The following is a 140,401-nucleotide window of genomic DNA, read 5'->3' as shown; positions in this document are numbered from 1 at the left end:
AACCACGCGGCCTTGGGAGTGGCATGGCAAAGCCCCTGTCTCTTGCCCCCCAGCCCTGCCCTATTTCAAAGGTGCCACCCTCACTCTCTCCCTGCTTCGTATCTAGGTGCTGACGTCCTTCCAGCCAAGCCACGCATGTTGCCCTGGCATCACGGCAATGGACCCGTCTGGTTCCCGGTGTTTCCCTCCCTGGACATAGCCACTGACCATGGCCGGCCACTGGGGAGTGGGTGCCCCGTCTCTGCCTCGGTCCCCTCCCTTGTTTTTCTCCAGCTCCTTCTACAGTCCCACAGCCCTGCATGGCCCTCCAAAGGCAGAGGCCGAGAGCACAGACATGGCACGCAGCCTGGCTCTAAGCCCAGCTGCCATTGTAACAACCCCACTGTACGGGCTTGGCTCCTGGCCAGGTACTGAACTAAAACCTTCATGCAGCTTCCCAGTGGCCAGAGAACGGGGGTCTCATTTATTATCCCCATTTCACAGATGAGGAAACTGAGGCTGGAAGATCATTGACATGCCCAAGGCCACACAGCCAGGGCTGGAACACACACCCCTCTTGCTGGACACCAGCACACTGCAACACCACCCCCAAAACCACAAACCACGCAGGCCCTCTGGGGAGCTGGGGCTCAGTTGGCTCGTAGCCCCAGCTGAAGACAAACTAGGAGGCCTGGGCCCCAGTTCAGTTCCAACACTGCTGAACCCATCCTGCACATCGTTCTCTGGGGTTGCCGGGAAAGGAGACAGGCGAGGGAGGAAATGGACCACAGGACAGTGGCCACAAAAGCCATCCTGGAGAAGGGTCACTGCTGGGACCTAGCTGAGCCAGGGTTTGGTGACGGTGCCTTCTGGAAAGAGTGGCAGAGAACCTGACCAAACTCACCATCACGACTTCAGGTCAATAAGTCATGTCTCTTCCAACATGAGTCTTCAGGTGACCTAAACGCCCGTCAAGGTTCTAGGTAATGTAAGGTGTGAAAGGTGCCTGCTACCTGACCCAGCAACTGCGCTTGTAAAAATCCAGCCTCTATGGGGCTCCCAGCCTCTCTATCTACCAGGCACTGGGCCGGGGGCTTACATCCATCACCCCCTTACATACTTCCAGTCACCCAGTGAGACCAGTGCTGCTAAGGTCCCATTTCACAGAAGGGAAACTGAGGCTCAGAGTGATGGGCAACTTGCCCGATGTCATGCAGGTTGTGGGTGGCATAGCTGGGAGTCACACCAGGCCTGCTTACCCACAAAGCCTGGCAGCCTCTCCGGGCCGACACACCTGGCCCCCACTCTCTCCTCAGTCAGCACAAGCAGCACTTGTGGGGGGCCCTCCATGAATTGGGCTTTGTGCCTGGTCCTGCCCTGGCTCTCCAGAGAGATGAGACTTCTGTTCACAAGAGTGAAGAAGGACATAAAGGCCAGACTGTGTGGTCCACGTGCTGAGCTGAGCCCAGCAGAATCCACAGGAGAAAGAGCTCAGGCAAGCAGGGCTGGGTCAGGAGGGCTTCCTGGAGGAGGGCATGGGGTAAGAAATGGTCACAGAGCCCCCCTGTGGAAGCCCCAGGGCCATGTTGCCAAGACCACTTGGCGATAATCCACTCTGGGTCTTTCCTAGCCTATACCCACTCCCAAGCAGCAGGCCGCCCATCCAGGCTGGCGAGCTGTTCCCACAATGCTACCGAGAGGAAAAAGGAGGCGAGGACCCAAGCTGAGTCGCCGACCACGGCTCTTCCAAGTAACACTGAGCCACAGCCCCATGGCTCCAGCCCCTCTGTCAGCGCACGTTCTTGGGCCCCTGGGGTGCCTGCATTTCAGCCAGCTTAGTCTCTGTGGGTGGATGATACTTTCAAGGGGCTCCAGGGTTTCTGCCTAACCCTGTCACAGCCAGGGTCCCCAGTGGAGAACGGGCCCGGGAGTGCCACACAAGGCGGTCAGTGCCTCCCCACCAGGGTCTGGTGGGGGCCCTCAAAGTGGCCTCTCCTGAATTCAACAGGACCTGCCACTTTCGCGCCCCCTTTCCTGCAGTGTCCAGGGGGGCGACCCCTCCCCTTGGCCCCTTTGAAGAGTTAATGAAGGACTCGGGTTTGTCCCCTTACAGCCAGATCCTTGACACTGGTTGTCCCATCACACCCCAAAGTGAGATGCAGACAGAAAGGAAACCACAGGCTCAGAGGACAGGCACTTGCTGGGGGCTGACCCAGCCCAGAACCCAACTGTCTGACCCCAGCCTGACGCTCCTGCCCCACTGCAGCAGGCGGTGGAAAGTCAGGCGAAGACAACCAGCCAGAGGACAGCCATGACCAAGGCCCCACAGGCGGGGGGAAGGGGCCCAAGAGCTCCCTGCTAAGCAGGAGCCAGCGGCTACTTTCCACGGAAAAAATCTCTTCAGACCCCCCAGAGGCCGGGAGGCCCCAGCCCATGACTCAAGGCTCTGCCGCTGCCACTGAACCGCTTCCCAGACAGACAGCCTCTGTCCCCGCCCGTCCCGTCGTCGGGGCCAGTCACAGCAAGGGCCCACTCCTGGCTGAGCCCCACTGCCAGACGCCCCGAGCAGGCCCCTGGGCCCTGTGCCCTGCACCTGGGCTGTGGGGGCCCGATGGGCCTGGGTCACATGTCCTAAGGGACTGAGCTCCCGCCTGTGAAGTGCGAAGGAGAGCTGGGGGTGGCTTCTGGTTGGGCCCTAAGGACCCACAGGGGTTTGCTCCGAGCAGGCTCAGCCCGTGCGCTCCTGAGCGCCTGAGGGCGAGGCCTTGCTTTCAGGCCTGACACCAATCAGCTGGTCGATGTCACTCTGCGTCCCTTCAGGCAGACGCCCGCTCATGCTGCTTTGTCACTGGGCGGGGGTGGGGGGCGGTCTCTGCTAGGTTTTATTTCAAGAAATATTTCTGGATGAAACATGGAGGTGACACTAGGCTGGGTCACTTGTGCAGACCCCTGGCTGTGACGTCCTTGGAGATGGCGGGCTGTGCCCCAAAGGCTTTACAAGTGGCAGGCAAAGCACTTCCTGCCATGGTGGCCCCTGGCTGAGGCAGGAGGGGTCTGAGGAGGGTCCACACATGAAGCCATGGTGACCTTAGCCCAGAGGCCTGGTCTCCATCCACGTAGAGAGTCCCTGGAATCTTGGGGACAGGGAGTGACCTCCTTTTCTGTGCAGCGAGGACCACATCAGCTCCTGTTATGTTCCTAGACCCCTGGCTCAGGGACACACCCTCTTGAGACCCCGGCAGAAGGTGCCAGGACAAGCAGGCTCTTGACCCAGGAACCAGAACCTTCCCAGGGCAGGACGGACAGAGGTGGGCTGCCCTCCTCCCTCCCGCGGTGGCCAGGAACTGGGGACACCACGAGGCACACAGCCAGCCCTGTGCTGCAGGGCAGACTGTGGAAAGTGCTGGAGCCGGGCCACCCCAGCATGCCCCGGGGCCCCTCCCAGACCTGGGAGTCCCGCTCCACGACAAAGGCTGGAGGGGAGGGCAGAACAGGCTCAGAGGAGCCAGGGTGGTTCCCTGGGGCCGTGTGCTCGCAGCCGTGGGGTACATAGGAGCTAAACTTGCTGGAGGAGCCTGTGGAGCCCCCCCCACCTCCCTCGGAGGGGCAGCCCCACCCCCTGGGCCAGGCCTGCCGTTTGAGACCAGACGACCCAGTAAGTCCAAAGCAAGGGACCCCGTTCTGCTCATTTCTGCCTGCCTCCTTCCGGGAAAGACCCCATGCTTCATCAGCTGTCGTGGTCCAAGGGCCGGGAGCCGGCCTGGGACCTATTTCGTGTTGTGTATGTCACAAAACCATCGCGAGCTTCATATTTTCCCACTGACGTCACCCAGCATGGTTTGAATCTGAAGTGACTGCGAAACCCTCAGAGGCATAATTGCAGTTGTCTTTGCAAAGTGAAATCAGATGGTTTTTCCAAACCTCCCCCCAACCCCTGCCTCCTCCCCTGCTCTCTCTCTCTTTTTTTTATTATGTTCCTTGGACCACATCCAGATGTGTCCTAAAACAACAACCCTCCAAAAATTTACAAAAAGAGAGCGAGAGCACACAGCTTCCTGCCTGTTGGGGTGGAAGTGGCGACGTGGCAGGGCGGGGGTGGCCAGCCACGTCTGCAGGCCGGGGAAGGCGTCAGGCTCCAGCCAGATCCAAGAACACTGCCACCCCCATGCCCCAGCTCTGGACACAGGGAGGACATGGCCATGAGGCCACAGCCTCGCCCCCTGGACGCCAGAGACCCAGCTGGAGCTGTGGGCCAAGCGGAGGCCGTGGCTGGGAAAGATCAGGGCAAAGCATCAAGACCAAGCCTTGGGCTCAGACTGACCTGGGTGTGACTCCCAGCTCTGCTGCTCACACACATGTGGCCGACCCTGGGGAAGCCACGTCTCCACACGGAGCATCCGTTTCCACGGCAATAGAAGGGGTGTTGGGAGCTTTAATTAAAGCGGTTTCTGTGCACTGCTGGCGCCTGGGAGTGCCTCACCTAGACCCGCTCACCTGGAAGCAGGTGTGGCAGTGGACAGGAGGGCAGGTCCCAGGGGCTCATGGGAGAAGGGGCATCGGAGCCTTGAAGGAGACGCAGGTTTCCCCAGGCAGACAGGGGAGACACTTGGAGCAACGGCCTGGATGCTGACCAGACCCCCAGCCGGGCCCCGAGGCAGCTCTGGTGGGGCCGGCACATGAGGGCCCCTGAGAGGCTGCAAAGTGGGGCCAGGACTCCTGACTCTCCTGGACGCCTCCAAAGCCTTGGGGAGGGCAACATGGAGGTGTCGCCTGAGCCAGAGGGAGAAGAAAGATTCAGATGCTGCTTTCGGAAGTCCCGCACAGCCCCACTCAGCCCCCAGCACTCCACCTTCTGAGACGACACATCCTGTCTGCCTCCCTGTGCTCAGAAGATTCAGACCTGGGATGGGGCAGGTGGGACCCATGTCCCTCACCTCAGTCAGCAGCACATGCCCCCGCCAGGGAGGCTCCCCAACCTGGAACTGTTTGGTGGTCTCTGGGGACTCTGGGTTGCCAGTAAATGACTGGTGGGCAGGTCTAGGAAGGTGGACAGGTGGAGAGAGGCGTCAAAGACCCAGGGATGCCTCAGTAAAATGTCAACAGGGTCTGAAAACGTACTGCAGGGGCCTCCTGGAAACAAGACTGCTGGCTGTGTACTGTGACAGAAATAGGACTGACAGTTTGCCCCCTTACCTGACTTCAGGACCAGTCAACAGGGACATAGACACTGCAGTTCCAGGGTCCCCAAGCCCACCCTCAGGTTCGATGCTTGGCTGGAAGGCCTCACGGGACACAGCCGAGGCCGTATACTCACAGTTACGGTTTATTACAGCGAAAGATACAGAGTCACATCAGCACATGGAAAAGGCACATGGGGCAGGTTCCTGGAGAGGCCGGGCTCCAGGAGAGGCCAGGCTCCAGGAGAGGCCGGGCTCCAGCTTCCGGCCCTCCCCTCCCAGGGCAGTGGTGTGGGCGGCCCTTAATTCTTCCAGAATGATGTGTGACAACATGTGTGGGGCGTTGCCAACTCCAGAAGCCCACCCGAGCTTTGGTGCCCAGGTTCTCCCTGGGTGTTGGTGACATAGACACGGCTGACCACCCACAAGGCTGACCTTAGTCTCCAGCCTCTCCAGAGGTGGGGCTGATACCGTGTGGCCCCGGGTCTCCCCATAAATCCATCGTTAGCAGAGACTCTGGCTTGGCCCAAGGCCCCAGGTAACAAAGACACTGTATCAGGCAGGACGTCCCAGGGGCTCAGAGGCTCCCTCCCAGGTCTGCTGAACTAACCCTTTAGTCCCACTGGGCACCCAGTTGGGAGGCTGCAGGCCCGAGTGCGCCCAGGTGGAGGAGGAGGGGAAGAGAAGTGTGAGGCAAGGATGCCACTGACGTCCCGTCTGTCTTGGGCGATGGGAGGGCAGCTGGATAGCAGTCAGGGACCAGCCTGTCGCGGAGCCCAGGTCCAACCCCTTCTCATGCTGCATCTCCCTCTCCTGCTACCAACCGCTCTGCCTCTCGCATCAGTGAGCTGGGCCGCACCCGGGGGACCCTGACACGGGGACCCCAGGTGGCTGTTATGGCTCAGCTCCCTCCTGGTCACTGCTGGGTTTCTTTCCTTAACATCAGGTGGATTTGGGACTTCGACACAAGAGCCCTTCACGGTAGCCCCTACTGGACCCCAATCAAACCCTCCCAGGATCCCCGAAAAGGACAAGACCCGCCGTCAGTCGTGGAACATGCAACAAAGGTCTGTACAGGGCGGAAGGACGGAGGCTCAGATTCCAGACAACAGAGGAGGCAGATTTGGGGGGAGACCTTGCTGCCCACCCCCACCACCCAGAACCACAGAACAATCCCCCGGAGGGAAAACTGGCACTCCCAGAGTGCGGCAGGGATTCTCCTGGCTCAGCGCTGTCCCAGCCCTTGGTGACCCCCACAATGATGTGGGTTTAATCTTTTGATTCTTTGTTGAAACATTTTGGAAGATTCATACCTAAAGGTTTTTAAGAATGAGGTAGATTTCCAGGCCGGTCCCTGGGGAGAGCCACCGACCAGTACAGGAGACATCTGAGCAGCCTGCAAAGCAGCCTCGCCTGTGGTCACACAGCAGCAGGAGAGATTTCAGTTAGACCTAAGGAAGGCCACGCAAGTGGAAACCAGGCAACCATGCCTGGGTACAGACAAGTTTCAGGACTCCCACCTGCACCTCCTCCCTGTAAGACATATGCAAAGGTTCTGAAAGTTTCACAGACATGCACAATGGCCTCATAAAACAGCACTAGGACCAGGCAATACTGTCCAATGGCCTGGACAACACAATTCAAGATTTACGCCCCACTGGTCAGGAGCTGACTCCCTATACCTTAGTGCCTATAACTAGGACACGGGGAAAACATCGGCCCTGGCCCAGGGCCAGGAACAAGAGGATTTAAGCCAGCGGTGCCTCAGGAGCCCCTAAGGAGAGGTCACTGACGGACCTTAATTTATTTAGACCATCCTTGATCCATGAGCCCTATCCGGGGTACCAGGAATGAAATTAGAAAATGTTCTTTTGCCTTTTCTGTACCCAAAGAACTTCTATTCATCCTTCAGTGCCCAGTTCAAATGCCACCTCCTCTGGGAAGCCTTCCCACCCAGCCCCTTCCCCCACTGGCTGCTCCTTCCTCTGTGCTCCCACAGCACCGTGAATATGACCTCCTCCTGGCACAGATCATCCTGCAGCCCCATGAGAATTTTGTAGACTTTCACTGTCCAATGCACCAGCCACTGGCCACATGTGGCTTTTAAGAGCTTGAAATGTGGGTTGTACAATTGGAGAGTTGCTGTAAGTATGAAATATATACCCAATCTCCAAGACTTAGTACCCAAAACATGAATGCAAAATAGTCCATTAATAATTTTATATTGCTTGCACGTTGGAATAATAATAGTTTGATATATTGGGTTTAATAAACTATATTATTAAAATTCACGTGGCTGTCAATGTGGCTACTAGAAAAATTTTAATCACGTATATGGCGCACATGACATTTCTACGGGACCGCCTCTGTGCTAACCCTGCTCTCTCCAGAGCTAGTACAGGGCCTGGCCCACGGGGTTTCCAGGCAGCATTTGCTGAATGAATGAGTAAGTGAGTGAGTGAGTGAGTGAGTGAGTGAGTGAATGAATGAATGAATGGGTGCTCAGGGCCCAACACCATCACCTTTGCGCTGAGCCTGTAACTCAGCCCCTTGTGACTGTCCTGTCAAAACCCAGACTACGGGGCCGGCCCGGTGGCTCAGGCAGTTAGAGCTCCGTGCTCCTAACTCCAAAGGCTGCCGGTTCGATTCCCACATGGGCCAGTGAGCTCTCAACCACAAGGTTGCCAGTCCAACTCCCGTAAGGGATGGTGGGCTGCGCCCCCTGCAACTAGCAAGGTAACTGGACCTGGAGCTGAGCTGCACCCTCCACAACTAAGACTGAAAGGACAACAACTTGAAGCTGAACGGCACCCTCCACAACTAAGATTGAAAGGACAACAACTTGACTTGGAGAAAAGTCCTGGAAGTACACACTGTTCCCCAATAAAGTCCTATTCCCCTTCCCCAATAAAATCTTTAAAAAAAAAAAAAAAACCCAGACTGCGTGTGACATTTACTGAACCACAGCTCCCTCCGCTGGGGTCTACACCCAATGCACACGTCATGTGCTCAGCCCCACTGGATGCCTGGCCCTGGGTTGGGGTCTCAGGAACCCCGAGGAGAAGACAGGGAGCTCGGCCAATGAGGAGCTGCAGGGTTTGTAAGCACACTCTTGACCAAGTGGGCAGGTACACAGACACAGCGGGGAGACGGGGTAGGGGGCTGGCCTTCTCAGGACAGGGATCCACAAGGCTGAGGAGGAGGAAAGGGGGAGCAGGAGGCAGTGGCAAGGAGACAGAGAGCGGACCCTGCTGAGCAGGAAGAAACGCCCACGAAATGTTGGTAAGAGGCAGAGTCATTTAAGGGGGTTGAGAGGAGGCAGCTGGAACCATCAGATGTCTGGAGACGCTACGCAGGGGGACCTTCCCCACCCTTACTTGGCCTGCCCTGCCGGCCCCACCTCATTGCCCACCTGCCTCTCTCCCCTTCTTGCACCTGCTGTGCAGGCGCCTGGCTTGTCCCTAACGTCTCCTTTCTGAGCTGGGAAGGAGCACCCTTGAGGAACCTAGGGACAGGCTGGCGGTGTCACATTAGGCAGGGTCCAAAGTAGTCAAAATTCATAATCTCTTCACACCTATCAAGGTCAAGTGGCAGAGGGCACTCCCATCGGACCTCCCCAGGACCAACCGGGGCTGATGACCCAGACACCCCACTTCCCTGCCCCTGGTCCCGTGTTCTGCTTCCCCTTCTCCCCTCGGCATCAGGCGCACCCTCTCGGCCCACTCCTCCAAACCGGTGTGATGACCGGCCGGGAGGGGGCCGCCAGGGCTCTGTGCAACGAGGCCCATCACAGGGTTTCTTTGCCTTCGCGCCTGGCTCTGAAAGCCCCTCCCTTTTTCTGCTCTGTGTTTCCAGAGCAGGATGTGGGAAAGACAAGCATTGGAGGAAAAGGAGGACCCCTCAGCCAAGGTGAAATCAGAGATGCTGGACGGAGGCCCCTGGCGACTTCCGCCGTCCGCTCGGCCTACTGGGGCAGCTCCTGGACCCAAACTCGGGACAGAGCGGAGGGGCGGCACCTGCCCATCACTCCAGCAGCTGGCGGTGAGCGGGACGCTGGGAGGGGGAGGGCTGGGGCGGTTACCAGGGAGACGGCAGGGCTTAGCCAATCACCAGGGGCCGCCAGGCAAGGCGGGGGAATGCGCTCAGCGGGGCGATGCTGCCCTCTGTTGTCAAAAGGAGGTGCGGACAGGCCCGTGCCCGGCTGCCGGCTGCCGTCCTGCCTGTATTTTTCTGTCCAGAGCCGGGTGGAGGCAGCCGGCGATGCCTTCCCCTCATTTTAGGTGCATTAAAAATACCCAGGTAAAAAAAACAAAAAATACCCAGGTAGGCATGGGCTTCTCTGGAGAAGAAGACTTAATACCTTCAGTTGTGGAGAGTTTCACACCCATCCTGTCTTCCAAGGAGGTTACTTTTTGTTGGAGGCTGTCTCATCGGCTGCCCCACAATCAAGGAAAGCTGTTTGCAGGAAATAGAGTCACGGAATGCCTCTTTCCTTAAATCTGACTTAATTCAATGCTATAATCTACAGTTCCATGTACAAATGTAGGCTTTATTGAACTTGTTCAATCCATTGGTTATTTTGGCTTTATAAACCCTGAAGTTGCAAAACTGAGGAAATCTCAGCTTGAAATAGTTAGAGAGCGCCACCCACTGTCGACCTAGAGAATTGCAACCCAGCCTTTCTAACCCTTCAAACAGAAGAGAGGCAGCCTCTGCCTGTGTGGGGGCTGGAGGGTAGGAAAGGGTGTCCAGGGACTGGCGGAATTTCTAAAGCCCTAAAGTGGGTGGGTGTGACCAATAGAAAGAAACTGTCACAGTCAGAGGGATGACCAAATGGAGTTGGCTAGCTCCAGACCTTTCAGCCGGCTGGCCTGGCACACCCTCACATTTTAACAGACACTTTGCAGCATGCAGAAGCACAGTTACGGTTCTATAGGGCTGGCAAGGGCACAGCCCCACTCTCCTAAGCTGTGGCAGAGCCAATCAGGCAGGGCATCTGTCTGCTGTGCCCAGACAAGGCCTCAGAGTCCTCTCAACACAACAGCCCCTGCCATCCATTGCGATGGGCAGACAGCTGGCACTTGAGAGGAACAGCTTGGAACAGCCCCTCAGTCCACGTTCTACCTGTTTCTAAGTCACTAGTTATTGTTGTGTACATGGGTTTTTGCTCATTACAGAGTCACTTAGTTGTTGCACCCAAAGTTCACTGCATTGGTACTTGCAACTTTCTGGACCCTTTCCTATCCCCCACGGCCCTAGCAACCTCAGGGCCCTCCAGAAACGCTGATATCGTGGCCTACTATGGGGCAGTCTCCACGTTGCTCAGCCCGCGACCCTGCAGCCCAGGTGAGCCCACCTGCCACTCCACCTCCAGCTCTGTGACATTCTGCTCCACAACTGGATAGACCTGCGAGCACTGGGGAGTGAGTCTCCATCCCAGATGTCAGATTTGGCTGGAATCCCATTTGTCATGGATTCCACACACACCACATCGCTGTCCCCGGCTAGACCTTGCCTCTCCCCAGGCACCCAGAGAAAGGACCTTCACAGAAAAGGCCACTGAGGCTACAAAGCCAGGTCCCTGGAAGGTCTCTCATCCTTTGTCAAGCAGAGCTGGCGCTTGTGGAAGCAGGAGGTGGGGGGAGGAAGGGGCGATGGCTTGTGAGCTCAGCTCAGCTCAGCACCTTAAGAAGCTAGGATCAACCCGTTTCACAGATGTGGAAATTGAGGCTCACTTGGCAATCAGATAGGGGAACTGATGTGTGTGACTCAAGCTGTCTTGTATCCACCCAGGGGGCTGGAAGAGTCCTACAACCAGGATCTTGGCTGCCACCACCAGCAGGGTCCTGGGTCCCCTTGTCTCCCAGCTGCCACCTGAGACACTGTGACAGAAGCTCTGCAAACCCATCTTGTCACAGTCCACACGGGAACTCTAATCTCCCCTCCCAGGACTGCCCGCGTCTAACCCCTGACAAATGAGAAAACTTCAGAAAACACTCCATCTTGACTGAGAAACTGTCCTCCTTCAGACCCTCTGTCCCTGGAGCTCTCCAAACCAGGTCTTGTGACCTAGAACTTGCGGCGTGTTTTATGGGAGCGCTGGAGTCCTGCCCACAGAGGGGTAACATATGGGGTGGCTCCTGGCCCCTTCGCAATCCCTGCTTTGGTCACAAACACAAGCTCTAGGCCTGGAAGCCAGGTGGGCACTGACTGTGACAGGGGCCCAGCAGCCCCACCCATCCCCAAAGTGCCCAGGCTGCTGCTGTGCGGCTGCTCTTGGGGGCCTTTCAGACTGAAATACAAAAGCTGAACTATGGAACGTAAACTTGCTGTAATGCTGAGGCTCAGCTCCCGACAGGTGAACGCAGGAGACGCTGAGGCCGAAAAGGAACAACAATGGAGCCATGGATAGGGCGTTCATACCACTGTATTCTCACCGGCACCTGGTCGAGACACAGGCAGCAGGAGCCACAGCATCCGCACCTTCCATGCTTGCTAACGTAGCCACGGCAGTTAGATCCACAATGGTGGCTGCTGGGCAACTGGTTCCAGCTGATGGACAACTGGTTCCAGCTGACGGCCATCTAATAACCCAGCCAGACCCTTTCCACGTGAGGCCGAGAGCCTGAAAACTGCTCTCCTGGCCCTTTCCCAACACTTACCAAAGCGGTTCTGTGATTAGGGTCATACCCATCCCCAAACAGCTTTAACTCCTGGGGAAACTGAGGCTTGGGCACAAGCAACAGTGACCCTATTCGTGATGCTAACCTTAGAGGGAGGGGGGCAGAGGGGCAGAGGGAGGGAGAGAGTGAGGAGAGCCAGTCAGCCTGGGGGGTCACCTCCTCAGGCCCCCCCCCCCGGGACCAGACCCCCACCCCCCACTGTCCCACGTCCCATCCTCTCTCTCTCCCTCCCCCTGAATATGGGTATTAATAAAGGTTGGATGTGGAATCTCTTGGGAAAAGTTAAGTCTTTAGTCACAACAACTGCAATATCTCATGAGGTCTTCAGTAAACAGTTGGTTTCTAGAAGTAAGCACTTAGGCAACAGTTTGTGACATTTTTTATGTAAACATGCTGCTTTAATTTTCTAAATAACCCTTTTTGGGGATAGTTTCAGATTTACCAGACTTGGAAAGCTAGCAGGGTCCCCCTGGGCCCCACCCCGTTTCTAACGGCTAACGGCTCGCATAAGCGTAGCGCTTTCGTTGTGTGTTATGAGTCATGTCCATACTTCATTCGGATTTTCATTGCTTTTTACCTAATGCCCTTTTTCCTGTCCCAGGACCCCGTCCAGGACCCCACATGACAATCATCATGTCTCCTTGGGCTCCTCTGGGCTGGGACAGTTTCTCAGACATTCCGTATTTTTGCCAATTCTGAGGCCTGGCCAGGTGTTTCATAGAATGTCCCTCTGTTGGGATTTGTCTGGTGTGTTTCTCATGGTTTGACGGGGGTGGGTTGGGGGACGCCCTTCTCAGCACGTTATGTCAAGGCCATGTGCTGTCACCGTGACTCGACCCTGCTGGTGTTGACCTTGATCGCTGGCTAAGCAGTGTTGGCAGGTTTCTGTCTTCCCTGTGAAGTTCCTCTTATCTGGCCCTTCCGATACTGTCCTGTTCGTAAGGAAGCCACCGTGCACTGGGCCTGGGCGGAGTGCAGAGTCGGGCTCCACCTCCTGAGGGCGCAGTATCTACATGCAGCTTTGGAATTCCTCAGGGCGGGGTACTGGTCTCTTCGCCACCATTTGTTTATCTGTTCAGTGATTTATTTATATGACTATGGACTCGCGAATATTTATGTTGTCCTTTGAGTTACAATCCAGTACGACTCTATTTATTTTGTTCCAGCTCCAATTGTTCCAGCTTCGGGTTGGTTGCATCCTGTGTCCCTTTGAAGTCCCCCATTGTCACGCTTCTGTTGTTCTTTACTTTCACTTTCTAGGACTGCAAGGAGCTCCAGGCTCACTGTGCACCTTTCCTGCCCCAACTCTGGAATCAGCCGTTTCCCCAAGGAGCCCTGCTCCTCTGACTGGAGATGGCGTTAGAGCCCATGGTCTGCGTGCTGGGGTGCCCGTTGCTCCTGGGGCATCATCGCTTCTAGACCCTCTCAGCTGACAGCCAGGAAACTGTGCACATGCCCTAAGCTGCCGCACACACATACCGACAGACATTTCTATTGGCAGCCACCGTATGAAGTTGAGCGTGGGTTCATACTGATGCCTCCATCTCTGACCCGTCACACGGATCATCCTAGCTTCCATCCACTGATTTGTCACTCCCCTCCAACGGTGACGAGCCTGCCTGCCACCATACTTCATTGTTCAGTTCCAGGGTATCTGGGTGGCAGCACCCCAGCTGTGAACCCCACAGTCCCAGGGAAACAGCTTTACAGGCTAGAGTGCAGTCTCACCCTCATTTTTACAAACCTGTAGCTACTGGGTCAGCACCTCTTTCCTCCACCCCTTCGGTGAGGTTGTCTCAGGCATTTGTGATATAGGCAGATTGTTTGGTCACAGTCCTCACTCCATCCAAGGATTCTCCCAACATCCTAAGGAATCTTTTCAATTTGCCGACAGTAAGGCGCACTTTTGTGCTGTCACGTCCTGTGGGTTTTGACAAGTGCATAGTGACATGTATCCGCCATGAGAGTATCATGCAGACAGGTTTCACTGCCCTTAAAAAGTCCTCTGTGTCCCTCCTGCGGTACCTTCCCGCTCGGGGACCCCAGGCAACCACTAGTCTGCTCCATCTCTACAATTCTGCCGTTTCCAGAACGTCCTATCAATGGAAGTGTGTAGCCTTTTTTCTTTCTTAGGCTGCTTTCACTTAAGCATATGGCTTCACGATTCATCCAGGTCTTTTCTTGGCTTGACGGCTCGTTTCTTTTTATTTCCAAGAGTAGCCCACTGTCCGGATGGACTGCTGTCTGTTATCCATTCAGCCCCCGAAAGGCATCGTGGCTGCGTGCGAGGCACCTTGGTTTCGACAACTATGAATAAAGCTGCTGTAAATACCTGCATGCAGGTTGGGGGTGGACACATGTTTCTACATCAGTTCCATAAACACCTGGGAACACAGTTGCAGGACAATGTCCAGCTTTATTTAAAAAATAAAACCAAACAAAAACAAAACACTGCAGAATGGCGCTCCAAGGTGTCCGGAGACCCAGCCCTCTGTGAGGTAGCCTCGCCCCTTCCCAAGCTCTCAGTGGCCTTGGGGGTCTAAAGAGCCCCCTGCCTGTCCCTTACCCCACCACAGGTGTCTCCTCTGGGCTGCTCCACCTGGCACCTGGGGCCCCACATGTCCCTCTCAGCAGCTTGGGCTCTGACCAGGCGGCCACGCGGGCTCACACCCACCCCTCAGGCTGCTGTGAGGTGGTTGTCCTTCTCCTCACCCCCCAAAGGTTGTGAGCCCCTCAGAGGTAGTCACTGGGTCCCGCTCTTTTCCGACTGCTGCCCGGAAGCTGGGCCCCGCTGCTCTAGCTGACCCCGAGCAGTCATCGCCTCTCCCAGCCTCAGTCTCTCACCTGAGCAATGGGCTGGTCACCTTTGGTGAGGTTACTACTCTCCACTCTGAGCCTTCACAGCTCGTGCTCACTACAGTTCTCACCTGTCCCTTGATGGGAAACTGAGGCCGGAGAGGTAAGTGTTTTGCCCATCAGGGGTTAGCCCCTGGCCCTGGCTTTCCGACCTCCTGCGTGGCCCAGGCCAGGCATTGGCAGCTGCTGGTGTGGACTGGCAGGAGAATGGAGGCCCCAGAGACCTGCTGGCAGTCCCCGCCCCGCGGCCAGGCAGTCAGGGAGGGCACCACCAAATGCAGCCATTCCAGCCTCTCTGGGCTCTGGCCTGGACTCGCCAGGAAGCTCCCAACTGCCCTCGGCAATGGTGGTCCCACAAGCAGAAGCAGATTTTCTCAGCCCCACTGTGTGCCAGGCACCATGCTTCAGGGGCTCCACAGCCAGGTCTGTGGGTTCGGCCAGGGCCACCAGGGGTCAAGACAGGCCTGAACCTCAGAGTCAGGGATAGCTGTGCCCAGGTCACACTGCAGAGAGTGGGGGAGAGGAAGAGTGTGGGGTGGGGATTTAGGTGCTCGTGGATATTTGCCCTGCCGTGCCCTCCTCTCCCACCTTCCTGTTCTAGTAGGGTAGCCAGGCCCTCAGGGCAGGGCCTGGGCCTGAAAAATTTTTCCCAGTGAAAGAATGAACGAATGAATGAATGAATGAAGTCCCCTCTCCACACAATTCCCAAACACCCTCACATGCAGCTCTGACCTGCCCTTGGAGTTTCACCTCCACAATGGTGCCCATCCTTCCTGGTCCCGCTTCCTGACGCCACCCTCTGGGTCCCAGGTCTGGAACCCAGGCTCAGGTGGACCCCCGGCCGAATCTCCACGGTCCTGCCCCCACCCCTTGCCCCGATCCCTCTGATAGGCCTCTTTCCACCCAAATAAAGCAGAAGTGGTGACTTCAGAGCATTTTCTGGGTAATCGCGGCCTTTGCACACCTTCGTCACAACAGCCCTGGGACATGGGACTCCGGTGCTGATTGTGGGGACGGGGAGACTGGGACCTAGAGAGGGTAGGGCCCGCCCACCTCCTGCCCCAGGCTGAGTGCACAGCAGGACCGCACAGCCACTCCGGGCACCTTCATAAAGCACGGGTGCCTGCTGTAGCCCAGGCCTGATTTAATTGGCTGGGGGCAATCTGGACGTCAGGATCCCGTAAACCTCTGGCGATTCTAATGTGCAGGGAGTCGGGACCCCCTGCAGGGACTGTCCACCTGTAAAGGGACAGGAAGGGACTGGAAAGGACCAGAGGGATCAGGGTGGGCTTTGCTTCAGTCTGGCCAGCAGGGGGCAGTGCCGCCTCACACCTGGGGCTCGTGGCCCTGCAGCTTCTGTTCTGAGGGACCCAGTGCGACTCGATAGCCTGGGGTTTCTACGGTGAAGGGGGGAGGGGGGAGACCATCGTAACGGGCTTGGGGGCTGGGCTGGTCCTGCCTCTGGGCCCCATCTCCAGACTCAGGACTCCTCCCAGGGGGTCTGCACGTGGCGGGAAGGCTGACCTGGTGGCTGTGGCCCCTGCCAGCCACCGAGGGGTTCTCTCTGAGCACCTATGTAGATTGTGTAGCAGGAGGGGAAGTGGAAACACTAGATTACATGGCCGGTCCACGCCGACACTCTGGGTCCCAGAGGTCAGCAGCCGGATGCTCCCCAGGTACAGAAGGGATGGGAACGGCCGCTCCCCACCAACTCCATGCTGGGCCATCAGGGGTATGGCTGGGACCCTGCCACGCAGGCAGGGCACTAGGGAAGCGGCCTCTCCCCTGCCCTGGCCGGGATCAGTCCTGACCACCGCTGGGGAGGCCCTAAGCTTGGGGACAGATGGGACCATTTGGGCATTAGGGGGCTGCGGACTGAAATCCGCACGTGGGACCCCTTTCCCTGATCCCTTCCTGCCTGAGGTCCCCACGACCTCCTCACCCACCTCCACTGGGGTCCTATCCCTCTGGGTGCTGCCACCCTTGGGCCCAGCAATGGCACCTGCTCTTCCGTCCTTTGCGTCGTCCTTTGCGTCCTCTGCCGGGTCCCAGGGCCTCTCTCCAGGATGCCCCCCATTTCCCATGCACACCCACCCTTCCTACCATCACTCTGCCAGCCCAACAGCAGGGCCCGCCCTTTCCTGGCACCGGGCTCCCCGCACTCAGAACAGAGGCTGGTATACAGAGGCGCCCAGCAACTTCTCAGCCCAGAGCCCCCGGCCCCACCCTCGCCTCTCAGGTTACGTGTCCCAAGCCCTGCTGGCTGGCTCCGCTGTCACCGCCTGATCTCCTTGGTGATAAACTTATCAAGCCCAGTATCTCTGGTCCAGGGGGAGCGTCCTGGGCAGGTGTCGCCATGGCAACTGGAGGCAGCAGGGAGGCCCAAGGCCAGGTTGCCATGCAAGGCCCAGGGGCAGCCTGGAGTGTTTGCTCGACTGGTGGGAACTCAGCAGCATGGTCCTTGGGGGGTTGCCAGGGGCCCCCTAACCAAGGAAGTAGGGTGTTAGAGCCCTGCCTCGGCTGCACTCAACACCTCTCTGGCTCCTTTGCTCCCCCTCCCCCAGGTAAGCACACCGCCCCAGATGTGCTTCCTGGAGCCTGTGCCCTGGAGAATGTTTGGAGGACCCTGGTCTTCGGTAGGAATTGCCCCCACAGGTCATCTTGGTCACTGCCCTGCTCTGCTGGGGCCACCCCTAACCATCCCTCCGACAGCTCAGGACTCACCCAGGGCCCTTCCAAGTGGCTCATTAGAAGATATGGGTCTGCACTCCCAGAGCCAAGGGTGGGACCTCCAAGAACCCTCCTGTTTCAGCCCTCCTGAGACCTTGCCGCCACTTCTTGCCCTGCAGCTGTCAGAGCCTGCCCTCAGCAAAGAACTCTCACCCCCAGAGGACCCTCTGTGCCCAGGAATCCGCCTGAGGTCTCCCCATTGGGCTCTCGTTCATTCCCTGGGGAACACAGTACGTTCAGCAGAGGGTTTGGGAATGTGGAAGGCAGGACCAGGCCTCTCAACCGGGAGGCAAGCCCCCCAATTCTCCATGCCCACGGCTGATACGTGTTTCCCCAAGGCCAGCAGGGGCTGTACTGCGGGGGGAGGCCGGCGATGGCACAGACGCTCCTGTGGCCCCCGTGGCTCCTGCGCCCACCCCAGTCCAGGAGGTGCAGGCTGGGTTCTGGTGGGCGAGGCACGGTGCTGAACCAGGAAGGGCGCACCCCTTAAGGCCCCGGCAATCAGCTGCGGGTCTCAAATAAAGGCAGGTTTCCTATACTTCCCGAGTCCAGCTGGCACCCGCCATTTAGCCATAGCTGGGCATCCAGAGCGGCTAAGAGGGTCAGCGTGCAGCCACCCCCAAACACACCTGGGATGGGGGCGAATGTGGGTGAGGGTGTCCGACTCTGCCTCGGGAGGCCGCTCGGGCCCGCCTTGTACTTCCCAAGGTCCTCTGCCCCTATTGCTCCCTGAACCATCCAGCCCTGCACCCTGGGGCTGACCAGTGCCCCGGACGCCGTGTGGGTGTTGTAATGCATGTGGGTGTGTCATGCATTTGAGTGTGGACGTGTATGGCTGTTGTATTTGTGTGCGATTGTGTGTGGGGGTGAGGGTATATATGTGTGTGCCCGTGTATGTGAGATTGTATGCACATATGTTGAGTGTATGTGTGTGTGAGAGCATATTTGGGAGGGGGACATCAGGGGAGCCTCACCTTTGATGCTGTTGTAAGGTTCACCCCCTCCCGCCTGGGAGCGGCCCTCACCCTCGGCCTGGATCTCAGCTCCAGGGTACCCGCTGGACACAGGTGCAGGAAGGTTCGGGCCCAGCCCCTGGACAGCGTGGAGACGAAGGCACTTAGCACAGGACAGAGCAGATGGATGTCATGCCCTCGGTTATTAGCGGGGCAGTTCGATGACGTCCTTCACTTGGGGCTGTGTGAGCCTCCTGCCAGCTCCAGCCATTGTGGACGCAGGGCAGGGCTAGTGGCCACGTGAGGGCTCTACCAGTGCCCACAGATGCTGACGGGTCCTCTCAGGAGGCCACTGGACCAGCCCCAGGCCCCAGAGAGGGGCTCTTGGAAGAGCTGTGTGGCAGAGCAGCGGCTGAGGGCAGCCCTGTCTGGAGTCCCCTGCACTAGACTGGCCACCACAGCCAATCGGGTGGCAGCTGAGGCACCTTGTGTGGACCCGGCCCAGGTCAGGTTGAGGGCAGCAGGCTGTCTCTGGGGCCCCAGAAGCTCCCAGAAGCCCCCTTGTGTGGCTGAGCTCCAGACCCAAACAGGAAACACCACCAGAACAGACAAGAACTGAAGGATGATGTATTTTTAAACGCTCATATTTTGTTTCTCCGCTCACGTTTTCCTTTTCTTTCCCACAATTTGAATACCATTGTCCGTCAACCCCGGCACCTGTGGCCCATGGTGTAGAGAACAATCGCGGAGGGAAGTGATTTCACAGTCGCAGGGGCCGGCTGGCAGCGGGTGAACAGAGCGAGGCTGTCGAAATTACTCGAAAGGGGAAGAAAACCCTTGAAAGTTTCAGGCCCACGGGGAACATTTCTGTGCAGCAGTGTCACAAAGCCTGTGTGCCGTGTCACCAGGGCCCTGCTCTCTGCTCTGTCCCACGTCCCCACGTGTCACTGAGAACACTTTCACCTCAACCTCTAGAAGCAGAAACAGAACCAGCCCCAACTCTCGCTGTATCATCCAAGTATACATGAGGGATAAAATTACATTTGTACAAAAATAGATTTTTTTTTTTTTTTACCTTTCCCGATGCTTTAGACATTTTCTCTTATCTTTACTCTCTGCATTTGTCACCCTCTGAAGCGTTAGCTGTGCGTCCCGGCTAAGGCATGGCTAAGGACTGGGAACTGCGAAAGCTGTTTGCTCCAAAGCATCTTAAAATAGATGCATCTCCTCGTCTTGAGATATTCATTTGAACCCGGATTTCACCAAAGGAAGGGTCCTTATGTACTTGCTTACATGAAGCAAATTGATAGGAAAACAGAAAAAAATAGTCTTGATTAAAAATAAACACAAAACTGGGAACTGCTGCACGTGTGCTGTCCACAGCGTGTAGCTCTGTGCAGTTTCCGTTCAGCATGTACATTTCACACCCACACACGTGCGTGGCCGGGACCACGCCGTGTGCCCGAATTCCATGATGGGGACAACATCAGCTGACTACCCACAGGCTGCATGTTCCGGCCAGGCGCTCCGAGGGCCCCACAGAGAAGGGAGCCCCAGCCTAGCCTCCAGACCGCCAGCCCGAATCCACTGGGAACGCTGAGACTTGGAAAACCCACAGTGAGGGGTCATCGTCCCTGGAGACCGCATGCTTCCAGGTGACGAGTGGCTGCCACGGGGCCATCTCGCTGAACGTCGCAGGCCGGCCAGCTTCCACGGGTGGGGATGCAAGCCAGAGCCTGGCTTTGCCAACACTTTCCAAACATAGCATGTGGTCATCTTCGCTCCTCAGCCACGGGAGCCCCGTGTGGATGTCAGAGTGGGAAGGTGACACTGCTGAGGAAACTGCCGGAGGCACCAGCAGACCCGGGGCCCAGGAGGTGTCCGGCGGGCCGAGGCGGGGAAAAACCCGGGTGGCTAACAAGCTGATGTTAGTGCTATCTTTAGAAAATTAAAGATTGTCCCACCAAAATAATAATAATAATTACAACACAATCACCTTAACTGAACCAGACTGGTAATAGTACTAAAGATCTGGTTAAATAAAAACTCTATCTTTCTACTGAGTAATGTGCCATTTCCCCACATATCACTTTTCCAAACAAACAGCACTGCAAGCATGATGACGACAGCAGACTGATGGAAGGGGAAAGGGCGGCTCCCAGAGCTAAGACGCTGCGGTGCAGGTGGGGCTGCGGCAGGCTGAGCAGGCCAGAGGGGCCGGGGCTCCTGGCTTCGGGAGGTGGTGGCCTGGAGGCCTCAGTGTTGAAAGCCTGCCAGCCAGGGCCGTGACGGTGACATTCCCAAGAAGCCAACCCCCCAACAACAGGCCCCCAGCTGGGTTTTCTCCACTGGAGCCACCCACATTCCCAAGGGGCCCAGGAGGGGGCTGGGCTAGACGATGGGGGGGGTGTGGCTGGAGAAGGCACCAGGGGTTTGGGGTATGGGCAGTTTAACATTCCCACTACTGGGAGGACCCCGAAAGGTGTATCTTGAGAGTGCCTACATCACTGCCTGTCACAACCATGACCCCAAAGGCTGCAGAAACTTTCGGGGAGCGTCTGGGCGGAGGGACAGCTGGGCAGGCCCTGGCACGCCGCAGACAGCGCACAAGTGTCCCTGTGGCAGGGGCGGACGGCCAAAGGGGGTATGTGTGCAGGCTTCTAGCCTCCACTCAGGGGCCGCACGCCCAGCTCAGGCTGGGGACTCTGGGAGGCAGAGAACAGACGCAGTCTTCCCTCTGAGGCCTATAGGCCTGCCTCTCCCTGCCCACCCCAGGGGCGTCTGAGGAAACCCCTGCCCAGGGTACCCCTGCACCATCTGGGGAAACAGACTTTGGGGAAGGCAGTGCCCCCCTCCACACACACACACCCTGTCCAGCATGCCCTCGGGCTGAGCAGACAGGACCCCTCCCCACATCCCGCATCACCCCGTCATCCCTATTCAGGCCCCCATTACTGATAAATGCTGGTGGGTTCCTGGGGTGTGAGGCGTGAAAATGGAAAGTATTCAGACCAAAGGGAGGGCTTACAATGCAAAGAGGCCAGTCCATCCTGAGACACCCCATACCCGCTGGGTTGGGTCAAAATGCTACAAAAGCGGGTGCTAGGCTGAATGGGGCGCCCCCAACCAGAGCAGGTGTTAGGCGGAGCTCCATCACCCAGACCACAGCCTGGCTGGCTATTCCCAAGGGGTGCCAGCTCCAGGCCCCAAGAGGCTGCCACTCAATGGCTTCTCATCCCAAGTCTTCTGCAGAGAACAGACAGCCAGTGACGGGGGTCTTTCTATGGCGATCCAGGCTGTAGCCCCACCTGCCCCTCCCCACCGGCCTTACGTGCCCACAAGTCCCTCCGGCTCTCGACGCCTCCTGCCTCCCTCCAAATGTGCCCGGCAGAATGAGACCCTCTGGGAAAGCAGCCCTCCTCCCCTCCCATCCCTACAGATCTCCCCGGGGGCCACCTCTACCCAGGAGAGGTCAGCAGAGCCCACCTGGCACGGCCAGCACTTCCGGGAAGGCCGAGACCAGGAGGTGAGCCCGCTGGGAAGCAGGGGCTAGCCCCAGCCCTCCTCCCAGACAAAGAGGGTCTGGGGCTGAGGAAAGGCCAGGGCACTGCAGTCTAGTCACCCGGGGTTGGACGAGACCCCATGGGGGCGAAGCTGAAAGGAAGATGATGCAAAGAGAAAACCGAGCTGGGTGGGTAGGTGGGTAACTCCAGCCCCTGCAGCCTTGAGGCGGCCCCAAATCCTTGCACAGAGGTCAGCTCCTGTTCTGACTGGCTCGGGGGCAAAATCGCAAGTCGTCTTTGGAAAAAGGGGCTGTTCACCCTTCTCTGTGAGGGAAGGGAAGCCAGCCACCCCCGGGCCGCTCTCGTCTTCCTAGGGAGTAGGTGGGTTCTTTCACAACAAAACACCCGCCCCCCCACCGGTACCCTCCTCCTGACCATGGGTGGAGCCGGGCTGGCCGGGCACTGGCACTGACAAGAGGCAAAGGGGGTCACTCCAAACAGGAGCTCCGCATGGGAGATTGGAAAACCAGCGACAACAGTGACCCACACAAAGCCGCCCTTCCTGCCTGCCTTAGCTCCAGGAACGGGGCCTGAGACCCCGTGAGCCGCCCTGAGCTCCCCTAGGAGAGCCTGATGGGCCTGGCTGGGGTCACACCAGTCCTTGCCGCTCCGGCTGCTGCCCTGGGAAAGCCACTGCCCGGCAGGGTCCAAAAACAAGTAGCATGAAAATAACGAGGGTGGCAACATATCTCTTAGGCTTAGCAGTGACAGGCTGAGCCCCGAAGTCCAAACAGGCCAGGCAGAGAAGGGGCAGGGCGGGGCTGGCTGAGGAGCGCAGCTGGCGGCCAGGCGGGGCGGCCAGGCTGCGCCTAAGTCATTTGGTGCGGCGCTTCCAGCATCTCCATGAGGAAGGTGTCGATGGGCGTGTCCCCAATGAGCTTGAAGAAGAAGAGGTGCTCCAGGCACTTGAGGCCGATGGATCGCAGAGCTGGGAGACGCAGCAGCAGCTTCGCGAACCTGCGGGGAGCTGGCATGAGTGGGCCGCCCCACCCTTCTCCCCGGCGCCTGGCTACCTCCTGGGAATGCGACCGATTCCCACGTCCGATCTCCCCAAACCTGCATGACACCTGCCCAGCTGAGCCTTGGAGGGAAAAAGAGGGCCCCTCAGGCAGCAGAAACAGAGCAGGGCAGTGCCCAAAGGCAGGTGAGCACCGGGTGGGCACGAAGACCCCAAAAGAAGATCCACAGGGTGAAAACCTGGGATGAAGGGCCAGTGGGCAGACAGCCGCCAGGCTGGGGCAGGCTGAATAGGGCTTTGTGGGAAAGTTATTAATTGTAAGCGGGCATTTTCCCGCCAAATCGCGTCGTAACACGGGGCTTTTTTGACATTTTCTCGCCAAAATTAGACTTTCCATAAAATATTCATATCTTTCGATCTATTTGATATTTTTCTATGAAACTTTCAGTGTTTTAGTTTAAAAAGAGGTCTCTATTTATTTACTTTGCAAAATTTTTGCCGGTTCCAACTAGAGGCGATATGATGAGTTTACTCGTTTCCCACAAACAATGTGTTAAAATAGATGGGCTTTCTCCAAGGGCAAAAGGGAACCACAGCAGGATTTTATGCAGGAGAGACAGCTGCAGAGGAGCAAGCCCCTTCTCAAAGCATCGGCACCCCCACGCCCTGTGCCAGCTGCACCCCTTCCCCAGAAATAGATCTACTGGAGCTGGGCCTGAGCACAGGACGCCCCTTCAGGCCCTGCCCACCCTTTGGGGAGTTTCTTCGGAGGAGGAGGAGAGGGGAAAATGATTGGGGGGCTCTTGGAGGAGAAACGTGCCATGTGGGGACTCGGCCAGATGTCCCTCCAGAAATGTCCGCATCTGCCCCAGGCCCCCCTCTACCACATGCTGCCCGGGTCTCTCCACAGGGACCCTCGGGGGGGGGGGGGGGGCTGCAGGGCTGTGGGGCCTCATTAATTATTAACAACGTCTGTATTTCAGGGGCAAAAGCCCTGTGGTTGTCTGCCGCACAACCCGGATTTTCTAGGCAAAAACGCAGCCTCGAGCCTGGAGTGGAGCCAGAGAGCGAGCTGTTTTCTGCTGAGCTAGCGAATGGCTGAGGCGGGGAGCCAGGAAAAACAAGCAAGCCTGCTTCTCTGTCCCGTCCTCTGTCCTCCATCCGGGAAGTTTCACTTTAAACCAAACCAGATGAAGGCTGAGCAGCGATCGGACACAGTTAACCATGTGTGCGCCAGCCGGTGGGCAGGGAGAGGGGCTCCTGCTCTCCTTGCCACCCCCCCTCCACCCAGGAGATGCCCTTCTGGTGGGAGGGGGCAGAATCAGGACGACAGCCTTGGAAAACCATGAAGCCACTGACAACTCCCTTTGTGCTGGACACCTACTGTGCTCCCAGCACTGTGGACCCAGGGATGAAATGATCCCAGCCCTTCTGGGGCCCAGTCGGGCAGGCAGGAGATGCAAGCTGGACACTGGGACCACGGCCATCTGTCTACTCTGCAGACTTTTCACAAAGCACCTACTACGTGCTGGCATCTGTCCTGCCAGGGCTGAGCGCACAAGGCCCTGCCTCTAGTGGTTCCCTTTGGGGTGGAGAAAAGCACAGCCTTCCTTGTATCATCTACAAAGCACCTACTGTGTGATGGCACTGGGCCACGTTTTTGGTGGGGCTAAAGAAAGTGCGTGAGAGTGTGTGCGCCCTGGGTCCCCAAGAGCACCCCATCGTCACTCAGGACATGCCAGCTGCTCCAGGAGGGGCGTCACCTTACATACTTTCACACAAAAGTATCTAAAGGGCTAGTGGCAGTCTGCCCGGGGCAGGGGCCTGGACGCGAGGTCCTGAGGGCCAGGACTCACCTTCCTGGCTGCTCAGGATACTTGTGTTTGCAGTAAGCCTCCAGGGATGCGTACACCTTCTCCCGCAGCGCCTCCACCTCCGCTGGGTTCGAGAGCCCCTTGGAGTCTGTGAAGAAGGGGCAGCTGGTCAGAGCCCCTCACCCAGCAAGCTGCCTGGGGACCTGGGCTCTCAGGCTAGCTCCCCACAGCCCCTGGCTAGGCCGAGGCCGGCAGCTCCGAGAAGGTCCCCTCCTATGCAGCACCCAAGATGGGGACAGGCTGGTCCCACGGTACCCAGGGCAGGTCTGCCCCTCACTAACACCGCCTGGATTGTCCAGGCTCCAGACCCTTGGCACTGGAAGCTCATGGGGAGTCCGGTGCAAAGTGGTGCTGTGCTTTGGACAGCAGAGCCCAAAAGCCCGGCAGAGGCACCAGACCACCAAGGTGAAGCGTGGCTCACGGAGCCCCGAGGTGTGCAGAGGCCCACTCTGAGACCCACACAAGGGCCATGAGAAGGTGGCACAGCCATTCCCCACCGTGAACAGGAGGCACGTCCAGGCGGCCGTGCGCCCTGCGCGGGCGGGAGGACGGGCCCTGTGCAGACCAGGGCGCAGGCCGTACCGGGGTTGAAGAGGACGATGGCGCGCAGGCAGCCCAGCTCTGTTTTGTCCATGTGCATGTCCCTCATCTTGGACACCAGCTCCGTCAGCACCCTGCAGAGGAAGCAGGCGAGTCACAAGGCCCGCAGCAAACCGCACCCCTCGCCAGGGCCCCCAGAAATACCCACAGGTCTCAGGGAGCCCAGCGTGACACTGGACGGCCCCTGAGAAGGGCAAGGCCAAACGGGGGCTGCCAAGACAGGCCCAACATCTGCCACACACCAGGGTGGGCTCTCTCCTCTGCCTGGAGAGGGTCTGTATGTGGGATTTTATTCTGGGACCCTGCAGACTACGGAGGGACCTCGTGACAGCCAAGCCACAGTGAGGCAGGGGCCTGGACATCGGGGCCAAGTCCACTGCCACTGGACACTCAGCAGCTGACCCAGGGGCCCGCCTGAGGCACAGCCCTCGGGTCGAGTCCCCACCACTCCCCTCAGTCCACGGGAGAGCTGTTCCCCAGGACGTGGCCTCCCAGGTCCTGCCCCACCACCAGAGGGGGCTATGTTCTACTTCTCGTCACCAGCCATTTATTTCCAAGAGGGAAAGCAACCCATCCGTCCTCATCAGAGCAGACAGCCCTCCCTGGAGCCCCCTGCGGGTGGCAGCGTCCTGGACCCCCTGGACTACTTACAGCAACCCATGTGGCCTGGGCTCCCCAAACCCATTTGCCCACCCACCAGCCCAAAATTTGACAAAGTGGCAAGTGATGGGGAGGTCGGGCCCCAGGTTAGCAAAGGAAGGCGGCCCAGGTGAGGCCTGGACAGTCCCCCTGAGGAGCCCAGGCTTCTCCCTGTGGGCCAAGGGGAGCCCCCGAGGTTCTGCAGGCTGGGGAGGGACGTACTTGCAGCCTGGGAAAAGATTCATGTGGCCGAGAGGACGGGGTAGGAGGGGACGGGCTCAGATGTCGCTCGGCCTCTGGGCCATCTGCTGGTGGGCAGAGGGCGGACTGTAGAGAGGTGGGGCAGAGAACCGTTCACGTGAAGGGCAAGGAAAAACTGGGCCTCTCCACAGCTGTTCTGGGACCTGGGGGATAGAACCCGCTGCCTCCAGCACTGTCACCTCTCTAGCTGCTGGACCACAGAGCTGTCAGCTGGGGGCGTGGCTGGGGCTGCAACGCTAAAGCAGATCCCAGAAGGACACACGCTCTAAAGCAGGGGTGTCCACACTGCGGCCCGCGGGGGATCCATTTTTTATTGGCCCGCAGCAAATTCCAAAACTATATTTAGTTTACTTAAATAAACCAGGTGAGGCAATACGTACTTCACCTCGAGTGAGTGGCCCAGCTATTTGTGTATTTTACCGCATATGGCCCTTGGTGAAAACCGCTGAAAAAAGTTTGGACACCCCTGATCTAAAGGCTGCATCTGTGGGTAATAAATGCTGCACCTGCCGCTCCCATTGGTGGCACCATGGTACATCAGCTTGGTAAAGGCCCTGAGAAGTCCTGCAGCACAGACATGCCCTGTTTAAGCCAGCCTGCCTGCGGTCCGCGGCCACAAAGGCTTTTTGCACTTGGTACATACCAGGGAGCTCAGGGGCCTGCTCCTTCGTTCTATCTGAACCATCCCACAGCGCAGCACATTTTCTGCAATTATTCCTCCCTGCCTTGTGGGTAAGTGGAGGACTGTCCATCTTTAGGGCTCCCATACTCAGGGGCTTGCCGTGGACCCTTCCCTGTGGCCTGCCCCTTCTCATTCACCACCCCTGTGCTGTAGCACCCCACCCGAGGGACCTGTGATACCCCTCTCAGCCCTGCCCACTCCAGCTGGACAAAGCGATAGCCAGGTCCCCGGAGGCCCAGGCCTGCCGTGGGCCCTCTGGGATTGTAGGAGCCAGCCAGAGACAAGGATGGACAGCTGCTGTCCAGCTCGCCTGGGGACGTGCAAACGGGCTGGGTTCCTGGAGTGACCTGAACGGAGACAGGCCACCCGGCCCTGGGCGTGGGCCTGCTGTGTGACCAGTGCTGCCCTTGGGGGTGTGCAGACATCGGGAAGGTGCCGGGAGTGGCACGGCCAGGCAGGTGGCCACATCAGACACACGTGGGCTGTGATGCGTCCCTGACACGTCCCCTGAGAGTCCACAACGCGGCAAAGCGCACTCCTTTTATCGGGTCAAAAAGGACACGGTATAACCGTATCCACGACGTAAGCCAGTGTTGCTTTTAAAAGAGTGCAGCCTTCCTTCCCCTATACAGGAGTTTCAGAAAAGAACTGGAGGGAAATAAACCCCAATGCTAGTGGCTGCCGAGTGTCCCCGGATGCGGGACTTTGAAGGGTTCGTCTTCGTCCTTGCGCTTTGCTCTACTTCCCCGCATTTGTAACCTTCACAAACAGACACACGCTAAGCCCGACGTGAATGTGGCCGAGGGCCACCCCACCTGTCAAAGATGGCGCCCACACCTGCGCTGTGGGCGCTGTTCCGGTGGACGTGGAGCCCGGTGGCGAGAAGGATCCCATCTTTCACGGCTATGGACCGGTGCGAGAAGGAGGCGATGAGCAGCTCGTTCCAGCCTGGGGGGGACACACGGTCACGCGGCGGCCCCTAGCCCGAGCTCCCACAGCGGGCTCCACGGGACGCTAGCCCCATGAACGGCTCCACAGGAAGGGGGTTCTGAGCACCTTTCTTCCACAGCGCACGCAACACAGTGGAGGCCCTGAGAAGTCCCGCACAGAACAGCTCTGGCTGTTTAACCCAGGCATTCCCACACTCGTGGGCCCAGGGCACGCGCCTTCGGCAAGTGCAGGATGCTGGTGCCACGGAGCGCGCAGGTGCGCTCCCACAATTCTCTGGGACGTCCACGGAACAGCCAGTGTGGTCCCGACAGCAAACTCAGAGATCAACGTGTGCAACGGGGAACAGCACAAAATAGCAAATTACTCCCCCGAAACAAGGTGTGTTAGAGCCACAGGCCACTCTCGCTCTCGGAGCACAGACAAACCAGGGGAGGCATCAAAGGTTTAAGAAAAGGGCTAGAGTGTTTCAATGACCCCTTTAAACAGGACAACATGAAGCCGTCTTCAATAAGAGCAGTCATGTCATAGCCACCACTCCAGAGCACGGGGAAGGTTCTGGCTTCACGGCTGACAGTAGCTCATGGATTGTCCCAGCTAATCCTGACTACAAGCCGACAAAGCAAGAATGAGCCCCGTGGACAGAGGGGACACGGGCCCAGGGAGGGGCAGGGGTGCCCTGGCACACAGTGAGTCAGAGTGACTCTTCAATGCCCCACCAGTCCCGCCAGCCCGGCCACTCACCTGCCCTCAGCAGGATGACCTGGTCGTCCAGGGGCAGCTCAGAGAAGTGCGGGATCCGCTTGGCCCACTCGACGAGGGTGAAGAGCTGCTTGTCTGCCGCTTGGCAAATGTTGGTGACAGGGTCATTGGGCTACGTGAGGGAGGGGGCACCGCAATGAGTACCATGTGGACAGCCCAGACCAGGCCCCACTCTGCCCAGGGTGAGCTGAAAGCAGCCCCCAAAGGCTCCCATGTCTGAATCCCCAGAACCTGTGACTATGTGACCTCACGCAGCCAAAGGGACTTGGCAGACATGACTGAGTTAGCGACCTTGAGACGGGAGATGACCCTGGATGGTGCGGTGGGGCCCGGTGACATCACGAGGTCCTTACTAGAGGGAGCAGGAGGTCAGAGTCAGAGAGAAGGTGTGAGGACGGAGCAGAGGTCGGAGGAGAGAAGACACTGCAGCCTCGAAGCTGGAGGAAGGGGCCGCGAGCCAAAGGGCGTGGAGGCCTCCAGCCCTGGGAAGGCCCGGAAGTGGGGCTCCCCCAGGAGGAAGCAGCCCTGCTGACACCCTGACTTTATCCCGTGGGGCTGATGCCAAGAAGAGTGAGGTACTAAATCTGGGTTGTTTTAAGCACTCAGTTCGTGGTCATTACAGCAGCCACAGGCAGGTCATCCAACCTGTGACCCATTTAATCCCACCGCAGGGGGCAGGGGCCTTGTGCCACAGGCAAGGAAGCTGGGACGTGGGGTGGGTGTTGGGACTGGAGTGTACTCCGGCGGGCACGGTGGCCCAGCCACTGGGCAGTCCTGGCTCCTCCTGGGCTGTATCTTCCTACCAGAGGCAAAGGTGGCACACAGACAGAATGGCAACAGAGGCCCTTCCGGAAACTTCTAGCCAGAAGCGGACTCTCCAGTGACCGGTGCTCCTCATGGAAGAAAGGCCTTTGAAGAGCTTCCCTGACAGAAACTCTCTGCCCATAAGCAACGCACAATCTAAACACTCCAGGCTGCGTGAAGGGCTGGCTGAGGGCTCTCCCAGGAGACCCAGTGGCAAGTTGTCACCGAGGCCACCAGGTGGGGCAGGGCTAGGGCCTGTAGAGCGGGTGCCTGGAGCCGCAGGGAAAGGCATCAGCGGGGGCTTGCAGGGCACTGGCCAGAGCAGCCAGGGACCCCCAGTGGGAAGCGGTGGGCAGGGCTCCACACCTACATGACCCCTGTAGCCACCTTTGTGCCAAAACCCCTGAGCTGCGAGGGGCTGGCCCACGGCTCCGCGTTCCCACCTCCGTCCCCCAGCAGACCTCTTGGGGCAGCACCTGGATGCCCAGCTCACAGGGGCAGGACACCAAGTGCCCATGCCCAGCACCCCTGCGGGCATTCACCTTCACCCCACCTGATCAACGACCGGCAGCCACAGGCCTGCACGAGGTCCCCGGTTCATGCATGTGACATGCCCAGCAGCCAGCCATGCCGGAGGCAGTGCCCTAGGAGGCAGCACTACGGCCAGGCTCTACTTCTCAGAGCCTCATGTGCCTCCTGCCATGTGGCTATCAGGAAAGCACCATGGACCTTGCCTCTCCATGACACAGAGCAGCCCCGTGCTGCGGGAGCCCAGGCCTGGTGGGGAGCGGCCCAGTGAGCCATGTGGGGAGGTGAGGTGTGAAGCAGACCTGGTGAGGGCGCCATACGGAAGCCCCAGCAAACGGGTCTTCTCCTGGCCACTGCCAACAGACCCCTCAGAGCCCTCAAGGGGCCCAGAGCAGGCCCGGGTGACGAGCTGTCACCCTGAGCCGCTCCCAGGCCGGCCGGGGCCTCACAGGTGGACGCACAGCTCACATGTCCGCTGTGCATCTGGAACGGGTGAAGACAGGACATGGGCTGGAGCTGTGGGTGACTGATGTGCCCTGCACAGGAGATAAGGGCTGGAGGGGGCTCCCCTGTGGGGAGGGGCTGGGAGGGGTTCCAGCCCCTCCCTGCGCCATCATGCTGTGTGGCCTCCAGTAAACACTTAACTTCTCTGAGCCTTGATTCTCACTCAAACAAATGGGCCTCATTCGACAGCAAATGTTCAATGAGCTCCCATCCTGTGCCTGAGCAGGAAGGACAGTTGCTGTCTTTGGAGATGATAGTAGGACTCCCCTCCTCCGGCAGAGGCTCAAGGCTCCCCCAGGGCTAGAGAGGTACCAGCTGCCATGCGTGATGCTGGGTGAGTTGCCCCTCCTGGGCCATCGGAGGGAAGGGGCCTAAGGAGCCATCCAGAAGGGGACCCAGGCCAACCCACAGGAAGCTGCAGCGTTAGGTCAGACGCAAGAAGGCAGAGCTGTTCGTGGAATCATGGGGCCACCCGGTGAAGCCCCCCCCCCCACCAGCCACCTGCCTTTGCAGCCACAACCACCTCGCCTGCTCTGAAACCAAGGAGAGCAAATGCCACGCTTGCTATTTCTAAATAATGTCCTTACTTGACAAAATTAGAAGCTGGCAACCCTTGGCCGATCTCCTGATTTTTCTTCTGGAGTTTCTGCTCAATCATGAAACCCTCCCATCTGGTGTCCTTCCCCTCGCCGGGACAGAGGAGGTGAGCCCAGCACCTCCAGGGCCCAGGGTTTCGTGACTGGGCGTCCCATCAGAGCACAGGAAGCAGGACTGGCCTGGCACCCAGCCATCGGGGGCCTCAGCCTGCGGGAGCCTTGGGGGCATATCAGAGGGGACCCCACAGTCTTAAACTTGGGGTGAGGGCCATGTACAAGCACCCACCCTCAGGTCAGGGCTCTTGTCCTTGCCCGAGCTGGGCAGCGAGGAGCAGCTACAGCTAGGACGCCAACCCCAGCCTCACGGCGAGGAGGGGGCCTTCACTCACCACACACACCGCCATGAGACCACCACATGCTATGGGTCTTGAAGGGAAAGATCAGGGCTCTGAGCCCACCTAATGGGCCAGGCCCACTTGGGCAGGGGCACAAGCAGGCCCTAGGGGACAAGGGCTCCCTGAGCAAGTGACACCTTAGCCAAGACTGAAGCCTGCGGAGGAATCAGCAGGAGGAGCATGTGCCAAGGCCCTGGGGTTGGGGTGTGGACACGCAGGGTGTGTCTGGGCCACTGTGAGCCAGGGCGAGAACGGAGGGAGAGACGCCAGGGTGACCTCAGAGGCAGCCTGGACAGGCTGTACGGGGCCAGCCACCGGGCTCTGGTCCCAGCCCCAGAACCCACATGGGAGACACACGTAAAGTCTAGACACGATCCTACTGGCAAACCTGGGGCAGACACAAGACCCCTGACACCCAGCTGGACCACGGGCCAGAGACAACACGAAGCATGAAAATAAGTGCCAAGTCCTGGCTTTGAGTCAAAGAATCAAAACGTCCCCCACCCATGGGCGGGGCATGACTGCACACCTACCTCATCAGCAGGGCTCCCAACAGTTGGGGTCTCCACCCGGGGGCGCTCACTGGGGCCAACAGCCCCCAGAATGACAGTTCTCGGGGGAGGCCACGTGGGCGGGCTGCACTCACCGAGTTGGGGTTCAGCCCCACGTTCGCCTCCACGTACGTCTCGGTCTTGGGCTCGACAGCCAGCTCGGCCTCCAGAATCTTCTCCACGGGCATGTCCTCATTGGCGCTGCTCGTGGACTCCACCTCGTTCTCGCTCCGGTCCTTGCCCCGCTGCCGCTCCTCCTGCACGGCTGCCGCGTGGGGAGGTGGCGGGTCAGCCGGCAGCGCCCACGGCAGCCCCTCCTCTGACAGGCCAAGTGCTGCCCACAGCACCAGTGTCCCTGCCAGGGCCAGCCAATGGTGACCTCACTTCTGTCCCAAGCCTGACCTCTCAGTGGCTGTGCGTTCTGAGAATACAGAGCATGCCTGCCTCTCATTAATTCACTCAACTAATGCTCACACCAGGTCCCACCCAGGCGAGGCATAGGCCAGGGCAGATAGGGCCTGGCTCTAATGAAGCTGATGGTTCAGCAGGGATCCAAGATGGAGAGGGAAGGGGCTTTGATGGGCTATGGACTCAGGCAGAGCCAGGAAGGCTTCCCAGAAGAAGGGGCAATGACATTGAAGGAGCAGGAAAAACAGGAACAACAATTCAGCCAAAGGGGGCGGCGTGTGCAAAGGCCCAGAGCCAGAGCACAGATGCTCTACCTGGGGGCGGGGAGGGGGCAGCCGCACCAGGATGGAGGACTGAGCAAACGGGGGAATTGGGGTGGCCGGGTTTCCGGGAGCCCAGGAAGAGAAGCTGATGAGAGGAAGCAGACATAGAGGGGTTCACTTCAACTCTGTCCCCAAGGAGACTCATGTGGGAGGAAGGCCAAGGAGGCCAGGGCACCCCATGCTGGGCGTTCACAGACCTCAGACTTCCCAAGAGGGGCTGGGACCTCCCTGAGCCTGGTGTGGGGCTGGAAGGGCTGCCCGCATGGCACCAGTACAGCCTGAGCTGTGTGTCAGGGCCGTGTCTCTCAGGCACACCCCCGATGCCATCGTGTGGCTGACGGCAGCCTCAGGATGGGCGGTCCTCCCCAGAGCCCACCTGAGCTGCCCCTCCTGGGTCGTGCTCTGCTGGGCCAGAGAAGCTGTCCTGATGCCCCCCCCCCCACCAAGTATCCAGGGTACCACAGCCTCCTCAGGGCCGGATCCTCAGTCCCCCCCGCCCCTCCCGGACAAGGCCCCTCAGGGTCCCTGGGGACTCCACAAGAGTGGGCATTTGGGCGAAGCAACTTGCAGAGCGTTGCATGGAAACTTCTGTGCACAGGCCCATTCCACTGAGGGGAAGGGCCTAGAAACAGCCCCCAGCCCCTAGCTAGAGCTGGCAGACCCCTGGGAGGACCAGGACAGGCAGAGCTGGCCTACCTCCTGGAGCCACACCCCAGTCCACAAGGCTCCTAGTAGGACACGGAGATATTCCTGAGCTGGGAGAGCCCCCCAGGCCAGACCTGGATCCCCCCACAGCACCCCAGAGGCATGGCTGCTCGCTCTCTACAGGAAACACCAGGGCTGTTGAGAACTGGGAGCTGCTGGCCCTCACGACATGGAAGAGACCCTGACTCCCAGCCTTGCCCTCCAGGACAGACTTCCCTGGGCCCTGCCGCAACGGGGGGAGGGGTGGGGAAAAGCCCCCGGCCCACCCTGCTCGGCCCAGGCCATGTGGCAGCCACCTCCGTCATCCCCTGGTGACCATGCTGCCCCCCGGGTGCACGTGAGAGGCCCTGGTAAGTGGCCTGCTCCTTCGGGACACCAGGGGTGGACGTGCAGGAAGCCAACTCTGCAGCCCCCACTCCCACTCTCACCCAGGAGCATGCTCAGCTGGCTGACACCGACAGTTATTGGTGCTGGCACACGACCCAGCCTCCCGCCAGCCCTGGCGGTGGGGGCTCAGCGAGGGGGCTCAGGCCTCCCGAGGATGCCCCCCAGGACAGCCAGAGGCGGCTGCCTCCCTCCCTCCACCCAGACCCAAGCCCACCTGGCTCTCCTTCTATTTCTGACCCACCCCAGGTTTCCCACCCCACAGCAGCTCCGAGCCGCAGCCTGGCAGCATTCTCCTCACACCCCCTCCGCATTCCTGGTCCCATGCACAGCGCAGTGGCTTCCAGAGGGCGAGAAGGTGCAGGCCCTCAGGGGGCTCCCAAGCACTACTGCTCCCTGGGCCTCAGACGGGCTCATCCTCCCCCCAGGACATCTCTATGGGGCACACACAGTCCCTCGTTCTTTCAGACACTGGCTGTCACGGGACCACCACTGCACCTCCAGACCCACGCCTTGCCCTGCTTCCAGGGCCTGAGCTTGGAGCGGCCTCACCAGACCCCTTCCCCCTTGGTTTCTGGAAGGGCTTGGCCAATAAAAGGAACCAGCAGGAGAGAGGAGGGTGGGAGGAGGCAGGGGGTGCCCACAGCTCTGGTGCCCACCCTGCCCCACCACGGTTCTCCACGGCCACTTCCTCCTGAAAGGCGCTGAACCCGGTGAACAGCCCTCCCCCAGGCTCTCCACGCCCATGTCCCCTCACTCCTCCAGGCCTGGGGTCGAGGGCTCCCCGCTGGTGCTGGGGGATCCCCACATCGGCGGCGTCACTCCCATCACACCACCCACAGTGCTGTTACAGTCCCCGCAACACCTCTCTACCACCCCGAGCCGAGTACTTCTTGCCGGGCCCCCACCGATGGCCATTCAGAGATGCCAGGCCCATCTGTGCCCCTCTGGTACCTCAGGGCTCTCTGAGGACAGGCCCTGCACCCTCCTTGTGTGGACACATGGATATTTAGAGCTGCCCCCATGCCAGGGGCTGCGCTCTCCAACACCCAAAGGACTGAGTCAAGCGAGGAACTTTCCATCCACATAGCGAGACTCAAGGTCGGGCCGGCCAACACCTTCGGACCCTACCAGCTGGGCCAGGGAGCCAAGCAGGAGGACTCGAGTCCAAGTTTTTGCAGGTCTGGCAATTCTGGAAAATCTGACAGCAGGTGGGGGCTAGGTAGGGAGCACAGGCTGGCGGCAGAGGGCAAGGAGCCCACAGGGTTGTGGATGCCAGTTGGGCTTCAGGACTCTCCAGTCAGGCTTCCCAACCCCTCCATATGGGGGTGCTGGGTCACCCTCTGTCACAGTGGACAGGGTCACAGGCCAGCAGAACCCACCGGTAGGAGGCAGCTACACAGGCAGACTGGGCCAACACCAGGGTGACAGGGACCCAGAGCCCAGGTGGGGCCGTGTCCCTGAGACCTTAGGATGGGGTCTCCAGGGTCAGTCCCCTGGGCAGAGCCAGGACACTGCTGAGAGGCACGTGGTTTAGCTCCACCACCTCATTGTACCAGGGAGGGGAACTGAGGCCCAGACAGCCCAAGGCGCATGGCTGAGCTCTCAGGACCGTGGGCAGCTTAGTGGCAAGCTCTGAGTCAGACAGCCCCAGGTGCCCAGACCCTGCTCTGCCTCCGACAGCGGTGCGGCCCCAGGCCAGTCCCCAGCCACCATGCTCCAGCTTCCTCAGCCCTAGAATGGGAGTGACAGCACCGGCCTTAGGCTGGGTCCACGAGGAGGTGCCCTACAGATGCTCGCAGCTTTGTCACCGCGCCTCCCGCTCCCATGCTCCCCAGTGTGGCCTGGTTATAGGGATTTCCTCCCTCTCCACAGACAGTCCCTGGGCGCAGGGAGCCTGAGCTCACTGAGGGTGGCCCTGGGGGTGGCAGCAGCACCCGGGCAGGCAGAAGAGGGTTCCTCACACCTGCCTCCTCCGGGGCGGCCAAGAATTAATTAGTGGAGGCTTTGTAAAAGCACTTTGAAGCCGCCAAGGGCCCGGCAGCTCTGAGCAGTGTCATTATAAATATTATGGTTTTATTTATAGACGGCGGAGGGGGCAGGAGAGAACTGGGATTTATGCTCTGCCAGCTCCATCACCTTCTAGATGAAGTTATGTTTGACTTACATTCTGCTGGCGCCGGGAAGCCTCAGGCAGGAGGCGTCTGGGAAAACAGGCCCTCGTTACCATCCAGCCCTGAGTGTGCCAGGCACAGGAAGCTGGGGATCCCCACGAAGACCGGCCCTCCCCCCACCAGCAACCAAACACATGCACGGGAAGGGGATTCAACTCCCAACACAACCAGGGTCCCCACCATCACGAGACCCACTGACGCAAGGAGCAGCAGCAGCTCTTCGGCCAGAGTAGGACAATCCTGACCCTGCCACCCCAGGACCACCCCTCTAGGCTCCCAGGGCCCGGCAGGAAGCAGGGAGGTGGGATGGGGTGCCCACAGCTGATGGGAGCCCTGGCCCTGCCGCCTCTTCTGCTTTGGGCACTGCTAGAGGCTGGGACCTTCCTCTGTCCCTTATATGGCCCCAGGGGGAAGGCAAGAATGAATTTCACCAAAAGCCTCTGGCCCAACCACCTGGTCTAAAGGCCAGGGCAACTGAGACCAGGAGAAGAGGCGCCCTGACAGAGGCCACACGGCAAGTTACGGTCCCCCTAGCTCAGAGGACGTGCCCTTAAGGGATGCAATCTAAGACAAGGCGAATGGTCACATGACCCCACGGCAGCGTGCACAGATGCCGTCAGTGGTCACTGCTGTCCAACCCCTGCACCAGCCAGGCACAGTGGCGCCACCACCTGCCACGTTCCTCCCAACAAGCCCGGGGTGGGGGAACCTCCGCTGACCCCACTGTACACATGAGGAAACAGGCCCAGAGGGGCAGTCACTTGCCAGTGGGGACAGGGTGGCACTCGAACTCAGCCAGGGCTCCTCTGCAGTAGAAATGTGTGGAGCCACACGTGCCTGTGCGTAAGCGCACACACACACACACACACACACACACACACACACACACACCAGACACTGCCATTTCCGTACCCCAGTCCTTCAGAGTCAGGAGACGGGGCACAGGAAGCAAAGGAGGCAGGAAGGAAACGGGGAGAGGCCTTCCTGGAGGAGGAAGCAGAGAGGTGGGGGCAGCAGGATGGCCCCCTCCAGCCTGGGCCAGTGTCACCCGCGGTGGGGGCCAGGTCTCCCCATCAGGCTGGGAACCCCAAAGCACAGGGCCTGCCTGCCCCATCAGACCAGAGGCACCTGTATGCCCCAAGCCCTGCTACCACGTGCTCAAGCAGACAGGCCCGGGCTCAGCCCGGTGGAGGGCTGGCCTGAGTGGCATTTCCCACCTGGGCCTCTGCCCCCCCCGCCTCCCCCCGGAATGCTGCGGAACGAGTCCCTGGTGGCTGCTTGTGTGCGCAGGCCCCACCATTGGCCAACACCAGATGCCATCCGCCTGCAGCAACCCTCATTGGCCCAAGGGTGGGGTCCCGTCAGCCCTGAGCCAAACCCTCCTGGGCTCTCCCTGTGGTCAGCCAGCCAGGTGCCAGCCCTGAGCTGCCCCTCCCACCACTGCACTGGGCAATGCTGCCTGGGCGCCAGCCTCAGTTTCCTCACCTGTAACAGGTGTGATCGCAGCCTCACCAAGGGGTCGTTGACTTCAAGGCGAGTCGGCACAGCTGCCCACCCAGGGCTGGCACTGAGGGCGCAGGCTGGCACTGAGGGCGCAGGCTGGCACTGAGGGCGCAGGCTGGCGCTGGGCGCCTACGGCTCACACCCTATGCTCCTGGCCAAGAGTGTCCTGAGCTGCCACGCTGACCCTACTCATGTGGCCTGTGCCGTCACTGCCAGGGCGTGGGTCCTCCTTGGAGTGGTTTGCCCAGGACAGCAGAGGAGAGGAGCTCTCTCAGGACCACTTCCAGGGGAGGGGGCAGTGCCCAGCAGCCAGCTGCAGGCTGCACGGCAGGTGTGGGGCAGGGGTAACCCCTCTGTGCCACTCATCCTGGGAGACCATGGAGGTTCCTGGAGGCACGGCACTGGGGCCACACGGGGCCACCAGTCACCCCTCCCGAGTACGGCTGTGGACTGGGCCCCCGCCGGCACCAGGAAACACGACGGGGTGCCACCTCAGTGGGGAGTCACATGCCCAGGGACAGAGACTACTTGGCGCAAGGGCCTGTCCCTCCTTCTTGAGACCCACCCTCAGACTCTCAGGGCCACACAGAGCCACCTCCACAGCCCATGAGGCCGTTTCATGCTGTGTTTGGGGCATGAGAGCTGTACGGCACGTTCATGACATAAATCCAAGAGGCGGTAAAGGAGAAGAGGTCCTGGTGGGACAGGTATTTATCTAACGGCCAGGAATTCAGGCCTCAGGGCCCATCTACCTCTGGAACGTGCCTGAAGCACCAGACTGTCCCATCAAAACTGAGCGCGGAGACGAGGGATGCAGCCCCCACCTCATGCACTGGCCCTGAGACGCCCCAAGTGCCCCGTCTCTCTATGTATGAGGTGTGGGGACAGCATCACAGCAGCGTGGGTGAGTGACACAATGTACGGAGATCGGGCGAGTCCCCAGTCAGGTTCTGTACATAGCAGGTGCCCCTAAGAGCCACTCGGCACGGGCCCCTGTCATCGGTGGGTGCCAGGAGAGGGCCAGACAGGGGATGCCAGGTCTCCCCAGCCCTGACTCTGAAGCTCCACTGGGATGAGATGGGGCAGTGCCCACTCTCCCCCCGGCCTCGAGGGGACAGGAAGCTGGAATCTGATGACCCTGAGGCTCGCAGGTGGACACGCTGAGGGGCCGCAGGAAGGGGTCAGTGTTCACTGGACAGTCCCAGGACCCTGCGGAAGGTCACTCTCTGGGGCCTGAGGTGGCATCCATGCCCTGCAGTGTGCCCCATCTGCTGACATTCTCGGCCTGTGCGCAAGCTGTTCCCTCCGGCTGGGCAAGTGGTGTCCCTAAAACCTTCCCACTCTTCAGGTGTCAGCCGGGCCACCTCCCGCCCAAGCCTTGCCTGATGCCCAAGATCGGGCAGGTGCCCCTCTGGGCGCCCGCGGTGCCCTGCACCCTCCCCAAGTCGGCACTGGTCACAGCGGGGGTGGGGGTGCTGCCTGGCTGTGATGTCACTTTCCACGGATGGGTGCGCACAGCTCACTGCTGTCTGCCCAGCGCCAGTGTGGTACCCAGCGCCAGGAGTGGTGAGCTCAGTGAGTCAGCAATCTTGGGCACTAACCCAAGCTTGCCCGGTGCTGCAGTGTCCTCCAGGGAGCCGTGAGCCTGGAGCTGCATGCCAGGGTCCCCACTCTCCTGCCGGCACACTGGCACCCAGCCCTTCGGCCAGGCTCCATACCCATCCACTGCCTACCACACACTTGCCCCCAACCCAAGTTTCCATCCTTCAGAAACAATACAGCATTCACCACCTCCAGCAAGCCTTCCCTGACTACACGGCACCCAGGGGCAGCGGAGCCGGGCACATGCTTCCTCGGCTCTCTCGCTCGCCTGCAGGAATGAGGTCTGCACTGGGAGCCTGAGGCCCAGGTTCCAGGCCTGTGTGTGACCTGGACACGCCTGGACCTGCACTAGGAAGGGTGGGCCCAGCACTGTGTGACCCCAGCACTGTGTGACCCCCTCTGGGGTCCACGGCCCCGCTGCCCCTCGCTGGGAGTGGTGCCAGCTGCAGGAAACGGGGCTGCCACAAGCCCCTACCCACATCACCTTGCTCCGCTCACCCATGTGACCTCAGGAAGGAAATCCTGCAGGACCCCGTGGCCCTACAGAGCTTTCAGTTTCTGAACAAGAACAATCGGGGCTGAGGAGGCGCAAAAAAAAAAAAAAAAAGGTAAGAAACGGGATGAGATGAAAGCTGCAGCCACCACAAGAGGACAGTCCTTGGTGATGAGACACCAGCAGGGGACCGAGTGAGGTGCCGGTGGGAAGGAGATGGACACACAGCAGCCACGTGTGGGCCACAGGAGCAGCCATGGTGGAGTGACCTTCTTTCTACCTGACCCCACCCCACCCCTGACAAATGCTGTCAGAAAAATGGGCTCACGCATCCAAGGCCCAGAGGCCAGCAGCTTGAGCCCCACTGCTCCCAGGGCCTGGCCGTTGCAGATCATGTCCACCAGGTTTGCAGGAGAACGGAGCACAGTTCGACCCCAGCATCCAGTGGACTCAGGAGTTCCCTGCCCCCCCGCGTCTCCATCAGTATGTCCTCACCACGGCCTCCTGGACACAGCCCCAGGGCTCCCACCATGCCAGCCTGTTCCTTCCTGCCCCGACCTGCCACCTCCAGCACAGCCCGCATTGTGCTTCTCTACCCGTCTCCCAGAGTCACCCACTGGGCACAGCACACTACAGCTGTGAAGAGGGTTTGAGCAATGCCTGTCCCCAGCGGGATTGGAAGCTGCTGGCAGGACCGAGGCTGTCTCTTCTGTGCCTCCAGAGCCCGGCATACAGCAGGCGCTCAGTAAGGTCTGCTGAGTGAGAGCACTGCCCACAGGGACGCACTGCCCGAGCAGAGCAGCAGACTCTGGAGGGAGGGAGTGCCCGTCACCAGAGGTATGCAAGGGAGCCGGCCGGACCCTGTGTCAGGGAACACCAAGGAGCCCCCGACTGCCCCACGCCCGCCTGGTGCCCGCCCGGCGCCCCCGACTGCCCCACGCCCGCCCGGTGCCCGCCCGGAGCCCCCGACTGCCCCACGCCCGCCTGGTGCCCGCCCGGAGCCCCTGACTGCCCCACGCCCGCCCGGTGCCGCCGGCGCCCGCAGCCTACCTTCCCGCTTCATGCCCATGGCCAGGCACTTCTGGTAGCGACAGTATTGGCAGCGGTTGCGCTGCCGCTTGTCGATCAGGCAGTCCTTGTTGTCCCGGCAGGTGTAGGTCAGGTCCTTTCGCACCGTCCGCTTGAAGAAGCCTTTGCAGCCCTCGCAGCTGTACACGCCGTAGTGCTTGCCTGTGGCGGGGCAGTGGGCCCTGAGCGGCCTGCACCCACCCCACCCCCGGCGGGTCCCTGCGCTCTCCACGTCTGAGCTGGCGGCCCCAGAGGGGACAGCTGTTCTGGCCCGGGGACTGTCGGGGTTCAGAATTGATGCGAGGAGCCCTTTGCCCAGAGAGAGGACAGCCTGTGCTGCCCTTTGTCATCGTTGCCACCGGCAGCTGCCTCCTCTGCAGGAGCCCCCGGACCACCTGCCCACGGTGGTGTCCCCTACTTCCTGTCTCCCTGATGTGAGAACACCAGAAGGTCCATGTGAAACACCCTCGGAGCTCTGAGCACCGCTGGCTGGCCTGGCCGGGCTCGTGGTCCCCACATCCCACCCCCCAGCACCCCCACCCAGCACCCCGCCCGAGGGTCCTGCTGTCCCGCGGCGCTCTGTGGCCTACCTGAGGAGCGGTCCCCACAGATGGCACAGATGTGCTTGGTGAAGGACGCCATGTTCCCTGAGGGGTGGGCCGGGACTTTGAGGACGCCATTGAGGCCCAGTGGGGGCTTGATGTCCTCGCTGCTGCTGACGGGGTTCATGGGCGAGTTGAGCTGAGGAAGGGATACGGGGCTCAGCCCTGGCACGTGCCACTGTCTCCCCAGGAGCCCTGTGCTGAGGAAGGTGCTGCCACACCCCCACTTCACAGAGAGGGAAACCGAGGCTCAGAGAAGGGCCCTGCCCACTCCAGGCCACACAGCTGGGGAGCAGCAGGGCTGAGCCCCGCCAAGCACGGGCTGGACACCTGGCCCTGGCTTGCTCAGCCACGCTGGAGACCATCCTGTCCTCAGGGCTCCCGCTTCCCAAGGTCGACCCCAGGCCTCAGAAGGAGGACCCCGCAAAGCCCCTGCTCACGTCTAAGTGAGAACCGCCTGCCATTACTGGGCACTCCCTGACACGACAGCGTGAGCCCCATGACCCTCCCGGTGAGGCAGGAGCTTTGGGGACCCCAACCCACAGATGGGCACGGAGGCCTGTTCAGAGAGTAGGGAGGAGAGCTGGGGGCCACACTGCCCAGGCCTGGGGGACAGGGCGGGGTCTCTGATCACGTGACCCAAGGAGAGCAGGATGGAGACACCCCTTGGGAATCCGCTGGCAGGGACACCATCGCCTGTCCGCCCTGCCTACGGCCGCCTGCCGCCACACCGGAGGAAGCGTGGGAAACTCACCCGTCACCCTGGCAACAGCTGCCATGGCTAGAATGACACAGCAGTTTTGGTTCCGCTGTGTCCACCCCAGCTCTCCCGTCAGCGCTAAGGGCCCAGAGGTGCTTCCCGCTGCATCCCGCAAGCCAGCCTGTCTCCTCCAGGCACCAGGACCCCAGCTGGGCAGCCCCCAGCACCCCCACTTCTGCAAACCCCTGACAAAGGCGGAAATCGGGTAGAGCAGCTGTCTCTGGGGACGGGCAGCAGCCACTGCGATGCCCCCTGGTAGCCCCGGGTCCCTCCTACACACAGGAACCTCACCCCCTTCCTTCCCCATGGCCCCCAACTCCCATCCTCCTTTCTCACGGGACAGGAAGGGCTTGGTGCTCAAAGCACACAGAGCAGAAACCACCCCAAATCAGTTTCACAGCCCCCCCCCCCCCCCCGCGCCAGGGTGATTCTCCCAGCCCCGGCCGCTCCAGGCCCTTCCTCCGTCCAGGTGGGATGACCAACCCCCTCGGGACGCAGGTGGGCGGCAGGGAGGCCAGGAGGCCATCTCCACCTGCGTGGCGGTCCGAGGTGCCCTGTGCAGGTGTCAGGAGCGTGTCCCAGACAAGAGGGAAGGAAGGAAGGGGCTAAGGGAAGGCGTGGACTGTGTGCTACGCGTGCCTCTCATGCCTGGAAAGCCCCACAGGGATGCTGCTCCCCCACTTCCCAGATGCGGAGGGGAGACTCAGGGAGTCAGGAGCTGGCCGAGCAGCGGTGTGAGCTCGGGCCTCTCGGTGACCACTCAGGTGACCCCGCGTGCTGCAGACGGGGAAACCAAGGCCCCAGGGAGTGCGCTGGCCCAGAGCTCCCTCGCCCCAGTCCCATCCTTGCACGTGCAGAGCCTGCTGGCACAGGGGACGAGGAAGGCAGGGTTCTGCCTCCTGCCTTCACTCTGACTTAGGGGAAGTTATCTCATCTCTCTGAGCCTGAGGTTCCTCGTGCACCAAACTGGGTGACACAAGTGCCAGGTCTGAGGGCCGATGCTGGGGTAACTGGGATCTTGTGGGCAGCCTGACAGACCAGGCGTAGAGCACAGCACTCAGCAGGGCCTCGGGGGCGATGCCAACAGCTGGGCCTGGGACGTGGAAGGTGGGCATCCCAGGCAGAGGGGCCACCCACACAAACATCTGGAGGTGGGGAAAGCAAAGGCCTGTTTGGAGAAAGCCAAGAAACGGGTGCAGCAGAGGGTGAGGGGACAGCAGCAGGGGACAAGGGCGAGTTCCCCGGGGCCCCACTGTGGGGAGCCACTGAGGAGCCCTCTCCTGGGCTGCAGCCTTTCCCACAGGACACCAGCCATGAACCCGTGAGGCTGGATCCGCCTGGCGGCCCCGAGGACAAAAACAAAGGCATTTATTTCTTCTTTCCGTGGTTGCCCAAACCACACTGGGTGGGAAGGGGCCACCTGCCCTGTCTCCCAGAGCCCCATGTGCAGGCCCTTGGGAGTGTGGCCTGCCCTAGGTAAACTGAGGCAGGGCTGCAGCATTGAGGAGAGCTGTCCAGGGTCCCAGCAGGCAGGACGACAGAGAGGTCTGTCATGGTCAGTGCCACGGCTACACTGGCTCCCAGGCTGCGCTCCACATCCCTGCCGCCCAGGCTCTGGCTTCCCCTGGCACAGCAGTCGCCAGAGCCAGGAGCCCTCGGAGACACACTGCCCAGGAGGGAGAAGGCGGGAGTGCCCGCTCTCCACAGGCCCCCGGTCACCCACTTTGCTCCTCTGCCTCAAGTGGTGGACAGTCCCACATGGCCACGAGGGCAAGGCTGCTCGGGGCCGGAGGGTCATTCTTCGCCATCTCAGTTTCAAGCTGCCAAGCCTTGGCCGGGTTCACAGCTCCCAGGACAGAGCACAGGGCAGCCTTGGGCCTCGTTCTGCCACACACGCTCCCCTCCCCCAGTGGGCTCACAGCCCCCCACCTAAGGGGATGCTGCCTTCCTGCATTCCACCCCGTCTCCTAGGACACCCAGGGCACCAACAGCCCCTTGCTAGAGGCTGATGACTCCACAGTGTAGCCAGGGTGGGGACCCCATTTCCCCTTTCATATCCTCAGCGTTTATTTCAGTTCCTGCTGCAGCCTATGGGATTTACTAATAACCACCAGCCTCACCAACGCCTCGCCCAGGTCTCCTGCCTGTCTGCTGTCCCTCTCTCCACACCCAGCACGCCCTTCCTTCCCCAGCCCATGGCAGCCCCCCACCACCAGCCCACATGGGGGAGGCCCTCACCCATGTCAGAACTGGGATGGGAGGCCCAAGCCCGCCAAGCACCAAGAGCAGGCCTCCATCTGCCCACCAAGGCAGGGGCAGAGCCTCGGAAGTGCCCTCAGCTTCATGCGGACACCTGGTGGAGGCCTCATGGCCGAGGTGCCCACAGCAAGAAGCAGGCAGGGACAACTGCCCCCGGGGCTGGGGCAGGCCCTACAACAGGGAGGCTTTGCTGGGCTGACAAGGCCTGGGTACTAGGAGGCCGTCACGTGCCAGGGGCTGTGGGCAAGCTCCGAGCCGTGGTGGGAACGCTCCCTGGGCCCTGTGCAGACAGAGTCCCCGGACAAGAGACACATGGGGCAGTCGGGTGCCCAGACCCCCATGTGCCCATTGCCCTGCAGGGCGGGGTCCAGTGGCTGGCCCCCTGGGATTGTGGACTCGGCAGACAGTGCTTGGCACAGCGCCAGACGCTCCCCAACAGCAGCAGAAGTCAGAGAAACTCTGGCTCTGGCAACCGTGACTTCGCAGCTGTGGGTTGGGGGGGGAGTGGGGGCACATGTCTCCCTTGAACTCCACCACACGCCCATGAACATGGGGAACCCCAGGTTTCCAAGACAAACTGATGAAGCCCAGAAGCTGAGCTCAGCTCCCAGGGAAGGAGCGATGGAAGGCAGGGGTGAAGCCGGGGGCAGGGGAACCAGGCCAGAGGCCGAGCACAGGGCTCAGACCATGGCAAAACCGAGTGCAGCCCAACCACCTACAGACGGACAGACGGACAGCTGACCAGCAGGACATTAGCACTCCCCACTCACCTCCCAGGCCTGACTCCTGCCGTGATCCCCTCACCAACCTCAAGGGACCTGGGGCCCACTCGCTCACAAGCAACTTGGATTCAACAAGCACCTGCTACGAGCCAGGAACCTGGCTGTGTGCACAGAACTACAGAGAACAGAACGGAGGCGGCCCCCAACCCCCACCTCCACCCCGTACCACCCCATCCCTGCCCCCAGGCGGGCTAACAGTGTCAGGGGCACCAGGCGGCCCAAGGTCAGGGGCAACCCCGCCACCGTCGTGTGGGCCCAGCCCCTGCACAGCCCCACTGCAGACCCTCACGCCCAGGCTCCCGCTGTTCGCGAGCCCTCAGTGTATCCAGGGCAGTCAGCGGGCCTGTGACCAGCAAGGAGCCGCGTGGGGCTCTGAGAGCCAGCAGGTGCCCACCTCTGTCCAGGTTCCCAGTCTCCAGCTGCCCTTTCGCTGCAGCATCGTGCAGCCAACAAGAATGGGGGTGGGACGGCTATACTAAAAATAACACGCCGGGCCCAGGAAGGCGGCTGAGCCTCCCTCGTGCCAACACCTCAGGCCTTCTGCCTGCTTGTGGAAGCCAGCGGACATGGAGGGGGCATGGGGAGCCCTGCACTGATGCCCAAGGTCCTAGCCCTCTGCACCTAGCTCCCAGGTGAAGAGGGGCTGACAAGGTTGCCCTGGAGAAGTCATGGAGATTCTCTACCAAGGCCAGACGGGCAGTGGGCGAGCTCCAGACTCCTGGGCCAGGAGTAGTGGGGGCTGCCCTGGAGGTGGTGTGGCTCCACAGGCAGCAGGGGGCTTGAGACACAGGACACACGGCTGTCATGATCAGCTGTGTGGCTTTAGGTAAGGCAGCCACACTTCAAGCCCTGAGGCCCCATGGAAATGGCACACTGAAACGCCACACGGGACCCTCACCTACTGAGGCACGAACAGCTGAACCTGGACTTGGACAGTGCGAGCAGGAAGGGAGCCCGCCTATTTCAGGATGGACAGCTGGAGCCCCAGCGAGAGGGAGTGCCCGCTGGGGCTCAGGCAGGTCACATGGCCAGCCAGCGAGAAATCCGCCAAGAACCACAGGTTGGGGGGGGGGGATGCCCAGCTGGGCTCTGTGGCCCCTCACGGCCCAGGAATCTGAGGAACTCAGGACAGCTCTGCAGGAGTTTGGACAAGAAGTGTCCAGGGGAGATTGAGGCAGGCCTCCAGGTCTCCAGAGCAAGAAGTGGACTGAGCCAGGCCCTTCGAGGCACCAGCCGCTTCCTGATCCAGACAGAGCCCCAAAGCCAGACTGTCCCACAGAAGAATCTGAGCGAACATGCACAGGTAGCCGACTACCAAGCTGGGCAGGAGCGAGGAGGCCACCGTGGGGCCCGAGGCCGGGGCACTGAAGCCACCTGGTGTGGGCACGAGCGGAGCCCAGGAGGGGAAGGGCCCGGGCCCGAGAAGGGGCAAGCGAGGGGATGAAGGGGCAGCTGAGGGGACACAGGGTTTAAGCCTAGGAACCCTACAAAGTTCCGCACGCCCCACAGGGAGGGGGCCATGAGGGAGTGGAGACACAGCTGGGAGGAAGCTAGGCTGATGACCTCTGAGGGTCACGGGCTCAGGAGTCGGCCAGACCCAGGCTCAAACCTAAGCCCAGGCCGCCTCTCTGAGGCTCGGTTTCCCAGAGGTGAAGGGCAGCCATGACAGCACCTGCCTCCCAGAGTCCATGTGGTGATGCAGACCTGCTGCAGGTGAAGCCCAGGCCCCACCCCCAGCCCAGGCCCCACCCCCAGCCCAGGCCCCACCCCCAGCCCAGGCCCCACCCCCAGCCCAGGCCCCACCCCCGGCCCAGACTCGCGCCTGCCCAGCCCCAGAACTTACCTGGGGGCTGCTGGTGCCGAAGCCCAGGGTGGGTGTGGTGGGCACGGACATGGAGTGGGGGCCCATGGGGGAACTGATGACGGAGAAGGGCGGGCCCATGCCGTTGATGGGGGAGCTCAGGGTGCTGATGGGCGAGTGCAGCTGTCCTGGGGAGCCCAGCGAAGAAGGTCCGATACCGGGCCCCAGGGAGGGGTGCAGCGAGGGGGCGGCCATGGAGCCGCGGCCCGTGGGGGAGTTGAGGGGCGAGGAGTTCACCTGGGTGGAGAAGTCTGCAAGACAAGAGCCCACGGGAGGGTGGTCAGGATGCGCAGACTGGCCTGCTACCCTCAGGCCACAGACACCACGGGGGCCACCGGGCCAGGGAAAGCCGGCCCTGGGCGAGGCCCTGGGTGCCCCCAGCCCCGTGGCTCACTGACAGAAATTCAGTGGACACAGGACAAGGCCAGGGTGTCCAGAGTGCCCCTCCTAGGCAACCCCCCAACCCCCACTCCCCATCCCCGCTTTAGGACTCAGGCGGGACCCCAGGCAGATGCAGGAAAAGCAGGCTGACAGCTGCCATCAAAATGCTCTAAGATACCTGTCTGAGCAAGGAGGCCAGACAGCTGCTGCTCGAAACCCCAACACCCCAGACCTGCCGAGCCTGAATGCCCCGGGGCCAGAAGGGGCCAGCCCCTCCGCCCATGTACTCGGGATCAAAGTGAAGGTCTGGGAAAAATCCTAAAAAAATGAAGCCTCAGGTTTTCAGAGCATCCACTATGTGGCGGAACCAATCCACATCCCCAGTGTAGATTAATGCCTGGAGAGAGAAGGCAGGCAGGGGCACTGCTATCACCCCATTTCACAGCTGGGGAACCGAGGCCCTGTGTCCTAACAGCGGCCCTGGCAGGGCACGACCAGCACCGGGAGGCTGGCCCACTCCCGAGTCTGTGGCCTTAACTGCCGGCCACACTGCCTGGGTCTGCTCAGGTGCCCCAGCAGCAGTGGCCAAGACACCAGACCCCCCAGGCCCCTCTGATTCCTGGGGCCCTGGAGAGGTGCGGTCTTCCTGCGTGCCCAGGCCTGGAGGCACGCGGCTGGGGCAGGGAGCTCCAGGTGGGCCTGGTGGAGGGGCCCAGCTATGTGCTAGGCATGGCGTTGGGCAGCCTGCAGAGGCTGTGGGGAGAGGCTGGGACCTCCCACACACAGCCTTTCATCTCAAGGATTTCAAAGCCCCAACAACGGCTCATTCGGCCTCCCCACCCCACCCGGAGGGCTCAGCAAGCAGAAGCACCCCCAGCAGAGAGGTCCTCAGGTGGTGAATCCAGTGCCCAGGGGCCTGTGCAGGCTGGAACTGGAACCGGAACCGGAGAAGGCCACACAAGGCAGCTGGAGCACAGCAGGATGCCCTGGGCAAGCCACGCCCCTCTGGGCTGCAGCCTTCCCGTCTGCAAAGGGTCTCTCCGGCCCTTGCCACCCGGCCCTTTGCCACCAGGCGCGTGCCACGCGGCCTGCAGCGATCACACCTGCTTCTGAGAAGTCCCGCGGAGCCATGGGCACAGTGGAGTGGCCTCCGTCCACGCACACCCCAGGTCAGGGCACACACCTGGCTGCACCCCTCCACAGCCATGCAACCACTCAATGGCCCCAGGACAAGTTTGCCTCCCTACACCTCAGGGCCGCTGTTCTGAGCAGTCCTGAGTGCCAGGCCCAGGGCAGGAAGAAGTCCTGTGTGTGTGCCTCGTCCCCAAGTCCTCTCATCAACACTGGTCGCCTGTGCAAACTGAGTCTCGGAGGGCACGCACCATCATGCTTCAGGACACCACTACCAACCGGGCGGAGTCGGGACACGGAGCAGATGTGATTCCAGCCAAAGCCCAAGCTCTTATCAGGACCTCCGAACCTGTGCATGGAGGCACTGGGCACCCGCGGGGCGGGGTGGTCCCACACAACACAGGGGGCTCTCTCACCCCTGCCGGACCCCCTCCTCTAGGAGCATTTCCCCGTTCCCATCCTGCAGCCCCTAGCCTCACTTCCCTTCTGAGGGAGGAAGGGCCTGATGCCATCTGACTCCACCGACAAGCCACATCTGATCCCCTCGAAACTCCCGCCATCACAATATTGGGAACAAACCACTTCACTGAACTTAGAAACAAAAGCTTAAAGAATTCCAGAACCGGATGGCAGTGGCACTTATGGGCAATGATCGGTACTGCAAATCAGCCCGATTCGTCTCTCAACTCCCCAGATCACATGTGGACACTGCGTGCCAAGAGGCCTCCACTAGGGCTGATGGAAGCGGACCAGAAGGAAACGGTGCCCACGTGCGTCCGTGAAGCACCTCCATCTCCTTGATCTCACGGAATTCTTGTGACCCTGTCCACCCACCTATGACAGACAGGGAAACTGAGGCACGGGGAAGGCACACTCCCAGAAATCTACAGCTATCCCTAGGCAGGGCAACCACCGTTATTTCCACTGGGCCACTGCTGGGACGCCTGGAGTGCCCACCTCACCAGGCTTGCAACCACCCCCTGGACGAGGAACCCTGAGCCAGCTCCACCTCTGACCAAGCCTCGGTTTCCGGTCTGCACAGGCAGGCTGGCAGGACTCAGGCCAGGGCTGACTGACCAGTGCAAGGCTGGCACACCCCTTTCACATGGCCCAGAAGCACTCTGCTGATTTCAAGGTACAAGAGGAAGGAAAGCAAGATGAATGCCCCCAAATCCGTTTTGCGGACATCTCCGCCAGAGCCAAAACCGAGAGGGGCCAAGGCAACTGCTGGGGGTACCTGGGAGGAGGCTGGACCTGGAGATGGGTCCCAACCGCAGGAGTGAGTCCGGAAGCCTAGGGGAGCCGCCCACCTTTCTTCCCAGCCTCTGGGATTGAGATGGGCCAGCAGAAGTCACTCCTGCATTCTCGCAGCTTCCCCACCTCCACACTCTGCCCCTGGGAATCCTGGGGAGACTGGAGGTCTCTGAAGTAGAGGAGGGCACTGGGGGCTCTTTGGGGGTCTCTCTGAGGGGCCTCTGCTACTGGCTGGCCACACCTGACAGAGAGTGGTCCTGCCTGGGGAAGGGGGGCTTCCTGGTCACACAGCTACAGGGGCTGGGCCCCAGCTGCCTGGTTGTTTGTTTGTTTGCTGCTCCTGGGCAGGAAGGGGAGGGAGAGGCAGGAGAAAGCTTGGCCGGAAGGAGGGAGGGAGGGAGGGAGGGAGGGAGGGAGGGAGGAAGGTGGCCTGTCTGACTGCCAGCTGCCAGGCTACACCTCAAAGCTGCCCCAGCTCCCCAGCACCCAGCCCAAGTCTGAGAACCATGAGGAGGGGGAGCCAATGAGATGGAGGGGAAACTGGGTGGAAGAGAAAAGATGGGTGCAAAGAGGGACTCCAGGAGAAAGGGGGGACAACGGGGAAAGAGCCTCCAGCCTCTGGGTGCAGCTCATCCCCCAAATATGACGGGAACCTGCTTCCTCAGGCATGCCCCCTTGCTTGGCATTCCCAGCGGCAAGTGCGACAATTGCTCCAAACCGGCTATGAGCCCCGTCCGCCACCCCCCCAGTCCTGAGGGTGTGGCCACCCTGCCAGCCCCTGCCTTCCATGACCCCCACTGCACCCAGGCCCCCACATGGGCGCTTCCTGTTTACACAGACTGCCCATGGCAGACACTTTCCCAGAGCCTGGGTGACAATGGGCTGCGGTGTTTTCTGGAGTCTTCTGGAGAGAGATTCTCTGGTCAGGAAGGGAATGTTAGAAAGAAAAGGCAAAAATGTGCAAACCCTGTGCTGCAGGGGGAGGCCCTGCGTGCACCTCCACGGGCTGCAGGGGGAGGCCCTGCGTGCCCCTCCACGGGCTGCAGGGGGAGGCCCTGCGTGCCCCTCCATGGGCTGCAGGGGAGAGGCCCTGCGTGCCCCTCCATGGGCTGCAGGGGGGAGGCCCTGCGTGCACCCCTCCACGGGCTGCAGGGGGAGGCCCTGCGTGCACCCCTCCACGGGCTGCAGGGGGAGGCCCTGCGTGACCCTCCACAGGCTGCAGGGGGGAGGCCCTGCGTGCCCCTCCACGGGCTGCAGGGGGGAGGCCCTGCGTGCCCCTCCATGGGCTGCAGGGGGGAGGCCCTGCGTGCCCCTCCATGGGCTGCAGGGGGGAGGCCCTGCGTGCACCCCTCCACGGGCTGCAGGGGGGAGGCCCTGCGTGCACCCCTCCACGGGCTGCAGGGGGAGGCCCTGTGTGCCCCTCCACAGGCTGCAGGGGGAGGCCCTGCATGCACCCCTCCACGGGCTGCAGGGGGGAGGCCCTGCGTGCACCCCTCCACAGGCTGCAGGCTGTCTTTTCTGGGCCATTTATCTGTCCCCACCCACTGATAAGCAAGAGCTGTGATAAGGCCTTATTCTTAAAAAGTCATACATTGGACTTGCAGAGGCCTTGTCACCACACACTTATCTGATCCTCAGCTCAGTGGAGCTGGCTTGGCCAGGGAGCCAGGCTCAGAGCCCCAGACCCAACCCTGGGAGCCAGCTGACACCCAGCCCTCCCCACCTGAGGGGATGCAGAGGTGCCAACCGCCGAATCTGGCCCCTCAGAAACTGGGCCTCACCGGGCCTCAAACCCCAGCACCTCACGCCCCTTATGTCCACCAGGCCCACTTCGAGACCATCAGCAATCAGTGGGACTCTGAGGAAGGAGGCAGAGGCTGGGAACTCACAGGGACTTCCAGAAAGAGACAGGCCCAGTCCCAGCAGAGGGGATGCCCTTGGCAGCCCTGACACAGACCTCACAGGGCTGCAGGGTTCAGTCCAGGAAGCAGCATGGAAGGTGTGATGGACAGATCTCTCTTGGCACAAAAAGTATTTCAGGCCACAAAACTGACTCCAAAATGCAAACACCTGGAGGACAGAAACAGAAGCTGTGGAGCAGAGATGGAAGAGCCTGGAATGGTCAGCACACCGAGTAGCTCCCTGGACCAGAGTGTGACCGTGAAAGTTACATTTAGTAAATAAAGTTAAAATAAACAACGTTCTCATGGTGACTGACAATGGCATGGCTGCTTGAGGTGGTGAGTTCCCCGTCGTAGTTGTATGCAAGCAGAAACTACAACCACCAGTGGGGAATGGCTGAGCTGGTGGCCCCAGAGGTCCCTTTAAGAGGGAAGGGACACCCCCACTGACCAAAATTCCTGAGCTGCATAGGCTCCCTCCAGAATGCCCACAAGGAGCCTCTTGGACCCAACAGCAAGAAGCTGGGGAACCCCCACCAACTCCTTTCCGGCCTCTGCCTGGCAGGAGGGGAAGGTGGGGAGGTGGCAGGAAATGCCAGCCCCACACGGCCCAGGGTGGGGGCAAGCCCTGAACCCAGCCCCTCCCAGGCAAGCAGGGAACCCCCAGTTCTTGGAAAGGGGATCTCAGGGCTCCCCTGGCCCCCTCTGAATTTGCAGAACTGACCAGGGCAGGGTCTGAGCAGACCACAGGTGGAGCCAAGGGCAGGCCACACGTCCTGCTGGGCACAAGAGGACACAAGGCTCATGTGCGCAGGGACCCCAGCGCAGGGACGGACAGGAGTCCAAATACGGGAGCAGGGGAGGGTTCCCATGGGGCTGGAATGGGCCGGGCTTCAAGGAGGGGCATGAAGGAGGTAGGAAAGGGGTGTCCGGGAGGGCGGAGGGCACCAAGGGGTAAGGAAGACCCCCGCAGTGAGTCAGCACCCAGCAAGGACAGGCTCTGAGCAAGCGTCCGTTCCCCCAAGCCCTGCAACTCTGTGCCCTGCCTAGGGACCTCCCCAGAACCGAAACCCTGCAGTGGGGAGCTTCCCGGGACGCCCACCTCCAGCCCCCACCTTCCGGAAGGACTGCTTCCCCAGCAGCCACGGGAGGGAGAAGTGGCAGCCTGGTGGGGACTGCGGTGGGACCACGGGCGCGTCGGGGTTTGGGGGAAGCTGAGGTGGTTGGAGCAGGAGGGGGAGGCAGGAAGCTCCACTGGCCCCTGCAGGGCGCGGGGCCTTCGGGAACTGCGGCAGGGAGGGCAGACGTGCCCCCGACACAGGAGGTGCTGGCCCTGGGGAGACTGGGCTCCTGCCCACCCTTGGGGCCCCAAGGCCCATGCCTCCCTGGCCTGTGTCCCCTTCTGTAAGTGGCTATGCCAACAGCAGAGGCTGCTGACAGGGACCAGACAAACAGGCCCCACGAGCCCTTGCAGGGGGCGCTCCCAGCACCTGTGTGCCTGTTTCCAACCTCCCTGCAGAGCGTGGACCAAGCCAGGGGCCTGTCACCTCCAACTCCAGGGAGCATGACTGACCCACTGCCTCCAGCGAAGTGTCAGTTTACAACGACTCAGGGGGCTCGAGCTGAAATTTCAGCTCCTCTGGGGTCACCGTGCCCTTTGCCCAACCAATGGCCCCAGCCCCAAATCCCAGCCCCTGCTGAGGACACAGGTCAGCTGGGCCTCCATGGTGATCAGGAGAAACCCCAGCCCACCTCTGCCCCCGCCCCCCCAACAGCCTGGGGCCCTCAAGTAAGGTCAGATAGCAGCACCCCAGGCAGCCAGCCTCAGGGGCCCCTACAGAGAGGCCCCCAACTGGCCAGATGGGACCCAGGCCCCTCGCGCTGCCAGGACCAGCAAATCTGTCAGACGATCAGCAGGAGCCAGAACTCAGGTCCCGCTCCACATGGGAGCCTGGGGTGGCCCAGCCCTGCCCAGTCCCCAAAGGATAGAAGAGGGGGTGTGCAGTGAACCACGACAGGCATCCCCTGCACCCTGTGCCCCCACCCGCCCACAGGCACCCACAGGAAGTGGCTCGAAGGGCTTTCAGCCCCTGGTCATCCAACAGGGGCTTCACTCCCCACAGGCCCACGCAGACCCCCGACTGGCCTCTTCAAAGCAGTGCTTTCTAGCACTGCCCACCCAGCCCCTCTGGCACAGACGGGGATGCCCAGGGGCCCAGGAGAAAAGGGGTAAGGAGGGGGTAGGCTCTGAAGGCCACGGGACAGGAGGAATGCTCTGCTGAGTGAGGGACGGTACCGTCACCACGCCAGCCCTGTCACACGGGCGTCCAGTGACCGGGGAGTACAGACCCAGCAGACAGAGGCTCCACCCAGGGCTTGGGAAGGGACAGGCGCCAGTGCAGGATCCTGGACTCCGGTCTGGCTACCGCCTCTGTGAGCTCCGGTCCCTCACAAGACCTCAGCGACTCAGGAATGCTAAATCCACCTTTATGGTCGCCCACCCTGCCCAAATCAAGGAGAGCAGGGTCTCAGCGCCCAGTGCCCTCACCCCAGGAGCAGCCATGCGGCTGGGCTTGACTCTTAGCCCTCTGCCCCACCAGCCAGGGAGGCCTCAATGGCAGGGACCGTGTCCAGCTCCGCTCAGAAACCACCTCAGCCCCCAAGATGGGCGTAAGGGCTGGCTCAGAGCAGGAGCCTGGGAAACGCAGGGAAGCGAGGGGGCATGAAATGAAGGCAAAGGACCTGGGGCCTCTGGTCCCTGACGCGGGAGGGCGTGCAGCACGTGGGCACAGCTGACCAGGTGGCTGCACCACCCCCACAGGGAATCAGATACAAAGGCAGGGCAGGATCTTCACCCCAAATCTGCCCGGCCCCATGACCTAGAGGGGTGTGAGGTCAAGGAATGATAACTCACATACCTCGACCTCCAGATCCCAGCCGGGAGACACGAACCCGAAGCCCTTCGGTCCTCATCGACCTCTAACTCCCCAGGGCACAGGGCAAAGCCCTTGCAATGCCCTTTATGGAGACAGGCCCCATCAAGGGCCAAGGGATCTAATCAGGGAAACCACTCTTTATAACACAGCTCAGGATAGGACAATGATCTGCACCGGTACGTAGCGAGTGCTCCATGACAAACTCGTCTGTGTCATCACCATATTCACCACCATCATCACCTTCACCATCACCTTCACCATCACCACCATCACCATCACCACCATCACCACTTGAGCAACCCCTTGCCTTGCCCCACTGCACAGACAAAAGGCTGACGCGCAGGGAAGCTGACGGTGATGCCACATGGCTTTGGCACAAGGACGGTGTCTGGGGGTTCTGCTGGCTACACCGAGCAGGCCAGGGCGGTGAGAGGTGGGGGAGAAACAGGAAGTGGTGCTCAGGCTAGCAGCACCCTCACCCAGCCCACGGATACAACCTGGGTGTTGTGGTTGGGCCCAGTGGCAGCAGGTGTAGCTGGAACCCAGACACTGTGGGGAAGTGGGGAGCACAGCCCGGAGGAAGGGGTGGCCAGTGTTCCAGCGCCTGGGCCTGGATGGTGTTCGGCAAAGCGCTGAGGAGTGACGGCACCAATGCACTAAGGCACTAGGGCCAGGGTCTCTGTAGGAGGCCACCCGCCATGCCCACTCTCCAGAAGCCCACGGTCCACAGGGGCTGTGGCCACAGCCTCCTTCACACCAGGCCCAGCTACCATCAACCAAAGGCACCTGCAGACCTTCCCATCCCCTCAGTTCTCACAGTGGGCGCTGTGGTAACCCATCGACGGGCGGCAGTCCACCCGATGCCCGTGGCAGGCGCTACCTGGGATCCCTGGGTGCTGAGCTGCACACCTTCCCTGGAGGCGCTCTCCAACCAGCACGGTACAGATGAGGGACCTCCTCCGAAGCTGGGTGCGTTCCCTAGCCCTTCGCAGCTTAGAGAAACGTGCTGGGGAAGGGGCTTGGGGGGGAGGGACACACTGACCAGACAAGCAGACTCCCGCCAACGCCCTACCCCTCAGGCCCAGTTCCCTGGCTGTGTCATGCCCCTCTTCACCAGGCCACCCTGTGTGTGCCTGGGTGCTATGGGGAAAAGACCCCAAGGGCCACTCACATCTTCAGGATAACGGGGACCAGGGCCTGCTGCGCAGACACCTCAAACACGGGCTCAAGAACCGCCATCTCCCCACCTTCCCCTCCTTCTTCCCCGTGACTCCAGGGCCCCCAGACCTCAGGGTAGGGTCAATTTTTCAGGAGATGCCAGATGACCGCAGGCAGAGCTCCCGGCAAGGACCAGCATGCAGGCCTGGGGTCAGGGGCAACGTCAGAACTGGCAGTGACTGGGCGGAAGCTATGGACTCAGAGACCCATCCCGGAGTGCTCGGCCCAGGGCCGGTTCTCACTCTGGTTTCCAGACCCCCGCCGGGCAGAAACCCCCCAGGATGCAGGCCTCACGGCCATCACCCAGAGCCCCCAAATGCGAGGGAGGCCACTCCTTACAGGACAGCTCCACGGCGTCTGACTTTACCAAGAGGCACCCTCCCGCTCCACAGGCAGCTGGGGAACAATAAGGACTCACCGATGGGGCCACTCACCCATCCCAAGGCCCCAGGGGTGAGGGTGACCCTGGCCGGCCAGCACCAAGGAGGAATTCAGGACAGCAGTGACTGGCAGTGGCCCTTGCAGCTGGTTTCCAGAAAGAAGCCCCCAATAGGGTGGTGGGGAGGGGCTGCTGGATGAAGGCTGACACGGGTACACCCACCCAGAAAGATGCCCAGGGGCCCCGGAGAGTCCCAGAGCTGGTTTCCAGCCCTGCGGCCAGAGGTCCTGCATGGCCCCCCACTCTGACGTGCTGCCCGGACAGTTTGGCCACACCTCCTGCTCAGGAGCATAACAGGAGCTGCGGGGGTAGGGGGGCAGGGGGCAGCAGTCAACCCTCACGCCTCTGGGATCCCTGGGGAGGAGGCACAGGTACAGAAAGGGGGTGACAAAGGGGACGGGACACAGTGCAGCAGAGAGCCAGCCGAGATAAGTGTGTGATGCTATACCCAGGGGCCTGCCCTGGGGGTGGGGGCTGTGACAAGTCCCCAAGGACAGAGGCTCCGTAAGGCAAAGACACGGTCTAAGCAGTGGCACCGGTGACGGACCATCCTCACTGTGCCAGCGTCCATTAAGGGAGTTCTGTCCCATCCTTATGGGGGAAAGGCGCTCACGGACAGAGAGGCGGTTTCCAAGCCAGAGCAAGAGCCACTAAACCAGGGGCAGGCCTGGCTTTCTGCCCCTAGTGCACCCAACAAACGTCACCCTTCCAAACCCTCCCCCCGCCGGCCAGGGTGGCCGGGTACAGAGTTCCAGGCCCAGACACCCGGTGCCCAGCAGCAACGCCCACCGTGGAGACGGACGGGAGCGCAGGGAGCTGGCAGCACGCTCACCTCTCCAAGGCCAGGCAGGGGCTCCTGGGCGAAGCGACCTCCCCTCCAGGTAGTCCCCCTGAACTGTCCCCAGCACCTCCTGGGAGCCTATCCAGACTGTGGAGGAGGGTGAGCGGAGAGGGGGGAATTCCTGGTGAAACCCCGCCTGTTCCACGGCAGTCTGGGGGGCAAGGGGGCCCCGAGACTGCGGGCTGGCTGAGACGGTTTCTCTTCAACAGGAAAAGAAATGATTCTTGTTTCATTTTGAGCCGTGCTGCTCTTGCTGGCTCAAAGGCCCGCCACCTCCCGCGGCTCTGTCGTGGAATGCCCGTGCTTTCCACCCCCTCTGGTCGTTTTTCTCTCTAATTTTCAATGCATCCCCCGTTGGCTCCTGGAACACGCTGGCAGACATTTCGGCGGAAGCTCACCCACACCCCAGCCACCTGTGGTGGAGTTGGGGGGCTCCAAGACCTGCGGCCAGCAAGTCAGAGCATTCTGGAATGGCCAGGGGGAGGGGACGCTCCGGGGGCAGCTCCTCGGGCCCGGCAGGGGCTGGCTTCTTCTGGGGGTGTCCCCGGGTCCTTCCACTGCCCTCTGAGCATGGCGGGGATGCTCATTGCCTCCAGGGCGTGGTCACCCAGGGCCACGCAGTGGGTGGGGCAGGGCTAAGACGGGAGTCCCTGGAGGGCAGAGCATCTGCTCAGCTCCCGAGGGGTTCACAGAGGGCTTTCCAAGCCTCCCGCTGCCACGGGCATGAGCCCCGGCCCACACAGCACCCCCCTTGGCAGAGGCTCACCCACGCGCACTGACTCAGCCAGTGGCACCAGGCTGGTGCCCGTCATGTGCGGGGGCCCGGTTGGTGGGGCCTCTGTAGACCGGAGACAGGGCCTCACTCATGAGACAGACCGAGAACGGGACGTCCGCCCGCTGGAGCGGGGCTTCCCCATGACCACCGTAGCATGGGTGCCTCCCCTCAGCAGGGGTGGCAGCCGCCCTCCCTCCCCACCTGCCCAGCCCCACTGCACCCAGAGCCACCTCTTCAAAGCTCAACCTCAGCACGTCACACCCCAGCCTTGCTGACAGCTCTGCCAGCTCTTCACTGCTCTGGGGAGACCCCCTGCCAACAGAGCAGCTTCTGGGGCCTGCACAGCTGAGCCTCTCACTGCGGTTCCCTGCTGGGCCAGCTCAGGATGGGGCCCAGTCTGCTGACAGGACTGATTCCACCCTGCACTGGGGAGAGGCCCAGGGGGCTGGGGTTGGCTGTCCAAGCACAGACCCGAGGACCTCCACCCATCCGCACAAAGCATCCAATGACGTCCCCAGATCTCCAACCTAAGGCCTCACTCCTGACACACCTGGGGGTGGCAGCCTCCAGGCAGCCGTGGAGGGGGAAACCCTCTCACCCGCCAATGGCACTTCTCAGGATGCTGTGGCAGCAGAGGGAATGAGCCGCTGACCCTGCAGATAAGAGGGTGGACAGGGGTCAGGCAATGTCCGTGTCCTGCAGGCTCCTGCCCCAAGAACCTGGGATGGGCTGCAGGGAGCACCATGGTGGCACCTAGCCTGGTCGCCCAGCCCACAGGGTCCCCAGGCAGAAGAGGGGATGGACAGCCTAACAGAGAGCCCAGGAGCGCCCGTGTCGGCCTGGATGACCACGGTCCCCATCCATGCTGCACTGCCCCCACCGCTGGGAACGCCTCACAGCCCCCTGTATACAGGTGAGAGCCGCAAGGGCCCACAGCCAGCTTAGCATGCCCTCCCCCTGGCTGTCCCCCTTGTCAGTCACTTGGCAGAATGGCCACTGTCCATTCAGTCATCAAGAGACCCTCCCACGGCTCCCCATTACAGCCTCCAAACTCCAAAGCCCATGACCCATCCCAGAGGCCGAGCCAGGCCCCCTGCTCCCCTCCCCGCCACTCCCCAACACGCCTGCCCTCTTTGCTCTGGCCATCTGGGGCCTCCCTGTGCAGTGCTTGCCCCAGTACCCCTTCCTGGCCCTCTCAGCCTCACCAATGTCCACTTCTCCTGATCCCACAAGCGACCCCCAGGGGTGACCATGGCCAGGGTCGAAGTGGGGGACGGGACCTGGGGAAAGCTCACTCCTGTCCTTGGCAACATGTGCAAATCGCTTCCACGAGCTGTGAACATGTACATTTTTGAATGCCTGGGGGGCCGGGAAGGGGGCAGGGCTGGGGGCCAGCCCCGTGACCAACATGCACCCCACTGGCAGGGCCACATCGAGGAATCGGGGGCCCAGACCCCTGCCCTGGGGTGAGGGCGGCACAGAGGCCTGGGGGAACAAGACAGACAGGCAGGCAGCAGCCCCCAGCTCGCACCCCCTCCTGAGACAGGAGGGCCCTCAGCATCTGACTGGGGGGGGAGTGGGGACCCAGAATTATACCTCCAAGGCTTCAAATCTATCCCAGTCCCCAGCCCCCACCCCTGTAGAGAGAATGGGTCCCTCCAGAGAGCACACAGCCCACCAGATGCCTGGGGAACCATTAGCACCTGGCCCCATGAGCACTCGGCTGTCACCTGGATCGGCTGTCACCTGGGTCATCTTTCACCTGGATCGACAGAGAGAGGACAGCAAACCACAACTTCTGTCTACCGAGCGCAGCCTCCGCACTCATCCAGACCCAGGACAACCACACAGCCAGGTGACGGGTGACCCCAGAAATCAGTAAGAACGCCAAATGCTCTCGAAACAGCTGCCGCCGACCCCAGGAGCCAGAGGCTTCCACGTATGTGACTCATAGGAGACGGCTTTGCTCACAGCCCATGACACAACCATACACACAACACTAACAGACAGTGACCTGGAAAGAGCTCCAAGTGGCAGCAACAGACGGCAAGCAGGCATGGGACAAGGGAACAAGCCCAAAAGTCCAAATCCAGCAGCCAGGTGCACAGTCTAGGCACAGAACCCCAAAGATTCCAGACTCACGTCCTACACAGGCCAGAGCAGTATTCCCAGGTCACCTGCAGGAGAGGCACTCAGCATGCCTGCTGGACACTTAGGATGCCTGGCCCAGTCACCAATGCCTGTGAGGACCCCTACCCTGCCACCTCCGACACACACACACACACACACACACACACACACACACACAGCAAAGCCTAACAGCCTAGTATGTTTTCTATATAAAAGCAATTTTATATGATTGTAAACCTGTCACGTCAAAACGCTGGCCTGGAAAATTCTCTTTCTGCACCCATTTTACAGATAAAGAAACCAAAGCCAAGAGCTGAAGAGGCCTGCCAGGGTCACATGTATTGGGGACACAAGGGACCGTGGGCAGTTCTCACCCTTGAGGAAGAGCTGCCAAAGGGATGGGGCCCAAATCCCCAACACCTGCAAACAGGGAGACGGCGCCCTGATCCCAACCACGTGCCCAGGACTTCTTTGCTGCAGGACGGGCATTCAGGAAACCCAGACCTGGAGCAAGACTCATGGCCACTCATCCGGAACAGCTGAGCAAGGAGGCGGGAAGCAAGCCAAGAAGCCCGGGGCTTCTTCCCCAGCCAGGGCTGGCCCAGGACAGAGAGCAGGGCCGCACACCCTGGGTGCCTGTCCCGCACCTCCTGCCAGAGCGGAACACGGGAGAGGCTTGTAAAGGGCATGGAAAGGGCAAACCCCTGTCAAGACAGCACATGCCCAGCTGGTATTCTCTTCTTTCAGGTTCCAGCTCCAAAACCAAGTGGTTCCCAGAGATTGGCCAGTGCAACCTCGCGGGGCATCCACCACTGTCCACACGGCACGAGGGAGGCCAGGCCAGGGCCCCTCCACAGAGATGCAAGCCAGGAGACCTACAAATGAAGAGCTAGCCACTCACAAATTGTAAATGGATTTTAAAAGGCGTGAAAGAGCAAGGGATCCAAGCTTCCACCTGGCCGGCCAGGTCTTGTTTGAGTGCCTCCCTTAAACCGCTGTCTGGCCCTGGGAAAGCCACTTCACATCTCTGAGCCTCAGTTTCCCCCAGAACCAGGGAATGGGAGGGGGCGTCCTCCTAGGGACGGCTGTGAAAGCGAGTGAGCGATCCACACGGGCCCTGGCACACAGTGAGTAGTACTGAAGAAACCAAACGGAGGGGAAATGGAATGTGTGGCCAGGGTGGGCTAGGACGAGTGCCTGGCAGACGGCGCTGGCCTCCCCTCAGCACCACAGGGTTAGCCTGGGACCCGCTGGGACTCCAGCGTCTAGCCATCCTCCCGCTCCCAGGGATTCGGGGCCGGGACCCAGGGCCAAGCCGACGCTGGGCTGTCCATCCGTCCCAAGCCGACTCCAGGAAGCTCAGGCCTCACACAGCCCCCCCAGCAGATGCTTGACAAGGGACTCAGGACGATAGCCGGGTCCACTGCCCTGCTCCAGCTAGACAAGTCCCCACGGATCCCAGTCTCAGTTTCCACATCTGTAAAGGGGACTGAGCCAGACCTGAAGGGGCCCTACCCAGAGCGTCGGGGCAAGGAGACAGAAGAGCCAGCCACTCTCCCCTCCCCATGCAGACCTGCCGGCCCGGACACCCAGAGCGGGCCAGAGCCCAGTGGTCCTGGCCTCAGGCTGTGGGCAAGAATCAGGACACGGACGAGATGTCCGCGGCACAGCTACGCTCCTAGCGCACGCTCAACAGCTGTGACCTGGCATTAGGAGGGCACGCTCCATGGAGACATCCAGCACCCAGCACCTTGCCCCCTAGGCACACCTGCCATGAGCGCCACACCCCGTAGGCAAGACACTGGCACCCTCCCGGGCCATGCCACCCCCAGTGCCACCAAACCTGGTCCTCACCTGCAAGCCACCTACGGTCCCCAGGCCGCCAAGCCAGGCCACCTCCCGAAAGAGAGGCCAGGAGGTGCAGCCTCATGGTGACTGCAGGTGACAGGTCCCACCACGGGGGCAGCCCCATGAGCCCCCGGCCCACCGGCTCGGGGTCCCGAAGCCGCCGGCGATGCAGCATGGCAGCTCAGCGAGCAGAGGAGCCCAGAAGGGAAGGAGGCCAGGACTGCCAGTGTCTCCGCAGAGCAGCTGGGAGCTCGTCGGGAGCAAGTGGTGCTGGTGCTGCCCAGTGCCTCAGTTCCTCTTTCCCAGGGCCCGCCCGGCCCCCCACCCTCACCCAGACACCTGTGACCACAGGCAGCTCCCATTGGCCAAAGCCAAGGACTTCTTAGAAGAGGACAGGGAGCCGGCTCGTTTCCTCAATCGGAGACACGCCAGTCCTGGCCGTGAGCACAGAGGGAGCAGCAGCGGCCAGGGGCCTGGGCACACGACAAGAACACGCACTGGACGGCCAGCAAATCTGAACTCAAATCTGCTCCATCACTGGCCAGCTTCCTGGCTGTGGGCAAGTCAGGTGTCGCAGCGGAGCCCCCTTTTCATCTGTCTGTTGGCATGAAGATGGGGTGAGGGAGCATGCCCCCTGATAGTGCCAGCCAGTACCCCAGGAAGGCTCAATCAGCCGGATGCACTGTGCTAGTCTCGACCTGGCCTAGGCTGGGGTGGCAGCCCTGGAGAAGCCCAAGTGGCACTCCTAGGGGCCACATGCCCTCACCCACCCTCTGGTCCCCACCATGCCGTCCTGCCTGCTCCATGTGCACCGAGCCCTGAGCAGCGAGGGCCCTGCAGGAGGGACAGCAAAGGTACAGGCCCAGAGGCGGGAGTCCAGGACAGGAGAGGGGTCACCAGGCCTAGCAGGAAAGAGGGCAGGGTGGGCTAGACCCCCACAGCCAGGAAAGCAGAGCCCGGGCAGGACCGGATGGGCTCCAGGCAGGGGTCTGCAGGAAGCACAGAGGGAAGGAGACCTTTGTGGCTCCTGGCAGCCTTCCAGCCACACAACGAGGTCATTCTTCCAGGGCACAGGATGCCTTTTGTGGCCCAGCAGCCCATGGCCCAGCCCAGGACTGACGGTGGGAGCTGGGCCACAGGGACCGTGAGGGCTACAGCACACAGACTTTAGCCCCGCGGGTCCCTGGCAGGCCAGTGAGGGATCCTCAGGGCCCCCCCCCCCCAGGAGGTCCATGGCTGCCTGGGTGACTCTGAGCGCTCACTGCCCACACACACCTGCTGCCCACTGCCGGCACTGGGGCTGGGCCACCGCAGTTTCCACTTGAGCACGTGGAAACCCCGCTGCAGGCTGCCAACCCGGCAGCAGCCCTGCCTCGGTCTCCCCGGCAGCCCCCAAGCCCCAGGCCACTCCAGCACACCCCACACCTGTCCACCAGTCTGCTCCCACTGCGTTCTCCACCTGGAACCCAGCTTGCTGTGGGGCCCAGGCAGGGGTCCACCCGGGGGCCTCCCACCCCATCTGTCCTGCTCGCAAAGGTCCACGCTCACCAGAACCCACTAAGTGTGGGGTTTGAGGATGGTGAGGAAAGCCCCCAGAGGTCACAACGCAGAATGGAGGGGTCTGGAACCCGGCTCTGGACAGGGGAGATGGAATGTCATTGCCGGCATTATGGGCTTGGGTTCTGTGCCACGCGTAAGTATTATCTCCATAATAGCGACACAGACCACCTGTGTGGTGGCCTGATTCTAGCCAGGACCCTGGCCAGACGGCCCCTCCCCCATGTCGGCTACAATCCCTCACTCACTGCTCCTCGCAGCTGCCTGCTGGTCTGGTTCAGGGCCCAGGACCACACCTGGATAAGTTCACTGGATGGATGGGGCACGGCGCAGTCATGCCTGGAGCGAGGATCACCGCCCAGCCTACCTCATCCTCGCCCAGCTCGAGTCAAAGGCTTTATTCCAAGAGGCAACTCAGTGGCGGCTGGTAGTCAGCCGTGACCCCCAGATCCTGCTCAGCCACCTGAGGGCCTGGCCAGTCAGCCCAGGCACAGCAGGGAGGTTCCTCTGAAAGCCTCTTGGCCCTCACCCCACTGAATCAGCTCATTGGTGCCCAACAAGCCTCGTCACTTGAAAGCTGTCTTTAGCAACCAGAGAGAAAAAAGTGCTCCGAGCCTCCCGACCTGCCTTCAGCCCCATGGGTGGCAGGCAAGGTCCAGAAATGCAGGGCCCGCTCAGAGCCAACGCAGCAGGGCAGTGCTGGGCCCAGACCACGTCCTGACCTGCCGGGCAGCCTGGCTCCGAGCCTACAACGGACGCCCTCTCGGCCCCAGGCCCCCCCACACCACCCCACCCCGACAGTCCTGCAGCAGCTCGTCCCACCCCAACATGACGCGTCAGGTGCCAAGACCCACCCTCTGCACCTTCTTCTCTGCCCCCACCCCCACCTGCCTGCCAGGGACCAGGGTGGCTGAAGAGTGAGGCCAAGTGACCAGGTGCGGGGCCTGGACCACCGGCTGGTGGCCTCAGGGATGGCATGGTCTGAGGCCACCCCACCACGGCCCACCTGTGTGCTAACTGGGGAGGCAGGCCTCTCCCAGCACTGGGTACTGAGAAGGCAGACCTCCACCATCCCGGCCTCCATGCACACACACAAGCCACATCACGTGGGTCACGCAGCTTGAGTCCTAGCTGGGCATGGCCAGGTGCCTCTGGGCCCCTCAGGGTCTCACCCACCGAGCCCCCCCCCGGGCAGGCACAGCCAAGCACCGAGAATGTGCCAGGAGCTGAGCAGAATCGCAGGCAACATGTGCTACCTCTGGCTACGCAGCAAAGCAGGGGGTGCTGCCCAGTGAGGGCAGGACCAGCTCCGACCAGCTCATGCGAGCAACCAGCACCCCTTCTCAGCCAGCATTCGGTGTCTTTATACATCGCTGGCTTGAAGTTGGCTGTGATGGGAGTGTTTACACCACAGCAAGTAGAAAACACAGATCAGGAGCACAGAGTCCCACACCCCTGCCCCCACCAGCCATGGGACTGCACACTCAGCTTCCCCCATACGTAACTGGAAGGGGTTAGTGGGTGACAAACCGTCCCTCTCCTTCCCCCACAGCACCCCTCAATCCCACAGACCTACTGCTCCTTCCAAGCCCAGGGGCCCTGCCTCTGGCCCACCTCACCAGTCCACAACATCCGAGATGGCAGCCGGGGTCCCCCCTGGGGGGTGGCAGGGCTTCTGCTGCCCTCACTGGCCTCTCTATGCCACCAGTTGTCCTGGACCTGCACCTAGCTCCTGGCCCCCAGGAAGCCCCCCGCCCCGCCTCGGCCCTGCTGGCTTTCCCAGGCCTCACACTGCCCATCAAGGTGGCCAGCGCCCCTGGAGCCCAGTCAAAAGCAAACACACACACACACCACCCAAACCTCAGCTTCCTTCCTCCGCACGCGGCCGGGGCAGTGAGAACAGCAGCGGGGGTGAGGATGTGGGCGGGAGGCGCCAGCCCAGGACGGGCATGCTGGCCCAGTGCTGCCCTTGGCTCAGCTAGCTGCCCCCTCCCGTCGTTCACAGTGAGGCAGGGTGCGGGGAGGGCAGCACACAGACCAAGAGCCCCCACTGGGGCCAGTCCATATTCCTGGGGAGGGGGAAAGAGGGGGCTGGGGGGTCTTTCTGACAGCTACACCTGACAGCAGATACCTGGGGACTGTTTTTGAGTCCACTAAGCAGCGCCCACCTAGAGGACCATTGAGTGCCTCCCGAGGACCCCAGACCCTGCAGTGTCCACCGGGACAGGGTCCGCCTCTTCACGAGCACCGACTGTCCAGGATTGAGGCACCATCCTCACTTCTGAGGCACCTCCACTTCACGCTGGACGGACAGAGGACCCCAGGGAGGTTGGGGCTGACCCCCCCCCACAGCCCCGACTAGGGCTCTGAAGCCAGGCCCAGCCAGCAGGCCCCCACCCCTAAGACGGCTAACCGCTAGCTTGGAAAAACCTTGAATTAGCCCATGGGTCTCACTCAATCCCTCCCACCAAGGCCAGCCCACCTCCCTCCCCGTAGCCATGGCTGTGGTGTGGGGGGATTCTGCCCCACGCAGGCCTCTGTGTCCAGCCCTGCCCTCTCCAGCCGATGTGGCCATTGACCCCCTCAGCCCAGCCCTCGCCCTCAGAGCAGGCAGTCATTACCTCTGGGGCTTCCTACCAAGAACACTTCCTCCAGGAAGCCCTCCCTGCCCCTGCCAGATAGGGTGTGACGGTCTGGACCATACCCCAGGCCTGAAAGACCCCCTCCGAGCAAGCAGCCTCCACCGTGTAGCTTAAGTCTGAACCCACCAATCCAGACTATGGGCTTTGCAAGCAGGCAGGTCATCCCTGGACCCCAGCCCTCAGCCCAGGCCCTCTGGTCACCCATTCCCAGCCACACTGTCTCTTCAAAGCCTCTGCAGCCCCTGACCTGCTCTAGCAGCTGCATGTCCTCCAAGACCCCTGTGACCAGCCCAGCCCACACATTGTCCTTCCTCACAGCGGTGTCACACTGGCCCTCCAAGGTCCAGGAGCTTTCCCTTAAAGAGCTCTGCCCAGGGCACAGATCTGGCAGGAGGCCGCTGGCTTGGACCCCGGCTGTCTGACTCTGCCCTGCACAGGTCTGCACCACTTCCCACGCTGGGACACACAGCCCCCAGCCCCTCCTGGGGCTCTGTTGTCTCTGCGGCAGGGTGGGCATGGGGTGCTGACCCTCAGTAGGAGATGGGGGTGCTGCTCACGTTGGGACCTCTGCAGCTCTAAGCCCTCTGGCCCCAGGTCTGGTGGCCCTGGAGCCCTGCGCAAACCCTTCATGTGGCATTCGGACCCGCAGCCCCAGGTGCCAGGGGTCTGCAGGAGATGCTCGCTGAGACTCGATGGCCAGGCCCTGGGCCAGGAGCCTTGCGGCACAGGCACAGGAGGGCCCAGTCCAGGCTGGCCTGGAAGCATGGTGAGGCAGCTGCAGGGGGCCATCCCCTCATCCCTGCTGCTCCCTGGACACCCAGGGACATCGGCCCAGAGGCCTGGGTTCCGATTCCAGCTACCTTCCCACCCCTCGCCTCCCCTCCCAGTGAGTTTTCCTTCTGCTTGAAAGGTGGGCTCCGGGGCAGCGTCTGCTCCTTGGGAAGCACCGACCTGGGAGGCCCCCAGCCTCCCCATCCTGGTCCCATAGCAGAGCCTGGCGGGAGGCAGAGTCTCAGGGGCCTGGCCCCATCCCAGCTTTTCCAGGAGGCCTCAGGCAGACCCCCCACCCTTCTCCCCCGCGGGTTCCCATGCCAGGCCAGCGACATGTCTCGGCACGCAGCCGGGCCCCTGCCACCCCCGCTCCCAGGATCGGCGTGACTCACAGGGCCGGCACGCCACCTCTAGCCCCCACCGCAGGCGGCTACCCTGAACACACACACCTGTCCAGACTTGATGGCAGCGGACGGCGGGACGGGCCTGGGAACAAGGTGTCCCCAGCGCTGTGGGGCAGCCAGGCACAGCACCACAGAGGGTCTCCAGGGAGAGACCCAGGAAGGCCATGCTTGGCCGGGGGCCCAGGAAATGCAGCCCCCGTAGGGCTGGAGCCCCATCTCGAAGGCCCCAGGGACCCAGAGGTGAGCCGTGGGGAATGAGCCTGCGAGCCCAGACCCACCCACCTCCTCTGGGAGTCACCCAGCCCAGAGGCCAGCATGCTGACCAATCGGGGAGAGAGCCAGGCCCAGACTGCTGGCACTGCCCATGTGAGGCTGAGCTCCACCTAGGGGGCTGGGCAGGTCAAGGCAAGTCCCCTACGGGCCACAGGCCTCTGGGTCTTGGGCTCTGGCTGGGGTCACTCGGAGAAGTCCACCTCAAGGAGGAGCTTGGCCAGAGCCTGACTTCTGCTCAGGCCAGCCCAAGGTCTCAGCTGTCAATCGGCTGTGTCTTGTCACCTCCCAAGAACTAGGGGGACCAAGAAGGGGCAACAGACAGGAAAGCAAGGCCCCGCCAGTAGTCAGGGGAGTGTAGGAAACACCTTCAGGGGACAACCACACCTTGGCTCAAAGGGCCAGAGCAGACCTGTCACAGAAGGGCCACCAGGCCGCCATGTCCACCATCCGAGTCACCACTCTGACCACAGGCCCTAGATGCAGTCCCCACAGACAGCAGAGAGCAAGGCAAGCCCTGTCCCAGGAGCCCCAGGAGCCCACAGTGCTGTGTGTCCACCTGGGCACAGCCTGGGCTCCTCCCTGCACTGCACCCCTACTCCGCATAGGTCATCAGTCCCCTCAGCAGCAGGGGGCAGACCCAGGCCCCCCACCTCAGGGACCCCAGAGGAAGTGAGAGAGACTGGAGGGCAGGGGCCTCACCTAGTGCAGGTGAAAGGTGGGGGAGACGGGCTCTGAAGGAGAAACAACGGCAAAGGGGCCAGGAGGAGCAATGCAAGGACAGGGGGTAGGACAGGGAACAGCACGCACAGGTGTGGTGTGGGGGGCAGTGAGGCGGGGGCCCAGGGGTCCGGCCCGCATCCAGGAGCGGTGACAGCAGGAGAGTGACCCGACAGTACCTGAGTTTACTGACTGACAGCGATGGCAGCACAGGCCCCACCCCACCCCGTGGAGGGAAGGCAAGGGGCTCGTGGCCCCACCCGAGGACAGAAGCGGGCCTTTCTTCCTGGCACAGGATGGAGCGGGATGATCTGAGTCGACGAAACAAAACAAAGTCACAGCCAAGGGCGGCCTGGCTCTGGCCAGGGTCCTGGGCAGGGTCCTGTGCGCAGCCATCACACAGCAATGCCCACGGTGGCCTGGCACCCTCGGGCATCCCCAGGAGCCCAGGGCCTCACCTTCACTCTCTGCCCCTCCCTCCCCTTGCCCAGAAGGAGTGGCCACTGCCAGCTTCCCGCTCCATGCACCCCTAGTCCCCAGTCAGCGTACAGGCGCTCAGCGCCCCTGGCACAGCCCTCCACCCACCATCCAGGACCATGGGGCCTCCCCCCACAGGAGGTAGCCAGGTGCCTCCGGGCCCCACCCAGCCCCAAGCTGGCCCTGCCACCCGGCATTTTCTCAGCCCCTCAGGGGCTGACAGACCAGTGGCCTCACTCAGCATCCTATCAGTCCCCGACATCCCCACCCCCCCCAGACCTGAGGGGGGCGGGACACAAGTTGGTCTGGGCAGTAAATCTGTGACTGATTCACACACACACACATACACACACACACACACACACAGAATTTTAAAAAGAAATCAGAAAAAACATTTTAAATCTCTGTAACAGGGCGTTCCTCATGCCCCCAAAAATCCAACACTGGGGAGATGGCACGTGTGGGCCAGGGCTGAGATCCCAACTCCACCCGAGGCGCTAGACGCCTGGGTCTTTGTCCCACCACGACACAATCGGGGGTCGGGCTCCCCAAGTTTAACAATCGGATGCAAAGGGCTGATCCCAGGGGGTATAACCCAGACCCTGGAACAGCAGATACCCCCAAATGCGCCCCCGGTGGGAGAGCAGCATGGCTGAGACCTGCCACCAAGGCCCGCAACCCACGACGCCCACCCACACTGAACATGACAAACAGCAGAGTCCTGCCTCCTCACAGGACAAGAAAATGGGACGGACAGCCGCACGGGGAGGGTTGCAGGACGACCAGCATTGAGAGCAGGTTCCAAGGGTCCAAGAAGAGATAAGCCCACAGGGCAACAGAAGCCAGGACCAGGCGTCCTGGGCTGAGGGGCCGAGCCGGGCCACGGAGCTGAGCGCGGGCCGAGTGGACTGTGAGAGTGCGGCACCCCAAGCAGGGCAGCTCAGGGACCGGGACCCCACCCCTCTGGGCCTCAACCCCATGGCCCCGGTGTGAGTGGGGGCCGGGCTGGGGTTCGCTGGGCACCCCACCCACCCTGAACCTGTCCCCTAGGCCCACCTGTTCCCTGGCCAGGCGGCCACGAGGACAAGCCATGACCCCTGTACTGGGGGACAGCACAGGCTGATACAGGATGGTCCAGCTCAGACCCTCAGTGACCAGACGACCAGGCAGAGAGCAGTAACTGCCAACGCTGCCTCAGGGCCTCCGGGAATGAAGGGCGGGCCCCCCTAGTCCCATAGCTCGGAGGCAGAGAGTTGGGGTTCTGCTCCTGACCGGGTCCCAGAAGCTCAGTAAGTCTGTTAGGCTTTCTGCCCCAGTGCAGCCTCTGACTAGGCTGCCCCCACGGCCAAGGCCGCAGGGCCACCAGGACCCACCAGCTCAGGTCAGGCACAGCGGCAAGGAGCCTGCCTGGGACAGGGGAGCAGTGTGGGGCCTGGACACACAGACCAGTGAGCCCGGAGGCCAGCCGCCTGCCCGGCCCCTGCACCCACCCCCCGCAGACCTGCACAGGGCCAGGAACCCAGGGCTCTTGCCTCCCTCAGACCCCGCTGCACCCACACCCCAGGCTCCTCAGTGCCCAGACCCCTGGTTGGTCTCAGATGCAGGGAGCCAGGTGGGCCCCTCCCCCAAGCCCCTGCATCTACAGACGGGAAAAAGGTGCCTTCCCGATGCCCCGTTCCCCCTGCAAATGGCAGTGGGGAGGGGCACTGTCCCCGTGCACAGGACCCTGCGCCAGGCAGCCCAGAACACACACTCTGTCCAGCTTTTCCAAACACCCACAGCATCACTTCTTACAGAAGGGGAAAGTGAGGCTCAGAGACATAAAGTTCAGCCTGCCCAAGGCCACACGGCTGTTGGCAGCAGGCCAGACTGTGAGCCCCAGGCTGCCTGGGCACAGGTGCAGGGGAGGGAGGGGCAGGCACCGTGGGGGGAGGTGAGGGGACGGGGCTGACCACAGGCGGACGGAGACAACTTAGAAGGGGTAGCAGAGACGAACAGACATGGGCACACATGCCCTCCCTGGGGCCCAGCAGCCCCTAGAATCCCCTCGGACTCGTCGACACTTCTGGAGGGGGGAGGGCTGTGAACGGTGCAGGAACCTGGATCCTGGTCCAAAGTCTCCGAAAACACTCAGTTCTCCCCTCCGCCGGCCACAAGAAGGCTGGGCCAGTCCCACCAAGAGGCCAACTTCTTCCTCCCCCAAAAGAAGCGGGGGGGGGGGGTCCCTCCTTCCTACCGGAGATCCCAACTTTGATAGAAACTGAAAATCTGTATTCCGCTTTGTTCAAAAAATAGTGACGTACAGAGGTGTGCACCACCGACCTGCACGTGGAGAAAGAAAGAGGCCACAGGCTGCCAGCGCTCACCTGGGGGGAGGGGACATGTGGCTGGCTTTTACTTTCTTTGTTTGGCTTTGGTAACAGAGTTGCAGGGTGGTTGATTTTTTCTTTTTTTCTTTTTGGGGGTGTGGGAGTTACAGAATCTCAGCATCGCCCTGACCAGCCTCTTGCACAAACTCCCACAGAAAGCTCGCTCCAAGCCAAATGCAGACTTCATTTTCTCCAAAACCCGACCCACCCAGAGACCCTGAAACCTTCTCCCAACGTGAGCTGGAAGGGGCGCCAGGAGGGCCGGGAGCCTGTGTCCTCAGCTGTAAGATGAGCCGGCTGACCCAGCAGCCCATCTGCATGGTCCTGGGCTGACCCCGAGATGAACCGGGTTTGCTCTGGGCCAGGGCCCGCCTGCAGCCTCAGCCAGCAGCCTCGAACCAGCTTCCCACAGCATCCCCAGGGCAGCACAACCCTGGAGCTCCAGGAAGGCTGCGGCTCACCACCGCCCCCCAGCCTCCTCCACGAAGCTCATCCACCTTCCAGACCCCAAACGGGCCAACCCAGCACCCAGAAGCCACTGCGCCTCTGGAGGCAAGAAGATTTCCAGGGGTGCCCAGGCCAAGCACAGCCACGGCAGCCACCCCGCCCTCGGCCTCGGCTGCCCTCCCACACTGCCTGTGCCCTCCGGGCCGGCCCGCTCTCCAGCCCTCACCCTGGGAACCAGGGCATTTCCAGGAAAGCACCAGCTCTCTTGCCTCTCAGCCGGGACATGCTGTTTCCAGTGCCAGAAACTCCCTCTCCTCATCTCCTGGCTCTTCCAACCCAGTGCAAAGGCCTCCTCCTGGAAGCCCTCTGACCCTCCCAGACAGGGTAGGGGTCTCTTCTAATACATACCCTCCGAGAGCACTCATCACGCCACAGGTGCTCCCAGCCCCCCCGGCTGAGGCTGCCAAGGTCTGGGGGCCCTGAGGGGAAGAGCCACGACTCGGCTCACTGGGGCCGGGCACACAACCGGTGCCAAATAAAGGCTTACTAAACGGATGGATGGATGGACGGGTGTGGGGCGGGGAGCTAGGAGTGGTCCCACACAAGCTATAGGACTCACCACGGTCCTTAAGAACCAGCCAAGCAAGCACCAAGTTACTCAGAGACCCCAAGGCTGACAAGTGAGCGACCGAAGCAGGTCAAACAGCCTGTCTGAGCCTGCATGCCTCTTCTGCAGGGATGTCACATACAGAGGACGTGTGTAGGGGCAAGGGGACATGGATGAATGGCCGCGAAGGTGGCCTTTCCTCGTCTGTCCCCGCACATGGTGAACACAGGTGGTGAGGTGCAGGTGGCCCACAGCCAGCCGCAGACCTGCGTTCTAGTCCTGGCTGTATGAGCCAGGGTCGGGCAGGGCCACAGGTACCTGACTCAACCCCACTGGGTCTAAGTGTCCTCATCCTCAGGAAGGGGACAGTGCCCTGGGCTTCAGCTCCCTTCACATGTCACAGACTGCTTGCTGGTGGGACACCTACTCCCCCACTGCCCCCTGCACTAGGAACGGGAGGACAAGCAAGGCCAGGCCCCTGCCCAGTCCAGAGTCAGACTTTCCAGGAGCCCAATGGGTCCCGTCCATCAGTGATGCGGCCAGAGGGGGTGGAGCGGAAGGCACCCTGCTCAGGTACAGATACCAAGGAGGGCTTCCTGTAGGAGGCACCACTCACCTCCCTCCAGCTACTGCACAGCACATTCCTGCATACCCCTAAACCGATCCCTGGGCTCTCTCTGCATATCTGGATGACAGATGGGAGAGACCTACACACAGGCCCACCCTGAGGATGAGTACCCCAGCCCCGACCCCAGGGAGGGCGGCAGGCAGGCGCAGGGGACCCCTGGCCAGAGAAGGCACTGAGCACATTGCCTGGTGCGAGGCAGGTGCTGAAGCGGCAACAGCCACGGCTCCTGGCACACAGCAGACACTCAGTAAGAACAGTGCCACTGCAAGGGTCACCATCCTTCCCTTCCCTTACTGTCACCCCAGCCCAGCGAAGGCGCTACGTGCCGCTGGCTGGAGCCCACATCGTGCTTCCCACCAGACCAGGAAACTTCCACCTTACCAGAGTACCGGTCTCCCGACGCCCCTCGCCACAGGCCCCTGGCCCAGCAGCCTCGCTGCGGCCCAGGCCCAACCCCTCACCCTCTCTGTGTGTCTGCTTCCTCATCCACAAGAGCCTGTCTCCAGGGCCCCTCCCCTGCTGACAGGGAACAGGCAGACGCCTGCGACAGTCAGGCGTGACCACAAGTTCCTAGAACCCCGAGGTCCTGGCTAGGGTCTGGAACAGCCCTCACTAGGGAAGGCAATCCTGAGCCCCTTTCCTCCTCCCCTCACGCAGCCAGCCGGATTCTGAGAGCATCCTCCACCAGCTCCACGCCTAGGCCAGCCGAGTCCCCTTGGTGAACAGAGAGCCCCAGCTACTTGGCTGAAGTTGCACAGCTCACAATGGCAGAGCCAGGGTGCGCCTCCAAGGTGCACTTTCCCTCTGTCCATCTCCTCCCAGTCTGACCCAGCAGAATCCCAGAGAATGGCCTCCTGGACGCTGACTCCCGCCTCCAGCAGGCCACTCCAGTTTCCTCCTCTATACATTCAGCATTAGGACACCCACCAGGGAGGTGACAGGGAGGGTGGCACGACCCTCTGAAGTCACGTGCTTGGAGCACAGTGGATGATCAATGGCTGTGCGGCCACCGTGACCACTGTCCTCTCACCGGCAGGGCATTCCAGGCACCAGGCCCCGTGCCAGCTGAAAAGACAGGGACGCCCCCTGGTACTGCCCAACACCCCCACTTCCCACGGTCTCCTCAATGAGGGCGTCAGCCCAGTCAGGGACCCACATCCATAGACGGGGCCGTCCCGTGGAGGGCACGGGGGGCTGGGACCCTGGGCCACCAGCCTGGTGGGTGCCCACCGGGCTGCTGAGAGTCCTTGGCTGAGGGCAGCACCATCCAAGGCCTGGGTACAAGTCCCAGTCTCCAAGCCAAAGCCACCTGACCTCCCTCAAATGGGAGGGTCACAAGGATTACGTGGGCCTGGAATAATGTCACCTTGCCCTAACGTCACGGCCTCTGCCAGCGCCCTGGGCAGCAGCGGGGGAGCAAACGAGGAGCCAGGCACCCCGAGAAGGAGGCCCAGGCGGGGCTGGCACCCAGGATCCTGACACGCAGTCCTGTGACAGGCTGGCAGGATATTGGGAAACCCACAAGCACTTATTTCAACACCGCCAGCCACATCACCGCCTGCTTTCCACACCCAGCAGCACTGGGAAAGGGCCACTGCCATGTGTCTGCCCATCCCACCGCCTGGCCGCGGGAGGGACAGTCCAGCCTCAGGCTGGAGCTCGCCCAGGCTCCCATCTCCGCCCCCCACCCCCAGGACTTGCAAGACAGGGGTGGAGCCACCTCAGAGGTGCAAAGCCACGCCCACAGCCTGCTTCCCACACCCCTGGGCCAGGCTGCAGGCCAGTGAACAGGGGTACCAGGCTGAAAATGGGCCACTGGGCTCTGCTCCAAGCCTGCGAGCAGAGGCCATGACACCACGATGAGTGCTCTGTGGACCAGCCAGGGGTGAAGCAGGGGGGAGCACATTCAGAAAGAGAAAGTGCCCCTGAAGCCTGCCTTCTCGGCAGCACCAAGTGCCCCAGTGCCCAGGGCGCCCTGGCAGCCCAGGCCCGTGCGTGCGCCCCTCGCGGGGCTGTCCCACTGTCCACACAGAGCCGATCGGGCTCAGCAAGTACACACCCTGCTTCAGTCCGGCCAAGCCCGGGGCCTGCATGCCCTGGCTGAATTCTAAGTGAAAACAAAAGTGTGGTGGGGACAGCAGCACCTGTGCTTCAGGGAAACGGCCCCGCTAAGCACTCACAGCAGCCCCAGCCCACAGAGGAGGAAACTGAGGCCCAGTGAGGGCAAGGGACTTGCCCAAGGGCACAGCTGGAAGAGCGGGCCAGTAGGGAGCCCACTGGGCCAGCAGGAGGAAGAGTCTCAGTTGGGCAGGGGGTCTGAAGCGCATGGTAAGGTCAAGGCTAGCGGTAAATCCCTTACCCTGTGACCCTTGGGAGATATCTGGAACAAGCTGGCGGAGGGGACACTGCACTGGCCACAGGCCACCGCCTCCCGCAGTGACTGCAGAACCTCCTCACCTCAGCCGGCAGGGGCCAAGCAGCGTCCTGTCCTAGGACACGCGGCGTGGTGGCATCCACGGGGTCCACCCTCCACGGCCTGAGCTCCGTTGTGGGTAAGGCCCTGGGTTCTGCCACTGCCCAGGGCCCCACCACACCATGGTCCGGCACAATGCCCAGCCGACTCTGGGGGACAGCTCGGGGGTGACAGGGAAAGGTAACAGGGGCCGTCACCGCACAATGGGCTGTGAAACCCCAAAATGCTCTGCAAAGCCAGGCCGCACCAGCAGACGGAATGTCCAATGAGGGATGACATGCGTCCTTCATCAGATGTGGACTAGGGCCTTCTCACACCCGGCGCGGCTCTAGATCTGGGGACATGGCAGAGAACCCACTAGGGAGACAGCGAGTAAACCAGGACAGAAATAAGAGAGGTAATTGGGGGTCACCAGACGGGGGGGCCCGGTCTGGACACAGTGACCGAGGAAGGAGAGCAGTGGCCCTGGGGCACCTCACCAGAGGGCTGGGAGGGCAGCACCTGTTCTCAGAAGGGGCCACACCCTGGGTCTGCTGAGCCAACGCGGGCACCGGGCATGGGGGGAGCCAGAGCGGGCAGCGGGCTGGGCTGCATACCTGGGTATGCCCTCGTTTACCTGGAAGAGGCTTCTCCAGGGACAGGCCCATGCTGTTAACCTTACGGAGGGAGGAAGTGTCCGAGTGAGAATGAAGTGATAAAAGGGCTGCTGTCCCAGGCTGAGGGCACTGGGCTTTCTCAAGCTCAGGACCCCTGGGCTCAAGCTGAGGAAGCCCCTTGCCCTCGCCCCTCAGACAGTCGAAAAGTCCCGAGGGGCCTGAGGGGACCCCAGGTCCCTTCTCTGGGCAGCCGGGCCTGGAGCACAGCCGTACAGACTGGCGCCTCCAAAGCGGGGGAGTCGGCCTTCTAACGAACCACACCGTGTTTGTTTAATAACAAATGACCCTGAGCAGGCAGGGAGTGTCTTATCAGCACGGATCTCCAGCAAGGCCGATGCCATCGCCTGGTGTCAGGGAGCCGCTGGGAACTATTAGCTTAATTAGCAGTTCCTGCAGGGTCAGCACAAAACTGCTGGTTGAGCGGCCCAGGAACCAGCGTGACTGCCAGAGATGGCTGGGCAGGTCCCTGGGTGATGAGGGCCTCGTGAGGGACAGGAACCCAAAGGTGCGAACAAGGTGCCACAAGACAGCACAGACGGCACCCCTCGCAGCTCTCCATCTGCAGGGGTTAAGGACGTCTCTGTAGCCCTGGGGGTGTGCCTGTATTCCCATGTGTCCACTGCACAGGTGGGCAAGTTGAGGCCTGGGAGGTAGCACTCGCAATAATCAGGGTGGACGTCACAGGCTGAGGCAACAGAAGCCACCGCAACCTCCTCAAGCAGCCCTAAGCCTGGCAAGGGGCTAAGAGCCTATGGGGCTCACATCCCAGCTCGAGGTGGCTGGTTCCTTGACTGCTCTGTGCCACCGGCCCACAGAGGCCCAAGACCTGGCCAGGGTGGCAGGGGTCAGTTCTTGGTCCCGGGGCACTGCATGGCCTCGGATAAGGAATCCACCGCTCTGGGCCCCATGGACAGTCAGTCCCTTTGGCCCTTCACACCCTGACAGCACACTCCAGGTGCAGCTTCTGGAAGCAGGAAGACCAGCCGGCCCCACCCAGCGAGTGAGGCAGGATCCAGGGGTGGGGGGGACCTGCCCTCCAAGGCCAGGCTCAGCCACACTGGCCCCAAGCTGGCCTCAGCCTCGTCCTGCCCCCTGCCCGAGGGGACTCAGGGCCAGGGGCAGCTCAGCTGGCGCTGGGGAGGGGGCCGCTTCCGCTCCCCCTGGGAGCCCCCGCTGCAGCCGGGCCCTCTGCCGCCGACACCCTGGGGTAACTCATTCCAGATGTGGCTTGGGGAACACAGGAGCAGCCTGCATCCTGCTGAGGAAGCTGGAAAGGGCCTGAGATAATGTGGAATTCCTGGACCGGGAGGGGCGGCGAGCACGCAGAGGAGAGGCCACTCTCCTCCCCTGCCTGCGCCAGAGACCACCCAGGCAGCACCAATGCTGGAGACACCCCAGGACCACAGTGCCCCCACCCCCGGCCTCCCTGCTGGGGCCCTGGCGTCTGTGAGCCTCCGACGCCCATCTGTCCGGGCCCAACGCCTCTTCCAAGGCTGCTGCTGAAGCCCCAGAGCCTGGTGGAGAGATGCTGGCAGTGTCAACCCCAGCACCCCAGAAAGGAAGGGGTGACAGCAGGCGCCTGACAAAATCCTACAATCTTAGGGCTCCAGCCAAGACAGAGTACACTCCTAGAGGTCGCTCACCTGACCCCTGCCCCCGCACCTCTCAGGCCACCCATGAGCTCACGGGGAAGACCAGCCTTCATCATTGCACCCAGATCCCAGTTCTATCCCCATCTAAAACTAAACACCTTTACCAGACGCTGCAGGACTGTCCCCCCTCGCAGAGTGACCCTGGACAGGGCACCACCCTCTCCAGCCTCAGTTTCCTCATCTGTGATAGGGAGGTGGGTGAGAGAGGAGGAGGGATTGGAGAGCCCCATCTATTATGTTCAACAAGCTAGGGTCGCAAGCCAGGGCCCACACTCCCAATTGGTGGAGTCTCCCAATCCGCCAATGCCAGGGGCCCAGCTCGGCCCCGGGCAGCCCCCATGTCACCACAGGCAGGGCTGGGCTTAGCAAGCCTTCCCCGAACTCCCAGAGCACCCCACAGCTGCTGCGCCTGTGCCCGTCTGGCAGAGCCTAAATGGGACGTGGCGTCCGGGCCAGGGGCTGCTCCATCCCTATCCACACCTCCGCCAAGAAGCCCCCCAGAGGGTCTGGAGTGGGCCACGGCTAGGAGGGCAGGGCAGGGCCCCAACTGGAATCTTCACCAGCCCTGTCTGAGCCTCAGTTCCCACAGCTATAAACTGTCCTCTCGGGCTATTGGGACATGTAAAGAGACCGTGCCTGACAGGTGGGTGCCCAGAGGGGCTACTGTCCTCACTGTCACAAAGACACCAACCCCATGCCGTTCCCGGAGCCTGTCCGGTTCAGCTGGCCTGTCCTCACCAGGTGAGCACCTCACAATACGCAGGGGCTTCCGTGCTCACGGAGGGTGTTCGCTGGACCCTCCGCCCTGCCCGCACGCACAAGCTCCGGCCCCACGGCTTCGGCACCTGGACTTGAACACGCAAACTCCACAGGCGAGACATTGTAGACCTCGGGCACTCAGCTCAGCTTGAGTTAGGAGAGAAAGATCCTTCACATCACCATGGTGGAAGAGCCTAGGAAAGTGGGCTGGAGGAGGGGCACAGGGAAGAGGATGAAACCCAGAGGGCGACGGGTGCCTTCTAGCTCCACATCCAGGGCACAAACCGCCATCTTTCTCAGGATGGTTCATTGTTCTAGATAAAAAGTTCTCCATTAAGGTTTTTTCCCAAAAACACTGCCAAAATAAGTGGAGATGACAAAATGTCAGGAGCCCAAGGTTTCCACAAAAAGTGACATAACGGCATTTGCCCAGAATCACTCAGCTAGCTGGCCCAGCAGCCCCACAGGCCGGTGCCCTGCCCACACCCCCCGCCGGCACTGGAAAGCGGCCACGCGCTTGCACTGTGAGGAGGGGTGGCGTGGGCAGGGCCTCCTCCGAGGGCTGAGCTCCGGGGATGGATGGTGCCACTACGCTGTTAGCACCTGGCACAGCACAAACACTGGGCTCCTAGCGATGTCTGCACGACGGCCACTTTACACGACCCTCTGCCCACGTGCACCATGTAGGTAGGGTCTTCCTAGAAGATGGTGCTGGCAAATCACAGAAACTGCGCAGAGGCAGACAGCGCCATGGCGGCAGGCGCCCCTGCAGGGGTGAGGGCTGAGGAGCAGGGCCTAGGCACCCAGCAGAGTGGCCTGTGGGGTGCACGCCAGGCCCATTAGGGCTGGATGCTTAGATGGGAAATCAGTGGACTGTGAAATTAGCTGCTCCTCTAAATGGACACCTTCCACCTCGCCCCTCCTGGCAGGGAAGGGAGTGTGTACAGGGTCTGTGCCTCTGGGGCCCATGGCTCAGCTCCCCAGGGGAGGGGCACCTCCAAAGCAGTCCTGTCACCAACGGGCTGTGCGGGGACAGAGCAATGACATGTACTGCCCACTCGCCTGCAGTCATTACTCGGGTTACATCCATCAGGAGACACAATGACCCCCAGAGGGTCCCCATCTGCAGGCAGAGCCCCCTGGGAGGCCCAAGGTACCACCTCAGAGGGCTGGGAAAACGGGGTGGGAGAAAGGGGCACCAGCTCTGCTCTAATTCACGACAGCGAGGCAGGGCCCCAGACTGGGGCTGGGAGTGGCAAGACAGTGGACTCTTCAGGCAGGGAGAAAAGTGGCCTGGGAGCCAGGCTGGGAGCAGCTCAGGCGGGAGGTAGGGCCTCTGGCCAGGGAGAGGCCCCCTCCTCGCTCTGAGCCCCACCAGCCTGGCTCGGCCACCAGCCCCGGCCACTCGAGGGTACCCAGAAAATGTAGTGGACTCAGCCCCAACACAGACCCTGAGACTCACTCCTTCGGGGCCTCCCATCTCTCCTGCTCAGAGGAAATGACCGCAAGTGCCTCATGGCCAGCCCAGCGCCTGGCACGGCGGGAACACTCAGGAAGCCGTGGGCCCAACAAGGGCAGAAAAGGCAGCCCCAGTCCTGGAGGTGGCCCGGCGACCACAGAATGCCACCACTGACTCACTCTGCACATCCTGCAGAGAGCAGGCTGCTGACACCAGGCTGCATGCGGTGGTGCTGGGGGACACAGGCCTCGGACACGACAAGCCACCAAAACACAGATCTTGTGGCAGGAGGGAGAAACGTGGAGGGCTCCAGGAGCCCCCGATGGGGACCCCAACTCAGGCAAGGAGCCCAGGAGACGCCCCCAGAGGTCCAGGTGGTGACTTGACCTGAGACGTGAAGTGAGCAAGAGCCCCTCCCCGGGGACGGGGTGTATCCAGGCAGGGAGGACGGCCTGTGCTGAGCTGCAGCACGCTGCATGGTTCTACCCCAGCTAGCGGGTCGGGTGTTAGCCCAGGGCTGACAGGGACCCTCTAACGGCAAAAGCAGGGCATGCCATGAGCCTTGTCCCCTCCCAACCCACATGGGCAGTGGGACAGAGGCCAGGAAAACCAGTGCAAGCCAGGGGGCAAGCTCAGGGCTGGGAGAGGGCCAGAGTGGGGGCTCCTCCTGCCAGCCAGCAGCCCTGCCAAGCTGGACGGCCATACCTCGGGGGCGTCCCCATGGCAGCTGAGGCTACGGGAACACTCTGGCTCCCTAGGGCACTCGCTACAGACTGGCAGGGGAATCCCCTACCCAGGTCAGACCAGGAGGAGGCCCAAGGCGCTCAGACCCTGAGCTCTTGTTCCAGAACCTTCGGCCACCACCTGGTCACTCGCCACAGGCCTGCTCCCAAACGAGGAACCTCTGGAGTCCCTCCAATTTTAATCAGAGCCATTACTCGCTTGCTCGGCAATTAAGACACAAATTACAGAACGAGAAAGCTCATTACCAACAAATGACAGCACGGCCGCTGACAGCGCTCCAGTCCCTAATGAATCGTTGGAGGCGGTGAGTCTGCGAGAGCTGCAACACCTCAATGCCCACGGCCTCATTTGTCACCCATACCTGCCCACGACCACTGTCCCAGCCCCAGCTGGCCACCACGCCCACCCCACCCCACCCCCGGCCTGGACCTGGGCTGGAGAGAGCAGGAGGCAACGGTGAGCTGGGTGCAGTGAGAGCTGAACAGGTCCTCAAACCAGCCTCTGCGCACAGTAGGCCCTCAGCCCACACTGGGTCAAGCACCGGGTCAGAGCTGGGGAGGAGGCAAGGCCCATGTGGGGGCAGCGTCCTTGCCTCAAGGGAGGCCTCAGTTTCCCCCTGTGAAATGAGAACATTAGACAGGAGCTCCAAGTTTCCTCTGGCTCTGAGACCTGACCCAGAGAAAGTTCTGGAATCAGTTAGTTGATCAACAAATTAGCAAAATGGTCACAACATTAATTTGATGAGTCACACAGCAGGGCACCAGTGGGAAAGTCAAGTCTGACACCAAAGGGCCCTCTCTCTGCTACCAGGCAACATCCAAGCAGTGGAGCAGAGGAAGCCACACCGGGGAGATGCAAGCCTGAGCCAGGCACACTGTGGGGGCTCCCCTGGAAGAGACACCTTGAAAACGCTGCCAGGCCTCCCGGGTTCTAGACCAGGGGAAAGGCAGGGCTCTCCTGGGCTCTGACAGGCACTGGGGACGGGACCTGGTACACGCCCAGGACCCTCCCCAGCCTCCCCTGCCACAGACAGGCCGTGCTCGGGGCCCAGCCTTCCTGGCCCCCACCTTGGCCCCATGTGTCCACCCGCCAGCACAGTGGAGCTCCCAGACCTGGGCCCCAGGTCTTAGGTGAGGCTATTCCTTCCAGGAGGTTCCAGCCAAAACTGCTCCCTCGGCGCCCCAGACCCCCAGCTCAGCCCTCACCGAGGGCAGGCCCTGCAGCCAAAGCCTCTCCCTGGTGGGGGCCTGAGATGGTTCCTGCATTTCTAATAAGCTTTTACCATGTCTCAGAGCAGCGAGCCACTGTGGGGCAGCATTTAGACAGGGTCACTGGACAAGAAGCCCACACCCACACGGCCCCACCCCCAGGCCTCTGGAAAAGGAAACCAGTCAGGGAGGCCACACAGCCGGGCACGGCGGAGGCCGGGTTCGAACCCTGGACATCCGACTCCCACGGTGTGCAAGGCCATGGGGCAAATCCCGGCTTCCCTGTCACAGCACGATCCTGTGACCAGCAGGGGTAGAAGCCGGAGAGGAACAGCTGCTTCCTGCCACCTCTGCCCCACCCCCAGGACAAGCACAGTGACAGCCTGTCACCACTCAGGAGGTGGCCAGACATCAACCCAGCACCCCAAGGCCCCAGTCAAGGCCACAGGGTAGCTGGCAAGTGAGCCCAGCCCAGGGCCCTGGAAGGCCCCAGGGTGAAAGCAGGGACTGGCGGTAAAGGCCTGGAGGCTCCCACCACCTCGGCCTCCTGGGGGTACAACGGCCATGAGGAAAGCAGCCTGGACCACCCAGCTGAGCGCGCACTCAGCCATGGGAACTGTGTCACCGCTCCAGGGCCCTGCCCGCTTCTGCACCCCCTCCCCAGCCCCGGGACCCCAAGTAGCTCCAGGTCCTGCCACCTGCCCCTCTGTGGTGTGACCAGGAGCCCCTTCCCCACGCAGGCCAGACCCACGCAGAGCCCACGGCCCCAGGCTGCCCTGCCCGGCTGGACAGACGGCCTAAGCCGGCCCACGAGGCATGTGGACAGGAAGTGGTCTGGGCACCCAAGGCTGGCACTCCCCAGCGCGGGGGAGGGGTGACACGGGGGGCAGCCTGATGCCCACCCCTACCAGGGCTCAGCCATGTCTTGCTCAGGACCCCAGGGCCACACGTACCCACCAGCCCTCTCCCAGGATTCGGGCCACAAACGATTACTGGGTTTTTCGTTATTTATTCAGCAGAGGGGTCTTTCTTTACCAATCTGCAGGAAAATTCAATCCAGGCCCACTAACAGTGGGGAGAGGGCTCCAGCAAGCCATCAGAGAACAGAAAAAGTTTCACGGAATTTGGGGCTGGGGCCTGGGAGTGGCGGGAAGGGGACCTGGGTGAGGCAGAGAGAGCCAGGAGCACCAGAGAATGAAGACCAATGAGCAGGAGGGGAGGTGCTCCGGAGGGGAGGGGTGGTAGGCGGCACACCCCCTGCCATAGTTATCACAAGGCGCCCCAAAACGTTAGCGACCCAGGGGCAGCCCTTCCCAGCTCACCAGGCTCTGCTCCACCTCAGTGCCCACTGCTGGGCCTCGCTTGCCCCAGCTGCAGTGGGGTCAGTGGCGTTCAAACCCAGCTCTAAGGCACCCTGACGTGGGACAGGGCACCCCCGGGGCCCCGCCCCACAGGAACCCTGGCTTTTCCCTACAGATGCCTGGGAGAGCTCTCCAAAGCATGTGTGCACCCCAGTACTCTGCCAGCCTTGCCAAGCCCCCCACCCTCTGGCTACAGACGGGTGTTTCCTCCTGGGCCTCACCCCAGCTTCTGCTATACCCAGGAGGTGCTCAGCAAATGCTCCCTGAACTGAAGCTGGGGGGTTACTAGGCTTAATGAGAAAGCCCTGCCACGGGGAGGTGTGAACCCCTCGGCTGATTTCAGCTTGGCCCACGGGGCCTCCATCTGCACCTTACTGAGCCCCCGCCCCTTCCCATGAGCCCTCTGCCCCTGTGCATGGCACGCTTTCACACGCAGGCCGGGCTCAGACCTGCCAGCATTCCCAAGGCCGCCACTGCTGCCTCATGGAGACCCCAGCCCTGGCCCAGGCCTGCCCCAGGAACGGCTTGTCTCTGGCAGGGCTCAGCAGCCCTGCCTGGTCCTGCTGACAGCCAGAGCCAGGAGAGGCAGGGTAAGGAGCGCCTGGGGCAGGGCTGCTCTGCTGGAACAGCACCCAAACAGAAGCCTGGAAAGACTGATTCCTGGATGCATGGAGAATTTTCTGGAACTGAAACTTGCTTCCCATACACAATGTTTCCACCACTCCCACAGGGTCAAGTCCAGACCCCATAACACAGCCTCTGAGGCCTGCCCAGCCTCGGCTCTTCACTTCCCCACACGAACCCAGAACTCCTCTCAACTCCGGGCCTTTGCATATGCTGTTCCCCCATCCGTTCCCTTGTCTGGACCTACATGTTGTTACCTCCTCCAGGAAGCCTTCTCTCTAGCTCTACTCCATCCCAGGCTGATGGAGACCCTTTCACCCTGGACTGTAGTTGCCCGTGTCTAGCCCCTCACCCCAACTATATACCCTGTGCTCGCACCTACCCCCTGCCTGAAACTGGCCGCTGACAGCCTGGGTGGCCTCCTGCCCAGCTCCTGGCTCACCCGGCCAGGACTCCGCAGCTTGGCTGGACAGAACGTGGCTGTCTGAGCTGTGACCTGGCTCCCTCACCGGCCAAGGGCTGGGTGGCTGGTGGTGACCCTCGCGGACAGCAACCGCTGTGAGGGAGACGGCCACGGTGCACAGGCAAGCAGGGTCTGTCCGTGAAAACACACGTGGGTGCCACACCTCACTCCAGCCGTGCCCCAGAGCGTCAGGAGGAGACCGCCCACTTCCCTGCGTTTCCAGGGCACTGTGGACAATGGCGGAATCCCCAGGCCTTCGCTGAGTGGCCCAGGCCACACTCGGTATTTCCCGCCTCTCCTGTGCTGTCACTTCTCCCTGCTGACCTCGGGTCTGCTACAAACCGCCCCCGCGGTCTCGTCCTATGATAAAATAGGTCGAAGGTTGCCAAGCAAAACCGATTAATGAACTTTTGAAGAAACCATGATTTACAGTTTTTAATGATTTATACAATTTTCTAAGAACAGAGACTGTGACCGGAGGGTGGTCTTTTCTGCTTACTTCTGGCTTGTATTTATGTTCCAGAAGGTTCCGGCTGACAGAAATTTGACTTCTGGTTGGGTAAGTCAGTCCCTACCTAAATGTGCTCAGGACTGTATTTGCCACGGCTGACCCCCGGCCAAGGCTGGGCGTAGGCTCACTGGAGCCTCAGAAACTCCCACCCTCCGCGCTGACAGCCGTGGGGGCTGCAACTCCCCCTGTGTGAACAATCCCGAAGACAGACAGACCTCTTTCACCCACCCCCCAATGGCAGATGAGGAAACTGAGGCCCAGGAAGTGCCTGACATCACAGAGCTACAGAGAGGGGCCAAGGCGTGCTGGCTCTCGGCATGCAAAGCTCCCTTTGCCCGGGAAGCAGGGAGGCTCACAGGGGGCGGGCAGGAGGCTGCAGCTGCCGCTCCCGATCCCACGGCAGGTGAACTCCAGCCAGGTTTCTCCTTGGGGAAAAGGCCCTCCACCCGGGAACCAAACCCGTCCGACTGCCCCAGACTCTCAGTGCCTGGCGACTATCTGCCCCATCGCATTTCTCAACCCAGTACCCAGCAAGCGATTGCGACAGGCAGTGGAGACAGATAAGGAGGCTTGGGTGTGGGCTGGGTGGGGCTGGGGGTGGGTTTTTGTTTTGTTTTGTTTCCGCCCCCGCTGTGCAGTCTCTGCTCCCAGCCCTGCATGAGGCTGGGTACTGGGGCTCTGGGCCACCCACAGGGCTGCTGGGCTGGGAGGGACGGACGCAGGTGAGAAGACCCTCTGTCACAGGATGGGGGCTGAGCAGGCCACCAAGCAGGGTGAGGATGGGACGGCGTGTGCACCGCACACACACCTGAGAAAGCCGCTCTTTCCCAACTACAAGGGTACGCAGGCCACCAGCCAAGCTGTCACCTTCCCTTCCAGCAGACCATGATGAGAAAGTCCACCCTTCCCCATCTGAGGCCCAAGGTGTCTGGGTCAAGAGCCAATGAACAGGAAGGACCTTCACCACGTGGCTGGCACACAGGGCGCTCAAAACCAGGGCCTGCACTTGGGGGTGAGGGAGACACCCTGGGGGGTGGGGCGCAGACTCCCCAGCCAGGGGCTGAGCGTCCTTCCCTGCAGGGCCGTGTGGCCCAGCCCAAGGCCAGGCACAGGGACCCCAGGCCCCACTGCCACACCCTGCATGTGCGCCAGGTGTGAGCCAGACAACTCTCGCCACCTTACAAAAACCTAACAGGGCAGACTTTCCTCTCCCCATTTCACTGATGAGGAGATCGAGGCCGGGAGTCATTACATAACTTAGCCATCGCTCCTGGCTCCCCAGTGGGAGTCGCCCACAACAGCCTGAGACAGTCAGTCCTCCATCTCCTTGGGACCAGCTTGCCCAGCCCCACCGGGCCGGGAGCTGGGAAGTCGGGCGAAGGTAGGGCAGCTTCCTAAGAAGGCGTCGCCCTGTGCCAGCCCGCCAGGGGTGGCAAGGGAAGGAACAAAGGCCAGCAGGGGTCATGCTTTCCGGGTCATGGGGAAAGGAGGCCTGAGCCAGGCTCCCTAAAGAGAGCTCTGGATGGGCCTCTCTGGCTCCTGTGGGAGCACAGCCCTGCCTGTCTGTGTGGGGGTGTCGAGGCCTGGCAGCCATCCCAGGGGGCAGGCTGCCCCCCAAACCTGGCCGTAGTCAAACCTCCCCCACTCCAGAGCGGTGTGACACCTGGGAGCAGGCCAGCCTCCTCAAAGCCTTTGCTCCCCTGGGACCAGGGTGCCACGAAGCTTTCCAAAAAATGCAGACTCCAGGGCAGGGCAGAGCCTGGAGCCCCGGGAGGAATTTCCCTGCACAGCTGCAGGTTGCACAACAGGCCAGGTCCCTACCTGCCTCAGCAATGTCGCAAGGACCTGCCGACCTTCCAGACAGAAGAATATTGTGAGGGTGGGGACTGAGGTCCGGGGCTCCCCAACCTCTGCGCACTCGGCCCTGGCCACAGAGGGTGCTTTGAAAACCTCTCTGCCGACAGTCGCTATCCTAGCCCTCCTCTTGGGGTCCGCTGTCCCCCTAATTCGGGGCTGGTGCCCTTCCCTCCCCATTCCACCCCCGAGATGAAACCCCAGCGAGTGAGCGTTAACCAACGCTGACAAATAGCAAGGCCCAGGCTGGCTGCTCACCTCCCCAGCTCTCCTGAGGGTCGATCAAGAAACTGAGGCCAGGGTTGTGGGGTGCTGCCCAAAGCCTCCCCAACCCACACGGGGCTGGGCTGCTTTTCGCTGTTTGCCACTCAGTTAATAGGGTTCCCTGTACCTCCAAGTCGGACTGGCCGCCTGGCCTGGCTGGGAGCTCAGACTCTCTGGCCCACCAGGCATTGCTCCCACAGACCCTGGGAACCACAGCACAGATCCCGGGACGCGGGCCTGTACTGCCCCCAGGTGAGGACGGGCCTGGGGGAGAAAGAAGCAGAGACACAAGCTCAACAGCACAGGTCCCTCATACTCTAGGGGGTGCCCCATGCTGGGCAGGCAGAGGGGAGCCGGACACAGAGGAGGGCTTGGGATAGCCAGGCCCCCGCCCCACACTGAACCCCCAAGGCTGAGCCCGGCAAGGGACACATGCTCTTCTGGAATCACGGGTCCTGGGCACTTCTAGAACAGAAACCCCGGTTACGCAGCCTCCTGAAAACAGGGGAGCCAGTTTCTGGGGGTCATTCTAACCCAAACACCGCAGAACTCTGGGGCAGGCTCCCCAACAGCCATCCGAAACTTCCCAGTGGCTTCTCAGCCCCTATGTCACCAGCCCCGGGAAGCCCACGAGCGTCGTCAGGCCATCAGGGGACGTCGGAGTGCACAGGTGTGTGGGACGGGAGCCACAGGCCGGGGACTCAGACAACCACGGCCTGAGCGGCATGGAGGCCTGGGACACGGGAGGGAGGTCTTCCCGGGTCTGAGACCTTGAGCCACGACAGAGCTCCCGAAGATTTAAGTCTCATAGGAAGCCACACACACACACACACACACACACATACACACGCACGTGCGCAGAAGTGGAGCCTGGGGAAGCCCCCTTACCCCCAACCCTGAATGCAAGACCCACATGATCTGAACCTGTGGGTGTCAGCCTGACTGCACGTCAGAATGTCCGGGGAGCCATGAGAAGCCCCAGGACCCAGGCACTGTCCCCAAGGCTGCTGTCTAACTGGTCTGGAGTGTGGCCCAGCACCAGGAGTTCTGAAAGCACCCTGACAATCCTGATGGTGACCAGGGTGAGAACCACTGACCAGGTCAGTGCAAAGCCACAGCTAACTCGGGTGGATTCCTCCAGCCCCGCATTTCTCAGGCCCTGCAGCCTTCTCACGCCAGACTGTTCAAGGAAGGAAGAGGCAGAAGACCCAGTGGCAGGCAGCCTTTGCCTGAACATTTTGCAGCAGTTGTGATGAAAATGGACACGGCCTCGTTATTCAGCTATTGGTGCAAGAGCTCGATTTGATTAGCTCAGGACAACTGCAGACCCAGGATGGCAGAGCACACACCTCCTCCAGCCCCATGCTCTTCCCGGCACACGTCACCCATCCGTCACAGCACGCTTTCCCACCGAGGCCTCAGAACTCACTACTGAGCCAAAGGCAGCCACAGTCGATCAGAAGAGTCATGAGGGCTGGCACAGGCCTCTGCTTTTCCAGGCATGGACCGAATGGGTGTTGTACGGAGGTGAGAACGGCTACGGTCTGAGTCCTGCCCCCTTTCTCCAGGGGGCCTGCTGGCCTCTGAAGTAGCACATCTGGGTCACCCCCACCCCATTCCCACCAGCAGCTTCGGGACACCTCCCCCAGCATGGTGGCAGACGTGTGTAGCGCTGTCCCCGAGTCTTGCCAACATCAGCAAGAGGTCAGAAACCTCAGGTCACAGATGGCTTGCTCACCAAACAGGTGCACCCAGCCCTGTAAATGAATCACGTTCCACAGGCACCAGGAGGCCTCAGAGAGAAGGACCCCTCCTTTCCTGAGGCCTGACATCACCACGCACAGAGTACCTCGCCCCCTCCTGCCTGGGGAGGGGGCAAACTCCCTGCTGACCTGGAGAAGGAGGGTGTGTCCAGGCCACCACCTTCAGGTTGGAAGGGTCCAGCTGGACGCGCTGGAGACACACAGGTTCTGAGAAGCAGACAGTGAATCATTTTGTGAAGTCAAAACTCTTCTGAAAACGAGTGAAGGTTTGCTTCCGACAAGGAGAGCCTGTGGCGAGGCCACATGAAGGGAGACTGGACAAACATGCACAGACGTGGGGCGTCCATGCCCCTGTGTGTGCGTGTGTACACATGTACACACACACGTGCATACGCACACACACGGCCCAGGCCACCTCCTGCACACTGGCCCCAGGCCTCTCACAACTGCAAGCCGTCAGAAATTCCACCTTCTGGGATGTTTATGAGCGTGACTCCAGCAGCCCTTTAAATCCATTTAAGAAAATAAACACGCCTCCTCCCCAGCGGGGCCAGTTAAACCCAGCATTGGCTCTTGTTTCCTCGGACCCCAGAGCCCCCTGGTATGGGCCTGCCCCGCCCAGCCCCCTCCTTCCAGTGCCAGCAAGGTCCCTGAACCCCAACCCGACGGACACTGAGAGGGCCCTGGGTGGCTCGTTTTCCCAGCTCACATGCCCGGGGACCCAGCCTGAGAACACGGCTGGCACCACTGTGCTGAACAAGCAAAGCTGAGGAGGCCGTCCAGGCAGGAAGTGCCCTCCTGCCTTTCTGCACGGGTACCCGTGCCCACCCAGGAAGTGTGGGCGAGCCCCCACAGAGAGCAAAGACAGGGAGAAGAACCAGACCAAGGACTCACTGCCTCGTGCCAACCACCCCAAAGTGCTTCAGGCGACTCAGCTCCCATGCCCCCCAGGAGAGGCGAGCTGAGCCATCGACGCCCCCAAAGCAAGCCCCCTGCTGTCCCAGATGACTGCAGTCGGCCAGCAGGACCCTGACACTCCGCAAGGACGGGCACCTCGACGTTCGAGCTGACGTGGAGCCGCTGCCCCCCCGCCCCTGCACACGGCCCCTCAGTTGAGCCCACGGCACCCACACACCACAGCTTTGTTTCCCTGGGGAAGCTCATGCTCCAGGTCCAGCCGGCGCACCGTGAAGCTGCAGGACGTGGCCAGGACACACTGCCCCCAGCGCCCAGCCCGGCAGCAGCCGGGATCCGCTCTGGCCCCGCCAAAGGAAAACAAGAGGCCCAGCAGGAGAGTGGCTGGAGGCTGGGTGGTCCAGGCACTTAGCGTGGCACGGTCTGCTGCTTGGCGAGCGGCCACTCTGCCCACTGCTGGGCAGGGGCATGGTGGGGAGGAACCGGGCAGGGCTTCCAAGCACTGTGTCGCCTGTCTCAGGCCTGGAGTGGGGATCCTGCACCCTCCCCAGTGTCCACAACGCACCCGGGAGCCCTGACGCAGCTTTTCAGATCCCTGAGGGGCCCCAGTGAGCAGCCACCAGACCTGGCTGGATGCCACCACCTCCCTGTCCCTCCCACCCCGGCCCAGCACGCTCGCCCAGGGTTTCCAACACAGCCATCTGGAGTGGCACTGTCCATCCAGGTCCAGGCTCCCCCATGGCCTGGGACACCTGGTTTCTGTTCACCTGCCCCTCTGTGTCACCAGGCACCCGTCACACACCTGGGCAGCGCCAAAGCCCACTGTGGCCCTTGGACCAGGACCCCCGTCCCTCCTCCCTGGAGCCCAGAACACCATCCCCTGGCTGCAACCAAGCCCTGACGGCCCTTCACACATCACTCCTGGGGCCCTCGCTGTCCCCGCTGCCTGCGTGACCTCCTTCCCTCCCACGGGGCAGTCAGGACTCCTACTCCCCATGCGCTGGGCTGTACAAACGTGGCAGCTCCGCTGACCAACAGGAAGCCAACCTCAGCCGCCCAGGCTCTCCCCATCCTGACTCACATACACGCACACAAACACACAGAGACCACTCTCCTCAACCCCACACATGCACACAAACCAGAACGACCCCCCAAACGCCAGCCGCACGCACCTCACGCCTGGCCACGGCCTCCGTGTGGCCTCCTCAAATTTCTCCATGGCCCCCGCATGCCCACTCTGACAAACCCTTCTGTGCACCATCCACCTCTCATTTTTGATGGTTAGAAATTCACTCAAGGCAACAGACTGCTTGTTACATCTCGGCCTTAATTACAGAGGGCAGCAGGACGACATTTTAAACAGCAATGTCATTTTCTAATTGACACGGCTCCATTATCAAGAAAAATACTTGAACGTGCCTGAAAGGGAGCCGGTGCCCCTCCTCCACCCTCCTGGAGCGGGGGCGGGGGGCAGCTCAGCTTCAATTTTTAATTTGCTGATGAAATATTCACGGGCCAGGGAGGGGATCGCGTTTCCTGAGGTGTAGATCCCACCCCTCCAGGGGCTCCCCGAGCTGGGTAGACACCACTTGGGGTGATGAAGTCAGGGCACTCTGGAGAACAGGCCCACGGGCAGGGGTTAGACACCCACCCACCCCACAGCCAGTACCTTGCTTGTCCCCTGGACTGCGGCTCTTCCCTCCCCTGCACCCTGCTGTGGACACATCACAAACCCCACTGTTGTTGGGGGGGGGGGCCTCCAGTGGGTGATTCCCTGGAGGGGGACGCTGTAGCCCAAGGTCACGAGTGACGTCCCCTCGGGTCTCCTGGCCCCAGTCCTGCCATGTTGGAACCTCCAACGCCAGTCTGACCCCCTCCAGGAGAACCAGGCCCACCCATGGCACAGTCGTCCCTGAGCAAACACAAGAGGGCCCAGCCCTTAATACCAACACTTTCTCCAGTCAGGCATGTATATACCCTGAGGCCACAACCGCTTCTTATAAAGGCTGAGTCGCTGCCCCCACTTTACAGGAAGGAACACTGAGGCAGAAGAGAAGGAAGAACCCTCCCATGAGGGCCCTTCCTCCCTGGGCGCCTGCCCACCCACAGGGCAGGGGCATGGCCAGGGGAGACAGGCGGGTGACACTCGGCCTCTGACAGTGACAGCACGGCTCCTTGACCTCTCAGAGCCACAGGTGCTGATGTCACCCAAGGTCCAGATGAGGACATGGAGACAATCAGGGGAGGCGCTTAAATGGCAGTGGGAGCTGGGGACGCTCAGCTCCCTGGAATGCATGTCCCTGGGAGGAAAGCACCCACCTGCCCAGGCCCACCTCCCTCTCACACCCGCCTCTGAGCGGAGGATAAAACTGTCCCCAGTGGGCAGCGCCAGGTGGGGGCAGGACTCCCATCAAGGAGCAGAAGAGGCGGGTGGAGCAGCCACCACTGCGGAGAGCCAGGCGCAGAGAGCAGGGCCCCCTCGGCAGGTGCCTTGGATTTCCGGTGCAGACACACATGGTGAGCGGGGCCAGAGGGCACAGCTGCAGCTCCGACACCATCCTTCCTGTGGCTTCGGACGGTGCCTGCTGTGCCCACCAAGGAGGAAGACACTGGACAAAAACTGTGGGCTTCGTCCCAGTACACACACTCACATGTGTGCACGGTAGGAGGCCCTCTATAGGAGCCCCAGGGGAACCTCCAGCCACCAACACCCCACCAATGCGGTTCTGTGCCACCAGCCACGAGACGAGGACAGGCACCCCCCCAAATGAGGAAGCTGAGGCTGAGGGGCACCCACTGGCAGGGGGCAAGGGCATGGCCCCCTGTCTCTAACGCCAATGTACCCTCCCCCCAAGGCTTGCTGAGGCCCGTCCCCTCCCCCACCAGGCTACGGCCCTGGACGGCTTCCCCGCATCCTGCCGTGCAAGCCAGACACTGCCCAGCTGCCCAGTCGGCCTGGACAGGTCATTCAATCAAAGTGCGCGGTCGGCACAGCATCCCGATACCGCTGGGCAGATGTGCCCGCCTGGCCATCTGGTGGGCCCGCTCTTCCTGCCCTGGGCCTGTGTGCACTCTGGACAGAGGCAGGAGTCAGGGGTCCAGGAGATGGGGAAGGGGGCCCAGTGGTGCCAGGGACGTCCAGGCAGCAGGAGCTGACCTGGCTGGAAGGAGAGGACAGAGTTAAACACACAGAGATGGCGTGTGCTGGGTGCCACTCCCGTCACAGCAGCCTACCCGGCCCCTGCCTGCCTCCACGCCAGCCCTGCACACCCTCCTCTGAGCAGCCTTCCTGAGTAGGCAATGCCCAGGCTCGGCCCTGGGGGACCAAGGGCACAGAGCTGCACACCCAGGGCTCACAGCCCAGGCACACACTCAGAGTGAACACAACCTCACACACGGGCAGGGCAGCCCCAGGGGACTGAAGACCTCTGTCCTCATGAGACAAGGCAGCAGGCCCACTGGGGCCCAGCCCAGCGTGGGGTCGCCAGACGTCCCTGCCCCCCCCACTAACGCTCCCTAAACGTAAGGACTTTCAGAGACCACGAGACCTCTGGCCACAGCCTGACTGCCGGTCACCACCACCCAGCGCAGCAGCTTTGCACCAAGACGCAGACCTGGGATTTCAAACCTCTCGTGCACACTGGCACCCCTTGCAGCCACAGGGCGGGTCCCACCCGGGCGGGTCCCATCCCCCACCCCCATGAGGCCTACCGACACCCAGCCCACCCAAGCGGGCTGCTTCACCCACTCTCGGACGCCAGCCCCTCATCCAGAGCCCGGAAGGCCTATCCCTGGCCACTCGCTCCTACTCGCTCTGCAGATGCTCTCCCTCCCCACGCAGGCCAAGTCGCCCCTGCCCAGTGCTGCCATGCGTGTGACCGCTGACCATGCACAGGGGTCCAGGGACAAAGCCTGGGGTGGCTGGGGGAGGGGGGTTCCCATGTCCCTGATGTGGGGAGGCGGTGGCTCTAGGCTCAGCTGGGGCAGGGAGCTGGGGTCTGCAGGCCTACTAGACCCCTCTCCTGGGGAGCCTCCACCTGGGCCCTCGTGAGGCAGGGCAGTGCTCAGGGGACCCCCATGCCCGAGTCTAGGGGCAGTGCAGGTCCCTGCCCAGATGGCGGGGACTGGCCAGGCTTCACCTACCTCCTTGGCAAGCGCCCTCCCTTCACTGCTTACAACAGAACTGGGTCTCCGACACGCCTCTGTGCACGCTGGCATGACTCCGCGGCTCCCACTCACAGCAGGCAGAGCTGGTGTCAGGGAAAGACCCTGCAGAAGTCTGGAGGCCAGCCCGAGGCCTGTTTACCTTCCCAAGACTGGAGGCCGCCTGTGTTTCAGCACCACACTCAGAACTCTGCTCTCACTCAGGGACTGTGACACCCCCAGGACCCAGCCACCGCACCTCAGGGTCTAGCCTCCCAGAAGGCATCCTAGCGGGCACCCCATGCCTGACAACAGGTAGATCAGTTGGCATGACAGAGCCCCAGGACCCCAGGACAGGGAGCTCGAGCAACCCCTCAGAAAGGAAGGTGACAACCACAGGAGGGTCACACAGCCGCTGAACTTGGCCAAGACCGATCCAGCCCCCAAATCAGCTCAACAGTGCATGGCTCCCGCAGCCATGACCAACCCTGACCTGTAAGGGACCTTCCCGCGACAGTCCCGCGCCCCTCAGAGGCTCCCTGCGAGCTCGCTGCCACCGCAGTGTGGCCATCCTACCGTGGACGCATGCTCCCCACACCAGTAAACGCCGCTCTGACGCCCACTGCTCTGTCCTCGCCCTCAAGCCCCAGTCATGCTGACAAAACGCTGCACCTAGAACATTCCGCGCTCCGACCACAGACCCCAGAGGCTCAAGTCTCCCTCCAAGATGAGGTGTCAGCGTCCCCTGCATGGCCTCACCTCCCCAACTGCTCACCCAGGCTCTGCACTTTTGCCCCAACCCCCGCCCGACACATGACCCAGGCCCAAAGTCACCCCGAGCTCTCACACCTGGCCTGTCAGATGTGGCTTTACCTGCAACCCAGCTCACCCTCTGCTCCCATCCCAGCTGTGGCCACCTCCTCGGGGTCTCAGGACACAGCCCCCACCCGTGCGCCTATTGTCACCAGTGGCCTAGGGCTCCCAAACCCCACACCGCTGTCAGGTCCAGCCCGCACCCCCCACTCTCGCTGCACCCCACCTGGCTCTGCCTCCTGCCAGCCCCAACGCCTGCCCCACCTGTGTGGGGACCCTCGTAGCCGAGCTCACGACCACCTCAAGGCCTTGGCACGTACTGCCCTCTCAGTCAGAATGCTCTTCCTCCACATCTCTGCCTGGCAACCCCTCATCCTACAACCTCCCCTCAAATGTCACCCCTACATACCTGGGACGTGACCATCATCACCGCAGGCCCCAGGCTGCCGGGATCCTCCAGGCTGGGTGTGCAGGGGTCAGAGGGGCACCAGCTCTGACCAGCCAGGACACACAAGGCTCCTCCCGGGCCCCCTCCTCAGCCCACACCCCAGCACTCCAGCTCCCCGTCGCTAGGCAGGGGTCGCAATGTCTGCCCCTCGCTGCCTGGTCCCCTGGGCTGATGGACACAGGCCTCCACTCGGGGGCGTGGAGACAAAGGCAGGCTGACCCGGGAGCCCACAATTAATCTCGGTCAACACCACGCAGGGTGGGTCGTCCTCCACCCTGCAATTTACATTTTTATTAAATCACCCAGGAAAATTAGAAACATTATTACTTCTCTCAGTCTTTAACCCTTTCTCTGCCCTGCACTGCATGCAGCTACCCCATGCTGTCCCCGTGCTGTCTGTCTGAGGATGAGGTCCAGACTCCCAACCCATTCCCACCTGGCCTGTCACCTCCAGTGACCACCTAGGGCCCTCCCCACAGCCCAGGTCCCCCCACCCATGGCCCAGATGTGCAGCCAGGGGGTAGTGCCGCCCCAAACCCCTTCCCAGTGGCCTGGAGTCAAGGAAAGCTCCTCCCCTCTCCAGCCTCTTTCCCCTTCTATAAAATGGGAACAGTCGGGAGCTGATGGGGTCTCAGCCATGCCCCAGCTGTCACTCCTCCACCCACCGCTGTTCCAACTCAGCCTCCACAAACACCTGGAGCCCCCCGAGAGTTCTCACCACTCAGAGCCCAGCAATGCTGCAAGGGGACCGTCTCCCAATGGTGACACCTTGCCTTCACCCTCTTGCAGGGGTGGGAGGAGACAGCAAGGAGGCACACCGCAAAATGGGGGCTCAGCGCACAGCGGAGACCCCCAGCACCCACCTATGTCCCTCCATTACCCACTGTGCTGACGACCTGGGGACCGCCAGGGTACAGGGCAGGCCCTGCAGGCCCTTGGGAACCGGCGGCCCCAGGGTGCCTGCCTAGCAGGGGACAGACAGGAGCCCCACCAACAAACCACTCGCAGAATGTGTGGAGCCTCAGAAGGGACGAGCAGGCTGAAGTGGCCAAGGGTGACAGTGGAGGTGAAGCCACAGCAGCCAGGGGTCCTGGGGGTGACACCCAAGTGAGACTGGAAGGAGCAGCCCAGCAGTCACAGGGTGACATGGGAAGGGCATGCAGGGAAGGGAACAGCACGTGCCAAGGCCATGAGCTGGGGAAGGGCTGGGGACATTCTAACAGCAAGCTGACCAGTACAGCTGGTCCCCCACGAGCAGGGATGAGTGCCAGGTCCCGGGTTGGGACTTCACCCCAAGGACTGTAGCAGCATGGGAGGGATCCCAGGGAGGATGGCATGATCAGGGTCAAGTGAGCGCTGCAAGGAGACCCTCATGGTGCCTGATGGCACGTGGCTCCAGGTTGCCATCCACACCCCCACAGGCCCCAACTATAGGAGCTGCCACCTCTCCTCTATAGGGAAGGTGGGGAAAAGACAGCATCAGCGAGGTATGCCCAAGCGGTAGCATCAAGGAGGGCTTCCCGTAGGAGCGGGCACCTGGGCACAGCACGCAAAGCGGGCAGATACTGCAGCGCTGCCACGGTCCCACCTTGCAGCACCGCTCACACTTATCTGTTGACCCAGATTTAGTCATGAATGAACCAGGCGGAGAGTCGAGACTCTAATTACTTTTCACTTTCCCTCATCATGCATTATGCACTGACAGTGTGTGTGTGTGGGGGGGGGGGGTTGGAGGAAAAGCACACAGCACAATTAATTTCAGCTTCGATTGTTCGTTCCCGCCTCACTCTCCCCACTGGGGAAGAGCCTTTTTTAGCTCCATGTTTCACAAATACCTTAAAGGATCAAGCAGGCAGCTGATGGTGGCAGGCGTTGCTGGCACCGTGGATGGGTGGGTGAATACTCAGCCGCTGTCAGACACTGAATTAAGACCCGGTGGGGAGGGCCAGACGAGGAACACAATGTCAGAGGGACAGAAATATGTCCCTGCTAGACCCAGGCCCACAGCTGTGGTCCCTGCTTGCCAGAGGCCACTGACACCGGACTGAGGCTTCACAATCCAGACTCCAAACCCCAGGCCGGTCACCCTCCTCCATGCTGGCCCCAGGACTGGCTGCAAGGGCCATGAACCTACCAGGTGCCCCCACTGCTTACTGCCAAGAGGACACAAAAACCTCATCTCCAGATTCAGCCCAAACTTGTACCCTCCTCCCTAGCAGTCCCATTGCAAGGAGCCAGACACGGCCTCAGGCTGTGCAAACATCAGCTCCCTTATTCCCACTTGACAGGTGAGAAGACTGAGACCCTTGCCCAAGGCTCACTACCACCAGGCACTCACAACCTCTAGGGCACGTCCACTTCCATTTCCTCCACTGTCCATGGTCCAGGCAGAGAGGGGCCACTGAGTGCTGGCAGGGCCGCTGGAGCCTGGGAGGCCGAAGGGCCCAAGCTTTCAAGCAGCTCCAGCAACAGGTCCCGTGAATGCCAACCCCAGCTCTCTGTCAGGCACCTCAGCCCTGGCCACCTGGCCACACAGCCCAGAGTCCCAGGAGGCAGGCCCCAGCTGGGTGATTGTCACTGCTCTCCCTATCCTCCCAACCCCACATGTACTGTCTGTCGGGCCCAGCACTGAGGCTGGTGAGGGCTCTGATTTCTGTCCGGCCACTACCACCAGGGTAAAGAGACAGAAGGCACTGCAGTCATGGGGTGGAGGGGACCTAACCCAGGGGAGCTTCCTGGAGGAGGCTGCTTATACATGGACACCTCACAGGCAAATGAAGGGTCAGTGTGAACAGGACCCAGAGGCAGGAGCAAGCCTGGCTCCTGAGACTGAGAGGCATCTGGGGTAGCAGCAGGAGGGGTGAGGGTAGGGGCGGCAGTGAGAACTTCATCCTGCAGGTACTGGGGAGCCACAGAGGGTGGTGCACAGGGGGAGAGAACAGTCCAACAGCGGGGCCCCAGGAAGAGTGGGAGCAGGGTGCCCAGGAGCCCAGAGCCCCAACCTCCTGCTGGGAACCCAGAGAAGGAACCGAGGTTCCACTTCCCACCTTCTTCTCAAGAAAACTCTGGACCGTGTGGCAGGCATCCCCGGGTCAGAGTTTCTGTCGAGAAACCTCTGCTTTCCCCACCATGCGGCTGCTGAATCAGGAGAACAGGGGGCGGGCCCAAATCACGGCCCCTTCCTGCAGCACAGGCACGAGGCCAGGCCCGCTGCTCCCCGGTCCCCACTGAGCGCCTACTGCGTGCCACGCTAGACCTGAGCTGAGAGCACCAGCTCCCAGCCCCCCCCCCAGCCCGCACACCCCTCCCCAGGACCATAAGCCACAGTACCCTCACTCTTCAACGTTGGAAGAGACCCCCTTGGGGCTGGGGAAACTGAGGCCCGAGGCAGGACAGGGTGGACTTGTCCATATTCGGCCGGATCCCCTCCTAGACCACGGAGCAGGTGTGGGATGGCAGGGACCACAGAGGGCAGGGACACAGGCCCTGGAATCAGGCTGCAGGGACCAAGAAAGCGCGGGGGCGAGGCAAGCACACCGGGCAGCGGGAGCAAAGGCTCAGGGTGGCACCACATGGCCCCCCCAGGGGAGACTGCCAAGCCTAGGGGGAGGGATGACCAGGCGTGCCCACCCCACCTTAGGCCCAGGAGCATCACAGGCAGGAGGGCAAGAGGGCGCCAGGACGTCACATGTGCTGACCAAGCCCCCGCCCCCATCCAACTTCAGGGAGGAAATGCTCTTTCCCACAGTTACGAAAGATCCTCTTTGCTTGAAGGAAGAAGGCGAGCCCAGAGTCACACCATTCCACGGCTCAGTGCCACACGCGCTGGGGTTGGGAGGTGGGTCCCTGAGGCCTGGGGTCCACAACAGAGCCCCCCTGCCAGGGAGCCAGCTCCCAGACACACTGTCTACCTGGGACCCCAAGCAGGGAAAGGTGGCTGGGACCTAACCCCAAACCCACGTCAAAGCAGCACCGGCTGGTGGGTGTCACTTCCTGGCCTGGGAAATCCTTGTGCCCCCGCGTGGTTCTGGAACCAGCTACCCCTGAAACCCCTTCCCAAGGCAACACTTCCTCCCAGGGGAGCAGACTCTGGGCCAGGACCATTCACATCATCCCCACATTCCAGGCGCCACAGAGTGCGGACGGGCAATCCCTCACGGGCACCCTGGCACCAGAGCAAAAACTCCTCTCGCCAGCCTCAGATGAGAACATGGAGGTTCGGGGGGCCCCCAGCTACAGCTCTTCCCCACCCCTGGGCAAGAACTAAAGGTTTGGCCCTGCTTATGTCCACCCTCATGGGCACCCGAGAAGCAAGTGCCTTCACCCCACTTCACAGATGCGCTGCCCAGGCTTGGAGAGGAGACACAGTGCCCCAAGTCACCCACCGGCAAAGGGCTGAGTGTGGACCCCAACTGGGCCTGTGAGCCCTGCCAGCCTGGCATTCTGGGCCACTCAGCCCAAAGCCTGCTTCCCAGGCTCCGAGGAGGAACTCTCCTCCAGTAGACAAACACCTCTGCCTATGCCACCTTGGTCACAAGGGCGGGTGGGGCAGGTGGAAATCCCATAATCTCTGGGGCCTCTCCAAGGAGGAGGTGCCCCCCCACATGCCTGGGCCGCGGGATTTGGTTTCCTGGCCTCTAATTGAGGGATTACCGACAACCCTGGCACCACACGTGCATGCACGCCAGGCACCTCCGTGACCTCACCACCCACATCAGTCACCCTGGAGGAAAGGCCATCCTGGCAGGACAAGGGCTCCTGGCTGCAGGGCGGAGCCAGCCAGGGCGGGCAGGGCCAGGAGGGAGGCCGGGCAGGTTCCGCTCAGCACTCTCCCCTCTCCCTTCCTGCCACATCCCACAAGCCCCCCAGGTGGGCCTGGGCACAGCCACATCAGCTCTGGAGGCCACACCCGGCACCCTGCAGGAGCCGGGGGCCATGGGCTGTGCCTAGGAAGCCCACCTAGCACTTGCAGGGTGACACAGGGTGCCGGGTACCAGTGGGGCTCAGCAAGACGGGAGCCAGGTCACCTGACCGCCTGGAGTCTGCCATTACTGCCAACAGATGGAGGAGAGACAGGCACAGAGCAGGCACCTCCCGGAGCAGAAGCAGGATGGGGCTGGGCCCAAGCGACCTCACTGACTTTGTGCCCCCCCCATCCTGCGTCCATCACCTCAGCAGCCCTTTCTAACCTACAGAGCCCTCAGGTGCCAGCAGCACACCTGGGGCCCGTCCACGCTCTAAAAGGCCAGCACCCGGCATGCAGCAGGCACCGTGCTGGTGGATGGACCTTTCCACAAGGAAAACGTCTGTATCCCGGGCCCCTGTCCAGGTGAGCTGGCCCCCAACATCAGGGCCACGTGGCCTCCTCTTCTGACCCCACAGCAGATCCTGGATGAACCCAGCCACCTGTGCTGTAATGGCTCTGCCTGTGCTGCCCGGGCCCTCCCCACTGAAGACCTGGAACGGGCAGCTCGATGCAGTGCCCCAAGCTCGGGCTCTGGGGCCCAGCCCCCTGTGGGACCGTGGCAGCGGGCCCCAGCTCCCTGCACCTCAGTTTCCTTGTATGTGGAATACAGGGAAAGGGTGTGGCACTCGCCGCCCCCCACCCGCAAGCTGTGTGGTCCTGAGGATCTGCTCAGCTTCTCTGGGCCTGGTCCTCATCTGTAAAGGGAGCGCAGTGGGCCTGGCACAGGCTGGCACCTGGGCACATGGTGGACCACAGCTCGCCAGCCCTCCACCCGAAACCCCAACCCTGCTCAAGCCTGGGCACCTTGGTGGGCCTGGCACTTTCCCCAGTGTGATCTCACAGTTCAGGACCCCCATCCATCAAATGCCCACAGGGGCTCACGCAGGCCCCTCACCCCAGGTGGGACGTGAGGTCAGTGATGTGGGTGGTGAGGTCACGGAGGTGCCCGGCGTGCATGCACGTGCAGTGCCAGGGTTGTCGGTAATCCCTCAATTAGAGGCCAGGGGAGATGACCCTCCACCCTGGGCTGTCCGTGTGCCCCATAGCCAGCAGCACCCACCATGTGAAGACCCCAGCTGGCCTGATGCACCAACAGCCCCCCACCCTAAGGGTGGGTTTCACTGACCCCACAGCATGGCCAGTCCCTCAGTGAGTGAGACCAGGGCCTGCAGCAGACACGGTCTGAACAAGGTCGGGCCCAACGCTGCTCTCACCGCACCCTGGCCAGCCAGGCTGGAGGCAGGAATATACTCACATGTGTTTACCTGCACGTGTATAGCCCACCCCCCAGTGCAGACGCCCACGCTCCCACCCTTTCTCCTCTGTCATGACCACCCCAAACCTCAACCTCCAGCTGAGAACCAGGGGAGGGGTGTGAGGAAACTGAGTCATGCACCAAGGCACACCAACTGCCCTCCCAGGGGATGAGAAAGGGCCACCCCACAGAACTACCCAGCCAGACAATGAGCTCCCCGTCACCAGATGTATGCAAGCCAAGTAGCCGGGTCCCCCCCACCAGGGGTCACACACACACTCGCCTTCTTGGAGGGCTCCGGCCTGAGCCAGGAAGCCGGGTGGAGACTGGAAGGCGGGGGCCTATCTAACCAGCGTTGCTAAAAAGAGCCAACGGGGAAGTAAAAATAGGAAATAAAAATAAAATTGCTCCAGCCGCCCTGGTTGTTTGTGTAGGAAACAAGGCATCTCTCCGGGGCGGGCTCAGCTCAGCCCCTCCCAGATGAGGAATGTCTCCCCCTCCCCCCAAATGTCCAGCTGCCACCAGGACTTCAGCCTCACACCCAGGGCCCAGGGCAGGACTTGCCTCAAAGAGAAATCGGAGACCCGGGTTTGCATCCCAGCTCTGCCACCCACCAGCCCGATGACCTCAGACAAGGAGCTGAGCCTCGTATGTGTCTCGGCTTCCTTATCAGCAACAAGGTGCAGACCCACCGGGTACAGAGGGAGGGAAAGGGCAGCACCACAGCCCCCCCACCACAGCAGGGGTGCCCCGCCTGGGCCTGCCACACACTTCTCTCTGCCAGGATCCCCTGCAGCTCCTCCCCAGTTGCAGGCTCCCTCTGCCCCAAGGTGGGCAGTCAGGAGAGAGCGCAACACACTGGAGTGAGAGACCGAGCCTGGCTCTCAGCTCAGACCTCAATTTCCTCAACCACACAATTAGAGGAAGCCTTCCTTCCTATCCTTTCCCGTTGGGCCTGTCCAGGCTTGGCACTGGGCTTGTTCTCACTAAAGTGTGCATGACTGACCCTGGGCACGGGAGGGCCATGTGGCCACGGCACAGTTCGTGCACCCAGTGGCCCGTGCATCCGTGCTGGGGACTGTACGGATGCTCCACTACCGGCTGTGCTCAGGCAGGTACCTGCTGGGTCACTGCTCCTCAACTGCTGGAGTCTGCTTGGGCACCTGCTGAAAGGAGCTCGGAGTGCTGCAGACGAGCGATGCCTGCCCCAGTCTAGGCCTGGAGCCGTGGGACACGCGTGTGCCAAGGATGAGCCCCACTGGCCCCCGGGTACTACTTCAGAGTGTCCCTCGTCACTCCAGAAGCCCCTTCAGTCCCACCACTTGTTCTGACGTTCGCTGCCCCCTTTGCCACTCCCTGGGACCTGGGTGGGCTCTGGGGGGCTGGGCAGGGTCTGGGTGTAACATCACTGGTCTGACCCAACTCTGTCAGCCCCAAACCACCCTCCCCACAAGAACTGGAGTTCTTTCTGGAAAATCCTCTGCACTCGGCCTTCTCCATTCTCCGGGCCTCAGGAGAAAACCCCAGTCCCCCCTGCTGACCACCCGCCCCCAGCCCCATGCTCTTCTGACACCACCTGGCTGACCTGCCTCTAGCTCCCTGCACACAGACCCGGCTGAGTCTCGTTCAGTTGCCGCGCCTTCCCCTCGGCCAGGGCTCCCGCTCCTCAGGGCACTAGCCCGTCTGCCCCCTGGATGTGCCTGTGCGGGCCCAGGGCACACACAGCACACACACACCCAGGAGCGCTGGCGCACACACCCGTCCACACACACAGGCTCACACTCACAGGCTCGTATACACACCCCAGGCACAGAAGTGACCCTGCCCAGTCCCTTCACTCCGTAAGGTCTGGCTCCAAGTCCCCAAGGAGGGTCTGGGGAGGACAGGGACCCTGAGGCTGGGGCCAGAGAGGAAAGAAGGGTGCAAGGGACAACATGCCCACCACGTGGTGCTGCCCTCCAGTCCGCAGACCCTCTGAGCTGGCCAGAGTACAGGTGGAGGTCCCATGAGTGGAACAGAGGCTGATAGCACACCCTGGGCCCCGTCCCTTAGCCTCCAGGTCCTGGGGGCCAAGCCAAGACCAGGAATTCCAGCAGCCCACCCGACACAAACACGTGGGCTGGTGACCCAGATCCTGTCTCGAGGTCCAGGTCCTGGCCAGCGTGGGCCGCCAAGCACCAAGCTCAGAGTCCAGACAGCCAGGCGGTGGACAGTCACCTCCTTGTTCTCAGAAACCAAGAGGGACACAGAGTCAACAAGGGAGGGAAGTTGGGGGGGGGCGGCCATCTCCAGAGCCCTGGAGGGATCTCCTCAGTCTGGGGTCCCCCAAGGCCCCAGGTCCGCACAAGGCCCGCTTGCTCCCCCAAAGCGGTGATCTGCCTGCTCCTGACCCTCACCCACGGGTCAGGGCAGAGCGCAGGGCCGGGCCTCAGCGCGCGGCTGAAGTGATGGCCAAGGGGGGATACTGGCTGCCCCCTCTGATAACAAGCTCTGCAGCTTATCAGCCACATCCAGGGCCAGCGTGGCTCTAGTAGTCATCCCCTCCCCCACGCCATCAGCCGGCCACGAGCACATCCCCGATGGCCAACGCGGGAGACACAATAACGTCCACAAACAGATAAGTTTCAGCGCTGGGCTGCAGGCAGGGAGGCAGCCCACACCGACTGGCCACTGCGGCTGGGCAGACACCGCGAGGAACATACCTCTCCCACGAACCACGGCCGGCGACGGCACCCAGCGTCGTGACCCACCTCGTGACCTGGGACTGGGAGGGCCCGCAAGCACTGATCCAGAGGGACAGGGCACCTGGGCTGAGGGCTGGTCACCCTGGAACCAGAGCTGCCGGCAGTCGGCGGCCAGGAGCGGAGGGTCAGCTCACACCCTGACATGAGGAGGCGCTCTGGTCACCAAGGCCTTCTCTTTCTAAAACTCCCAGCCTGCACTAGCCACGGGAGCCAGGCCGGGGCCGTGTCCACACAGCTGCCCACCCTTCCAGGCTGAGGAGGGAGGCCAGAGGTCCATGGACAACACCGGCCGACTGGCCTGCGGCCTGACCCGGGGGAAGTTGAGCAGCAGGGACACGTGGCACCAGGGCCCGAACTGCACACAGACCATGGGCACCCAGGCCCCGCCCACACTTGGCTGCAGCGTCTCCGGTAACCCTCAGGCGCCCTAGGATGCAGGGACTGTCATGAGCCCCATTCACAGATGTGGAACCTGAGCTGGCACCCAGACGACGCCATGTTAGCCTAGAGCACATGCTCAGGGAGGCCCAACTGCCAGGGTCCAGGCAGCACTGGCCCAGGACGGGCCTCCCGCTTCTGAGTGCCCAGGCCAGCCCTCTGACCACACCAGTGCCAGGCAGGGGGCAGCCCATGACCTCAGACACGCCACACCCACTGCACCCCCGTCACGGCAGGAGGGTCACCTCTCTCACAACAGCTGACCGTCAAAGGGCAGAGACCCTGGGCTGGGGGTAGAGGGCAGGGTGGGAATAAGCCCCGCACCCATCACACCCCAGGGGGGAGATGAGAATCACCCCCTCCTCCTCAGGGGGAGGCCGGGGGCACCGCCCTGCCGCTGGCTTCTTCCTGGCCCTTAGAGCTCTTCTGGCTGCCGCTCTACGGCCACAGACCCACCAGCACGGCCGGCACAATCCCCCCAGCAGTGAGAGCAGGCCAGCTGACCCCACTAGGAAAAGCGCCTTGAGAAATGAAAGTGGGGGCTGAAGTGGGGGTCCCGCCTCGGAGGCGTGGCTCAAACCCCACCTCATGCAGGCAGCCTGCAAGAACCCCTCAGAGGGTCCTGCACTGGCCCAGCTCCTCCTCGCCTCTCCGGGTCCACCCTCCGGCGATCTCGTCCCAATGCCAGGCTGTCCTGCCACCTGCAGGGCGGCACAGCACCGCCCAGGCCTCTCCCCCACACTCCCCACACACACACTGCCCACCCAAGCTGTCCCGGTGGGCGTCACAGCACAGCCCACACCCAAGACCTCATCATCCCCCAGACCTGCTTGCTCTACGGTTTGCCTTGCTTGGTAAAAGGCACACATCCCCCCAGGTACTCAGGCCAAAGGCGTGGGACCACTTCACCCAGTGACCCTCCCCCACCCTGCCCTCCAGCCCCCACTTCTCACACAGCAGCACAGCCTCCTCCCAAGCACAGGCCAGACACCCCCCTCCCGGGCCCAGGACCCTCCAATGGCTCCACCCCCATGGGGCCAGAAGATCTGGAACCCTCTCGCCCTCTGAATCCATTTCTACCTCCCCCCTCACTGGCTGGGCTCCAGCCACACAGGCAGATTCCAGGAGCTCTGCCCAGAAGGCCTCTGACGAAACAAAGCTTACACACAGGTCTGAGGATGCAAAGCTGACTTCTCCCAGAGAACTCCTATTCATCCTTCATGACACAATTCGCAGGGCCCAACCTACGGAACACCAGGGCAACATGCTGTCACTGCTTCTGTGGCCCCTCTGCTTCCAGACATCCTTCACCACCACCCTCACGCCATCTCCTCCCCCAGACCGGGCGCAGGAGTAACTCACACCAGTCAACTTCAGCTCCACACGCACCATGGGTGACCTGCCCAGACACACTTTACAGAGAGGTAAGAAACCCGGTCCAAGGGGACACTCTGTCAGTGGCAGTGCTGGGGTCCATGCCAGTCCATCTGACCCCAAGCACCACTCACCCCTTGGAGGCTGGGCCTCACTCAACTCTGCCTCCCCAGCAGCCCGCAGGAGCCAGACATCTGTGGACAGACAGCCGGTCAGATGGACAGATGGATGGATGGACAGCTGGCAGGAGGGAGGTTTGCTCTGAAATCTTGGCCAGGCCTTGACGCACCCACCCACCCAATGGCCAAGTTTCAACACAGTGCTTAAGGCAGAGAAAGGAGCCAGGTCCCAACATGGGCAGTCGCGTGGGACTCAGGGTGCCCCGCTCCACACCTGGGCACTGAGGCCGAGGAAACCAAGTCCTGTCCAGCAGCAGGTGGCAGGTGCGTCTACCGCAAGCAGAGCTGAGGGTGGGAGCTCACCCCTGGGGCAGGAACACACGAGGTCCCAGCCTTGGCCAAAGGCTCCCTGAGGCCTCCCAGGGCCGCCGGCACCAAGCTCGGGCCCAGCATGTCCCCTTGGGCAGCAGCCCACCCATCGCCCCAGGAACCAGCACCCGGTGAGACACGCAGCAGGACGTCCCTCCCTTCAAAGCCGGGCTGGACCCCAGAAGGAGGAGGATTCAAACCATGAAGATTATTTAAAAAGTCAACTCTGCAAGGGGCGGGCTGACCCCCACGACCTTTCTGAAGTGGCGGCTACGGGGGAGAGTCTGCAGAGAGCACGAACTCATCCAACACACGTGGGGCTGGCACAGCGCCTGGCACTGTGGGCTCAGCAAACGAGACCTGCAAGCCAACCGCACTGCCGAGCGGGGGCTGAGGTCCCAGAGCCGCACGCACGCCCGACGAGTGGGGGCGGCCAGGGTCGGGGTGGGAGGGGCAGCACACGGCAGTGCCCAGCCCCCACCTCTAACTGGCTCCAACATCCTTCCTTCCATTTTACAAATGAGGAAACCAAGATAAAGAGGGAGGAAGTCACAAAGTTCATGTGGCAGAGCGGGAATGGAATGGGCAGGAGCCCTGAGCATGCCACCCCCTTGGTCCCTCAGCTGCAGGAGTCAGCCTCTCGAGGGGGAGCTTCCTGGGGTCCAGGCTCAGGGGGAGGCAGACCCGACACACTGGTGCCCTGACCTGTGCCCAGGGAGACAGAAGAGGGAAGAGGGAAGGCCCTGCTCCCCTCCCCACTGACCCGGCGCCTCCAGCTGGGCCTGGGAAGGCCACAGCACTGCCCTGCCCGCCGTGGCCCACCTCAGCATGTGTGAGCCCAGTGGCCTGGCAGCCAGGGCCTGAGGCCCCACCTCCCAGCCCTCCTCCCGACCTTGATCCTGGGCAGAAAGTCCAGGGGCAGGGGTGGGGCGGGGGCGGCTCCACCACCTCCCCTGGACTCTGGCCCCAATCAGAGCTGTTTTCCTCAGTGCCGGCAAGGAGAGGGTGAAGGGCCATCAGACAGTCCAGCGCACACAGGAGATTCCTGGGCAAATGATACCTAGAACTGCTCACGGGAGAGGGGCAGGGGCTGTGGCAGGGGATGGACCAAGGGATGTGGGGACACACAGGGTGGGGAAGAGGCCGGACAATGGCACGCATGCCAGGAGCCAGAGATCCGAGCTGGCGCAACAACTTGTGGGGGGCCAGAGTGGGTCATGCTCCAGACCAGGACAGTCCAGGGCCTGGGAAGCAGAGGGGACATCAAGCCAGCCGGGGACTGGCTCAGAGGGGGCACGGTGGCAGCCAGGCCCACTCCCAGCTCCACCTCCTCCCAGGGTTAATTATTCCCAGACCAGCTGACCACACCCCCACGCTCACATGGTTCCTCACCAGCACAGACCTGCAACCCAGCCAGCCAGCGGCAGGCCAGAGCCCGGCCATGCAGTGGGGCACTTCTGGAATCCTCCAGGGAGGACCGCTATCCAGAGCCACACACACAGCTACTCTCTGTACCGAGAACTCCCTGCGAAGGGTCCACCCATGCTCTAACGGACTCCCTTCCCACAGTCCACCCAACAAACTGCTATTCATACCTTAAAACTCACCTGCACCATCACCTCCTCTGACGCCTCCCTGACTCCTCAGGCAGTGTACAGGTGAGGCGCATGAGGCCCAGACAGCTGAATGTGCTGGCCCAGGACCACACAGCCCTCAACCCAGAGCTGGCACTCACTCATCACACAGGGTAACCTCTTTCACCATCAAGTTTTAAACACAAGAAAGCCAGGGAGGAGAGTGAGTGGTGCCTGATGTGGCAGGAGAGGCCACAAGCCACGAGACACTGAGCAGAGGCCTGGCCTCCACCCGGGGGTGGGGGGCCATGGGGAGCCATGGACAGTTCCAGTAGGCAAGGTCAGAGCCCACGGGGAGAGGGGCTGGCCTGGCCTTGGGTGGTGGCCAGCATGACCCCACTGTCCCCTGCTCAACCCAGCCCCAATTCGTGAGGTTCACTGTTTCCCCATTACATGCTGCTCAGCCCCGAAGTGTCTCTCCCAACACTCCTAGTTCAAAACCAGAGCTAGGCCAACTGGAATGACCACACGCCCCACCCTAGCCACCTTGGCGCCCATGGCCTCCTAGACCCCAGGGACCCAGCCAGGCTCTGCCCCCCTCAAATGGGGAGGTAAGACAACCATTTCCTGAGGAACTGGTCCCCAGCTGTGCCATCCCACCCAGACAGCCACCCAGCTCAGGCCAAGGCACCAGGAGGGAAGGGCAGACGCCTCTGGCAGCCAGAGGGCCCCAGGGAAACTGAGACCCAGAGAGAAGGAGGGACATGCCGGGCCGCAGCGACCGGTTAGGGAGCAGACCTGAGTAACCGCCCAGGCCCCAGGGTGCATCCCTGCACGGAGTGGCTCTCCCGCCCGACAGAACAGAGCAGGGCAAGAGGGCTCAGGGGACCCCCCGGGGCTCAGCACAACATACCTCCCCCAGTAGCAACAGCGAAAGCCTCTGCTGAAGGCCTCTGCTGAAGGCACCCTAAAACCACTCTGGACGAAGCTGGTCTCGGGTGTGCATGGTAGGCGCTGACTGTCCCAAGGAAGGACCCCACTGAGGCTCGGCCCCCAGAGTTAACATTCTGGGTTCTCACCAGCCCGGGCACCACAGCCACCTTCCCGAGTCTGAAGACCTCACCCCCAAAATGTGGACATGACAGCCCCCCACCTCATAGGCCTGTCCACGTAGACAGCTGACCTCAGGACAGCCGAGCACAGGGCCACCACGGCTGCCACCACTGACCAATGCTGCCCAACGCCCAGCCATGCCTCTCAGGGACAAACAGACAATAAGGCAGGCGCCCTGGACAGGAGGCCTGAGTTTGCTGGAGAGCAGGGGCTGGACCGGCCCGCCAGCCCCCACCAGGGCCCCGGGCACCCCTCTACAGCATGGGTATGGAGCTGCCGCCGGTGGACGGTCAGTGTGGGGTCTTCTCCATCCCACTCCTCAATCAGACACGCGTGCTGGGGGCTGCAGGGCTGCACTCGCCCCGGCCGGGCCCTGCCCTCGGGAAGCCTCAGAAACAAGAGAAGGTGAGGCAGGCGGCCAGCACGTCCCGAGCACGCGCTGGCCAACGCCTGCTCTCCCAGGACGGCCCTGAGCCTCCGTGTACCCACAAGGAAACGGCAAGGCAAGTAAGGCAGGGGCCAGCCGACCTGACAGCGGGGCTTGGACACAGGCAGCTCGGCACGGAGTCCGAAACTGCGCCCAGTGCCCTGCAGTCTCCGCCATGTGGGAACAGCGGCCGTAGGTTTCCGGAAGAACACGGCTTTGGAGCTGATCCCACAGGCAGACGAAGAGGGGAGAGGAGCAGGCGTCCCAGGCGGAGGAGGCACAGGGCCAGCCAGGCCCACAGATGCCAGAAGGCTTTGGACAAGGCGGCATCGCAGCACCTGGGCTGTCACTGCCTGACCTCTGCCCGGGGCGAGTGCGGACACTTAAGCTAAATTGGTCAATTATGGGATACTTAGATCCCTCCGGGGGCTGCCCGGCCTCCCTGGTTGGAGGAGGCAGCACCAGGAAACCTGTTGAATCAGTAACCTCATTACAGCCCCGCGGCCCGGGTGTGGCCGGCTCTGAACTCCTCAGGGCTTATCCAGGGCCCACGGAGCGTTTACACACACAGCCTGGCCCCAGCCCAATTCACTCTCCCCTCCCTCCCCTCAGCACTGCATGCTCCAGACTCAGCACAGCGGCTGCCACTCTACAGAGACCGGTCACCACCAGCCCTGTGCCCAGGGCAGTCAGGGAAACTAAGGCACAGCTGGAAACCACTGTTGCTTCAAGGAGTCCAGAGAGGTGCAGGGAGGCCAGGGCCAGGCTCGGGTCAGCCCAGAAACCGAGCGAGGGCTCCCCTTTGCATGCCGGGCCCCAGATGACAGGAGTCGAGACTACGTGCTTCAGGAACTCAGAGCCAAGGGCCAGTAGAGGACCCCAAGGGCCTGCCTACATCCCATCCCCCAGCCCCAAGGCCAGTTCCCACCATAGCCCTCGGGTCCCTGCCCTGACCCTAGCAGGCTCAGCTGCTCTGCCCTCCATGGACAGCCTGTCCCCCCAATTTCATCCTGTGCTCTGGGTCTGGCATGTCCTTCCCAGGCCTGGGCCAGCACTCTCTTGGCTGCCGGCCCATTGCAACACTTTTCCCAGAGACCCCAGGCCCCCTCACTCGTGCCCCTAGCACACAGGCCCTGGGACGTCTCCATCAACATGGAGGGGAGACACATGGGGTAGAGAGCACCTCTCTAGGGACAGGCCAAGGGCCCAAGGGCCAGGAAGAGAGCTGGGGCTCAGGGGTGAGGGGAGTCCTCTCTCAGCCCTGGGCTCAGGGGTGAGGGGAGTCCTCTCTCAGCCCCATGCTCAGGGGTGGTGGGCATCTGCTGCCCAGCCACGCTGCCCAGTCTGATCCCCAAGAAAGCCACTAGGAGTCCCCCATCCCCAGCTCTGGCTGCTGTGCTGAGGGCAAGGGGAAACAGGCCACTCACAGGGGCCCCCACTGTCAGGCTCCAAGCCCACCTAGGACCTGCCTCCTTTCAGCGCCGGCCTGCCTCCCGCCCACCTTCTGCACAGAGCTGGAGGCCCAACCCAACCATCTATACCACCCTGCCCACGGCCACCCCAGACCCCGGACCCCCACACACCTGACCTAGCGCCAGGGCCCCGCCTAGAAACTGGGTCTGTCCGCACGTTGACACCTCTCCCAGCTCCTGCCACATGGGCCTCTGGGCCTTTGTGCACCCAGTTACCCTCCCCCACCACCTGTGGCAACCCTGTCTCCTTCAGAGCCCACACCAGAAGCAGCTACAACAGGAGGCCTTCCCCAGCCGCCCACTCGTCACACGTATCTCCGCAGGACGGCAGGAGCAGGCCAGCCCCTGGCAGGTGTGCCCTCGGCACCTGTGGAGTGAATCCAGCCAGCAGACCTGGGTCCTTCTAAGGAAGAGGCTGTCAAGACTGTTAGGAAGGCTGGGCGTGTACATGTGTGTCCGTGTGTAGATGCATGCATGTTCATGTGTGTTCATGTGCACTCATGCATGCATGTCCGTGCGTCCCACATGTACATGTACATGTTCGTGTGTGCTGCGTACATGTGTGCATGGGTGGACATGCATCCGTGTGCGCATGCATTTCTGTGTGTGCACGTGTGTTGCGGGTGGAGACTACAGAGGTGACCAAGGCCCCACCCTGCCCTGGGGACCCAGTGTGGCCATCCTTGCCCAGCCCCCCTCCACCAGGTTCCCCAGGAATGTGCTGCCAGAAGCTCTGCCCTGACAGGGAGAGCAGGTGCGAGCCGGCCCAGGCACCGGGGTCCTCAGGCTGTGCCTCTGGCTGCTGTCCCAACCCGGGCGTCCCGCCCGCTAACAACCCCAACCCTGCCCCACCTGCAGCCCAGGACAACGCTGGGTAAGGATCGAGGGTGCCCAGTCCCCAGAAGGCCATCAGTGGGTGAAAGGGAGAGAGCGGGCGGAGCGAAGCTCCATCCACCTACCAAATCCCACAGAATAAAACGCTCGCTCCCGCAAGGGCCTGAGACCCACAACGCGGCCCCCAGGAGGCCAGGCCGGGGCGCAAACCCAGACCCCAGCAGGCGAGCGGCTTCAGAAGATGCTACCTCAGGATGAGGAGGCCTGGGGGAGCGGTGCCCCCACACCAGGGATGGGTCTGCTCAGCGGGTGCTCAGGCCCCCCCAGACTGGGAAGTCACTTTGTTGAGAAAACGCAGGCAGAGCCACGCAAAGACACTGCACCAGCATCACGGCTGTGACAGGCCTCACCCAGGGCTCCGTTTCCCCATCTGCTCACAGGGGCCATCTCTGCGAAACCTCCACGCATCCCAGGTGTATAGCAGGTGCCCCATGGATGGAGCCATCGGCATCCTTGAAGGGGCAGTGCAGGGCCCTGAACAAGCTGGGAGACACTTAGAAAAACAGGACAGGCCGGAACCACGGAGATCCATCTAGATGAGGTGACAAGGAAATCAGGCCCTGAGCGGTGACCTTGTTCACTCACTCCGCTCACACCGGGCGCGGGGACACACGGACACAGAGACATGGGGACACAGAATCATAAGGGCATGGAGTCATGGGGATATGGGACACAGATTCATAGGGACACAGACGCACAGGGTCACGGGGACACGTGAAAAACAGCAGCGGGCAGAGCTGCAGGTAGCTCTGGCTGCAGAGGTGAGCACAGTGCAGCCAGAGACGCTGAGAGTGAGTGTGAGCACGTGTGCGTGTGCACACAGCCAGGCCAGGCCCGGGCATGTGTGCATCCCGCTCTCCCTGCACGGCCTAGGCCAATGTGATGTGGCTGCTTTCTGCTCCATTTCACGTGCGTTCAGCTGCTGAGCTAGACAATCGCTTTGTAACTCTAGGGTGCAATTTCCCTGTCTGGGAGGCGCCGGGGCACAACTCAAGACAGCTCGTGCAGGCTCGGCGGGTGTGCAAGTGAGTCCCGGGCCCCATCCCCTCCTGCAGGCCTCGAGGAGTCCGTGCAGCGGGGTCCCAGCAGGGCGAGGGCGCCCAGACCAGGGGAGGATGCAGGCGGCCCTCTTTTCCTGAATCTGCTCGAGCACTTGATGGCACCAGCCATCACCTCTGCGATGGAGTCATGTTTTGGTCCCACACTCAGACCTGGGCCACACCCTGAACCAGGCAAGAGGCAGAGATAGACACGCCCCTACAACAAACCCGCTGCCCAATACGTGCGTCCATTTTGCAGATGGAGAGCTGAGGCTGAGAGGCTGAGGGGCAGGCCACACACAGGCAGCAAGCATGGAGGACCAGACCACCAGCCCAGCAACAGGACACAGCCCTGGGGCAGGAAGGTACAGCTCCCGGGGTCCTCCCAGGGATGGCCATGTCATTCCAGAAAAAGTGGGTGGGGGGAGCAAGTGACAAAGGGACCTGAATAGAAGGGAAAAGAAGAGAGTGCAGCTTTTAAAATGTAAATGTTGTAGACAGGGGAGAGCAGAGGAGGGAAGGGATGAGCCCTCTCACCGACCCTTCCTAGCATCCCTGAAATCGACCTGCTCTGCCTCGGTAAGGTCTGGAAGGTGATTCCCAGATGGACACTAGCCCCACCAGCCACAGTCCAGACAGCCAGGCTCCTGAGGACCCAAACCCCTGGCCCTACCAATGGCCAGTTCCCGTGGAAATAAACCAATTAATGAGCCGCCTCAAGGCCCTGGCCACAAAAGGCAACTGCACACGACAAACTTGGAGTCGGTACAGAAGGAAGGAGGGCAGGTCTTGGCTTGTGAAGCCTCGACACCATGACGGTGGCCCAGCCTGAGCCAGTTCAGTGGCCTCTGCTCTGTGCCCCACGGAGAGCAGCTGAGCCGGGCCCAGCAGTTGGGACGGAGCACTCTTCTCCTAAAGGGCGGGCCTTGCTCACCACTCTCGAGGCCACAGCCCTGGAGCATGCCAGCTGTGGAAAGAGCCCACACAACGCAAAAACATGAAACTCCACAGGCGGCTTCCAGTGGCTCTGGGCAGGCTTTCAAGTCTTTCTCTCTCTCACACACTCACACACACACACACACACACACACACACACCTGTCCCACCTCACTCACCCCAGGGCCCCTCCCCTGGTGCCAGAGCCCCAGGAGTGCACACTCAGCCCCAACCAGATAGGGCCCACCCGCGAGCACCCATTCTATGCCCACACAGTAATTCTACAACTACCCCCACCTCCAGGCCTTCTTTCCCAGGAGAAGAAACAAAGACCACAAACAGAAAGCATCCCAGAGCCACAAAGGGGGCCAAGGGAGAGCAGGCAGAGGGCCTCCCGGAGGAGGTGCCGCTGCCCTCGGCCCTGAAGGACAAGTACAGCTGGAAGAGCTGGTGGAGCTGGGAGCAGGGCTGCTCGCTCAACTTGCCTAATCCTGGCTCAGAGCCACCCAGCCCTCCCTCCTTGGCCTGTCCTGGGGGCCCCCAGCTCGTCCCACCCATGTTGTGCAGAGGGAATCAGGGCTGCACAGTGGGCCCAGACACGACAGCCAGCCCCGGGCAAAGAGGCAGGTTGGCAAGGCCACAGCCACGGTCAGGCCACACGTGAGGGCTGTTTTTCTCACCCTGACACTTCCCCGTACACAAACAGAGCCCCCTCCGGAGTTTACCAAAACAAACGCCCCAACAGTGGGCAGTGCCCAGGAGACAGAACTGCCTGGGCAGGCATACTCCAGCCCGGCCTCCCAGCCCGGACTCTAGCCCGGCCTCCCCAGAGTCATGTGACCCTGTTATTTCGAGAGGCCCTGGAACATGCTCTATTTTGGGTCCCGAAGGCTCTGATTTTACCAGAAGCCCCTCACCAGGGTTCCAAGACCTCCCAGGTCCCAAAGAGCCCCCTCAGGGGGTGACCAGTAGGCCTATCATTCTGCTACTGGCCACCCACCCCTCCCCGGGCAAACGGGCCACTAGCTGCCAAGGAGGTGGGGGGGGTCTGGTACAGTCTGAGACCTGTGGACTCCTTTTGCAGGCTCAGCTGTCTAGTCTCACTGGCCAGGCTGATGGCAGCACAGGCTTTGCCCCCTAAAGGGTGCGTGGGCTCTGGGCAGCAAGGGCAGGAAGCAAGGGCTGCCTCAGGCGAGTGACTCGGCCTTCAGATCTGCCCCTGGAACTCATCCCTGCCCTCACTGGGGGGCTCAGAAGGCAGCAGCTGGAGGCTCTGGGCGGGTGAGGGAGAGGTCCCAGGCCCACCAAGCCCCGTGGCACTGGGCACTGGGAGGAAGCAGCCCTCTCTGTCCGAGGCCCCAAAAGGGGCCAGACAGCTACAAGGGACGGTACAGCCTTCTCAGCAGCTCCAGCTCTGGCCTGGACTGCCAGCAGGGCCCTGGACAAGCAGGGCCTTCTGACACTCACCCCCCACGGGGGATCAGGCTGTGTTGACAAAAGAGCTTAGGCAAGTAGCCGCTTAAATGGACCTTCAACTCCACTGGACTTCAGAGCTGGTCACAAGCTTAGAAAAAGAAAATGTAATGAGAGCCCAGGCCTCTCTGCTCAGGCCTGGGACTTGTGGACTGCCTGGGAGGCCACTCGTGTTGGGGAGAAGCCCCCAGCCTCCTTGCAGTAGAGGGGTGCACCCATCCAGGTTCCTGAAGCAGTGGCTGAGAAGCACCTCTCCTTTCAGGGAGACTCTGGCACAGCCACCCTGGGTCCTGGGCCCCCCATGTGCCAACTCCCAGGATGTCAGGGACAGGAGTCTGTCCTGCTCCCAGTGCCCAGCAGGGAGAGGTAGGAGGGAGGACCTGACAGAGCTGAGCATTCTCGTTCCAGAAGAGATCCTACGGGAGAGCCCAGTTTTATGTGTGTGAGCACATGCACGCACAAGTGTGCAAAGCTTTAAAAGGGAAAGGGAGCTGTCGGCCCACACAGGAGCCTGCCAGCCCCATACGAGGCCCGACAGCAGTAAGTCACAAACAACTCAGGTTTCTTCCCTGCTCCACACGGTCCGGCACCACAGACTGGTGGGCTGAATTCCAAACCCACCACTTTGCAGCCTGGGGCCTCAGCCTTTCCTAGTCAGTTTTCTTATCTGCAAAATGGCATGAGTGCCCACTCCTGGGGCTTTGGGAGAACCAAGCGCCTGCCAAGGTCCTCATCATATAGTCAGGGAGGGAGTCTTAGATTTGACAAACTTGGAACCTTACCCCAGGCACCCTGCAGCACACCCTCTGTGAGTGCCTGGTGCTCATTCCCTGGCCCTGACATCTGGGGGGCACCAGCTCCCAATCTCACCAAGGTCCCTGCAGCCCTCCTGGGTTCTGACCAACCGGGTAGCCAACATGCACCCCAGGCTTCAGGGGCAGGGGTGGGGGGGAGACTGGCCGTTGGGGTTTCATTCAGTATCAGCTGTTTTGATTTCCATTCAGGACAAATCCTTCACCCAGCCTGACAGCCTGGCTGCCGTCCCCACCACCAAATTAATATCCTTGCCGGTGCTCATTTATAAAGTCTCCCCACGCCCTCCCCCTTGCCTGCCTCTCACTGGCTCCCAAACCCTAGGGAGGGCATCGGCTGGGGGAGCCTGGCCATGCCCCCTCCTCCTTCTCGGTGGGTCCTGGCCTGGAGTTGGAGTGCAGTCTAAGGCAAGAAAGACACGGGGCAGGATGGCAGGGGGGGGACAGGAAAACTGACCCTCCGTGCCTCTGGGGCGTCCTCCCCCAAGTGTAGGGCCAGCGCCACAGAACGACCCGCAGAACAGCCCGAGTGCGCCAGAGTGAAGGCCCCCAATTCTGGGATGGGGCCTTCTTGGGTTTGACGTTCCCGGTCATCTGGCCCCTTGGTGGCCCAGCCCACCGCGCCTGGACTGCTCTGGGGGAGGAGGGGTCCCGTGTGCTCCAGCCGGCGGCCTTCTGGACTCGGCGGCCCGGGCGGCGGCGCGGAGGCCGTCCCGATGCCAGGGCGGCCGGAGGCTACGAGCGCACAAGTTGCTCCGCCCGCCCGGCCCGGTCCCTGCGCGGCCGGCTGGAGCCGGGCGCCGGGGCCGCGGGGCGCTGCCAGGCCATGGGGCAGAAACCCCCAGTCCCAGCCGACCTGCCGCCCCTCTGGCCCCGCCGCGGCCCGCTGCCCTCCTGCTCCGCGACCCAGTCGGCGGCCGGGCGCGGGCCGGGGGCGCCCGCCGCCCTCGCCCCCTCCCAGCCAGGCGCGCGCGGGGAAAAGTTGCCCGGCCCCCGCCCCGGGCACAGCGCCCCAACTCCGCGGAGGCCGGGCGGGGGACGCCCCGCGCACTCCAGGAACGCGCCCCTGCCCGCCGCCCCGCCGGCCCGCGAGCACTCACCGAGCGGCAGGAAATGTTTGGTGTCCATGTCGGCGGCGGCTCGGCGAGCGCGGCGGCCCCCGGCGCGGCCGGCCGAGCCCGGGCGGCGGGAGCCGGCGGCGGCGGGGCGGCGGCGGCGCGCGGAGGCCGCGGCGCGGCGAGTTGTTGCAAAGTCGCCCAACAATGTAAACTACTTGTGCTGCGCGCCGCCGCCGCGCGCCCGCGCCCGCGCCCCCGCTGCGCGCGCCCGCGCCCGCTCCGACCGCTGCGGCGCCGGCGGGGGCGGCAGGGGCCCGCGACGGGCGCGGACTCGGCGCAGCGCCGCCGCCCCACCCGGCGCTCCCGCCCCTCCCGCAGCTCGCGCGCGCGGCCGGCCCCGCCCCCCCGCGCGCGCCCGCGGCCGGCCCGCCCGCCCGCCGAGTTGTGAGCGAGCCAGCGCCGTGCAAACTTGCAAGTTTGCCTCCGCCAGGGGTTCCCGGGAGCCGCGCGGGGGCGGCGGGGCGGGGGCGGGGCGCGGGCGGGAGCAGAATTCCCTCCCCGGCCTGCCAAAAAGAAGAAAAAGCCACCCGGGCGGTGGAAGAGACCGGCGCTGGCAGCCCGACGCCGCCGGGCCATTGTCTGCGCGGCCACACAAAGCGGCCGGCCGCGCCGACTCCGGCCCCGCACTGCCCGCGGCCGATAGTAGGGAAACTGAGGCCGGGGTTGCCAAGCCATGACGCGGGAGCACGGGCTTGGCTCCTCCGCGAGGCGTCAGTTTTCTGGGGCCCACCCCCCAGGCAGTCCCCTGCTTCATGCCTGGTGGGGAGCATAGGCCGAGGGCACCTTAGCCCCACCCCCACTGACGGACCCACGGCCCGCCAGGAATGGCGAGGGGGGGGTGCTCACGCTTCCGCTGTAAGGCTGACCCCCACTTCGGGACCCCTCTTTAAAGGCACCAGGCTGGGGAGGAGCTGCTGAGAGTTGGGCACTGACTTTGTGGCCGGTGGCTATTTTTATGCCTTGGGTAGTTCTTTGCCTTGACTTTCATATTCAGGATTTGTTTGTATAAAAACGAAAGGAAGCCGCCTGCCCTGGACAGCTTGGGCGGCTGGAGTTGGGGTTGGGTGTGAGTTACTTGCGTGGGGCCAAGCACGAGGCACACGGTGCTCCCCTGCGCAGGGCTGGCCCAGGGCAGGCGCCTCCCCTCACCACCCACCGTGAGCTTGCTGCCTTCTAGACCCACCTTCCCTGCGCAGCAGACCCATGCTCGGTGGGGGAGTGGGGGCCGGGGCAGAGGGCCTCACCTAAGGCACACAGGCTGCACGCGCTGGTCCTAGGGCCACGGGCGGGCTGATGGAAAGGGAGTTGATGAATGAGGCAAGGTGGCCCCCACGACTGCCCAGAGACAGCCACAGCCCTCCACCAAAGAGGGAGTCCTGCCTGGCGCACCACTGCCCCCTATGTAACCACGGGTAAGGCTTGCTTCCTCTCTGCTTCACTTTCCCCTCTGTGAAATGGAGTAACAGGATCCACTTCGCGCCTCCCACTGGACAGTCGAGCTGGATCCCACAAGAGCCACTGACCTGTCCTCGGGGGAGGTACTCATTCCACTTGGGGTAGGAGCACCTGGGCGTTCTGTGGGGGCTAGCACTCGTGGGGGAGCCTTCCCCCAACACAACCACAGGCCACGGCCCAGACTTGTCCTGCCCTGGTTTCTGCTTGATCCGTGCTCCCTGGGCCCCCTGCCCACCTGCCCCCCCCACACACACACACAAACCTTGTCCTGCCCCCACCCTTCCCCCTCTGCCCTAGCCTGTTTAACTATGGCCCTCGTCCACTGTCATCACAACAAACCCACTCCCCACCCCCCAAGGCACACTCACCCACTTCTAACACTGACTTCCCTCTGCCAGGGCTGGGGGCCGGCAAGCATCCCCAGAAAGGGCTGAGAAGGAGCAGACCCAGGCACTGACACATGTGGGGCATGTGCCATATGCCAGCCCCAGTTCTCAGTCCTGTGTCCATCGCCCCTGGTGTGCCCTTGGCCATGGAACAAACAGTGGCCCCTCCTCCCAGCCTGCACCAGACTGGTCCATTTGCTAGAGAAGAAGAGGCCATGTGCCCTTTCCATGTGGGGACCCCACTGGGTGCAAGTAACCAGGAGGAGAAGCCCCTCCAGGACCATGGCGCCCTGTCCTTTGCTTGTCACCCTAATAACCTGTGGGCAGCAAGCACCACTAACCCACCTAACTGGGAAGACAGTGAGGCTGGCAGAGGTGACATGATGGTATGTCACACAGCATTGAGGATGAAGCCAGCATTTGAACCCAGAGTCCATCCTCGGAACCTCTCAGCCACCAAGGGTGTGAGCTAGTGACCAGCAGTGCAGGGCTGCTTTCTGCTACCTCCTTTGTCAGCCCATTCACGTTCCGCACTGGGTCTCAAGACAGACAGGTGAGGAGAGAGGAAAACATGAATGATCCCGGTTTTCCAAAGCCAGGGATCATTCATTCATTCAACAAACAACTGCTGAGTCTGTGCTCAGGCTGGGTACTCAGGTGGAAGTGTGGTCCCAGATAGACAGGTATGGGCCAGATCCCAGCTGTGCCTCTCACCAGCTGTGTGGCCCAGCGGGTCACTTTCTTCCCTGTGCCTCAGTTTCCTCATCTGTAAAGTACGGAGAGCCATACTTTCCTCACTGAGTCACTGAGATGACTAAATGAGATAACAGAGTCTGGAAGGGAGTAGGAGTTCAGTAAATGTTAGTTACTACGATTATTACTATTATTATGACATGATGGATTTGGCTTTCTGGGAGTACCCCGCCCCCCGCCTTGCCCAGAGGGCAGATGAGACAGGCCCACGAGGAATTGTCATTGAAGCAGAGAGTGATGGGCAGACAGGAAGTGTTATGGATGGTAAGGGGAGGGCAAGGCCACGTCCAGCCAGGGGATGTAGGTAGCTTCCGGGCATGGCTGGTTCTTGAGTTGGATTTTGAAGGCAGGAGGTTTCTGTCAGGTAGAGGCAAGGGTGAGGGCAGAAAGGCAGGCATGAGCAGTGGCCTGGAGGTGGGAGGCACCCAGCACGGTGAGGGAACAGCGAGAGGCCCGCTCAGCGAGCAGGTTGGAACACGCCAGGTGCTTGTGGGAAAGCTGGTCCTCCTGGAGGCCTCCGAGGCTGGGCTCAAGCCTCTGAAGTCACCTCCGACAGTGGGCAGCCTGGCACCCTGGGCTCCCTGCCCCTCCCCCACCGCACCCTTGCCACAGAAAACTTGAGACCTTTTGGAACTGTTGGCGTCTGGAGATAGGGAGCCCCACATAGACAAATTTCCACTTGGGCTCCCCACCCCAGGGAAGGCACAAGGGCTCAGGGTTGCCAAGGGTGCAAGAGGGGCCCTCTGTTCCTGAGACCTGAGAAGGCATCACCCAGCCCCTGCCTCTCCCCTGGAGACCACGTGGACAGTAGAACGAACATGGGGCCCAGAGCCATAGAGACCTGGCTGAAATCCAGCCTCAGTGCCTACAGCTCTCAGCCTGGCCTCTCTCACCTGTGGGGGTGGCAGGGCACAGGGGTGCTTGGGGAGCGGGGCAGGCCTGCTGGGAGTCAGAAGGGGAGCTGGCTGCAGGAGTGGCACACATACATACACACACACACACACACACACACACGCGCGCACACACACACACACAGGCTCCTGGATGGAAAATGTGCGTACTGCTCATTACGGCTATTTTTCACTCTCCCCTCAAGCAGGGGCTCTTTGGTGCAAACGATCCCACACGACACCACCCGGGACAGTGGCGGCTGGTTTGGAGTGGCCAGGTCCAAGCTAACCATGGAAAAAAACACCCCCAGCCTTCCTGCCATGCGCTTCTGCAGCCAAAAATATTTTTATAGTAATATCCATCTATTTACAACCTGGGATCTGAGAGGGTTTTGTTTTTTGTTTGGGGCTTTTTTTTCCCCCTGAAGGATGCTTTTTAAGGTACTTGGGCTTATTCCGCATGCCTGTCTCCACTCAGTCTTGTAAACAGTCTCTGGAATCGCTGGTGAATAATATTTTTAAAGGCTGGTGTCTGCCGGCCTGAGGCTCCTGGGGCTGGCATCTGGGCAGATGTTCCCAGCAGCCTCTGCAACACCCAGGCGCACCTCAGCAGCTACTGGTTCCCTGCCCCCAAAGAGGGTCCATGTGACCCTGAGCTGGTGACCAGCAAACCTCACAGAGGTTTGGGGCTCTTGTCCCCAACAAGCGTGGCAGGGACTTAAGTGCTCTCAGCCTAATCTCATGGGCAGGTGGCCTGTCTGTGTCCCTAAGCACACTGGCTCAGCGGTCACTTTCTCACCACGACTGTGGCTCCTTTGGGAGTGATACTTTCTGATGACGATGATGGGCTGGGAGGTGGGGATGAAGCTCAGAGAGCAAGGGCTCACCTGAGATCACACAGGAAGACTGGAAGGAGTGACCCCAAGTCATGTCCTGTCCCTCCATCGGTCTGGGGGAACATGGGAAAGGCGCTGGGCCACACTTGGCCTCCAGGCTGTTCTGCTTAGTAGAGACAAAGAGGAAGGATGGCAGGGAAGGGGGAGGGGAAGAGGGGAAGTAGGAGAAAGGTCAGGTACCATGTGAATCAGCGTCTCTGAAGGCAGGCAGCTTACCTCCCTCAGGAGGTGAGAGCCCAGTTCCCAAACTCCACGGAGCTGCTGGTGGTTTGGGCAGACCAATCAGGTGAGCCTGGCCTAAGGGGATCGGGCTGGTTTGTGGAGAAGGACCGGGACTGCAGGGCAGCTCCAGGCAAAAGCCTGTGGGTTCCCTCCAGGGACCTCTAAAGAGATGTTTCTGCCAAACTCCAAGGCCACCTGGAAAAAGTCACAGATGTCTGGGTGGGGCTGGAAGGACCGGCAGCCCTCGAGGCTAGAAAGTGCCAGGGTGGTCCTGGGAGTTCCGAGTCAGGAGGGGTGGGCATGTTGTCCCCAAGGGGCTTCTTGGTGCCAGGTATGCCATGCACTACCAGGGACCGTCTCCTCTAACGCCACCCCAGCCTTGCAGACTCCTGTTTCCCCATTTCACAGATGGAGACACCGAGGCTGAGAGGAGCAGTGACTGGCTCCAGCACCGACATCACCGCAGCAGAGGTTCACAGTCAGAACCCGCAGGGCAGCTCGGGACGACCACCAGCCTTGGACTCCCGCCTTCAGTGAACTGCTCCACCTCCCTGCTTCTCAGGGTGTATGGGGGGTCAGCTGGGCAGGAGGTGCCAGGTAAGACCAGAGTCCAGAGAGAAGGGACAGGCAGCAGACTTGAAAAACTGGGTACCAGGAGGGGTATGCCATAGCCTGGCTCAGCCACCAAGTTTCATTTGGCCCTCTCTGAACCTCAGTCTCTTCTTCTATAAGATGGGAGAAGAGAGCCAGCTAACCGTGGAGCCATTTTGGCACAGAATAAGAATATATCAACAGGGAGATCGATGTTACCGCCTCACTGCAGCTGAGGAGGAAGGCTACGGCCGAGAATGCTCGCCTGGTGTGAGACTCCCAGGCTAGGCCTGGCTCTGAACATGGCACGCCCCTTCCTGGCCCCTCTCCACCAGGCCCTTCTCCAGACACCACCCATCAAGCAAGAAGAGAATGTGTTTTATCGGGGGCATTTATTATCGACAATTGCTCCATCCATCTCCCTCTATACACATACATATACGTAAGAGGGGATAAATATGCAGGGAGAGCCACCGTGCCCAGTCTCACTGATGGAGTCACTTGCCCCCATAAAGATAACGGGAAATGATTCATAATATTTATTTGACAGACATGATATGAACCGTAATAGCCTGTTGGGATTAAAAATATCCGTACGTCTCTGTCATCCACCAATGTGGTTTAAATATTATATATGTGGCCACTGCGGCGATGGGGAGATGGGAGCGGTTATTGATAGCGGCCATAAAGCGAGTCGTTTGCACTGAAGGATGGGAGAAGTAACCGAGGACTTTGCCTAATGCTGCTCGATGCTTGCGTCAAAAGAAACCGTGCTTAAAATTGTGGCTTCCCCATCCACAGCCTGCCAGCAAGCGGGGCGCAGACTGCCCAGGACACACTATTCTGCAGCCCTCGCGTCTGAGGAGGGCCTGGCCTGGCTCTGGGTTGCAGCTCCGGGCCCCACGAAGCTACCGTCCCCACAGAGGAGGTCCTGGAAGGCCCAGGCCCCACCCTGCACGGCTGGAGACCCCTGACCATCAGCCTGTGCCCAGCCTCCCTCCACCCGGGGTAGAGCAGAGTGCCTTGCCCGCCCGCCCACCTGTCCCTGTCCAGTCACTCCCACTGCCCTCCAGATAAAGTCCAAACTCCTAAGAAAGCCCACCAAGCCCTCTCTCGCTCCCTCCCCTGAGTCACCTCCCTCCTGCAGGCACCCAGCCCTTCCCACAAGACCCTGCCAGGCCAGCACCGGCCAGACTGCTGTTCTGGACCCCCATCCACACCTGTCCACTCCACATTCTACTCAAAGGCCCAGCTCCAGTGTGGCCCTGTCAGCAGCTTGCTACCGCCCCCTGCCCCCAGCCTGGCTGAGGCTTCTGTCCCTTTGTTTCCTTGCTATTCCCACTGGCCCGAAAGCTCACTGAGGCCAGGGGTCAGGGGTCACAGGCTTTCCATTTCCCCACTGGGCACATGATGGGAGCTCCAAGTGTTCACTAAAGGAGCGGACCAGGAGGGATAGCGCTTTCAAGGGCCTGGGTCCTGCCTCTACAGCAATGTCTCCCCTCCAAGCCCTGGGATGGACTGTCAGGGTCCCTCGTTATGTCTCAGTTCTTCTGTACTCAGAAAAACATCCTTCCTTCCCCAGGCCTCAGTTTACCTATCAGTACAGTCGGTCTTTGGCTGCAGGGATCGAGGCCCCTTGAAAACCTGGGCATTTACCCATGAAGAAGCCTTTTAGGGTTTGCTTTGGGAAGGGCCCAGAGTCATGCACTGAGAAAAAGGCCAGCGGGGGTGGGGGGGTTAAGGCCCTTCCACCATAACTGCACCTCACCCCCCGCCTGGGTCCCACCCCGAGAGCCTCCAGCCCCAGTCCCAGAGCTCTTTTCAGCGGAAACCTAGTCCCCAGGCTGATGAATTACCGGCTCACAGTGACAATTGGCCTTTGTTTCTCCTACTAACGAGGGTCCCCAAAGACTGCTTCTGAGCTAAGGCACTGCCTGGAGGGGAAGGGCTGTCCTGGAAATCAGGTCACCCAGGAGGACAGCCCAGAGCCACCTGCCTACAGCCCAGCTCCCCTCTTCTCCGAGCGGGGCCGTGACACTCACAGGCAGGACAGACGGACAGGAAAGGTAAGCATCAGGCCAGAGCAGTGCTGAGGAGCCAAAGGAGACATGCATTTCCTAAGCCGTAGGCGTGGACCTGCACTTCCTCCCTTTGGGGAGACCCTATTCCTCCTGGGGCTCCTCCGACCAGTGTTGCCAGCCTCCTGCCTTGTAGTCGTGCTGGCATGTTGGGGTGGGGGGGTGGGGGGGCGCGAGGCACCTCCTCCAATAACTACCCACTGTTGACATGGCTACCCATTGGGTCCTCCCTCGGGCAGCGGCCCCTGCATTTCAGGCCCCCTCTGCCTAACCCACAGAGCCCAGCACAGGCCTGCGTGAAGTGGCTGCTCCCGGAGGGGCCTCGCTGCCCTCACCTGGCCCCGCTCTGGCAACCTCGGCCTTCAGCTCCTCGCCAGGATATGAGCTTCAGGGTCCCCACCTGCCCAGGGGGATGGAAACCCAAGAGGTCATGGGTCTCACCTACAGCCTGGATAGCTGCCTGGGACCGGTGGGCTTCAAGCAGGCTTAGCCACAAGGCCCTTTTCTCAAATGCCCCTGGTGTGTGTGTGTGGGGGGGGGCAGGTGTAAGACACGGGAGGCCCTGGCTGAGGCCCAATGGGGCCCCGGAGCCTGCCCACTACCCCAACCTCTGAGGGGCTGGCCGGACCCCACAGAGTCACAGACACTGAATCAGGAGGGACTGGGGTGTCAGGCCCATGTCCCTCCCTCTGGCAGTGAAGCCCCAGGGCTTTAGAACCACTGGGGGCTGTGCGTATAGGGAAAGGAAGTCACCCCCTCGCCATCACCTCAGTGGTGCCAGCGGTGATGGGGGATGTACCTGCCCTGCCCCCCAGGAGTGACTGTCTTCACTTTTTTCAGTGTGGCTGCTGTCTGAGGTGTGCTTGTCAGGGGATGTGTAATTGTTGAGAAAAAGCGTGTTTGTGTTGCTTGATGTTTCCCAGGCTAATCACACCTAAGTGTCCACGATAAATCCAGGCCAGGTGTCAGGAGTGGGAGTCCTGGGCTCTGAGGCGTCCGACGGACCTGACGCAAGGCCCTTGTCCCACAGTGGGTGAGGCCTGGGGCTCAGTGTCCGCCTCTGCAGTGGGGGCGAGTGACAGGACAGGCCCTGTGGGGCTCAAGTGTGGGTAGAGTGAGACAATGTCTGCAAAGCGGCCGGCCCAGGCCTGCCCTGAACAGCACAAATAATGGCACAGTTAATAGGATTACCAGGCCCGGCTGGGGTGCATTTGGTCGGGGCACATCTCAGGCCTGTCGCCCACCGAGGCGCTCAGCCGAGAGGCCGGAGTTTCGGGACAGACGAACTCGCCCAGGCCGGGCTCAGCATTGCCAGCTGAAGACAATTGGCGGAAATTTCCCGCTGGTCCTGGGGTTTATATGCGCCGTGGCCTTTTGGGGAAAACAGGTCTGTTTTAGCGAAATCCACCCATGGATGGGGAGACAGGCAGGTGGCTTGGGCCCTGGGAGCTGAGGGGCTTCTTCCTCGCGAGCTGTGTTCTGCTGGTTCGGCCCCCAGGTCTAAGCTCTGAGGAAGCACTGTGCTTGGGAAGGCGGGAGGGCCTCCCAGTGGACCCTCAGGCCACTCAGAGCTGACTGGGGAGGGCACAGGTTCCTGCTGTCTCGCGGTGGCTGCAGGGACACCAGCAGAGAGGTGAGCACTCACCTTGCCACTGCACAGCAAATCGCCACTGGGCAGAGGAGACGAGCCAAGTGCGCCTGGGGTCCCGGCTGCCCCATGTCCCTGAGCAAGCCGCCCCGAGCAGCTGGCTATCCAGGCTGCCTCCATGATCTCCTAGCACACGATCCCCAACTGCTAGATCTCTCAGCTCACCAGCTCGGGGAAACACCACACACTGACAGCCTGGCTGGTGTTGCTTCCTGGGGGGGGGGGGGGGGGGTGCAGACTCAGCGGGGAGCCCCAGTCATTCAGCCTGTCTGCTGGCTGGCCATGGGGAAGGCCTGTCCTCTCTCCCAACCTCAGTTTCTTCCTCTATTACAATAAGCTGGCCCTCCACACACACACACACACACACACACACACACACACACACACACACACACACACACACACACCGGGTTGTAATGTAATCCAGAATGCTCTCCTAGCGGTGCCCTGGTTACCAGCAGCCCTGCGGACCCGGAGCAGAACAAGAACCGTGCCTGAATCTCAGCCAGTCACGCCCCCATCGGCGAAGGTTCCTGAGGAAACAGATGACGATTCGGTGATGATGGGGCTCAATGAGGCCCAGCCGACAGCTGGAAATGTGGGGAGCGGCTTCGACGGCCGGTGATGGATCAGTCTCCAATCAATTACACGCGTATGATAAAAGTAGTACACTGCCAAGGGAGGAAAAAGGCAGTTTAAATCATATACAGAAGGAGTCCGATCATAAATGCATACACAAAAGAACTGGAAAGAAATCTCACACACCCCCACACCCCCGTTTGTTAACAGTGGTGCATTCTGGTGATTGAGCTGGGGGAGCGTTCCACACCCTACTTGGTAACGTTTTTTGTTTTCTATGATGAGACTTTATTATTTTTATAATCAGAAAAATGTAAGGTTCACAAAGACCTGTCTGAAATGCATCTGAAACCTGACTCTGGTGCCTATAGCCAAGCCCAGCTCAGGTCCTATCTCCTTGGCTCAGACGCCCCCAGCCCGCCCCACCCCCGTGTCCCCCATGTGACAGTGTCATGGGCCCTGGAAGTCACTGGTCATGTCTCTGGAGCCTTCTCCTCTCCTCTCTAAGCACCCTCTGCCCTGCCCCCATATCGTCGTGGTCCTGGGGGGCTCCCAGCCCCCACCATCCAGACACCCTCACCTGGGCAGGCTCTGTCCCACCAGTATCATTCAGGAGACGTCCTGTGTCTACTTTGTACCTACAAGAATATGCTCACCTTCCCTCAATCTGCCGCCAGGATATTTATCTGATCTGCCCACCTTGTCACTGGGCCAAGCGAGATTAATAATACACTTAATTTCACAAGCACAGAAGGTTGCATCGAAATGGCCAAAATATCTGGACCACAGCAAGACAAGTGAGCTCATCTTAGTGGTTTTAAAGGCTGATGCAGAAGCCTCTTGGCTTTTGTTCCCGGCTGTCTCTTGCCAACAAGCTGAATGGCTGGGCTCATCCAAAAAGTTGTGAGCTGCTGGACGGTGCCCTGGACCCTAGCGTCCTCAGCAAATGCCCCCATCCCTCAGCAGGGCCTCCTCGGAGCGCGCAGTGGAGGGTCCGGGGCAGGGGATGCAAGGAGGGGAACACGGCGCCGTCTAGGCCCCCCTCTTCCTTCCATCTCCAGATGACCAAGGTGGACGACATTCACAGAGCAGAGCCAGGACAGGTCGCAAGGCCACGGAGAAAAAGGAGGTGAGGGATTAGGGACACTTAGGGGGGCTCTGGGGCCCGCTAACCAGGTGTTGGGGCACAGTGCTCAGCAGGGACCTGGAGGTGGGGCCAGGTCAGGCCAGGGGACATGGGAGGGCAAAGATGGGGAGATCGGACCTCAGGTGGGTAGGTGGGGTGGGGGCACCCATAGGGAGTAGGGGACACGAGCACTTGGGGTGCTCAGTGGGGAGCAGTGGTCCTTACCCCAAAGGTCGTAGTGGCCCAGGTTTGGAAGGACATTGGTCGCCCAGCTAAAGCATTGTTGAAAGGGGAGCAAGGAGCCCCTGGGAGGGTCTAAGTCCAGAGGGACCTGCCACCAGGTGACAGTAGGCTGGGGTGCTGCTGTTCACTGAGCACTTGCCCCCCCCCCCATAATCATGCAGAGATAAATGCTACCATCAGCTCCATTTTGCAGGGGGAAGCTGGCTTCAGGACGCCAGGTGACTTCACATCGTAGCTCTGCTAGGGCACAGCCAGGAGCCTGCTTCCAAGATGGCAAAGCTGGTCCAACCTGGCTGGTGGAGGAAGGTGGTGAGGGGCACTGCTGTGCACACCCACCCCAACTCCACCCAACCAGCCCAGCTGCTGGGCCACGCTGCCCTGTACCCAAGAAGAGCCTGTGGCCTCACTCTGCCCAGACGACTTGCCCAGGACTAGTGAGAAAGCTCTCCTAGGCCGGACTCAAGATGCCCCCCAAACCACCCTAAATCTCCTGGAGGTTTTCTCCACCTCTGTCCCCCAGGGTCAGCCCGTCTTCAGGGCCTCCCAGGCCTTCCAACCCTCAGAAGCTTCCAGCAGACACGGGGCCCTCCAGCGGACGCCCTGTTGGTCCAGAGAGCTGAAGGGATGAGTGCCTCTGGGACCTGCCGCCTCTGAAGGGCTAAGCTCTTCATCAGGCCGCTGCCCCAGGAGCTGCTTTGTCTGGGAGCCACTGGACACAGGGAGCAGAGCAAAGCGCTAACAGGATTGCCTGGCCCTGTCACTCCTCCATCACCCCCTTTGGTGTCTGAAGAGGGATTAGTGCCAGCGCTCCTCCCTCCTCCCTCCTCCCTCCTCCCTCCTCCCTCCTCCCTCCTCCCTCCTCCCTCCTCGCTCCCTCCTCCCTCCTCCCTCCTCCCTCCTCCCTCCCTCCTCCCTCCTCCCTCCTCCCTCCTCCCTCCTCCCTCCTCCCTCCTCGCTCCCCCCTCCCTCCTCCCTCCTCCCTCTTGCCCTCCGCCGTCCTCCCTGCCCAGACCAGCAGCCTGAGCTGCTCCCCTCCACCTGCATTTCCCTGCCAAGCTCACAGCTAAGCCTGGTGTCAGGCCTCTCTGAGCGGGACCAGCAGGACACATGGCCAGCTCTCCTGGGAGCCAGGCAGCCCTCTGCTCCAGTGTTGGGGGAGGGCCCATGGGGCGGGGGTGCAGGGAAAGAATCTGCTGCATTAGATCCCCAGCCTGCCAGCTCACACATCTGTGGGGCCCAGGTGAGCACCTTGGTTCCCCCACTCTGTTTCTTCCCCACCTGAAGTGAGGGTCCCAGCACCTTCCCAGGCCATTGTAAGTGTCAGAGTGCAGTGTGTAGCGTGTCACGTACATAGTAGGTGCACAACATTTACTAAGTGTCGTCACTGTGATTGGCCCAGCGATGCCGACAGAGGCTGCTAACTCTAACAGCCTCGTGTCCATATAATGGCCACTGTCAGTATCTCCAACAAGGCCACGGCCGGCCTCCACTGGCCAAGGTGACGTCTGCTGGGCCCTTTCACCTTCTCCCTCCAACACAGGACCCAAAGGGTGAGACCTGTGTGTCTGACTGACCCACCGCCTCCAGGGCACTCCAGGCCAGGCCAGAGGGGTCTGTGGCTTGGCTATGGGGCCTGGCAGACCTGGGCTCAGCCTGTGGTCCTGGGCAAGTCACTTCTCTGAGCCTCAGTTTTCTCACCTGTGAAGTGGGCAGCAGTAGTAGCAACCCGCGCACCCCCCCCCAGTGTGGGTGTAGTGGCACAGTGGCCACTCAGAGCAAACACTCAATACATTTGCTTCACAAAAAATAAAACTGGGCTGTGGAAAAAAGAAGAGAAAACTCCAAGAGACACCCCAAACTGTCGGCGTGGCTGAGGAAAGGGCCGGCTCCTTTCCCATGAGCAGTACGCCAGCCACATGTCTGAGCCCACCCCACTGGCTGGCCGCCGTCTTTGCCAGGGTCTTCGCAGGGGGAGAGGCTCCTTCTGGGGCATGGCTCCAGCCAGTGCTCCCGGCGAGAACAGGAGGACACAGCACCATTTCTTCATCAGACCTCCCCCCCGCCCAATTGCAAGGCCTGGCAGGAGAAAGTGCCAGGCTGTGTGGTCAGCACGGCGATCCCTGGAGGCTGCCTAGGTGGCACCCTCCAGCATACCCTGTCCTCCAGGGCTGTCTTACCATTGAGCGGGCAGACTCAGGACCAGCGGTGCTGCCCCATCAGGGCCTCGGGTAGCCCTTGACTCACAGTGAGCGGGGCTGTTTCCAGACTCCTACACAGCCTCCCTCTGTGGCTTTTTACAGCCCTGGGAGCATCAGCTTCCAAACACACCTGCTTTCCCCCATGCTGAGAAGTCAGAGGGCTGAACTGCTCTTTGTCTAAAGTGGACCCCAATGCAGGGCAAGGCCCAGGCAGGGGGCTTAGGTCTGTGATGCCAAGCCAAGCAGCCACCTGGAGACGCGTGTGCATCCGGGACACGGCCGAGAAGCAGGAGCATCCAGACCTGTTGTTCCAGCTGTTGTTGCACACGGCCCCCACATTTCGTCACTTACAGCAGCCACTTTAGTATATTCACGACTGTGTGGTCAGGAATCCCATCAGGGACCCCACCAGGTGACCCGTCTTCTCCACGTGACTTGGCTGGGCTCACTTGGTGGCCTTCAGTCAAAAGCCAAGTTGGTCTGGAGAGTCTAGGATGGTTTTTCTCACAAGTCTGGTCCCTCGGCAGCATGATTAGAGGTTGGGCTCAGTGAGGACACTCACCCAAATTGCCTACACATGGCCTCTCCAGCATGGTGCTTCTGGGGTGTTTGCACATCTTATGTTATGGCTTAGGGCTCCCAGACTGTCCTAAGAGGCCTGGAGGTTGGTGATGCTGCAAGACTCCATCTGAACTAGATTTAGAAGTCATGTAGCATCATTTTCACTGTGTTCCATTGGTCAAGCAAGCTGTAGACCAGCCCAGATGTAAGGTGAGAGGAGTTAGACCCCACCTCTCAGTGTAGGAGGGATCGCTTTGGAAGGCTCTTTGGCAAGGCTCTTTCCTTGTTTGGCTGTACAGTGAGTCCATGAGAAAGGTTTTATCACCACCACCACCACCATCACCGTCATCACCACCATCATCACCACCAGCATCATCACCATCACCACCACCATCATCACCACCACCATCATCACCATCACCACCACCACCATCACCATCACCGTCATCATCACCACCATCACCATCACCACCACCACCAACATCACCATCACCACCACCACCATCACCATCACCACCACCACCATCACCACCACCATCATCACCATCACCACCACCACCATCATCACCACCACCACCATCACCATCACCACCACCACCATCACCACCACCACCACCATCACCGCCATCACCACCACCATCATCACCACCACCACCACCACCACCGTCATCACCACCACCATCACCATCACCACCACCACCATCATCACCATCACCACCACCACCATCACCATCACCACCACCACCACCATCACCATCACCATCACCATCACCACCACCATCACCGTCATCACTACCATTGTCATCACCATCATCAATGCCATCATTGTCATCACTATCATATCATCATAAGCGTCATGGTCACTATCAAAATCACCACCACCATCACCACCACTAGCATCATCCTCACCACCATCACCATCTTCTTTACCATCATCACAATCACCATCACCATCATCACCACCATCATCATCTTCTAACCATCACCATTACCATCACCCGCTCACCAACACCATCAGTACTGCACCACCACCGTTATCTCTCTTTTTACACCCATCACGCCACCATCACCATCATCACCACCATCAGCCTGTGCTGTGCCTCTCTGAGGCCGAAGCTGTCCGAATCCCTGTGGAACAGACGAAGAGGCCGAGGCACACAGTACCCTGCCCACGCTGACCCTGAGTGAAGCATCAGGCCCTGGATGCAAGTGGGTGTGCCCCACACCTTCCCCACACACCATCCCTTTAAGTGCCCACTCCCCTAGTCTTCCCAGAGCTCTTCCAGAAGCCAGCCCACGAATCCTCACCACAAACGTGTGAGGGAGGCTTTATCATTCCCGTATTAGAGTCAGGGAGATCGGAGCACAGAGAAGGGCGGTCAGGGTGTGGTGGGAGACCAGTCTCTGGTTTCCAACATTCTCTGTTCTACCACAGCTGTCTGAGCTCAAGAAACCAGCGGAAGGGGGTACGCAGAGCAGACATTGGTGCTTCTGTCTGCACTAACCAAGTTAACCGGGTAATTGTCACTTCACGGTGTCTGGTGTTGACACAACCTTGAGCTTGGCTTTTTACAGATGCTTTCCTCTGCGCCTGCTGTGGCTGGTGAATAGGGCCTCCTGCTCTCCCAGGCCAGGGGCACGGGGGCTCCTGTTCTGGTGTGTGTGGGGGGAACGTGGTAGAGGAGAAAGGCTAAATGACTGTCCGAGGTCATGAAGTGACCCGTGGATGAGATGACAAGAGAAGTCCTGAGTCTGCCCACTGCCTCCAGCTCTAACAACTAAATCACCCCAAAGAGATGTGTGTGATTTCATTTCTATTCCATCTGCAGGAGGGGGGGAAAATCAATGTTTGCTAAATGAAAAGGAAAAAGATCGGCAGGAGGAAAACGTATTTTCAACTTTTAATAGGATATTATCGACAATGACAAGTCAAAAGTAAAAACAGCAGGGCCCATCTGGCCATGGGGCTTGGCTGTGACGTGGGGACATGATCTCAAAGACCGAGTGCTGGGCACAGTGGGGGACAGCAAGAAGGGGCACAGATCGCAGCCAACAGCTTCCCCTTTCTGCCAAGCCTGGGGTGGCTGGCAACTTCTGAATGAGCTCCAGCTGGACACCCCCAAATGGGCGGAGAGGGGGCCCAGCTGGGAGAGCAGGGCAAGGGCTCCTTTGTAAGGGGGAAGGGAACCCACCCACACAGCCCACGCCCTGCGCAGGCCACAAAGCACTGGAGGACGAGGACAGGTGACCAGCGTTCCTCCAGCTGCAGGCGTCCCCAGGCTTCAGAGTCCTTCACGAGGGTTCTGCTTGGGCGACGTGGATCGGCAAGGGTCTGGTTTTATTCATTCCTTGACTCTGGTGTCTATTTAGAGAAGATGTTGTTGAACGTCTCCTGAGGGGCGGGCACAGTGCCCAGTGCTAAGGATACGGTAGAGACCAGGGCACAGACTGGCCCTGTCTACGAGCTTTCTGGTTTGGTAAATACAATGGCAGATGGCTGGGGTAGGCAATAGGCTGGGGTAGGGGAGTGGGGCTGCAGGCTGCAGGCTCTGGGACTGCGGACTGAAGCCAGCCGGGGGCTTGAGGGAGGCCTCCCAAGGAAGGGACATAGTGCAGGTCTCAGAGGAAGCGTGTTTTCAGCTGAAGGAGCCGCGTAAACAAAGGTTCAGAGCCAGGAGAGGGGCTGTTGGTGCTGAGGAATGGACCCAAATGAACCAGGGTCCTCGGGGGCCACTCCGGGGAGGGGAGCTGAGTGCAGAAGGGCTGTCCAGGACCCACTTCTGCCCTTTCTATGCCAGGGATGTCCCACAGGGGCTCAGAACAGACACATCCACGTCAGGCCAGACCAGGCTTTGGGGGGCAGGAAGCATCCACAATTTACAGGCCTCTTTAAGAAAACAAGTTCAAAATCGCAAATGTGAAAGTAGGCCCAGAGCTTGCAGGTGAGGGGTGTGTCATTCAAGCTTCATTAGCTTCCTGGCAATTCCCCTTTCCATCCATGTATCCTCATTGTCCCCACTACTTCTCTGAAAAAACCCTTTCTGTGACATCGCATTTCGTGACCCTCTTCAGCATCCCCCCAGGGCCTTATCTGACCCTGACCAGCCTCAGGATGCTCTGTCCCGCCTTTGCTGCCCGGTCACCAGATCTCCATTTTGACCCAGCTCTTGCTGACCTGCCATTGTTTTTTCTTCCACGACTTTGGGTGCTGGATAAGTGCACGTTTCCTGGGAACTTGCAGCTCTACCAGTGTCCCCACCATTTCCCGAGCCAGACACCAGCTCAGCTCAGGACGCTGTGAGGGGACGTCCTTTCCCCAGCCAGGCCCCGGCTTCTCCTTGCAGGTGCCAGCAATCACAGGAACACATGGAGGGTGTGAAGCCGGGGGTGGGGGGTGGGGGGTGGGGGGGGCGTTCTGACTGCATCTGACGGGACAGAAGACTGAGCCTAGAGAGTCCCCCCAAGTTCACACAGGGAGACAGGCCTGGCCCGGCTATGACCAGGGCAGTTGGCGCCCCACTGACGACTCTGGGGAAAGGCGTGGGGAAACGGTCGAGTGTGGTGCACTTGCGGCTAAGAGAGTGTCCTCACGACGTGACACAGTCTGCCAGAGGCGTGCCTTCACTCTGTATTGGCCCTGGGGGCATGGATATTTAAGTTGTTTTCTTTTTAATTAAACAAACCTTTTTAAAAAGTAATTCACTTGAGAAAGTCTGGAAAATGTAGAACGATTAAAGGATAAAAGACAAACTGAAAATACCAATAATTCCTCATAAAGAAATTACCATAATTAATACTTTGGTTTTTCCCCACAACTCTTTTATTTCTGTATTTTTTAACCTAGAAATCATACGATATTTACCATCTTGTACCCTACTTTTCCAAACAAAATTATATCGTGCGCATGTTCCTGTCTGATCGAACACCCAAACAATCACTTGTAATGGTTACCCTGGGGCTCTGCAGGCAGATTTAGAGTCATTTGCTCACCTGTTCCCTACAGTTAAGTCGTCTGGGGAATCCTCTCTCATGAGTCCGTTATTCTGACCCCACCCCACCCCCGGCTGTGGGACGACGGGTCAGAGGTGCGCTCACTAGCAGGCTTGACACCGGCTGCCCGATGGCCGTGGGTCCAGCCGTGCCTATACAGCCTGGACGGGGCCCAGGGAGGAACCAGCCACCCACTTTTACTGTATTCTTGACACATTTTTTGGGGGTATCTTCTTGGGGTTTTAATTTCCACTTCTTTTATGACCAGGGTACGTGCTCTGACTGCACATAATATTCAGCAGAACTCGGCCTCCCTGAGAGAGAGACAGAATCTACAAGAAGGGCTGGGTCAATCTGTCAACTGTCCTTTGTTCACTGTCTCCTTCAGAGGAACAACTGTTGGGGTTCCCAACGGTGGTGCTCTCGAGTAGAGGAACTGGAGGAACGTTGATAAAAGGGAGTCTTTGCAAAGAGGTGGGGGCTGCAAGGGGCAGAGCCATACCCAGGCTGCAAGGGGCAGAGCCATACCCAGGCTGCAAGGGGCAGAGCCATACCCAGGCTGGAAGCAGGGACCGTCACCACTCATGGCTTGAAGGTGCAAGGGCCAGGTGTGCTGACCTGAACGCAGAAGCAGAGAGGGCTGGGAAGGGGCACCTGGCACACACTGGCCTCCCAGAAAGAAATCAACTCCCTGACTGTACCTTACTGTTGTCCTCTGAGGCTGGAGGGCAGGGAGCCCTCGATTCCCCGCAAGGATCCAGAGCCACATGGAGACAAGGGGAAAGGGTCCCCAGGGGCAAGCGAAGACTCGCCAGCCGGCATGTTTTCTTCTTGGCTTGTGAACACTCTTCATTATGTGGCACTGCCCTCTCTTCGCGCACCAAGCCTCAGTGGTACAACCTGCTTTGGCCTTCATCGTCCGGCACCAGCTCTTGCCCACGGGACTGGATGTACGTGGGGATGCTTTTGCCACCGGTCCTCAGGTGTGTCTGTCTCTCCTGCCTGGTAAAGAGACAGTGCCAGGCCGCGTCAGGCTGAGAGAGGCCCCCAAGGCTTTGTGCAGCGTGAGTCATCACGGAAATCGTTGTCACCTTCTTTGGTAGGACTGAAAACAGCAGACCCGAAGGGTTGGTGAGACAGCGCTCACCAACTGCGGAAAGATGTTGGTTTAAATGCAAACTTCAGGAGTTCGTGCCTGTGGCGGGCAGCCTCCAAGATGCGCCAGGCGCCCCACCTCCTGGGGGCCGTGCCCTGTGTGGTCCCCTCCACGCTGAACAGAGCTGATGACGTAACTGATAGGACATCGTGGAGCTGAGACACTGGCTTCTGCCTTGGTCTCTCTCGGCAAAAGAGCCCTGGGGGGAGCTGGCCGCCATGTTGTGAGGACACTCGAGCCGCCTGTGCGGGGTCCACGTGGGGAGGAGCTGAGGCCTCCCGCCGACCGCTGGCACCGACTTGCCAGGGATGCCTGTGGGCCCCTTTAAAGTGGGTCTTCCCCTCCCAGGTGAGACATGTCGGCCCAACAGACATCTTTTTTTTTTCTTTTTCTCATTTTTCTGCCAACCGACATCTTGACTGCGGCCTCTTGAGAGACTCCAAGCCAGACCTGCCTCACTCAGCTCTCGCCATTTCCTGGCCCACAGGAATTGTGGGAGATCACAAATGGTTATTGCTGTTTTAAGCTGCTACGTGTTGGAGGGTGGTTTCTTACAGAGCAGTAGATAGCTAGTACAACACTTGCTGCAAACCCCGGGAACAGGGTGAAATCAAGAGTTAGAGTCCAAATGCTGAGTCTCCAGGTGAACTCATTAGAAGCACCCATCAACATAGGGGCTGTTTGGGCAGCTCTCACTCCTCGATCTTTGGGCAGAGAGCTGAAGGCTGGAGGCTGGAAGTTTAGAGCTCCCCACAGGGTCCTTTCCCGCCCTGAGCCTCAGTCTCCCAATCTGTAACAGGAAGGAACTGGGCTAAGAAGGGCTAGTCCAGCGCTGAGCTTTGGAGATCCTGGGGTCGCACAAACAGCTCCTGTCCCACTCCTGACACCTGTTTCTCTTCCAGGAGCTGACCCGTCCCCCCTGCCCCTCGACTGCAGAGGCGCCAGGAAGCAGACCTGCTTGCTGTTCAGGGCACCAGAGAGGACAGAGTGGCCCCTGGCCGACCACAGCTCCCCTGTAGGACTCGTTTTAAAATTTTTTAAACTGGAATATAAACCATAAAATTCACCATTTTAAAGTGTATAATTCAGTGGTTTTTAGTATATTCACGGAGATGTGCAATCATCACCGCTGTCTAATTCTATAATATCTTCATCTAAAAGAAACCCCACAGCACTTAGCAGTCACTCCCCTTCTCCCCTCCCCCAGCCCCTGACAACCACCAATCTGTGCTTGTAACCACTTTCTGTACCTGAGTAAAGGTGGGGCTGGCCCGAGACCTGAGCCCCCAGCCCCATGTCCATGACGCTCAAAGGGATGAGCAGGTCCTCAGTTGGCCTGGGCCTCAGTTTCCCCATGAGGGGTGGGGTCAGGGAGGACCCCTTGCCAGGAAAAAGCTACTCCTGATCTTGCCACTCAACCCCAACCACTGTGCCTCAGAGACGCAGAGGCCCCGTCCCCTTGTCTGTAAAATGGGGTGAGGGCACCCAGTCCAAATGGCGGTTTTTGCATAGGGGAAGGGAAGAGCCAGGCCAACAGGGAAAAGAAGGGACTGTGACTTAGTTACGGCATGAATAAGTGACCCAATAATGAAAGAAGAATAAAGGCTCTTGTGGGGGGCACTACATGTCAGCTGTCTCTTGTCCTTTCAGCCAGAGTTGGAGTTGGGCTGGAGGTCCCTCTACCCCCCCCCCAACAGGGCTGGGCCCAGGGCTGGACCCCTAGGCCTTTGCTGGGAGAGGAGGGCACAGGGAGTTTAGAATTACGGTTGAGGCTGAAGGCCCAGCGCCCCACGAGGCCCAGACAGGGTCCCCCAGGAGGCCCCATGAAGCAGAGCAGAGTTTCTGCCGTCAGCCTGGGGTGTCACACCTCCTCCTGGCGGCCCCTTCAGTCCTGGCTCTGAGGGCTGGCGGGTGGGCGGGAGGCCAGGCTTGCCCCTCTCCCAGTGCTGGGGACCATCCATCTTGCTGTGACCCTATTAAAATACATTATAAAGGGAAGAAAAGGGTGGGCCAGAGGGTGAGGGGGGAGAAAAATGAGGCTGCGTCAGGCCTTTGTTTGTTCCTCCCTCTAGGACCTCGTGCAGGGAAGATAAAACGGGGCCTGGGGCTTTGTTCTCAGGGCTGGGGGAGGCCCAGCTCAATGGGGTGACTCTGTGGGAAGAAGAGACACCAATGGGACACACCGCATCTGTCTGGGGCCCTGCCCATCCCCCGCTGGCTTTTGCACCCTCAAACACAACGCCTGGGCACCCCAACGCCACTCAGCTGCCTACAGATGCAGCCCATCCAGCCCCGGTCAGGCCAGCGGCATGCAGAGTGGGGCAGAGACATGGGCTCCAGCTGCACCTGGGGGCAGAGGAACCATCCTGTTGGTCCTGCAAAGGTGGGGCTTTTAGGACTTTCCTGGCCCTGAAGCTGGTTCCCAGCTCCTACTGGGGCCTCTGACAAGCCCGTAGGTAACAGCCACCCATGGGCAGGTCCTGCTCCTGAGGTGGGACCCTGGGCAGCTGACCAGGGAGCGTGGGCATGTGGCCACCCAGGCATTCAATACTGGGGCTGCAGAAAAGGACAAAGCCACCCAGAAGCATACGTTTCCCTGCTCTGTACTCGTGGGGCTGGGCACTCCCTCCACCAGGAGATAAAGCCACACAGCGTGCTGAGAAGCCTGACCCCACAGTTTCAATTCCAACCCCTCAGGGGCCACCTCCTGTGAGCCAGGCAGGGCAAGGCCTTATATGAATGTGATCGTTGTGGCCCTTTAAATCACTCGATATGGGTTGAATTCTATCCCTCCCCAGAAAAGATATGCTGAAGCCCTAACCCCCAGGACCTTCGAACGTGAGCTGATGAGGAAACAGAGCCTTTGCAGATGCGATTGGTTAAGGTGAGGTCATACCGGAGTAGGGTGGGCCCAGTCCTTAGGAGACGGACCTGTGAAGGCAGAGGCAGAGATGGAGCAGCACGCAGTGAACCAAGGAGCTGCCAGAGCCAGGAGAGCATCCCGACAGGGCTCCCCGAGAGCTTGGCCTGGCAGCACCCTGATTTCGGACCTCTGGCCCCCAGAATCCAGAGGCACGACGTCTCTGACTCCAGGCTGCTGGCCTTGAGAAGCGGGAAGCACACATTTCTGTTGTTTTAAGCCGCCCAATTGTGGAACTCTGTTGCTGCAGCTGAGGACACGCACACAGCAGGCGTTCCGAGCAAGGTTGCCAGTGCCCCGTGGCTGGGGCTGCCAGGGCCCAGGCGGGCGCTCAGGCCTGTGCCATCCACAGCCACTCAGCGCAGAGCCCAGACTGCACCCTGTGGGACGAAGCCATGTGGAGGCTCGGGCCCTGGTACCACCACTTCTCCTGGAGGAGGACACAGGGTCCCTTCTCGTCACCGCGCACTCAGGACAGAAAATGACCCCCTGATCCAATAGTGTGTTGTACAGAATGTGCACAAAATGGGCTTTGCCGGGCCGTGAACTTGGCTGGCACACCTGTATCTCAGTCAGAAAGCCCTGACTGAGACTGACGACGAATGGCCTCCAGGGTTCCTGTCTCCTGCCCCTTCCTGTGCATTAGAGATGTGCCCTCTCCAGGTCCGAGGCCAAGAGCCTCGAACGTGCTGTATCCATGTACCGACCTCCCGGGCCACATGCTGGAGAGGCCCAGCCAGAGACGAGGGCCAAAGCCAGGGGCCTGGTTGCTGAGCGTAGCTCATTCTCCGCAGAAACTCTAAGGTGTTCGCCATAACTCAGCCCAGCCAGCAAGCTGGGCCCGGCCCTCCTGCCCCAGGGGGCAGCGTGCAGGCAGGGAGCCCCACAAGGAGGCAGAGGGGACCCAGGAGGAGGGTGCTTCTCCAGCCGGTTTCCTTCCTGCCCACACTTTGATTTACATCACAGATGCCTTTCCTGAAAAGAGCTATCACTACGTGAGGGACAGAAGCCAGGTTCCACCCGGGACGCCCGCCTCCACCTCTCGGGGTCAGGTCCTCAGGGATCAGGTGTCTATGAAAACTATCCCGAGAGAATCATCCGGAAGCTCCATTTCCAGCCAGGGCTAGGGTTCCAGAGGTCGCCCCGAGCTCGCTATGGACACGATGTATCAGATAAACTCCTTCCCCTTCATCACCTCTGGGAGGTCCGGGGGGGGTCAGGCTTCACTTGTCCACTGGACTCACCTCTGCTACGGTCCTACTCGCTTGGGCCTGGGACACAAAGGTGGTGTGACAGCCACAGCCCTGTCCTCAGCGAGGTTACCGCGGGCGGGGAGAGATGGCCGTGCCCACCGTAGTCGGAATGACCCCCCCCACTGCTGTGAGCAGGGCTGCGAAGGAGCAGCCAGGGGGTCTGTGCAGGGATGCAAACCGCAGCCCTCCAGCTCATTCCTGAAAATTCTGCCCGGGCTGCCTGGGTGAAGTGGCACGTCTGTGGCCCTGAAAACAGTGGCCAGGAGGTGGGACCTGCAGAGGATTCACTCTCTCTGCCTGGGAGCTGGAGCTGGGACACCAGTGTCCTGCCCTCTGACAAGGCTCACACCACCAGCTCCTGGTGCTCAGCACCTTCAGACCCAGACTGGAGTTTATACCGTTAGTTTTCCCGTTGTCCAGTTGCACATGGAGGGTCATGAGACGTCTCAGCCTCCGTAGTCCCATGAGCTATATCCTCATAAGTCTCTCACACACACACACACTCACACT

The 140,401-nt window shown here is 61.2% G+C and overlaps 1 protein-coding gene and 1 long non-coding RNA gene across 4 annotated transcripts; one reads left to right on the top strand and one right to left on the bottom strand.

Annotated features, from left to right (window-relative positions):
- Positions 1-18,989: 18,989 nt before the first annotated feature.
- Positions 18,990-117,082, bottom strand: RXRA (retinoid X receptor alpha). 2 transcript variants are annotated; one of them, XM_074331328.1, is made up of 10 exons: positions 116,929-117,082; positions 46,950-47,218; positions 41,294-41,444; positions 40,686-40,865; positions 32,139-32,308; positions 28,648-28,777; positions 27,771-27,903; positions 25,356-25,447; positions 24,756-24,861; positions 18,990-22,898 (listed from the first exon to the last, which is right to left on the bottom strand). In XM_074331328.1, the coding sequence occupies exons 1-10, from the start codon at positions 116,954-116,956 to the stop codon at positions 22,751-22,753; spliced, it is 1,407 nt and encodes a 468-aa protein (XP_074187429.1). In that variant the 5' UTR covers positions 116,957-117,082; the 3' UTR covers positions 18,990-22,750. The 2 variants fall into 2 exon arrangements, with proteins under 2 accessions (XP_074187429.1, XP_074187430.1); XM_074331329.1 differs by lacking the exon at positions 116,929-117,082 and adding an exon at positions 103,747-103,766.
- A 1,164-nt stretch (positions 117,083-118,246) lies between these two features.
- On the top strand, positions 118,247-122,746 carry LOC141571209 (uncharacterized). 2 transcript variants are annotated; one of them, XR_012496000.1, is made up of 3 exons: positions 118,247-118,358; positions 121,957-122,145; positions 122,281-122,746. It is a non-coding gene; the product is annotated as an uncharacterized LOC141571209 (long non-coding RNA). The 2 variants fall into 2 exon arrangements; XR_012496001.1 differs by lacking the exon at positions 118,247-118,358 and adding an exon at positions 121,509-121,612.
- Positions 122,747-140,401: the final 17,655 nt, after the last annotated feature.

This window comes from Rhinolophus sinicus, linkage group LG04 (genome assembly GCF_036562045.2).
Source record: "Rhinolophus sinicus isolate RSC01 linkage group LG04, ASM3656204v1, whole genome shotgun sequence".
NCBI classification, from domain to species: domain Eukaryota; kingdom Metazoa; phylum Chordata; class Mammalia; order Chiroptera; family Rhinolophidae; genus Rhinolophus; species Rhinolophus sinicus.
The sequence above is the reverse complement of the archived record's forward strand: the minus strand, read 5'-3'. Positions and strand labels throughout refer to the sequence as shown.

Coding starts and splice junctions, on each gene's coding strand:
- RXRA (XM_074331328.1), bottom strand. CDS start 116,956: ATGGACACCAAACATTTCCTGCCGCTCG. Junction 32,309..40,685: donor CATGGGCATGAAGCGGGAAG/GTAGGCTGCGGG, acceptor CCCACGCGGCAG/CCGTGCAGGAGGAGCGGCAG. Junction 25,448..27,770: donor GTGGGCGCCATCTTTGACAG/GTGGGGTGGCCC, acceptor CTTCCTCTGCAG/GGTGCTGACGGAGCTGGTGT.